At 33.8% G+C, this 109,134-nt stretch overlaps 11 protein-coding genes across 26 annotated transcripts; 7 read left to right on the forward strand and 4 right to left on the reverse strand.

Annotated features, from left to right (window-relative positions):
• Window positions 1–730: 730 nt before the first annotated feature.
• Window positions 731–1,609, forward strand: LOC132705220 (histidine-rich glycoprotein-like). The gene has a single exon (XM_060675691.1). The coding sequence runs from the start codon at window positions 737–739 to the stop codon at window positions 1,502–1,504; it is 768 nt and encodes a 255-aa protein (XP_060531674.1). The 5' UTR covers window positions 731–736; the 3' UTR covers window positions 1,505–1,609.
• Window positions 1,610–1,837: 228 nt separating this feature from the next.
• On the forward strand, window positions 1,838–9,881 carry LOC132704624 (palmitoyltransferase Hip14). The gene is made up of 10 exons (XM_060674743.1): window positions 1,838–2,073; window positions 2,198–2,330; window positions 2,384–2,568; window positions 2,620–2,841; window positions 2,941–3,108; window positions 3,159–3,294; window positions 3,348–3,574; window positions 3,627–3,789; window positions 3,848–4,098; window positions 4,170–9,881. The coding sequence occupies exons 1-10, from the start codon at window positions 1,924–1,926 to the stop codon at window positions 4,413–4,415; spliced, it is 1,881 nt and encodes a 626-aa protein (XP_060530726.1). The 5' UTR covers window positions 1,838–1,923; the 3' UTR covers window positions 4,416–9,881.
• A 193-nt stretch (window positions 9,882–10,074) lies between these two features.
• LOC132704626 (peptidyl-prolyl cis-trans isomerase D) lies at window positions 10,075–13,043 on the reverse strand. 2 transcript variants are annotated; one of them, XM_060674745.1, is made up of 5 exons: window positions 12,825–13,043; window positions 12,635–12,772; window positions 11,142–11,254; window positions 10,900–11,088; window positions 10,075–10,847 (listed from the first exon to the last, which is right to left on the reverse strand). In XM_060674745.1, the coding sequence occupies exons 1-5, from the start codon at window positions 12,889–12,891 to the stop codon at window positions 10,260–10,262; spliced, it is 1,095 nt and encodes a 364-aa protein (XP_060530728.1). In that variant the 5' UTR covers window positions 12,892–13,043; the 3' UTR covers window positions 10,075–10,259. The 2 variants fall into 2 exon arrangements, with proteins under 2 accessions (XP_060530728.1, XP_060530729.1); XM_060674746.1 differs by having other exon boundaries at window positions 10,088–10,847; window positions 11,142–11,248; window positions 12,825–13,041.
• LOC132704625 (uncharacterized) lies at window positions 11,343–12,645 on the forward strand. The gene has a single exon (XM_060674744.1). It carries the CDS (start codon window positions 11,414–11,416, stop codon window positions 12,611–12,613), a length of 1,200 nt encoding a protein of 399 aa, XP_060530727.1. The 5' UTR covers window positions 11,343–11,413; the 3' UTR covers window positions 12,614–12,645.
• Window positions 13,044–13,489: 446 nt separating the features above from the next.
• On the forward strand, window positions 13,490–14,736 carry LOC132705229 (thymidylate synthase). Its single transcript, XM_060675701.1, has 3 exons — window positions 13,490–13,625; window positions 13,680–14,418; window positions 14,527–14,736. Exons 1-3 carry the CDS (start codon window positions 13,618–13,620, stop codon window positions 14,734–14,736), a joined length of 957 nt encoding a protein of 318 aa, XP_060531684.1. The 5' UTR covers window positions 13,490–13,617.
• Window positions 14,737–14,805: 69 nt separating this feature from the next.
• Window positions 14,806–43,933, reverse strand: LOC132705228 (organic solute transporter subunit alpha). 2 transcript variants are annotated; one of them, XM_060675700.1, is made up of 6 exons: window positions 43,830–43,933; window positions 21,356–21,507; window positions 15,620–15,855; window positions 15,465–15,561; window positions 15,140–15,395; window positions 14,806–15,014 (listed from the first exon to the last, which is right to left on the reverse strand). In XM_060675700.1, the coding sequence occupies exons 2-6, from the start codon at window positions 21,503–21,505 to the stop codon at window positions 14,806–14,808; spliced, it is 948 nt and encodes a 315-aa protein (XP_060531683.1). In that variant the 5' UTR covers window positions 21,506–21,507; window positions 43,830–43,933. The 2 variants fall into 2 exon arrangements, with proteins under 2 accessions (XP_060531683.1, XP_060531682.1); XM_060675699.1 differs by lacking the exon at window positions 43,830–43,933 and adding an exon at window positions 26,716–26,983.
• Window positions 43,934–44,070: 137 nt separating this feature from the next.
• Window positions 44,071–50,129, forward strand: LOC132704649 (TLR4 interactor with leucine rich repeats-like). Of its 2 annotated transcripts, none has more exons than XM_060674788.1 (4): window positions 44,071–44,245; window positions 44,311–44,413; window positions 45,659–46,317; window positions 46,543–50,129. In XM_060674788.1, the coding sequence occupies exon 4, from the start codon at window positions 46,970–46,972 to the stop codon at window positions 48,059–48,061; it is 1,092 nt and encodes a 363-aa protein (XP_060530771.1). In that variant the 5' UTR covers window positions 44,071–44,245; window positions 44,311–44,413; window positions 45,659–46,317; window positions 46,543–46,969; the 3' UTR covers window positions 48,062–50,129. The 2 variants fall into 2 exon arrangements, with proteins under 2 accessions (XP_060530771.1, XP_060530772.1); XM_060674789.1 differs by having other exon boundaries at window positions 45,659–46,287.
• A 155-nt stretch (window positions 50,130–50,284) lies between these two features.
• Window positions 50,285–55,357, reverse strand: LOC132704648 (alpha-(1,6)-fucosyltransferase). 4 transcript variants are annotated; one of them, XM_060674784.1, is made up of 9 exons: window positions 55,310–55,357; window positions 55,197–55,261; window positions 54,877–55,141; window positions 54,551–54,829; window positions 54,332–54,497; window positions 53,981–54,267; window positions 52,646–52,783; window positions 52,080–52,585; window positions 50,285–51,940 (listed from the first exon to the last, which is right to left on the reverse strand). In XM_060674784.1, exons 3-9 carry the CDS (start codon window positions 55,098–55,100, stop codon window positions 51,774–51,776), a joined length of 1,767 nt encoding a protein of 588 aa, XP_060530767.1. In that variant the 5' UTR covers window positions 55,101–55,141; window positions 55,197–55,261; window positions 55,310–55,357; the 3' UTR covers window positions 50,285–51,773. The 4 variants fall into 4 exon arrangements, with proteins under 4 accessions (XP_060530767.1, XP_060530770.1, XP_060530769.1 ...); XM_060674787.1 differs by having other exon boundaries at window positions 54,877–55,015; window positions 55,197–55,343; XM_060674786.1 differs by having other exon boundaries at window positions 54,551–54,820; window positions 55,197–55,343.
• Window positions 55,358–55,587: 230 nt separating this feature from the next.
• Window positions 55,588–57,759, forward strand: LOC132704305 (nuclear RNA export factor 1-like). The gene is made up of 9 exons (XM_060674204.1): window positions 55,588–55,773; window positions 55,828–56,052; window positions 56,104–56,245; window positions 56,294–56,469; window positions 56,524–56,667; window positions 56,728–56,945; window positions 57,015–57,186; window positions 57,245–57,558; window positions 57,619–57,759. The coding sequence occupies exons 1-9, from the start codon at window positions 55,639–55,641 to the stop codon at window positions 57,722–57,724; spliced, it is 1,632 nt and encodes a 543-aa protein (XP_060530187.1). The 5' UTR covers window positions 55,588–55,638; the 3' UTR covers window positions 57,725–57,759.
• A 214-nt stretch (window positions 57,760–57,973) lies between these two features.
• Window positions 57,974–73,498, reverse strand: LOC132704306 (cholinephosphotransferase 1). Of its 8 annotated transcripts, none has more exons than XM_060674210.1 (9): window positions 73,065–73,498; window positions 72,768–73,008; window positions 72,552–72,710; window positions 69,662–69,787; window positions 66,040–66,171; window positions 63,953–64,111; window positions 63,769–63,894; window positions 62,296–62,443; window positions 57,974–58,084 (listed from the first exon to the last, which is right to left on the reverse strand). In XM_060674210.1, exons 1-9 carry the CDS (start codon window positions 73,274–73,276, stop codon window positions 58,041–58,043), a joined length of 1,347 nt encoding a protein of 448 aa, XP_060530193.1. In that variant the 5' UTR covers window positions 73,277–73,498; the 3' UTR covers window positions 57,974–58,040. The 8 variants fall into 8 exon arrangements, with proteins under 8 accessions (XP_060530193.1, XP_060530195.1, XP_060530196.1 ...); XM_060674212.1 differs by having other exon boundaries at window positions 58,021–58,078; XM_060674205.1 differs by lacking the exon at window positions 57,974–58,084 and adding an exon at window positions 58,103–60,349.
• An 825-nt stretch (window positions 73,499–74,323) lies between these two features.
• On the forward strand, window positions 74,324–93,317 carry LOC132704691 (uncharacterized). 3 transcript variants are annotated; one of them, XR_009619301.1, is made up of 7 exons: window positions 74,324–74,584; window positions 78,031–78,239; window positions 80,112–80,443; window positions 80,493–80,735; window positions 82,317–82,808; window positions 88,356–92,171; window positions 92,229–93,317. XR_009619301.1 is itself a non-coding variant. In XM_060674863.1 (6 exons), the coding sequence occupies exons 1-6, from the start codon at window positions 74,469–74,471 to the stop codon at window positions 88,539–88,541; spliced, it is 1,578 nt and encodes a 525-aa protein (XP_060530846.1). In that variant the 5' UTR covers window positions 74,324–74,468; the 3' UTR covers window positions 88,542–93,317. The 3 variants fall into 3 exon arrangements, 1 of the variants encoding a protein (XP_060530846.1); XR_009619300.1 differs by having other exon boundaries at window positions 88,356–89,166; window positions 89,233–93,317; XM_060674863.1 differs by having other exon boundaries at window positions 88,356–93,317.
• The last annotated feature ends 15,817 nt before the right edge of the window (window positions 93,318–109,134 follow it).

Here is a 109,134-nt window from a genome sequence, read left to right on the forward strand (position 1 = left end):
GTTGGATGCAAATTCATTTGCAATTAGATGCAAACACACATCGAGTGAACTTAATACACAAACCTAAGGGAATTAAAATCTATCTAAGTGAAATACCTACGTCACCTCTAATGTTGGATCGTGAAGCGTTTTCAACTTTTGACGCTTTAAAGACCATGTTAGACGTTGCAGCTCGGGGAGGACTGACTTAAAATATATCTACCAATGTGGAACCAACGAGGCGATAGAAGTCTTGCCTTTATTTATCCTCTTATAAGTGAGAACAAGGGTTACTGTAGGCAGGGGCCATTTGCAAACCAAAAGCTGTACTTGGTTTGACGCGAATTCCTCTGGCATTGCCTTAGAAACGATCAAGAGGTATGAAAAATCGCTAACCCACATATCGGGCGACCCGAATTAAACACGTAATCGATTCTGCACGGATTGTTTAACTCGGCGAGCAAAAACGCCACGCCCGGTATACATCTCGTTCAAATTTGATTAAACCAACAGAGCAAAAAAAACCCTAAAACAAATTCTTTGAGCAAATCCCGAACGAATGTTGGCCGTTGCCGCGACATTACATCAGCGGTAAGTGAAAGTCACTTACCGCAAGATGCAATAGACAATAATAGTTTGTTAATAAACGTTACAGATCAAAAGCCAATTTCACCATTGGCAAAAACCAAATTGGATTTTGATATAAAAGCTGCCACCGCATTGAACCACATCAGTATCGAGCCGTCGTCGTTTCAACATGAACGTACTCAGAGCGATTCTGGTGATCTCTTTGCTCGCCTTGGTGGCCGTTTCGTACTCCCAAGCTCGGGAAATTTCCAGGGAGCGACGGGAAGCGGAAGTCGTAGCCGATTTGGAAGAGGCTGCGTCTCATCACGGCCACAAATGGGACAAAGGGGGCGGCAAACATCATCACTCCGACCACCATTCCGAACACGGTGACAAAGGAGACAAAGGATACAAGGGACATCATCACCACGAGAAAGGCGCCAAAGGCCATCACGACAAGGAAGGTCACAAGCATCATTACGAAGAGCATGGCGGCCACAAGAAGAAACACCACCACGACGACGGATACCACGCCGAACACCACAAGGGCGAAAAAGGCGAGAAGGGACACAAATATGGCGAGAAAGGATCGTACAAGAAGGGCCACAGCACAAAGGGAGGACACGACGTGCACAAATTGGACGAGTACAAGAAGGAGAAACACTTCTTCGATGAAGACCACGACTCCGGCCACCACGAGAAGCACGGAGGATTCCACCATGAAGATGGTTACAAGAAGGGTGGTCACAAAAAGGGAGGTCACAAGAAAGGAGGTCACCACGAAGACCACTACGGCAAGAAAGGTCACAGCGAGAAAGGAGGACACCACCACGAAGAAGCTGGCCACAAGAAGGCCGGTGGACACGACGAGCACTACCATCACGGCCACAAATACGGCAAGAAGGGAGGTCACGAAGACCACAAGAAATGGGGCCACAAGAAAAGCGACAAACACTGAGACGCTGGCGGGTGTATTTAGGGACTTTTACAGTTACCGTCGTGCGAAATTGTTATTGTTTTCTATTTTTATTGTTCCGTTTTTGTTATTCGATGTGAAGAAATAAAAAATTTATTATTACTTCTGATATTTGTTTTGCTGTAATTACAAACTGACCAAACTGTCCAATTTCTATTAATCATTCACACTTTGAACAACAAATTGAATTATTTAATACAAACAATAAAATAGATAAAACAAATTTCCCCCAGTTTGGGCGAATAGTTGAACCCAATTTTTATTTATAACGAAATGACGAAGAACAAAACGTGCTCCTAACCTGACTCGAGCTGTCAGAGCAATTATAATGATTGATATTATTCTATGATAATGATACCATAATTTCTAGTTTTGTCACAGAGGAAGCGGAACCGGACGAAATGTATCAAAACGCCTGCGGCGCTGCGGCCGCCAGCGCTGGGGGCTGTGTCGAGACCGAACGCGAATGCCACAGTTTAATTTCAAAGGAACCCATGGTCCCAACTACCGAACACGATTATATAGGATTTGATATCGTCAAAGCCACCCAGGTAATGTGTATTGTTTGAACTTAAACTGCTTACAATATTGACCTAAGAATTAAATAAATAAAGTGGAAGACAAGTTTTTAAAAAATTTATTTACAAAATTTGTAACAATGCCGTTTTTTTATAGTATGGAGCTTTCCTAAGAGTTAAGGAGCTCGTTGATGCGGGCTATAATGTAAACCAAAGAGACAGCGAGAATGTCACTCTACTTCACTGGGCTGCTATTAATAATAGGAAAGATATCATGAAGTTTTTTATTGGTGAGTTTTACATTGGAAGTATCCTTCCTCCCGGCACAAAAATTTGGTTTTAGACAAAGGAGCTAAAGTTGACGCTATAGGTGGTGAATTACAAGCCACTCCATTGCATTGGGCTACCCGTCAAGGGCATTTGGAGGCAACAGTTATTTTGATGAATGCAGGAGCAAATCCCACTCTGCGAGATGCCGAAGGATGCACCTGCATACACTTGGCAGCCCAGTTTGGACACACTGCTTTAGTAATTTTTGTTTCCCTATTGCAATATAATTTGATGACTATTTTGTTCTAGGTAGCTTATTTTGTTGCTAGGGGTGTCAGTCCTGATCTGGTTGATCGAACTGGAATGACACCACTTATGTGGGCTGTTTGGAAAATATCCAGTCTGGATCCTACACGACTGTTGTTAACACTAGGGGCTTCTCCTAATTGTACAGACTTACAAGGCAATACAGCTCTGCATTGGGCAATTTTGGCAAGAAATACCACTGCTATAACCACCCTAATTCTGCAAGTATGTTAGAAAGATAATTCAAATGTAAAATTTCAAATCTAGGACAATATTTATCTTACCATAACCTCTGCTAGTTTTAGCTTAAATTGGAATTTTTAGGGTCAAGCCAATATTAATGTTCCAAACAATAGTGGTGACACACCACTGTCCATGTTGCAATCCCAAATAGGATCTATATGGGTGAGCCCAAAAGTGGCAGACCTTATAAAAGAACAATCCAAAATTGTCAGTTCAAGAAACTGTTTGTACAAATTTGCCCGGGATAAGGTAGAAACCTACAAATTTTCCATTTTTTCCCCTACATGACTTATTTGCAGCGCATCAGATGGTGGGTAATGGTAGGAACTCCTTTTCTTGCGTTCTATATGGCAGGAGCAATTATTGGCACCAATTTGTTGATGCTTATAAAAATATTTCTCCTAGTGTGTTTGTACATAGTTATACATTATATAGGCAAGTGAAACGGAGTATATCTACCATAACCATCTAATTTAACAGTATTCTAGGTCAGGTGTTGTATGATGATCGACTGATGGCTCTATTGCCCCTAAGCATTTATCTGTCCACCAAAATGTGGATGTACTTCACTTGGTTTATTTACATAGCTCCATACACTAGCATTACTATGACAGTTGTATTTGTGAGCAGTTCTGGTATGCTATGGTACTGCTTCTTGAAAAGCTGGCTTGGTGATTCTGGGGTTGTAACAAGTAGTCAGCAACTTCAGTTTAGAGTAGGTTTATTATAAAATTAAAATTTGCACACTTCAAAATTATCTGTTTTAGACTATTTTAGAATTGGCAGAGAGAGGTCCAGGTGGGTTTGAACCTTCAAATTTTTGTTCAGCCTGTCTGGTGAGAAGACCTCTGCGTTCTAAGCATTGTGCAGCTTGTAATCATTGTGTCGCAAGATTTGACCACCATTGCCCTTGGGTAGCTAACTGTATTGGTAAGGTTACCACACCTCACTAGTTTCTCACTTCATTCAAAATTGAATACTCTTTCAGGCGCCAAAAATCATAAATATTTTATTGGATTCTTAGCTAATTTAGTGCTGATGTGTGGTCAGTTACTGTATGGTTCAATACAATACTGGCAGAATGATCCCACATGTAAAGCCCTGGATGAGTCAAACAAGGGATTTTGGGCGACTATTATAGCTATTGGCCAGTGTGACACTTGGGTGGCCTGGGTAGCCCTTAATGCATTCTTCCATAGTATTTGGGTTTTCATGCTTCTCATTTGTCAGCTATACCAAGTAAGTGACCATGACAATTATAACCGTTTAACCTGTTAATGTCAGTTGTTGAGCTACTTTCCCATATTTAGATAACCTTTCTGGGCATGACAACCAATGAGAGGATGAACAAGGGCCGTTACAGTCACTTTGTAGCTAATGGTGGAAAGAGCCCCTTCACTAAGGGCCCTATTAGAAACCTGATGGAATTTTTCGAGTGTACCTGTTTCGGGGTCTTTAAGTCAGAGAGCCAAGACTGGATGAGCAACTATGATATCGACAAAAACATCGAAAGAGAGCCCCTGATTTGCACCAAAGAAACATTCCAGTATGTATGAGGCAGGGAGTACCGTGGCCTTATTGGCAGGCGACTGAGCTATTGAATGACTGATTGCTCTCTAAGAAAAGTCTTAGCGCCGGTGGCAATTTACCTGTCAATAAAACCCATTGGATTAAGTTAAATCCTGAACAAAGTGATTTAGAGGTTTAATACAATATGGTGTCTCAGATAAATGGAACTCAAAGACTATTTACTATTTGGTACAAATGGACTCCAAACTAGAACAAATGTCTATGATGGATAAAGTGTCATCTTGTCCATTTGCAATAAATTAACATTCCACATTACACCAGAACCACGAGCCTTAGCAGTTTGCATTGTTTTATGCCATAACTATCAGTGAGTAACATTTTGATGTTTTCCATTTATTCTTTTTATATGTTGTATTTAAATGAATTGAATGCAAAAACGTCTAGTTGACAGTAGTTCCTGTCAATTTAAGCTACTTAACCAAAGGTAAGCTACCTTTTGCCTTTGATGGACAGGCAGCGATTGATGCCAAGTTCCATGGTTGTTAAACATAATAGGCGATTTCTTCTGCGGTTAGTTATATTTAAGTAAGCTAAAGCAAGCAAGCCGACCCAAGTAACATTTAGTAAGCAAAAAAATGTTGAATGTAACCTACATCCTGTGATAGGTTAGCCCTGGTTTGTTTTTAATTTCAGCCAGCAAAATGTCCACATAGTATAGGGTGGTCCGTTTATCATAGGATGACACCTTATCTTGGAACCTGCACAATATATCAAAAAAACTTACAGGCACAACCTGTTTAGATTCAATTAGGATTTCCAAATATACTTATTCTGTCAGATGCCATGTTAGTTGAGGAATGCCGCATGGTCAAGCGAGATTTCAAATCTCGCGCATGCGCATTTTAAATGAAATTTTTTCATAGTTGCTTCATAAATTTCTGTTCTGTGGGCATAGGCAGCGCCTCTATGTCTCTGTAATAGCTATATGGATTTCTTCAACTGAATACTTTTGTTATGTATTTGGAGTTGATTCACATGTAGAATAAGATCTAATTTGGTGGTCTATCTGAATAGGCAAATTCCACGAAGTGGGACCAGGGAACAAGTTTTTAAACTCGGACGTATCAGAAAAAGGCAGAGAATTCAACCTACCAACTTACGTCCCCAACATTGAACAACTAATGCGTTCATTTGAGCACACTGGCACAAATCAAGTCTTAGAGGAAATCGACATACTTCGATATCCATAATAAAAAACTTCTACCAAAGCAAAGCCACAGCTAGGTCCGCGTAGTAGACGAGCTCAAAAAGCATTGATAGACAAGGATGCATACTAAGTCCTATGTTCTTCAATATATATGATTAATGGACTATAAGGCATGCCTTAGAGAAAGAAGTGATTAAGGTATCAAAATTTACAACCTGCAGTACGCTGGGGATGAAAATGAACTTCAACAACTGATACAGATTGTAGCAGGAAAATGCATGGAAGCCGGTCTTAAAATTAGCCAAAATGCAGACCAAGATAATAGTAGACTGGCAATACCAAAACAGATGTATTGGTGGTGTCTTGTCTTGAACTGAAAGAAGAATTATTCACTTAGTCAGACATGGATTTTTGATAAACTAACTCTGAAAGGCATGGCGCAAGGAAAGAGAAGTCGCGGAAGAATTCCATCAAGATACTTAGATCTGGCAACACAACTAACTGCTAAAAACATCAACCACAATCAGTAAGAATGGCTAAATATCGAGCTCAATGGAGAGTTGAAGAAATTTCATGAAGTCAAAAACTAGCGTTAAAAATTTTAATGGTAAAATCGTTAGAATGAACGGAATTTTAGAATACGACAATCACGTGACCGATTGCAGAAGTCATATTTTTACAAATTGTGTGGAGATATGAGAATAATCAATTACAAAATATTAAAAATCAACCAACAGAGAAGTATCAAATAAACACGCACAAATGAGAACACAAAATAGAGACACGCCACTGCTGGGAGGCGTCTCCGCAATGGTCGAACAATAGAAATCTCCACGTGCTGTCCCATTTCGAAATTACTCGCACATTACAAGTCTTTTTTTTTTTTCATATGGACACACACAACACACCAAATTTTATGAATTTGTTCTATTAAGCAATAAAAAAAAGGAACGACTTTTTAAAAGACTCCATATTTCAAAATGTTGAAGATTTCGAAATATTGTTAATAAAATGTTTTTGTATTTTGTTATGAGTTGGTTAACTATGGCGAAAAAAAAGAATCGAGCTCTACTGGGACGTCGTCACTGACTTCCTGTGATTTTGTAAATCTGTGTTTAAAGGTTTTGTACCACCTAACTTAGTTTTTTTATGGTATTGATTTTTTCGATTTATTTTTATTAAAATACTAAAGTTATACATGTATGCCTCAAAAGGGAAATCCTATATACCATAATGTTGTATATCCTGTTTGAGTAAATTTTAAAATTCTTGGGGAAAATGTTATTGATAAAATTTGTTCCATTCTTAGAAATTCAATAAATTTATATAACTTTCGTTTTAATAACTTAATTACTGGACACGATTTATAAGATTAAATAATATTTCTTTAGTGCTAGATTATTTTTTCTTTTTGTCATGTTTTGCATGGTCCATAGCATTTTTATAAATGAAAAACTTTTTATTGCAAATATTTTAACCACTCTCTATTTATTTATTTATAAAGTATCGACATAGGCCACTAAAATAGATCCTTCTTTACAAGGAAATCAATTCCAAATATAAGATTGCTTCGCAATCTCATCGCTGCGCGGCTTCTTGTCCTAAAAAGCCGTATTTCATTGAGCCTACGCCCTGTATAAAGAATTTCAGGGTCGCTGAAGTTTAAAAATTTGTACAAGTAGTAGCTATTTCCATTGATATTTTGTCAAATATCTCGCGACCATGATGGAGGAAAACTGTAAATAGAAAAGTGTAGCTCTCTGCGCACTTTACGATACTGTTTCAACCAAATTATCAAATGGAGATTTGGCGGATCTTTTAGATTTTTTGCCCATGAACGACAAATTTTGTTTTACGGCTAATAATTTACTTTCGAAAAGAACAATTTTCAGGGTCTCTTAGACTTTTGCCTACAATTGAAAAACCCTGTATATAATAAAAAAAATGCTTGAAATAGTCGATTTTGCCGATCGGTTTAATAGTTTTCGAGAAAATATTTTTCTTTTCTGGTAGCCACTAACCTAACAAAAATTTTCAAAAATACTTGGCCTGAGTGAATGTGCCCACTTTCTACAGTTTAGATGTAGGTGTGGACTTTTACTTTTCTTCAGAATTTGAAGTGCAAATTTGAAACACCTATTACATTTTTTATTATAATACAGAATATCTCGAACACCCTGTACAATATGTGAAAAGCTTAAATACAACAGTTTTAGCTATCTATTCGGGCTAGATGGCCATGTGAAAGAATCTGAAAACTGAAGCATGGTTTTCTAATTATTATTATTAATTAATTAATAATTTAATTATTAAATAGAGAACGGATAACAGACAAAAAAAATATTTTCGACGCTGATTCGTGCTGTACTAACGGCGGTTCAGTAGGACCAACCGTTAACAGAGAATTAGAGTTTAGTGAGAAGCGCGTATACTTTCGCAAAAAAAATTATTTCATCAATTTCGCGAAAGCAACACAAGTTGTATTTAAACCTGCAAACGTCACTTTTAAATTAAAATTTAAAATAAGTCAGAAACGGGAAGACTTAAGTTTGGGTATTGAATATGAAACGTGTTTAGAATTCATAAATGGATCAATCTACAGGACGTTCTATTTAAAATAAGAAAGTTGTTGAATGTCCACAAACACAAACATCCTGTATACATAAAAATCTAATATTTTAAAGTTGTCAGTGAATCCAAACATCTTTTGTCTTAAAGTTTTTGATTTTGCTTATAGGTTCTAAGATAAGATGTGATCCCATAATAAATCGGCGACATTGTACAGGGTTATTTTTTATATTCGCGTACCCACCTGCAGGGACTAACGGAAATTATTGTTTTCTTAAAAGTTGTATAATTTTCCCAGTATTGTCCTTTAGACTTGTAAAAGAAAACAACTGCGCATGGCAAAGTTGAGCAATATTAGCAAGCCTTTTATTTTTAAATGGAACACGCTATATATTTTCTGTTATGACGAAGATCTTATAGATTGTTGATAGTTGAATAAGCTGTTCTTGAATTATTTAAGTTTAAAATTTTTATTATCTAAACAGATGTTATTCAAGTTGGCCTGGCGCTCCGCAAATTGAGTAAGAAAAGCTTTTTTATTTCAACAAGTGTTAATTGACCAATAGCATTTTTAAAAAATCTAAACATAATATCAATAACAAAAAACGATAATAAAACCGATAACAACGTAATTAAACGAACAATAATGAAAATGTAACGCGAAGTAAATGGTTGTGTTTTCTATATATCCCAACGATTTGCTAATATTATTTCTTATTTTATAAGTCGCATTCAAAATAATATCTGAATGATCTTTCTTGAGCATGAATATTTCTTGTTCAATTCTTTGGCTTAGCACTCGTATATTTTGAGGTCCGTCATTGTATAGTCGGTTTTGGTTTCCATCAAGAAAAATCGGTCCGACTATTTGGTTGGTCAGCATGCCACACCAAACAGGAACCGATCTACGACCCTGTATTTTTACTGGTTGATTAAACTGGCGGATTAAACATACCTGCCGTCGAGAAGGTTGCTAAATCAGTAAAAATAATTTTACTAACTGAATATTTGGATTTAAAGTAAAGTGACGCAATACGTCACACTGAAAGTCTAGCCAACTCGATCAATATCTGTTTAGTTAATAAGAAATTTAAACTAACTTTGCGATACGCATTTGTTTCCTTTTACAAGTGTAAAAGGTAATACTGCAAACATTGTACAACTTTTGTATTAAAAGTTTTTGTCAGTGACTCCCGTTGACCCCTGTATGGGTATGCAAATACAAAAAATAACCCTGTATGTAGAAGCGTCAATACGAAAATCAAAAAAATCGTTGTCTCCTGCCCTATTCTTCTTTTGTCAGTTCTGGCCTTTAGTTTAGGCCATCAATCTGACGCCACCTTATCACCTCAGACGTAAGTTTATTAAATCTAACAAAATTACGTTCAGGTAAACCTGCCGGAAATCGCTCAATGATACATTAGGCAACCACAGAAAAAAGCAAAGTAAATTAACTTTTTCGGTCAATACGTCGATTCTCGAAGTAAAAATGACATTTTACGATTCGTTTGAAATGTTTTTAGTATTTGCAGTTACTGCTTTTGTTCAATTAAAAGACTTGATTGACAATGCACAAAGATATCAGTAGTGCCAGTGATAATATTATATTTTAAGCTTTTTGTGGTGTGTGCTGTATAAATTTTTGCTGCACCAATTTAAGACAAATGCAATAAGCTCAAAAACCTGTTAAATATGTATTCTAAAAATATTTGAGTTGAAAGATTTACACCCTCTTGAAAGAGTATTTGAAAATGAGAGTTAGTAAACCTAAGGCAATAGTTTACTTACTCTTGGTTTTGAATTTGGAATAAATGTGTATGCCTTATAATGTGTTTTGAAAAATGCGAATTCTTAGTTTAAGTGAAAACAATTGTTAGATTTACATTTGTGTAATTAAGATGTCTAAAATGTATTAAAAATTTATGCTTATTATGAAATCTAGTCAATAAAATATTGTACTTATATCTATTCCTGGTTTTACATTTACAAAAAAAATAGATATTTCTAAGTTACTGTACATTTATAACATATACACCATATGAGGTAGAAAACTTCAATTTTTAACAATAAATTTAAGTTTTGTGTTATGGTAAAGTTAGTCCTTAAAGAACTTTGCGCAAAACTTCTGCTCTGTCTTCAGATACTTCAGCTTCAATTTCTTCGCAACATCTATTACGTCCCTCACGTTGCTGTCATTGGGATGTAATGCTAAAGCCCTGTCCAAATCTTTCAATGCCTCATCATAATCACTTAGAGCCAATCTAGCTTTTGCACGGCGGTAATAAGCTTTACCATTCTTTGGGCAATTCTTTATTACTTCGTTACAGTGTATCAGGGCCTCTTTATTTTTGTTTACTTTTAGCCTGGCGGCCGTCAAATTCAACAAAACCATGTTTCTAAACTCTCTGATATCTTTGTTGTTGTTCTTGTTCTCATTCAAGTACCAGTCAATATATCTCAGAGTTTTCTTGTACTTGCGCTCTGCATCGAAAAAGTGCTGCCGTCGAAAGTAAATGTTTCCTGATTTGTTTATATCTTTTATCGCGTTCTCGACTAAGGCATATGCCGTGGGGTTGATATCCCAATCATTTGGCCAGGGAGGATAGATATCGGTCCCATCCTTTTCGGAATAGTTCCACTGATCTCCAGGTTTTATCTCTCCACAATCAGTGATGATGATATCCTAAAAAGACCGATTCCTCTTGAAGCGACATTTACCCAAAATATTTTTATACCTCTAAGGGAATGTCGTTGATCTTGGGAATGTCACTCATCTCCACGATTATGTTGAGCCCTTTCACAACTTTACCGACAATAACATGTGACTCATCTAAATGCGGGCAGGGTTGGGTGGTGATATAGAACTGTGAAGTATTCCTGTCCGGGCCATCATTGGACATACCCACAATACCCTCCACATTATGCTAGATTGAAATAAGTCACACACCAGAACAAGTTATTACTGACAATTACTTACTGTCAATTCCAAATTTTCATCATCAAAGTAATCTCCATATATACTCTCCCCGCCTGAACCATCCCCATTAATGATGTCTCCTCCTTGTACAAGACAGAGTGGAACAACTAAAACTTTTTTGTTAGACTCAGATCCCAAATGAGAATGAGAAAGTAATTATAAAGGGTATGTTTCATGACTTATATAGGAGGCTAGTAAAAAAAAAATGATCTGTGCAACCTTCAAAATATTTATGACATACATTAAAACTGTCAAAATTTTAGTGAACAATCATGCATTGTAATTGCGAACCCCCTAACTGCTCACAAGCGGTAAGCAATACGAACAACTTTCATGGTAGCCGCCCTTGTCATCAAATGTGCCCAACTGAAGATTTTTATTGTGAATGCCGCCCAGAAAAAAAGCTCAAGACAAAGGGCAAGTTTGGACTGGCTTACATTATGGAGACTCCTATGAGGAAGTCTAATCCTTGTGGATGGCAGGTAGAGTTCAATGATACTCCTTCCACAATTGAGCGCAATTGCCAACAAATGCTTAACTGGGCGAACTGTCCACCTTTGGGACAATGCCCGAACAAAGAAACAAACATACAAGATTGTAGGGAAGATATTGCCCAATTTTTATGCAATTATCAAAACCAAGAACAACATATAAAGTCTTGTCAGGTTGCCAAATGTGGTCAATGCTGTTGTCATGAAACCATCCAGCAAGAACTGTGTTGTTGTGAATCAAAACGCAATTACTTCCGCCGAGCTAATAAAGGTAGAAATAAATATTTGGAATCTGTGAAGAAGTGCTTTGAAAATAGCTGTAAATGTTGTTGCCCCTCTAAAACGTTTAACGAAGTGTCAGATAAATGCTGCTGCGAAGTTACTTTGGACACATCTTCATCTTCAGAGGATGATTGTGCTTGTTGTCAAAAATTAAATTCAGAAAGCCAACAACTTGATTTATGTAAGTGCAAGTGTTGTCAATGTGTGTGTTTAAAACAATATGACAAAAGAGAAAAACATATATCTAAACACAGAAGCACGAGCCCAAAAGGATTGCTACCCAAAGAACAATCTTTTGAACATTCAAAAAACTTCAAAGGACAAAAATTAAAAAAAACAATTGATAAGCCTATAACCCATTTTACTGTAAAGACAAGTGAGAAAGGCACACCAAAAAAAGAACCAGACAAAATTGATGCTGAAGCATATGCCAATTTATATCAAGAATTAAAGCAGAAACTCAAACCAATGCGGGAAGCGACAACTGCTGTTTCAGAAGTTCATAACAAACAAGAAATCATACAATCCCCACCTCTAATAGACTTGGAAACAAATCAAGATGAAAGTCAATTAGAGAATATCCTTTATACTGAAAGAAATGAAAAGAAAGAGAAACCCACACTTTTAGAACGGATTCGGAAGGAACACAAAAGGGAAATGGAAGCTATACATCCCACCATTACAGAGACAATAGCATAAAGTTTGGGCGAATTGCCTTACCTCTATGTATTTTGGTGCCTTTGTAGTGTAAAGGTTTGTTATGTTTGCCTATACCGTTTTCACCGGTACACAAGGCTCGAAAATTTTCAGCTGATTTTGGAACAGTGTTACTGAACAGCTCGATTATCACCCTCCCCGCTGAAATTAGTACACTTTATATATCCGATTAGGGGTGTGAGTATCACTTTACCTTTAACGTTATTAAAAACGAAATCAAAATAAACGAACTGGTTTTCCTTTTTATTGTCTTTTGTCATTTCCTTTTACTGTCCCTCTTCAAAATTAAAAATATTCAGAACAGATTAGGTTATTGGGCAACTCTTCTTCTTTGCACGAAAACAAATCAAGATTTTTTTTTTCTATACGCTTAATGGGGCTTATCTCAATTCGGATATGCAACCGAGGAAAAACACAACACCCAAGACTTCCGGTGGAATCGAACCCACAACCTCCGTCAAGTTCGAGTTTAAACCATAGGATAATCAATTCAATACACTTGGGCAGACTGCTATGATCATTCGCCCATTGCCGACTTCCGTCGAGGAATTACCATAAGATATATTGGTGATGAGTGCTTGTGCTTTTGAACTATAGAGGTTTAAAAACTAGATACTGAAATATTCTCTTGACTAATTAATGGGTAATGAGAAACGAGAGTCATTTCTTGTTTTTCCTTTGACTAAAACATGCAGGTTGAATATGAAGTGGATAACCACGTATTAGATGCGGTAAATAGACAAGAAAATAATGAAAACCTGCCATTACAGACTACTAAACAGTAGTTCTAATTTTCTGTGCTGGCATGTGAATTCTTCCTTTTCCTTGGGCCCTTGCTTATTCTACATAAAACGCAGAAGAAAACGCGGTAAAACGTGCGTGAAATCATGTCATATATTTAAGGACTTAATTTTTAATAAAAAGTTTATAGAAAGTTAGTGCTCGAATTATTTCAATTTTTTGCAGTAAATTTTAAAGAGATAAGCATGTCAGGGTAATGTGACTATCGCAGTTTATATTGGATTGGCTATAACAATTAGCTTTTTAGGAACTTCATAAAGGGAAATCATGAAGAAAAGAAAAACCAATCTACAAATCATATAAAAACTGAAATAAATTGTTTGAGTAGTCGTCACGAGGAATATCAGTATTTAAATCACATCCGCCAGATTATAACTCAGGGAGTTAAAAGGAGTGACAGGACAGGAGTTGGTACTTATTCAATTTTTGGAGCACAAATGCGTTATTCCCTGCATGATGGTATTTTCCCTCTACTGACTACAAAACGTGTATTTTGGAGAGGAGTTGTTGAAGAACTGTTGTGGTTTATACGAGGTAGCACAAATTCATTTGAACTCAATGAAAAAGGAGTGCACATATGGGATGCAAATAGTACCAGAGAGTTTTTAGACTCTATTGGTCTTAAAGACAGAGAGGAAGGTGATTTGGGTCCTATTTATGGATTTCAGTGGCGGCACTATGGTGCCAAATATGCAGGGATGAGGGCTGAATATAGAAACAAAGGCATAGACCAACTTGCCGAGGTTATTAACACTATTAAGACCAAACCAACTGATCGAAGAATGATTATGTGTGCTTGGAATCCAATTGACATTCCTGAGATGGCTCTGCCACCTTGCCATTGTCTTTTGCAGTTTTTTGTATCAGATGGAGAGCTGTCATGTCAAATGTATCAGCGTTCAGCAGATATGGGTTTGGGGGTCCCATTCAACATTGCGAGTTATTCATTGCTTATCTATATGGTGGCCCATGTAACAAATCTTAAAGTAAGTTTATGCTGAACCATCTGCAGTTGCAAAATTTGGGCTTTACACAAATACATTACTAAGAGCCTTGTCAGTTTATGTGTGTAAAAGTTTACAATATTTTTTTAGCCAGGCGAATTTATTCATACCTTGGGTGACAGTCATGTATACTTAAATCATGTTGAAGCTTTAAATGAGCAACTGTCAAGGGAACCGAGGCCTTTTCCACATCTCAGAATTAAACGCAAAGTGGAAAGCATCGATGATTTTACTGTAGAAGATTTTGAATTAATAGGTTACAATCCTCACCCTAAACTCACCATGCCCATGGCTGTTTAATCTGCTAACCACCTCAAAATTTTCTAGTATGTATATGTAAAAAGTGGTATGTAAGCATTAAAAATAAATTTATTCATAAGCTACATTGTCATATGCACTACTTTCTTTAACATCCTTTTCAATAATATCACAAGATTGATTAGTGGTGATGGTTTTCTTTATTATGTTCACATTTCCTTTGCGAACTTCATTGACACAGGGTAATTCTCTCTTATATAGTTTGCGGGCCAGGAAAGCTAGTATCACCATTTCAGCCATCATAAGGGTGTTGTGAATCACTGTAAATTTATAAAAAATAATCAAACTTTAATATGAGGAACTGTTTCTTTTTGCGTTATATAAAAATATGCTCTCTTGAAAATAAAAAATACAAAAAGAAACAGCTTCAAATTGCAGCACTTACAGTTGGCGTAGACCTGAGGAATGATGGGTGGATCACAGGGTAGGACGTCTTGCCACACCAAACACCTGGTGATGAATCCTTGTAACTTAGAAAACACCAACACCAATTGGAGAACTATAAATTTGCCAAAGAGCTTGAATTCCTCATTTAATGTGTTCTTTAGTATATTTATCGCCATCGCCATGCCCCAAACACCAACCAATATAGAGAGTATTACAATGGGTTGCAGGTACATGTAATTCACTAAATACAAGCTCTAAAAAATAAAACTCGTTCAATAAAAAAACTTGTTAATGCATTCTTAAATAATATTGACAATAGTTACCTCTTGCTCCGCCCACATGATCAAGTATACCAAATAGATGAGGCTTTGGACCACAGGCAATTGAAAAACCAACAGTCTTAGAAACATAAAGGTTCTTCTGAAATATAATTTAATAAAAACAATCGTTTGGGAACGAATTTAGGTTTATAAGTTACTTGTCCATTTTGAAAGTAGGCAAATGGCAACACGGCCAGCAACAACAAGGACCTACATTGAGCATTAACCTTTTCGGGCCCTCCATTTGCGCGAGTTGGTGGCAGCCACCTGAATAAGCCATGAACAGGCAAAAGAGCTTGTACATTCCTGCCATGAAGGCCCCCTGAGTTATAGCTTCGGCTAGTAGGTTGGCTCTTGGCAGCAAAATGGCGAAGAAACTTACCAGGCTTGTGACCTATACATTTATTACAGTGTGTTCAAGTGTAAAAGAGTTCCACAATTCACCAATTACAAAAAATATTTCGTTTTCATTTTTTAAGTTATTGGAAGTGGTATCAAAAACGAAAAGCGTATTAAATGTTTATTTTGATAGTTGTACAAGATGGCATTAACATTTGAAGGTGCAGTTATCCTTAAAGCTTGCAGAAAAAATGTAAACGTAGTATTAGCCGCATTTTAATATAGAAGATACATAAGATGTACTCCAAAATAAAAGGTAATATTTTTCAGAGTGGTAAGTTATAAAATTGTATGTTTGTTAACGGAATGGTCATATGTATGCCTAGCCCTTATTTAAAAATAAAAAAAAAGGCAACATATCTCTGCCTGGATTTTTTTTTTTATTTTGCTGTAACACTATACTGGGAGTTCGGAAATGAGCAAATAATTTAAGGGTCGCTCCTACTCCATAATTAAATGTTAAAGTTTACATAGTGTTCTTTAATAATTTTTTCTTAATCACTTTTCTCGTTTGCCTAATATTTTTTTAGACCAACTTTGACCCCAATTCCTTTAAATTTTTTGTTTACTGTTTTTTGCAAATTTTAAAAATTTACAATTAAAGACCATTATAAAAGCTTTTAAACCCGCTTGCTATACCACAAATTTGCTTTTTTACGTTATGTTTAATAATTATCTCATGCTCATGCGTTTGAGTGTAGTAGTATAGTAAATATTTCTAACTACAAGCTATGGACTAAAAATAATACGTTAAAGAAACTTCGGCAGGCTACTATATTACTTTTTACAAATCTTCTGGATTTCTCCTGCGACGGTTGTTGATGAATCGAACTTGAAGACGATTTGCCAATCATCCTGTTGACCTCTTCAGAACTTAACTGAAACTGGCTCGTATTCTACTCTGCACCTGGTTATACAGGATGTTTTCTAATCGAATGTCAATAATTAATGGGGCGATTTTTGGGTCCATTTTAAAAAGAAAACTTTATATGAACATGCTCTAAACGTCTCAAGTTTTGAGACACAGGGTGGTAAAGTTTTCAAAAATATACATATATTTTTTAGTATCTGTAATACAACCTACGATATTTTAATGAAATTTGGCACGTATGTGCTATGTACCACATTTTTTTTTAAAATACACCAGTAGCGAGCCTACGGGATTTCACCTGTCTATTTTGGTAGGCATTGATAGTACGCCACTGATTTCTCTTAAAATAGAAATTATTCTTACAATTCATTTCGAAAGATATTTTTTTTTAATCCGATGTACGGTTTTCGCATCTCTTCTGTGCATGGTCATAACAATATGTAATATGACAGCATGCAGAGAATTATTATTATTATTTACTTAAGTAATTGTCTATCTGTTTTATTAATACTTCAAAAAATCGAAGTACGAACATGAAGTACGTAAACATAAGTAAATAAAATTTTAATATATTTTTTTTTTCTGAAGGACACTAGTTGGTAACTAAAATCTTAATATTTTGTTTTAGTTAGATATGTTATTTTTCACAAAAAAGTTTTCGATTTAACCAGTGCACCAAAACCAAAATATTATTTGTTCATAGACAGTCAGTCACACAGCCACTGATTCCTTAAAAAAATAATGACATTTGCATTCATTTATGAACAGATTTGATCTTTTTTTTTAGTCCGTCGCACGGTTTTCACTTAAAAATAATAAACTAATTTCCCTGCGTGTAGTCATATTAACGATATTGTTATGACCATACAGACAAGAAGTTTTTATTTTTTCAAGCGAAAACCGTACATCGTATTACAAAAATCAATTAAATTTCTTTAGGATTGATTGGAGATTGTAAGAATAATTTTTATTTTTAAGATCACCATTCATGCTTTCATGATACTCTCGAGTCCATTTTGATTTAAATATTAGTAAGCCATCACCGACAAATCCGATTTTGTTACCAATGTGAGTAACGATATCTTAACTGCCATGTTTTACCGGGTATACCCTTTATGATCCAGTTTCGTCCAGATGATTCTGATGTCCTGTTTGACCTTAGAATTGTGTAACTACTCTCAAATACCGGCGCCGCCAATATATAATTTCGACTTTCTCTATTAAAAGTGATTTTCTCTTTTAAGTTTTTTCGACCATTCATTACTTTCAAAGTTTTCCAGAATTACTTCTTACCTATGAGTGATCAGATATCAGTCTTTACATCCGCATTTATGTTTCTTTTCTTCCTGCCCTTCTATTTGGTGACGTGAGAGGGTCGCGATTATCCTAGTTCACAAGTCCATGTATTGTTGACTCCAGTCATATTCGAACACGTTTCATCTATTTCAGCAACTCCGAACGTTAAATTTTAGTGGCGAAGGACTTTGAGCACAGTGAGAATAATAATTTTCTCATTTTTAGAAGGCGCCATTTTACTAATCCGTTTTTCAGCTACAAATTCAGAAACTATTTTACTATTTTGCAAATCTTCTGGAATAGAACTTGCTGACGTTTCGCCAACCATCCTGTTGGCTTCTTTAGAGCTAACTAAAACTGGCTCGCAACCTGCTTATACAGTGTTGGAGGGTTCGCGGCAAAAGCAAGGCCATGACTATTTGGTTAAAGTTAAAGACCTCAATCGTGGTTATTTTGGTTAGTAAGCAGCCAAACAATTTTAACCGCGACTCAGGTCACCACTCATTTAACTTTAATTTATAATAATTTAACTTAAATGTCTTAAATTTTGAGATAAAGTTTTGAAATATATATAAATAATATAGTGTCGTGCTCTGTTTCTGTTGCTCGTGATTTTCAGAAATTCCGAGAGTGAATAAAATTGGAATTATATTTACTTTCTGGCAGTTGTTCGTAAAGTTCATTCTTGAGCATGGCTAGCGTTTCTGAATTTTTAGCTGAAAAACGGATTAGTAAAATGGCGCCTTCTAAAAATGAGAAAATTATTATTCTCACTCTGCCCAAAGCCAACTAAAATTTAACGTTCGGAGTTGCTGAAATAGATGAAACGTGTTCGAATATGACTGGAGTCAACAATACATGGACTCGTGAACTAGGATAATCGCGACCCTCTCACGTCACCAAATAGAAGTGCAGGAAGAAAAGAAACTTATAAATGCGGATGTATATGTAGGTAAATGCGGAGACTGATATCAGAAGAATAAATGCACGTCATGACATCATTTCACTCATAGGTAAGAAGTAATTCTGGAAAACTTTGAAAGTAATGAATGGTCGAAAAAACTTAAAAGAGAAAATCACTTTTAATAGAGAAAGTCGAAATTATCTATTGGCGGCGCCGGTATTTGAGAGTAGTTACACAATTCGAATGTAAAACAGGACATCAGAATCATCTGGACGAAACTGGGTAATAAAGGGTATACCCGGTAAAACATGGCAATTAAGATATTGTTACAAACATTGGTAGCAAAAGCGGATTTGTCGGTGATGGCTTACTAATATTTCAATCAAAATGGACTCGAGAGTATTATGAAAGTATGAATGGTGATCTTTTTGAAGAATAATTTCGGGAAATGCTAGATTCTCTTCCTGGGTCTGTGTTAAATAAGAGTAAAAATTTCAGAAATTGTGCTGAAAAAGGAACTAGAAGAAATTATAAACTTAAACTGTTTTGCAGGAAATTTGTTGTTGACGAAATCCCTTCAAGAGGGAATAAATAAGGTAAAAAGGTAGAGTGCTGGGAAGTTGTTATTCTTACGCCGAGTTTATTTGACACGAGCGGAACGAGTGTTTAATAAATGAGTGAGTTAAAAAGTTCACCGAACGTGTTGCATATTATACTTTTTCGACGACCGTTAGTTTTTGGGTACATGTTCGTAAAACAACACGAATACATTCACTGACATGACCATCAGTACTGACAAATGTCAAAATTCAAAGCGTGGGAAATATCTCCGAAAACATCCGATTGCTTCCAAATCCGTGCGGTAAAATCCCGGATATGTCCGAAGTGGCTCGGATTCGTCGGAAAGGATACTGACGTGGTAAAGTGACGCTACCCGCACGCTAGATCGGTGGGTAATTAGGTATTTTACAGATGGGAGTAGAAAAAAAGTTTTACAGTTTAATTATTGTGCCAAAGTAAAAACTACTCTACTTTTCAACACCAATTCTTATTCATTTTTGTAAATTTAAAATCCAGTGTGTGAAATTTGCAATCTAAAAAGTAAGTAAGTCTACATCCTTGTTCTTCTAACGTACCGTAATGATCAAATGGTATGCGTGTTCGCTGCTAGGTCCGGTGTATAAAATAATTTTTTTTTTATTTAAATAGCGTATCTGTTTAGTAAGTTTCCAATTCAGGTAAAGATCCCAACGATGCTCCAGAAGTCGATAATGAAAATAATAAAGTTCCAATGTTTTATTCTGCACTAAGGATCATCTGCCCAAACACAAATTTATTAGAAAAAAATACCAAAGTCTTTGCAAAAGAAGATATTCAGTTGATTTTTCAGATGTAACGAAAATGCTTTCCAAAAATCTTAAGAACATCCATGTGTTGTCAATACACTAGAATTATATAAGCACGATAACCACCAGCATAAACGCGATAACCAGAAGCAAAAGACTTCACGTGAAACTACAAACTCAAATTCACCCCTAATAAAAAATTAAAAGGACCTGTAGACAGAAATGCTTACAAAGAATTGATGGTGTACAACGAAAAATGATTGTCCATGAGAAAATGTTTAGCAAAACGTAATATAAAATCTTATACAAAGGATGCCCTTTCTCATAAAGTGTTTTATTATCATTACAATTTTAATTTTAAACAATTATCATTATTGTTAAGAAAAAATATTCTCAGTATAATACTTAAGCTCACAGGTATTAATTTTTGTTTGGTAATTTACAAAAATTTGATTCGTTGTACTGCGCGTTTCAATTTTTACTTACATAAATTTAAAGGTTTTTGTTTATTTTTTGTTCATACAAAATATGTTCGGTTACCTAAGTGAGCTTACTTGTTTTTTAAGTTAAAAAAAACACCATGTCCATTGGGCATTTTTCAATTAAACAGCTTTCACTGAAATATTTTTTTTTGACATTTTGATGTGACCAGAACTAAGATTTTTGAATTACTTAGTTTTTAATTTGTTTTAAATTGTTTTAATTTAATGGACCTCACAGTTTTTTTCATAGTTGCTTCCTAACTTCCTATATTTGTGCCATGTGCAGGACCTCTATATCTGAGTACATCCATAGTTTTTGAAATCTTAGTGCTAGTATTGAGTATTTTATTTGTCTGCCGTAACCAAAAATAAATTCGACGATTGTCTATTTAGAATTGTAAATATTATAGTAGTCTGCAGAAGTTTCTTTGAAGAAAAAAAAACGATAGTCGCTCGTAAACTGAAAAATTTAAAAATTTTATGGGCATGTTCGCTTTAATTAGAAGAATTAATGAAATAAAAAAAACACCTTTATCACTTTAGTAAAATAAGCACAACAACGTCGTTGCAAGTGTTATGGTAGTTCAAGTGATTACCGGGTAGACTGCAAGAACGAAAGTGGTGTAGGCTTTCACCCGAGACGCGCTGCGTCGGATGACATAATACGTGATGTCTAGGAAGAGGAAAACGGAAGCCGCCAGCAACGCGGCACTTATCAATAAAATAAGGATTCCATATCGATCCATTCCTGAAAATAAATTAATAAATAATTATTTAGTAAAAGGTGGGTGAGATCTACATTCATTTATTAATATAACATAATTTATTCCGTAAACACAATTTTGTAAATCATTGACCAATGATATACAGGGTGGCCCACGACATGACTGTCATAGCTTGGGCTAGGGTGATTTCAAGTTAAAAATGTTACATGAACATATACCCGGAACGCTATTCTGAGTTACAAGCATTTGAAATGTTAAAGACCATTTAAAAAAAAAATCTTTATTTTTTATTTATTTATATTTTATTTTGTTGAATTAGTTGTTCTAAATTTCTACCCAATTGCTGTATACATAGTTTAGCTCTTCTTAGAATTGAAGTGGTAGCTCTGCTAACAGTCTCAAGATTAGCACAAATAGTTTGTGCGGCCATCCATAATTCTAGCTACAAGTTTCACCTTTTTGTATAATTTTGATAAAGAAATTCTTCTTGTCTTGTCGACCAAAGTGCGCCATCGTACTAAATCCACATTCGTTGTCTGATATTAAGAGGAATATCATCCAGTAATATTGGAATATTGGAAAATCTGTCTTGAAAATGGGTTTCCGAGTTTGTCGTATGTAACGCAACGCACTCCCAAGCTGTGTCAGTCAGGTCGTGGGACACCCTGTATATATACGGCTAGTGAAAGTTTTGGTTAGTTAGACAATTCGTATGGGCGTGAGCATTCACAAAGTGTGTCGTAAGAATCATTAATTGAAATTAAAATGCACTCGAAATGCTACATTTAATAAAAGTTCCCTACCAAAAAAATCTTATGTTCACAGTGCACGTTAATTGGGACGCTGTAATATGGTTTCAGTGATGCGATGTTGCCCCTTCTTCGAAAAAGTAGCGTCAACTTTGATATTTTAAATGGGACAGCCTGTATATTATTGAACACTCCGTTTCGTCATCAATTTCTGGTTATTTTTGTTTAATACCCCCGAAGCGTTTCTTTAACCGTTTTCGAAAAGGTATTTTTTGCGCTAATTTAATCTGAATTACAATTAATATTTAATTTAATTAATAATTAATTTAATTTATTCGTAGAGAGCGGAAATTTTTGGCTATAGTTTAAGCTGGTCTCGCGCAATAATTTTATGTAGACAAATCCACTCTGTAATACGCAAGGGCGCTCACAATGTGCAATGCGGTGTCAATAGTCCAATAAAAAGAAATTTAAACTAGTAAATCAAGTTGGTGATGTAAAAAGGAAAACTAAAACTGATGCTAACAAAATTAAAACAAAAAACTAAAGCTGAAAAGGCCAACGATACAGATTGCGCAAGTTTTGTAACAGATGCACTTCTACGATTGTAATTGGAACATATTTAAGGATAAGGATAATCTTGTTGAGTTGTTGAGTTTGTGGAGAAACAATAGACACTGTAAGTTACGACGCACAGTCAAGGGCAACTCTTCAAACCTAGTGAGATATGGTGCTGTTGAACCTAAATACCGTCCTTTCCCACATATTGATTATATTGGTTATAAGTGGGGGACCATATTATAATTGAACCAAAATCCCACTTAGAGCTTTGTATTAATTTTCTTATATATAAAAGGAATAAGGACGGTAAAACCACATTGTTTATCAGCGACATATAAAGTTTTGATGAATTTGTTTATTTCCCACCAGCAGTGTGGCAAAATAAAGCAAGAACATGGGGAAAGTTTAATGAAATGTATTCTGATTCACAACCAATGAACGAAAAGATGTTTGAACATACTACAAAATAGCATTTAGTAGATAATAAGAAATATGTACATGGTAGAAAATAAAACATAGAAACAGTTGAGACGCTCTTTATCTCACGCCTTGTTTCTTGATTGCAACTGTTTTCACAGTTTTTACAGCTGTTTCGTTCTCGTTTCTTTGTAAATTACCCTACAAATAAAAATCGAAAGATGTAAGATCGGGTGATCTCGCGGGCGCAACTCCGCTGTTATTTACTCACTGTAATGAGGCGGTGTCCCATCCAGTTGAAATTAACATGTGAGATATTCTTGTAACAACAGTTCTTACCACCGATCGTAAAATTTGCATAAGCAAACTTATTTTTATCGTTTTTGAGAAGACAAAAAACATTGAACATTTTTCTTGGTAGGCCATTCGGGTTTTGATCGGTCTTTGTCCGGATAATATCTTTAAAATAGGATCTTCTTGGCTAAGGATTAGAACCGTATCACAAAATTGAATTGACCATCGTCCTATTTAAGGACGTAAATTTGTTTACGTTTACGAAGGATTATTTTCCTGCAATTGTAGTGGAAGCCTGGGGATAAGCGTTAAAATATTATTATGTTCTGTTCGTTAGACGTTACAGGTTTTAGTAAATCTCATATTGATTTCGGTTTTAGTCCATAATTAATGCAGTTATTCGTCAAGTTTGTTGTCTCTAAATCACTAAAAAATAAAAAAAATATATCAAGGCCTCATTCGAGTAAAAATATCCCTCTGTTATTAATATTTTGAAAACTCTCAATTGAATTTACCTTGCTTTTATTCGTCTTTAATCATCTCATCTAAAATCATATCATCTAAATAGTTGAATTTGAAAAAATATAATTTTCCTTATTTTTGTTCTCATGAGACATTCGCCAACTATAGCCAGCTTTCCATGAATTCAAATTGGCTGTAATAAAGATTTAATTGGACCCTATATTTTGAGCAACAAATAGGAAAAATAATTTCTCGAAAACCACTAAAGGCACATAAAAATAATCGGAAATTAATGGCGGAACGAAAAAGCCAATAATATACACGGTATTCCACCTAAAATATCGAAGTTAAGGGTACTGTGTCGAAAAAGCGGCATCACTGCAAATGTATTTATTTATTAAAGGTGTATCACCCTATATTTATATTCAATATTTAGGTTACTTGGTGAAAATCGTTGAATTTAGCCGGGTTTTGATTGGTGAAAGTCTGCTTTAGCTTAAAACCAGTTATTTTCAATACGTTGGTAGGTAATTGGTAAAACATGCAGAATTGCCTTTTACATTAAGAAAGCGAATATGCAGAATTTTTTTTGTCGAAACGTTTTTGTTGTTGCCATCTTTTCAAACTATTGAAATGTCTATGTATCGGTTAGTTAACGGAACTGGCGTGCTCCATATAACCTTACAATCCAATTTATTTTTATTAATCATTATTAAATGATAGAACCTGTTTTCTGCGCAACATTATAAATATCAAAACAAATATTGGGAAAGGATTTGCGTGTTAGGTGCTTTCGGCATATGCGACAATGGCTTAATAATGAATATCGTAAATGGTAAAGATAAATAATGTTGATGAACGTTAGATTAGCGTTGTACAGATAAAGTTTTATTGCTTATTGTTTTGCACTTCTTATAGTACTCATAACTATTAAAAACTGACTGTTACAGAAAAATTAGAAACTGAGCACGAAATATTATGGATTTTTCTGTGTTTTTTTGAACTTAATAAACATTTAGTTACTTCAAGTTCTTTAAAAAAAACTCTCAATTGTCTATAATATTCTTGTCTGGGGATAGGTCAGCGACGTCGGTTGGCTTGGCATAGAACTACAACTAAGGGAACATTTAAAAAACACAAAATACTGACCGTAACATTCACAAGAACAATACGATGTTTAAAGTGGACGGAGCATTTCAAAAATATACCACAAGAAAAAACAAATTCTGTATTCAGAAACATAGTCATGAATATTTTAATCAATTAACCAATTTTTCAAATTGAAAAATTCGAAAAACACCTTAAGACATTTTTATACAACGATACATTTTTTTCTGTCAGAACTTGTAAAATTGTATGTTGTCTCTCTTGTCTTGTCTGATTTTAAAGATTTTATAATTTTTTTTGTAGTATTTGGAACTAAAAAAATATATCTGCCTATGTACAGTATGCGTGTTTATATTTTGTACCATACTTATGGCCAAATCTTCTTCTTCTTCTTCTGGTGCCATTCCTAGCGGAGATTGGGTATCATCATGGCTAATCTTACTCTCTTGGCTACTCATCTAAACAATTCACTGGAACTGCGGTCAAACCACTACATGCTACAGAAAACCTTAGGAAACATTAACTGGTTATAATTCAAGGATGAACCTCTTTTCATGTTTGGTGTGTCATGATATATAATAAAATTGTAGGTACTATTATAGTGATATAAAATGAAATCGAATTGCTTTTGGAAGATATTGAAATGAATTGAAATGAAACAAACAATCAGAACGAAAGATTCCGTATTTAGATCGGCAGTAGAGGGGTTGTACGATGTACAGCGAATCGCTCCGAAGTCAATCCATTACATATATTTATATAGGGCCTTTTGAAAATCAAAGCGAATTTTCAAAGACCAATAAGGAGCGCAGTTGATCCAGTGTTTAACAAGTGACTTAAAAAGTTTACCGAACGTGTTGCATACTATGATTTTTCTACGCCCGTTAATTTTTGGATACATTTTCGCAAAACAACACGAAACGTCTCCACGATTCTTGTCGGAGTTCAAAAACGAACGGATGGTATCCCGGAATATATATATATATATATATATATATATATATATATATATATATATATATATATATATATATATATATATATATATATATATATATATATATATATATATATGCATATCACTCCGCAAACCGAAAACACTTCGAACACTCAGTGATACTGTTCTTATAAAACTTATGAATTTACATTATTCAATTTTCTTGTTTCTCGAAAACGGGGAATTTATTGACATATTTAACTTTTTGTGGTTGTTATTAAGAGCAAAAATGTTGAATCCAGTTTTTAATAACTAAAACGCACCTTGCTAGTTAACTTTAATAATCATTCCACAACGAAGACTGGACCACGTTATCGCACACATACTTGATTTGCTGTTAATGGGTCTGACCTCCAAAAAAATTTCCATTTTTATACCCAGAAGTCTTTCTTTCCATATATAAATTGCATTTTGGAAAATGCGTCGATTTTAAACGTAAGCCGTAGCGGAAACCAGAACCACAACCCGTGTTTTAAAGTAACCGCATCTCCCGCAAAAATTAAGACAATCGAAGCAAATCAAAAACGAAAAATCTCTATCGCTCCACACAAACTATTAAAAAAAAATGAGTGGATCCGCAACATATTATTTGCGGTATGGTTTTAATTTTCGACTAAACCAAATAAGTCAGTAACTGAGCTTACCGGCAAGGTATTCCCGGAACGTTGGCATATCCAACCCGTCACATTTCGAACCGTTGACGTAATACTCCTGCGCGGTAGCCATTCTTCTTTAACTTCTCCCAGTAATGATCCTATCGAACGACATATCGCATCGCAAATTATAGTTGCAGTTCACTTTCATTTGGCGTCCCGCATTTTTTTCGAAATTAACCAGCACGCCGCCGATACTGTCGCGAGCTGGTTTTGATCGTGAAAGTGGCGTCGAATACGTGGGATTGCGTTTCGTATTCTAGATAGGGAGATATAGAAACGGCCGGATTAATGTTTTTTCGGTGGGGAGCGATGCTATTGTCTGCGCATTTTTTTCTTTGGACGTAATAAAATAATATTCAAAATACGAGGGTCACTTGAAAAGATTCCGATTCGTTCTGAAGATGGCGGCACCAACTATTGATCGTCGTTGCGCACCTCTTGATGCTTACTCACCAAAGTTTCAGCCATTTTGGACGAGTGGTTTTTAATCGAGAGTCGTTTGAGTTCGGGGCATCCAAAAACTGTAACTACCGACGATAATACTGCAAATGGCGTTAATCGACCGCAAAATTAAAGTGGGAGAAATAGCACAAGTTATGAAAATGACCGAAAAACAAGTTCGTCATATAAAGATTTAGGCTGTCTGTGCGTTGGGTGATACGTTTACTCACGTTAGACCAAGAGTTTTGGCGCCGATTAGGTATTGTAGATGAAAATTGGACACACCATTATACGCCCGAAAAAAAAATATAGCTTTTAAGTTGGGTGTCGACTTGGCTACCTTCGATTATGTGGCCCTTGAAAACTCATTAGATTTGAAAATGCTTAAAGCTCGTCCTGATGATGTTGCTTTTCAAATTTATTAATTTCAGTTGTGTTTTTCTCCCTCCATTCTGTCAAAAATTGGGTTTTTGGCACCAATACGAATAACGCGTCTAAATAGCATATTTTTTGTTTCGTACCAACTATGGACGTAATACATTCATCGCAAAGGCTGCCCGACTGGCCAATGAGAATAAGCATTTGCAATTTTTCGCTACTGAAGGTGGGTTTAGTAATCAGATTCAAGCAAGCATAAGATAACATAGCTTACATTAGCTATTTATTTTTCTCTCCTTAGCTTGTGAGATTGCAGCCTAGGCTGTTACTTTTAGTTCTTACTTTTGTATCAACCTGCAATTTACTTGTGCCTTTTTCCTAAGTTTTATGTAGAAGTGAACTCTCAAAAAAAATCTGTTTCACCAAGACAACGCGCCTCTCATACCTCAGCAGTTGCCTTACCGAAAATTCACGAATTACGGTTTGAACTGCTTGACCATCCACCTTGCTCATCAGATCGGGCCACCCGCGACTTCTTTTTGTTCCTCGCCTGAAAATTGAGCTCGGAGGACAAAGATTTTCGTCAATCACCTTTATCACATTTATTTTGGGGAGAAAAACGCTGGGTACTATTTGGACCAGTTAGAGAGATGGGAGCATCGTTACGAGAAATGTATAGCGTTACAAAGAGACTACGTAGAAAAATAAAAACAAAATTGACGAAAATCATTTTTAGATCGGAAACTCGTCAAGTGCCCCCGTATGATGATGAAAATGATTGATCTTAACGTATTTTTAGAAATCAACAATAATTGCGACATTCCCTGTTTTAGTGAACACTGGATAATTAATAGTAATATTCGAACCTGTATATTTTTAGATCCAAAAATATACATGGTGGCTTGTGCATGTACTCCCGTCGGAGGTGAAGTGCAGGCCTGTAGTTATTGGTATAGTCGGTACGATTTTCCATGGCATAGTCCAGCCGTCGGCAGCCGTTTCAGAATGTGCGACTTTTTTAAATTTTGGTCTTCAAGACTACAGTACGTGCCGCCATTGGAAGGGGGGCGGTATAATTTTGATTTTTATGCAATTTTTTTTTATTATTTTTTAAGGATGTGCGTACAGGAATTGAATGGCATTTTGATGGCATTTTAGAGACGGAATTTTTTGAATTTCTGGGCGGCGCAAAATATAAACATTTAAAAAAAAATGAAAACTGCTGAAAATTTGTCATAATTGTTAGTTACTTTGCCGTTCCACCAAATAACCTAAATTGTGCCGCCTAGCTGAACGCGTGCCATAGATTGCCGAATTGTGTAACGCATACAGAAAATATAATAAAAGAAAACTGGGAAAAAGAGAATACACTTAATTTAATACACTTATTTAAAAAATTATCATAATTTTACATGTAGATTCACCTTGTTAAATAGTCGCATATCATTAAGGAAGACCCTGGTCTATTATTACATAGGAAATGCATGAATCCATATCTGAGTATGGGCGAACTAATCAAATAATTCCAAGTAGAACTAATTCTGTCTCTCTTACTCTAGTACTCTGGTACTCTTACTCTAGTACTCTAGTACTCTAGTACTCTTACTCTAGTACTCTAGTACTCTAGTAATATAATCGTGATCGTTAGTGACGGCTGTGTTGCATTGATCACATAGACATTTAGGGCGAAAGAACATCTCTTGAAATATGAACAATTATATTAGTCTGTCTGGCATTTTATTGCCGATTATGCTATCACAAATCGTACCGACTATAGATATTGCATAGAGATCGGCGCGGAATTCTGTGCGCTTGAGATCGTCTCTCATCATATTGTGGTTATTTGTGTTTTTCGATCTTGTTTAGGAAATTTGCAGCCATTTTTTACCCAATTTCGGTTGGTACTGTACGTAATTTAAAAAATTAATTTCATGGTGATTTTAACATTAACTTTTGCAGGTCTGGCGGTTTGTCTGAGTTTTTGTATATTTTGGAAAGCTTTAGCATTGAAGTTACAATACATAACAGCACAAGGGTTACTACCGCAACCCTACTTGTATTGATAATATTTTAACAAACATATGATAATACTTATTATGACACAGGTGTAGAGGATCCCTGTATATCGAACTCTTATGGTCAGTTTATGTCAATAGAGCATATAAAACAAGTAGAAGATAGTGCTGAGTTATGCTTCTCCAACAACACACCTGGTGTTCTCAACAAATAATGGCTTGGTGATGGGTGCTAGTGTGGATCACAATAGATAATAGTTTGGGCTGGGCAATTCGTTGTGTAAAACACTGTCATCTAGTATTTTTCTAGTTCGCGAATTAAAAAAATTAATCGCTATGGAAACATTAATGATTACATTACATTACATTACATCTCTTTTATTCATACCTAACGGTGTTGTTCAGTAGGGTAAGTTTTCTGCAGCTAATCGGGTTTTTAAACCTCAAAAGAAGGTAGTTCGAATTTAGCGTGTGCAGGTTATCTAGAACATTGTAAGCCTATCTTTAAAAGATTGAAAATTATGTCAATTGACTCCCTCTGCAAAAAGAGATTTAAGTGTACTAAATACCAAAAAAAAAGGTCAAACCTGTGTTTGTATAATAAACTACCATCAAAAGTGAAGTAAATAATAAAAAATTAAAAATATATTTAAAAAAGACAAACACTAAATTACAGTGTTTTTTGATTTAGGCTTAAGATAAGACAGTCTTGGCGTCTTTTCTGTCAAAAACTAATTTGGCATACCACGTTGAAAGCGTTGTATTTAAGCAAAAGGCTAGTCTTAATTAAGAATATTCGTGATACGATGTAAAATAAGACTCTTAATTTACAATATTTTGGAGTAGTTTGGTCGGTTATATCTTATGGTATAGTATACTGAGAAAATATATGGAACCAATTCATTTAAAAATCAGGATTGGATTTCAAGAAAAATGGTCGGCACACGTCCACCACAATTTTTTCTTGCGCATTTTTTGCAGTAAATAGAAAGCATACAGAGTGTGTTACAAACGTAAATGTTGATACCAAGTCCGTTTTTTAAAAGGTACGCGATTTTGTCTAAAATACAATTCCGCGTCAAATTTCACGTAGCATAGTTATAAACGCTTTGATACTGTAAACTGCTGAGTAAAGGTTCTCATACATATTATATTACTTGTTTCTCAAAGTGTCAGCAATTTGTCTATATAAAACCACGGTGCGAACCACATCGCTAGCTTTTTTGTCATCTCGCTTGAATAAAGTTTTTTAAAAAATCAAATTCGTTTTCCACGACGAAAACTGGCGCAGCCGGTAGGATTTCCGTGAAACAAGCATTCCAAAATCGACACTGTTTGGTCTCTCTCAAGAGTTTATTCGCGAAATCCGAACAACACAAAAAACTGTTCAAGTGGGTGCAAAGTGCTCAATTGGCCAGGGGAAGGAACAAGCATCGTCCACAACCCTATTGGTGCGAAATAAGGAACAAAAATCGTCCGAATTTCATACGTAGCCCAGGGAAGAGACAAGCATCGCTCATCCTATTGGAAAACTAGATTAAGAAACGAAACAACCAGGAATGAAAATCGTCGTTCTCTCACTGTTAATGTAAGTTTTTCTTTTGTAAATATTTTTCTGATTCAAACTGGAAAGATTAATTTCTCGTTTTGAAACATTAGAGTTAAAACCTAGAGTAGCTTCTGTCGATAATTTTAATACATCATCTGATTCCGATTCCGATTCTGACATTAATTTAAACACAATGCCGGATACGGTGAATCTTCAATTAGTTAATTACCCATTAGCTCCACAAAATTTTACTAGCCCATTTCAACCGCCAACAATTCGACCAAGTTTTAATAATTTTAACCCCCCGAGATTTCAAAATAATTTCCAAACAAGACCTTATTTTCAGAATATTCCAAGACCAAATTTCCAAAATAATCAAAGACAAAACTTCCCGAATATTCAAAGAATTAACCCGATGATCCAAAGACATCAATTTAATCCAAGACCTTACCCATTTATGCAAAGACCTATGCATCCAATTACAAGACCGATGTTTAATCAATATAACCAAAATCCAACCCCAAAATTTAACAAACCTGAACCTATGGATACTTCATCAGGCAATACCCGTATAAATCAAATTCAACCAAATAAAAATTACTATCTAGCAAAAGAGATTGACAATCAATCCGCAACCCCCCAAGCTAATTCAAACAACGAAATATCAAATTTTGAAAGTGAAAATCCTTATGATTTTTATTATCACGAATCCCATCCTTGAAGAACAATACACCTACGACACAAATTATGATACACAAGAATTTTCCGATCAAATACATCAATTAGACGAAAATAACTACTGTTATAATGAACAGGACGGAAATTTTCAGAAAACTCCGAATACAAGCAACCAAACTTAACGCAAAATTTTCCCCAAAACTACACTTCAATATATGTTAATAATTATAATCATTCTGATTTACCAATAGTTTATTTTCCTGAAGTTGATGCTCAATTTCTATTAGACACAGGTAGCGCGAAAAGTTTTATAAATCCACAGTTAGCTTACAAATATTACCCAGACTTTATAAATATTGAAAATTTTTCAGTAATGTCAGCTCATGCAACATCTGTTCATAATGAAGTAATGACAATACCATTATTTCCTTCTTTTAATTGTCCTGATCAACAACATAAATTCTATCTTTTTAACTTTTCCCCAAAATTTGATGGACTTATAGGAGTAGATCTTTTGAAACAAATAAAATCAAAAATAAATATTAGCGAGTCTACACTGGAAACACCGAATGTAATAATTCCACTGTATTACCAACATAATATTAAAAACACCCCAGCGGATCCAAAAATAAATAAAAATTTTGACGAATCCAAAGTTAAATTCGATGAAATTATTATTCAACCAAGAACAACACATAAAGTTAAAATACCCGTGACAGAACAAAATGGTATAGGAATCTTAAAATACGAAAAATTTGTAAATGCTGAAATGCCCGAAGCTTTAGTAAAAATTGTCGATTCATTCGCGTTAACAACCATTGCTAACACATCTGAAAATCCTGTTAGTATACAATTTATTAAACCTCTAGAGGTAGAATTAATAAATGAATGTGAAACTAATTTTATAAAAAAAATAGAAGATAACAATGAAAATTTAATCGAACATCCAATAAGTAATTTCGACAATCTGCAAAAAGAAAATCTAAAAAATTTAAGACTGAATCACTGTAATAAAGAAGAATATAAAGTAATTAGGAAGTTATGTTACGAATATCGAGACATATTTTATTGCGATAAAGTGCCATTATCTTTCACGAATCAAATTAAACACAAAATTAATCTAACAGACGAAACCCCCGTTTATACAAAAAATTACCGTTATCCTGAAATACATAAAGCCGAAGTAAATAGACAAATAGACGAAATGCTAAAAAATAATATAATCCAACCCTCACATTCCCCATGGAGTAGTCCTATATGGATCATACAAAAAAATTAGATGCATCAAATAAACGTAAATGGCGCGTTGTCATAGATTACCGGAAACTTAATGAAAAAACAATTGATGATAAATTTCCCTTGCCTAATATTTCAGATATTCTTGATAAACTCGGTAAAGCTCAGTATTTTTCAACTCTGGATCTAGCTAACGGTTTTCATCAGATAGAAATGCATCCCGATGACATCCCAAAGACAGCCTTTTCTACTGGTACTGGACTTTTCGAATTTAAACGCATGCCTTTCGGATTAAAAAACTCACCCTCGACGTTCCAACGTGTTATGAATAATGTGCTAAGAGGCTTCCAAAACGAAATCTGTTTAGTATATTTAGATGATATTATAATTTTTTCCACATCCCTACAAGAACACATTGATCGATTAAGAAAAATTTTTCAGAGACTAAGGGAGGCAAACTTTAAAATTCAATTAGATAAATCAGAATTTCTACATAAAGAAGTAGCGTATTTAGGTCATAAAATCACTAAAGAAGGCGTTAGTCCAAATCCTGACAAGATAAAAGTAGTAAAAAATTTTCCTCTCCCCCAAACACAAAAAGAAATTAAGTCATTTCTAGGATTGGCAGGATACTACAGAAGATTCATTAAAGATCTTGCTAAAATCACAAAACCAATGACCTTATGTCTAAAGAAAAAATCTAAAGTAGAACACAGCCCCGAATTTATTACAGCTTTCAACCATTTAAAACAATTACTAATAAATGCCCCAATATTAAAATATCCAGATTTTTCAAAACAATTCGTGTTAACTACAGACGCATCAAATTACGCGTTAGGTGCCGTATTATCACAAGGCACACCACCAAACGATAACCCAGTCGCATATGCGTCTCGCACACTTAATGACACCGAGCAAAAATACTCTACAACGGAAAAAGAATTACTTGCCATAGTATGGGCCTGTAAATATTTTAGACCGTATCTTTTCGGTAGAAAATTCCAAATTTTTACGGACCACAGACCATTAGTCTGGTTATTTAACCTAAAAGAACCAAATTCAAAACTTATGAGATGGAGACTTAAACTAGAAGAATTTGATTACGAAATTCTTTATAAAAATGGTAAACAAAACACAAATGCGGACGCCTTGTCACGAATAAAATTAAATGCTTTAGAAACCGACTCTATTTATAATAATCCTGGAGATATTGATCTTGATATTAACAAATTCCTAGACAACGATTTCGATCCGAATAAATTAGACTCAAATGAAATTTCGAAAACACTCGAAGAAATAGAAAATAAACGTCCTAGGAGCCCAAAAATAATCATTCTCGAAAACAAACTTTTAAGACCGGCTTTTGAAAATACAATACACAGTACAAATACTGACGAATCTTTACAAGGAATACCTATATTAAATGAAATTATTAACAACAAACCAAATCAGATAATACTTCAGAAATCTCCGTATTCTACTTATGTTAAATGTAACTTTAAAAACTTCGACGGTCATAATATATTACATGCATCAATTCCAGAAGAAGAAATTAGTTTAACAAAATTCTTCAAAGAACATTTAAATAACAAAAAGACGTATATTCACTTTTTATCTCAACAACTAAGACCAATTGTACAAAAAGTAATCGCCCAACATTTTCAAAATTATAAACTAATCGAATGCACAAAATTAATAAATAATGTTGAACCGGAAGAAAGAAATATATTAATTAAATATAAACATGAAGGTAAAACTAATCACAGAGGCATAGAAGAAACTTGTAAATTTTTAAAAAATAATTATTACTGGAAATCCTTAAAGTCAGATGTTACAAAATATATTAACGAATGTGAAATTTGCCGACGAGCAAAATATCAACGAAAACCACCAGATCAACCTTTAATGTTAACTGAAACACCTTCTAAACCATTTGAAATTATACACGTCGATACCTTTATTGCCGGCGGACAAAAATTCTTAACTATAATTGACAAATTCTCTAAGTTTGGACAGGCATTGCCCTATTTTGGAACTGCGATTTCAGCATGCCAACAATTAGTACATTTCTTTTCATTCTATGGAATACCAAAACAAATTGTTTCTGACAACGGAACAGAATTTAAAAATGACGTTCTAGACTCTTTATTAAAAATACATAAAATTAAAATCCATTTCACAACGCCGAGTCATCACGAATCCAATTCACCTATCGAACGTTTTCACTCAACCCTCATCGAACACTCACGCCTATTGAAGGAAATAGATAAAAATTCCGATATTATTTCACTTATGCCCTATGCGATCATTGCATATAACAGTACTATACACTCAAATACTAATTTTACGCCTTTTGAATTAACACTAGGACACACTGATACACGTGACCCTATGAACCTAATTTCTTCTCAAATATATTGTGAATACGTAAATAACCATCAAACAAATACTAAGCTTCTTTACGAAAAGGTACATAATGATTCCCTTTAAAAAAAAAAACAAAAAACGATCGATAAAATTAACAAAAACAAAACTCCAATAGAACTAAAAATTGGCGCAACAGTGTATAAGCGCACCGAAAGTCGAAAAAGTAAATTAAACAAAAAATTTTCTGGACCATTCATATTAACAAAAATCCTAGATAATAATAAAATTGAAATAGAAAACAAAAAAACAAATAAAAAAGAAATAACTCACGTTAACGAGACTAAAATAATGAACATTGTTCCAGATGGCTCGCAAACATCGGAGCAAACGAAGTAAAAATCCACAACCTGAACAACTATCCAGGAATCCTTCCTTATAAACTAGGTACCGCAAAAATAACCTCCAACCATTTCTCCTTTATACAAATTTTTGATTTAAACCCAGCTGTTGCTGAATTCTATGTAATCTATAACCAAGTAAAAATATTAATTAGTCAGATTAAAAATAATCCTAATTATTTTCACGAATATTCTAATTCAGTCATCCCTCTTGTAACATTAGAAAAACGCATTGAAAATCAAATTAGTCAACTCAATCCATTATCTATAAGAAGTAAAAGAGGCTTATTAAACCCAATCGGTTCTATTATTAAATGTATTACTGGGAAACTTAGACCAATCTGACGCGGAAAAATACGATGTAGAAATCAAACAACTGCAAGAAAACCAAAATAATTTAAGAATCAATTCAATTAATCAAACAAAACTGTTAGAAAAAACAATCAACTCATTTAAAAATTCGATATCAAACATTTCTCATAACCAACTTATCCTTAAATCTAAAATATTACAAATTGATCAAGTAATTAAAAAGATAACCACTGAACAAACGAATGACTATGAGTATTTCCAACTACATGTAGTAATGAATCAAATTACCTTTATGTATAATTTAATATATAACATTTTTGAGAAAATTGAAACCGCAATTAGTTTTGCCAAATTAAACACTTTACATAATTCGATAATTGATCCGTCTGATCTATTCGAAGAAATTAAAAACATTAAAAAAGAATTAAAGGAAAATCAACTGCCGTTCGAGTTATCAATCGAAAACATATTAAATTTTGAAAAAATTATAGAAATAAAAAGCTACTCTAGAGGACTAATAATAACATTTATTTTGGAACTACCGCTACTAGAATCAGAAATTTATCAATATTACCAGTTGTATCCGCTACCAGTTAATAGTGAACAAGAACTGCAATATTACGTTAATATATCGATCAAACCATATCTTGCATTGAGTGGAAATATGTACTCATTTATGGACTCTGAATGTGTAAAGTTACTAAAAAATGAGTTCATGTGTAAAAATATACATATTACCTATATGAAGGAACACCCGCCTTGTTCAGTGGAAATAATAACTCACAAGACTAATATAACAAACTGTAAACCAATTAAAATCCAACTTCAAGAAATAAAAATTTTTAAAATCCAAAATGGAAAATGGATTATTGTGACACTTAAGAAGATAATAGCAACAGTGCAATGTAATGACGACATTAATACTGTTCCATTATTTGGATCCCACCTTATCGAATCCTCCCCAATTTGCAAAGTACAAATTGGAAAAACTGAACTAAGAACCTATACCCCTAATCGATTGAGATTTGATGACTCTCGTCTACCGGAAGTGAATCTCTCACTACTACATAAACAAAAAACAATCTTCGATCCACCAGAACTCACATTGGACACGATCAACCTAAAGGAAATAAAGGAGCTGCAAATCCAAATGGACGAAGCAAAAGAAAACCTTGGAAAGATGTCATCACGTATATATTCTACAAGAACTAGTGTTTGGACAATTTTGTTATACGTAATAATTATATTAATCTTGATTTATTTATTATATAAATATTTTCCATTTAAATCTAAAAATTAATAAACAAAAAGAAAATATTGTTATTTAAAAGCACTTGTTGTACTTGCTGTTCTAATTATTATTTGTTCTATATTATTTGCAATATGGATATAGGACTGCTCTGCTTTGTGGAAGGATGTTAAAAACTTCGGTTTCTATAAGTTTGAGGACATTGGAGTTAACACGGGGAAAAACATTGTTACGACGAATGGCAGATTTCAGTTGGTGCCAAACATATTCAATGGGATTAAATATACAGTGGTAAGGTGGAAGCCTTAAAACTGTATGCCCTAGTTTTTTGCATAATTATCACAGACGTATTCCTTTTGTAGGTTCAAGCTTTGTAGAACTTCAATTAATTGCTTTTTGGTATAATCTTCGTGAAAATAAATGTTATACATGATGTTTGCTTGTTGATGTTGATTGTTGCTTTTGTGTCACATGAGGAAGGGGTTTTGGTTAACTGTCTACTGCATTGCATTGTCCATTACAATGACGCTATTAGGAGGAATGTTTGGAACTAATTTGTTTTTAAACCTACTTTCAAATAAATCAGCGGTGGTGTCTTCATGGTAATCCAGAGAAGAATCTTTAATATTTTTCGCAGACAGCGAAACTCCATTTGGAATCCAACCATCTTTAAAGCCAGTATGCAAAATAGTTATTCTTTTACCTCTTTCTGATGGCGCGTTTGTTTTACACTTATCAGTTGAGACAACCCAACCCTTTTCCGGGGTATCATAAGTGTCGAACCAGGTTTCATCCAAGTAAATAATTGGCCTTTGTTGTTCTCTGTAAATCCTAATTTTTTCTAGATATTCCAATCGCCATTACCAAATTCTAAAAGATTCCATTAAAACTTGCTTTTCGTCAATTTTTTTAAGTCTAAAACCCATGTGTTGAATAGACTTCCATGAAGAAGTTTTGCCACATTTATCACCTTTTTCATCTTTTTTAAGCCTCCTAATTCAGAGATATAATGCAGGCACGCTTTGTTCCTGGTAAATTTTACGCCGTATTATATCTTGATCACTTTCATCCACCTTCGAGAAAATGTCAGCATCGCTTCTTTTTTTCCTCGCTGAAATTCACAATTTTCCATACAGTTGATGTTGGAATTTTCGTCAATGTGGCCGTTTCTTCTAAAGATGCTTGTTTGCTGGCACCACGTTCAATAAGAGTCAAATAAACATTGTTTATAACTTCCTTAGTCTCAATAGAATAGATACAATAGAACATATTTTGCATAATTCGCACACGATTAAACACACGCTGTATTACACACGAAATAAAAATGATTACTAATAAACTTAAACTAAGTAGTATACCAAAGAATATTAAACACAGGTAGGTATAAAATTATTTTCAATTACGGACCACAATTTTACCTGAATTTAAATTCCGCAACTTTAATCTTGTTGCATTGTATGTTAATGACCACCCTTGGATAATCCCATTCAAAAGCAATTGGTCACTTTCTTATATCTATGAACAGACTTTACCAGTAGTTTTTAAATTGTTACAATTAGATTTCTGTTATCAAAGAAAGTGAGTGAATATGATGCATATAAATGAAACTCAGAAAATTGAAATTTTATTGTTTAGATAACTGAAGTAGAAGTTTGTAATTCGTTTAACGCAAAATATCCAGAAAGACCCATTCCGATATCCACAATAAGTGAAATTGAGAGAAAATGTATAGAAACAGAGGGCAAGTCACAGAAATAATTTTATTCGGTGTTAAAACTGCTCACCAATAACTTCTTGACAATATGCTAATCGATTTAAGAACCGTTTCAAACATTACTCAGGATATTTTAATTAATTAGTCGCATTTTGTATCTAATTTTAAATTGTGTTTTCTTCTTGTACACTTTTGATTTTACCCAGAGGAAAAATCCAGTAGAGTAATACCTCAATGCTGCACTGACCGAGAAATACCGTATTTAAATATTCGCGCACTCGTCGAGCAAAATGGGACGAAACACCATACATGTGAAACCAAATCTGTCTATCTGGCATAATAAAATTTTGATCTAACAACTAAGGTCCAATAATTTTGTCCCGTCCACCCATCCATCCATCGAAAATTATTGGTTCTCCAATACTTACAATTTTGTTTATTTAACATACCGTTTAAACAAAACGTTTCTTCATCGCTAAACAGTACACATTTCCATCGTAGTTTCACAAGACTGGAGTCTGCTGTCGGGATTATCTTCGCTCAGCTCCTGTACGGATGATACTTCTTTTAATACACGTCAAGCTTGGCTAACTAATCAAAAGATGCACGGGGACGATTATCCTCAACTTTTAATAAAATGTTTAATCTAGTGTTCTCATTAGTTTTTGGACGACCTGGCTGTAGACCATTTTTTGCATGCCCTATTCCTATGAATTTTCTCTCAATTTTATTCACTTGTAATGGGCTCTGTGAATATTTTGCGTTAATCAAATTACAAACTTTTTCTTGAGTTCCATATCCAATAATAATTAAAATTTCAATTCTCTGGGTTTCATTTTGATGCGCCATCCTAACTTTCTTTACTGACAGAAATGTAATTCTACTGGTTTACTTTTTACTGTTTTGCTCGTAGAAAGTAAGAGATATGTAGGTATAGGGTATGCTACATGAAATGGTGTTCCATTTAAAAAAAAGGAACTTGGTATCGACATTACTTTTTTACCCACCCTGTATATTTTCTGTTTAATAATCGCTCACCAGATTCCGAACGTTTTTCAGAGAATGTACCTCAACCAATGGAATAAGTTAAACGATAAATTCGAAAACATGACTTTTTTATTGTTTTGCAAAAATTAAAAACTCATATAGATTTTATCATCTTAAAAATTTTAATGCTCCTATTTAATAATAATGATTTTTAACGACAATTTTAGATAATCGTACTGACTAAATTGCGTTGTTTGTAGGTAGACCTTTGGTCCTTGCGCCAGGACTTGTATAGGATATGGCCTTGATAATAAAAGTGTCAAATTTGAAGAAGAGTTCGGATGCGGACTGGCAAGTTAATTTTCAAATTTTAAATTGGCGATCGGTGGTCCATGAAGATTGAGACTATAGACCATGCCGAGAAAAGGAATTCTACTAACATACTAATATACTTACCTGATATATTAGACTAGAACTAACCTAGAAAAGATACAGCCAGGTGCAATTCGATGCTCGAGCATTTGCTTACGGCCGTTGTCACACAGCTTAAAAATTGGGGATGCAACTCGCGCCAGTGGCGGGTGAAGGTGTTTTATTCATTTCTTGGTACTTATTTCTGTTTATTGCAAATATTCACAAATTTCATCCGAATATTTGTTTTTGGAATAATATGTGTAAGACGAGTTATGCAGCAATTTATTTTTAGCTGTTTTCAAGAGAATAATAATAATAGGGGACATTTGGCGTAATAATAAAAATATTCTGAACCGCAACTATAAATTGATCTCATAACAGGAATTTTTATTTAAACTTCAGTAGGGTATAGATATACTTTACTTATAAATAGTATCCGCCAAAAAGGTGAAAAAAAGCTATCACAAAATCTTACTTCTACAATTATCAATTTTATTCCAATTCCAATTTAAACTTTATAAGTAAACTTTAGTACATCGAAATCGAGTTCAGTTTAAATTTTTAATCCGATTCTGATGTTGACAAAGGTTGATCTGACCAATTTTCGTTTGACTTTTCTCTATAGGATTTAAGTCGGGATGACATGGCGGTAACCGAAAGACTTTGTGACCATTTTCCTCTAATAGGCTATCTGATTTGTAGAATGGCGGAAATTTATACTTGTTATCCTATATTATTTTGTAAAGTTGGGGTTCTGTTCGTATCTGGTCAAAAGGTAAATGTTTTTCATGTACCTAACCATTACATACTATCTGCTTTTAGATTTGCAGTAGTTATATTGCGTTGCGTAGTTATACTGACTTCTCTGGAAAATTTGGTAATACCTGGTAACTGATCTCCATCATAAAGTTCGTATGGTTAAGGATATACCCAGTTTTCTTGGACGCTATAAGTACACCACAAGAATTGGAATAAAAAATACGATGCAACATAAATAAACCTTTAGCGCAGCGAAACCCACAGTAAATAAACTTGCCCATTTCTTTATATTTTTCAAGCATTTTTCATTGATTTCTTACCAAATTTGCATTGTTAGTCTCGGTTTTTAAGTGTTTAATTTATTGTTCCTTTTTGTACCATTATGAAAAATCCAGATAAAATTTTCATTCGGGTACCTGAAGATAAAAAGCGACTAATAAAGTGGCTAAAAGCAAGCAGTGTAGGGGATTATTCTACGAAGAGTACAACCATTCACGTTTGTGAAGAACATTTCAATGTAAGTCTATATACCTAAATATAAATAATTAGGGTTAGGTAAACTTTGCCAGTAAAGCCTACAACACATCTTCTATTACATGCATACTTACCTAAATATAAAATATCTAGATACTAATTTTATTTAGATATAGGTAACTAATTATCTAGTAAAAGTATTAGTTAGGTAACCATTATTAATACTTAATAAATATTGATTATCTATGTTATTTTATTGTTTCAGATTGCGGAAGTTTAAACTAATGGGTGGTAAAAAAATAATGTTACCTTATGTAATTCCTCACATTTTTAATTACCATCCAGACAGAAAAAGAACATATTGTTGATAAAGCAGTAGCTTCCTGTTCTACTACAACATTATCAAACTAGTGCCAGTCCTCAAAGCGACCTAACCAATAAGGGACATGGACATGGTGATGCTACTTTGTCATAAACAAGTGTTTCGTTAAAAAACGATGTTTTCATACAAGCGCACAGGCTTGTAACGTTTAGAAGGAAAGCATGTAAATTAAATTTGAGAGTTAAGGTTAGCTTGTCTCTACTTAAATGGTATACCGAAGATATCACGAATAAACAAGAAACCAATCTTCTAAAAAATACGTACGACAGTGCCTTTAAATGTAAAAAGTAGTGAAAATCATTTCAATGAAAATGATGGTGACAGTCACTTTCTGTTAACACTTAGTGAAGCTCGTAGTAGTAGTCACAGTGAAGTGAGTGAATAATTTTCTGATGAAAAGAAAAATAGATTTAAAGATATATGTTTACTTTCTACACTAATGAAGTTGCAAAATAGGCCTGGTTATATCTGGGATTACCTGACGATGCTCGATTTGCTTGAAAAATACTATAAAATAGATTCAATGCATATAGTAAAAGCAAAACATTGTACATTGTACATTTGTTTGCTTATAAAACTTTGGGACAAGCGAGAGTAATGCTTCTAAAATATTTGCATAAAATAATAATAAAATAACACTAATATTTTAATAATTAATGTTGATAAAACTGGTAACGTGAAGTTAAATTAAATTTAACCACAAAGTTAAAAGTTGGTCATTAGTCATTAAGAAGTTCGTTAAATCTTAAATTAAATTTTTGAATAAACGCCACCGTCAAATTTCAATTATCGAACTTTTAAAATTAAATTAAATGTTAAATTAAATCTCTGCACCTATAAACTCACCTTAAGAATGGCGGTACATATTAATAATTATACTTATCGTTTTCATCAGGCCCAAGCCAGTAGTGGGACCCTTATTTCGATATCGATTATCGCTATTCTAATATTTTACTTTTATAAATAAATAACTTAGTTTTACCTTTCTATTTGTTCGGACTCTAAATAAATTCTACAACACTTACTTCCTATCTTTTACACTACGAACTTTAGCTTCGGAAAAATCCTTCGATTTTTTAATGTATGGTGCAGTGATAAATATATCAACTTTAGGTAAATTGTCTGATTGTCCTTTTATAAAATCCGCATCAATCATTTGCAGCCTTTCATAGAACCACCAAACACCAAATCGAGCAAATTTAAACAAAATTTTCTCCTAACATAAAACTAAATACTACATTCGTTTATGAGCATTAACTGAACTTACGGTTTTAATTGTTTTTAAACGATTTTTTTTTGAGCAAGTTCCCTATATTACTGGAAATAGATTGTACGACGCCTCTGGCTTGGCTTCACTTTTCCTAGGTTCGTCTACTTCTATCCCTCATTATTCCTTTAATGACGGAGATAACCACGAAGTTTTTGAAGACTGCTTTGCATAGTTTTGGTTAGTTTGATAAAATATCTTCCAAGTGATTAAGTAGTCATGGTCAACTAATAAAATGTTAAATTTGCTACATTTAGAATATTTACCCATACCAAACAAAGGTTTATTGCTGTTAAACAACAATGTGTGTTTACAAATAAGGAAAAAAATGTTTGTTACTCATATTGCGCATTATTTACTCATTTCCCAAAATGGAAAATTAAAAACGCAGTTTTTTACTAAGTAGTTGTTTAGTTTAGTATTTTAAAAACAATTTTGTCCTCTTTACTCCAAATTTATAATTTGAACCAAATCCTACTTACATGACGCTATATGAATAACTGTTTTTACAAATTGCGGCAATTTCGTTATATGTTGTATTAATCACTTTAAATCACTACCGGGTATCCATTACTCCGTGATTGGATGTATAAAACACCTGACAAATCGACGTAATTGAACGCGACGGCGCCTTTGCAACGGATTATCATATTTTTGCGAATATAATCGTATTATCGTATTTATTTTATCTAAAGCTTTGCTTTACTTCAATTTTAAAGATAGGGAGGCAAGCCTTCGTCAAAGGCGACCAATTTTAGAGTGTAATTTGAACTCCGTAATAAAAGACTACTTGGGAAAACCTGTTCGTTGTAATAGTAATACACTAGTAATAAGTAAGCTGTTACCTTTGTATACAGTGCGTCCGAAATGATGCATATTGGTGAAAATTTCCAAACCGGTAAGTTGCGGATTAGTGAAAAAATGCCGAGAAATTCGGAAAATAGTTAAAGCAATTTTTTTTAGGGATTGACTTGTATGGTCAGTTCATAGATATAAGAAAGTGACTAACTGATACGAGTTAAGAAAAGACGCGGGCAAGCTGTAAGAATGAAATATGGCCGAGCAGGTCAGTACTTTGCTTAGAATTTAATTATTTGGGTTTTGTTTCACAGTGGTAAGGTGGAAGCCTTAAAACTGTATGCCCTAGATTTATTGCAGAGTTATCACAGACGTATTCCTTTTGTAGGTTCAAGCTTTGTAGAACCTCAATTAATTGCTTTTTGGTATAATCTTCGTGAAAATAAATGTTGTTATTATACATGTAGTTTTGGATTATTGCTTTTGTGTCATATAAGGAAGGGGTTTTAGTCAACTGTCTACTGTGATAACTTGCATTGTCCATTACAATTACGATATTAGGAGGAATGTTTGAAACCAGTTTGTTTTTAAACCAACTTTCAAATAAATCAGCGGTGGTGTCTTCATGGTAATCCAGAGAAGAATGTTTAATCTTTTTCGCAGACAGAGAAAGTCCATTTGGAATCCAACCATCTTTAGAGCCAGCATGCAAAATAGTTATTCTTTTACCTCTTTTTGATGGCGCGTTTGTTTTACCCTTATCAGTTGAGTCAACCCAACACTTTTCCGGAGTATCATAAGTGTCGAACCAGGTTTCATCCAAGTAAATAATTGGCCTTTGTTGTTCTCTGGAAATCCTAATTTTTTCTAGATATTCCAGTCGCCATTTCCGAATTCTAAAAGATTCCATTAAAACTTGTCTTTTGTCAATTTTTTAAAATCGAAAACACTTCCATAAGGTAGTTCTGCCACATTTGACAACGGTTTCATCTTTTCAAATTTCACATTGACATTGACACATTGTCAGCTATATCGAGAACGCAAAGAATATAAAAATAGATTTGAAATCCAGAGAAAAATAGAACGATTTTTCACACTTTGCAGCTTTTCCACAAAACAAAACAGGGCGTCCTTTTCCTGAAATATAATTGACTTGCACTTAAAAGTATGAAGTTAATGTCTGCGACTTTCTTCTCTTCAGTTTTTTCGCAATTTACTCTAATGGAATCTATCTATAGCAAGCAAGAGTACTAAATGTAAATTTGCATTGATAGAGGTCTTTAAACAGCAATAAATGGGAGTTTTTAGGGTCGTACTAATTTGCACACAATAGAACAATTTGACAGGTGCTTTACTAGAAGTTTATTAGAATAATAATTGAACATGATTATAACTAAGATCAAGTAAAAAAAACTTATATAGAAGTAAGATTAATATAAAAATACCTAAATTATAATAAATATTATTATTTAAAAGAATCTACCATTTACAATACAACTTAATTTGTTCCTAGTTGTCAGATGAACCAAAATCGTTGGATTCCAGAGAAATAATAAGGACCACCCATGGGTGGAATGAAATCGAACAAAAAAAAAGTGACAGTGGATAAGCCTAATATCATAAACAGGACTCTTGAAATAATAATAACAACGTGGGTAAATGGTGGAAGAATAACCAAGACCAAAAGTGCGATTCTGAGACTTAGCAAAAAATGGAAAAACTCATATATAACCAAAAATACTAAAATTAATCTGGTCTTTCCAATCTTCTCATGCCGCTCAGAATCGTGGACGGTTAGTGCCAAAGAACGCAAATATAATGACATCATTGTAACGTGGTACTACTGGAGATTGCTTAGAATTCCCTGGACCGCGACGAGAACTAATCAGTAACCAGTAACCACCAGTGTTGCAATCTTTTGGACACGTAGCTAGAAGACGAGATGACAGTATAGAAAGGCTTATAGTGATGATGAAGTAGAGATAGAGAGTATGAGATAGTCTGACAAAATCAAACAAGTCACAATCCCTTCACATATCGTTTCACCAGGCGGAGAAATGTGGAAGGAGACACTATAAAGGTTGAATAAAGGCATTCCAAAAAGGTGACGACCCTCATGACTGAGGAACTGAGCAGAGAGAGGTAGATAGGTATTTCTTTTTATAAATATAAGTAAGTATGATTCTTCTGATCTGATAACTCTTTTTTTAAAGTTTATTCTCTTCTTGTACTTCTTTTTGGTGATCTGATGCGGCCATGTTTATACCTTCGTACATAAGTTGGTACATTGTTGACTGTAAACTCCAATTATATTCAACATATATTTAATATTGACAACTTTGAATATTGAGTTTTGGTGGCGAAGAGCATTGAGAGTAATAATTTTCTCATTTTTAGAAAGCGCAATTTTACTAATAATCGAAATTCAGAAAGGCTAGCCATTTTCAAGAACAATCTTCAATGAAGGTTAACTACATGTAGAGCATAGCATTTTCGACTTGATATATGAACTGCAAGAATCGCTCGCTCGCAACTCCACACAAAAATATAGCAAGATAAGAGAGGGCTCAAGTTGCCAATAAACAAATCCGAAAGGTAAACACTATTGATAAAATATTTTATTTGATAAGATTAACCGGAGTATCTGATTACCACGAGTCTGTGCGAGCCCAAATAATAAGGTAAGGCGCGATATCGTTTTCTTATCGACTGCCAAGGATCATTTGAACGAGTAAACGGTTTAAAAGACTCCTGTTAAATATTTAGTCAATATTTGCGCAATCGGGAGACAGACCGTTAGTCTGTCGTTCGACTCTGGTTCGCGATGAGGTTATTCTTGGTGATGGTGTGGATCTCCGCGACGCACGCTTCATGTCCGACGTCCTGTAATTGCACGGACACGTCCCTACTGTGCATCGACAAACGGCTTGATTTCGTTCCGGATTTAAATCAATTGGACTGGAGTCCTTTGATCGTCGACCTTTCGGGAAACAACCTGGCCTACATCGACGCCGACCACTTCAGTTTCGACAAGAACGCCGACGTGAAAGAAATCTACCTAAACAATTCCGAGATCGTTGGCATCGAAAGCTACGCGTTCACAGAATTAGAAAGCCTGCAAGAGTTATACTTAGGCCAGAACCTGCTCAACGACGTGAGTGAGTTTATAATAGAGCCGCTGGAAAGCATGGTACTGCTCGACCTGTCTGGAAATTACTTTAGCGGCGACATGCCGAAGATCCGATCGAAAAGCTTGGAGGTTCTGGCTGTGGCAAACGCGAAGATCGTCAACGTTCCCGACGACTCTCTGACCCACCTACCGAACTTGAAGCTCCTTTTGCTCCAACAGAACAATCTGAAGAGTATCACGTTCGACGCATTCAAGACGTTCGAGCCCAACTCGTTTTTCATGAAGCTGTCGTATAATTCGTGGGAGTGCAGCTGTGAGAATTGGCGCGCGTTCAAGCTGCTGGCCAGCAAGAATTTCGTCGACGTGTCGGAACCGTATCAGTGCTCGAACGGAGGAGTTTTCGACGATATATTCGGGAATGATATCCCCGACAAGTGCAGGGACAACGTGGTGGACAGAGACCTCAGTAACTATAAAGAAATCAGAGCCATGGTGGACGAGGATCGGAAAGCGTTGACAAAAATACGTGCCCAAGAAGACACGGTATACGAAGATCAATATTTAGATGATATGTCTTCTGAAGAATCCTCTAAAAACTGTTCTGATAGTTTCTTAATACACTTCCGACCACAAGACGACTACTTTGTGGTGCTGCTGGGGGCGGTGCTGACCAGTTTTTTCCTAGGTTTGGTGGCGGGCTTGTTGTTTTGCAAGGTTTTAATCGCATTTAGGTATCGTAAGCTGGAGCAAGTGTCGGACAGTCGGGCAAAATTGATCTCGCCTTAGCTAGCAGACAAAGCCAGTACATAGTTTTTGATAAATATAAGAGTTAAAATTTTTCTAGGTGCTCAATTTAATACTTTTTCCTGTAAATAGCTAATAAACACACAAGCTTTGGTGCTAATTGACATTAAGTATTTCAAATCAGCGTAAGAATTTCGTATTGTGTGTGAGTATGTAGCGGGTGATCATTTACAAATTTTGTATTTAACGTTTAGGAAAAAACGTCCAATACCAAAATTGTTCAAAAATAGGAAGCTATTTGCAAGATATATTTTTATATATACAGGGTGTTGTAGAAATCACGCACAGATAAAAGTTATTTTTTAATGAACATAAACGCAACGTTCAAAAATAAAATAATAACATTCAAGAATTTATAATTGATATCTTAGGTGGCTGGGAAGTAGGTCATCATCAAAAAACAAAACTATGTGTAATTAACCCCCATACGTTTTTTTTTACCAAAAAACTTTCAACGAATCTATGAAAAATTTCAACAGCATAGAACCTAGCCAGAAAGAAAAGAACATTTCGTATAATATTATATCCTAATACCTATATAATATACCTCAATTCAACATGAAAAAATAATCTAGAACTTATATTATACCAATCTAAATTATTACAAATGGAAAATTGTTCAACTGGTCCCTAATTTTTTTCAATATATCTGATGTATGTTCTCTAATCTTTCTAAAGCGACGGTGATAGATTGAGAATATTCTTCGTTTAGAATTTGAACTTCTGTTCTAATCAGGTTTTTTAAGATGCGCTCTGTTTTCGATGGTATTTGCCTTTACACCATCCCATACCCATAAAATTGCATCCATTTGGCCATTTCATTGTTCCATCTTTTACAATCCATTCATTAAACCTTTGATTTAAATAGTCTTTAACAAATACTACACAATAAGTGGGAGCGCCGTCTTCTTGAAAGACATGGTTCGTTAGATGTTCCAATAGGAGCTCATCCATATGGTTCTGGTTTAAAGTAACGTCGATGAAATCAGTCCTCATTTCTTTGTTTCTTCTATTATCCTGTTTAAAAGAGCACACTACACACTGACAGTTTGGCATTCGAGGATTTATTGTAACCCACTGTCTCCTGTTTTTTGATTTATAATACCACTGGTTAAAACATTTTTGAAATAAGCATCATTTCATGGCAAAACTCAACCCTTTCTTTCGATGCCTGGTCGTTAATTTTGTGGTAGGCCTAAGGTTTTCTTTATCTTGAACGAATATGTTTTGCTAAATCTGTAACTGGTAACTGTCACTGTCAGTTATAAACTTTTGTTTTTTGGTTCTAGAATATTATTTTATTTTTGAATGTTGCTTTCATATTCAAAGCGCATATACCTCAAAAACTATTGAATTTGGGTATAGTACATGTTATACAAGAAATGTGTAGAATTTTTAGCGGATTTTATTTAGCGTATTAATATACAGGGTGTGCCATTAAAAAATATATAACTTTTATCTGTGGGTGATTTTTGCAACACCCCATATATTTAAAAAAATTACTTGCATATAGTTTCAGTTAGTTTTGAACAACTTTTGTATTTGACGTTTTTTTCACAAACGTTAAATAATAATAATATGTTTATTTTTGCACTTTACATTTATCTATTACCAGTAAACCAAAAGCACAGCGCAAAAAAAGGTACTGGGAAACAATTTTAAAAAAGGTCAAAGCCCAGTCCCTAATTTCATAGCTACTTATATCTTAACATATTATGATACATACTGAATATATCAATTCATTAACATGAATACATAAAAATTATCTTTGACTAATAGAGTGATCATAAATTAGTTTCTTTATGTTATTGTTAAAAGTTAAAGTGGGTTAGATCACATATGAATGTAAGAGTGCACGAAAACATTTAAAGCAGGTATGGCACGCATAGAATCGAAATGCCACACAAGATTTAAATAAATGAAATGAACAATATTCATTCTCATTTGCTTCCCGCAAAGCTATGGTCGCTATGTATATTTTAACTATCTGTTTGCAGCCGTACGGTTAACACAGCTACAAAAGTTACGTGTATAATATTATATATTTTTATTGTGATAATTCGCCGTTTTCACAATTTAAATATTACTTTGCCGCCTCACTTTTTTGGCGGTAAAATATATTTCACAAATTGGAGGGGAGGGATAAAAGCGGTTCCCATTCAATTAATTTATTATTCCACACGCAAGCTAAGTAAAATAAAACACTTCGGTATAAATGATTTATTTACTTCCAAAGAAATTATCACCTTGTATATTATGTTAATCCTACCCTTCGTGAACACAGCGTAGAAAAATGCAGAATTGCAGAAGATTAAGAGATATCGTACGAAAATCACTTAGAAAAAATGTGAAAGTAGCCAAAAATTACCTCTGAGTCTCAATTCATTTTACGAAACCTTACATTTGTTTGTTTCGTTAAAAATCTTTCTTTTTTGGTATATGGCGTTTCTTCGAACTAATCCGAAGACAAAATAACAGACTACCTAATAACGCCCGGTATGGATCTATAGGTCATACAGTTTGATATTCAAGTTGATTGATTCAACTTAAAACACCTTTAAAATTTGAATATATATATAATATTGAGTGTATTCTTCTAATGGTTTGAGGTTTTTCTTCGAAAGCTTTCCACACATGTCCGCATTAGAAAAGGCCATTTTAATTAATAAAGCAGAAAATAGTTTGTGGCTTACTTTTCATTTATGGTACCGACAAATAAGTTTAAACCCTTGGCCACTTGCAATTCCCGAAAACAATACAGCAACCTATTTTCAATTATGACAGAGCTTATTGACTAGCTCATTCAGAAATTAAAATTCTCAACTTTTTTAACATAATTAACTCTCTTATTATAAATAATATAGTATAATAATATATATACTCGGTTGTTTTAAAATCGTGATTGCTACTATGAATACATATGTTATCGCCTTCGTAAAACAATGTAGGTCTAAAACTTTCCCTAAAAAATAGAAACCATTTGAGTTTTATAGCGTTTTATTTCTTTTACGCCCTCTAGAAAGTAGGTAAATACTTGAATAAATAAAATAATAATAAAATAAAAACAAGGTTTGATTGGATCCATCTTTGGATGTTGATTACTTCGTAAATAACAAAATATTGCGAACTACTGGTTTCCGTAAATATTGAAAGAGATCAAAAAAGATTCTTGTTTGAAGATATATTCATAAAATAAATAAAAGGGTGTGCACCTAAATTAGAATACTAACACTACTTCGATCCAATTAATAACAATTGCAACTGAATCTTTATCACATTTTAAAATATTGCGAATGACATTAAAAAGAAGAGTAAAAAATAATTTTTTTATTGTCAGGGGATGCCACTACACAAAGAAAAAAAATGTACCTTTAAATTAGAATGGAATAAAAATATATAACATATGTATTATACTTCACCATTCCTTAATTTACTTTATCGCAAATGTAAAATTTAGGTCAAAAAGATATCACTCTTAGTGTTGTTTTGTAAGTGAAGCTTTACAATAAGTTAAGGAATGTCGAAATCAAATTACACCAAATTATTTGCCCTTTTTACATTTACTGAGCTACATGCATTTTAAACTTATCCCACTTCTGAAGGATAAAAACACCATTAACATATAGCAAGTAGTCTAATAAACAACAAATTATGTTGATTGGCATCTGGAACCTGTTTTCATCGACTAGAACCATCATTTTTGATCGATATTTTTATGACTTTGACTGACGAATTCCGAATACGTCGGAAATTTTGCAGTCTCAATTTTATCTTTTGTTTTGAAACTGGGATACAAACCGATCTGGTTTGTTCGAAGATTCCTTCCTTTGCTGTAACCGTTCCAATGGTTTCCTGCTACACCTGTGCAGTAACCAAGCACATAGTTGGTATAAAAGAACTTTACTTTAATTGTAAAATAAATCCATGTGATTAGTAGTCAGTTAAACTTAACTTAGTTCATTTTAACAATAATAATTAACAATGATCTAATAAGACTTACCTATGATATCACCTTTATTGACGATCATTTCTCCATGCTTTTGAGGTTCATGAGATAGAACAGCTACAACATTATGAGGATTCTGACCTCCATAGTAATAAATGTCATCTAAAGACCTAAACCTTCCAGAAGCATCAGGATGATAGGTTTGCATAATTTCATATGCAACACGGCACACCTGTGATGAGAATGTACACACCAGATAATCAGTCATCGACAGCATATGAATGTCTAGTATTATGCCAGACAGTGACACATCTGAGTATCTGGACGATATAGAGGCAGTCTTAGATATTTGTGGATCTCCTATAATATCATAATGTGGATATTTGAGTCTAGCTTCGTTAAGCACTTTGGGATCATCAGAGGCTAAATAAACACGCCTCTTATCAATTGGTTGTTGTATTTGTAACTGATTAAAATACTCGTCAACTTCGACCATGTACTCCTCCAATTTGTGGAAGGCTGCTTCGGTGCCGACCTTATCGGTGCGTCGAATGTGGACGCTACAAGTAAAAAAAATGTTTCCTTTTGCAGGGGTTGGTTTTTTTTTTTTTTTCATTTACCCAACAATGGGCTTTTGGAATCCCATTTTTGTCATTGTTTCCTCAATCATGGCGGCGGTTTTTTGTTGAGGTCTCAATAGGTATTTCAGTATCTGTCCTATCCACCACACTATTGGATCACCATGTAATCTGATCAGTCTGTGAAGTGTTTAGAGAATTTGACTTATTTAAATTATTTTTATAGATTTACATTTTATCGTTCCTATACCGTTGGTAGGTATGATTTAAAAAAGACCATTTCTTTTAATGACTCGACAAAATACCGTTAAGCTTTAAGGAAATACGGTTTAATTTTCGCTAGCTACACTATTGATGCCATCTACGTTATAATTGTTGAATTATCATCGGGTAAATGTTACACAGGCAAGCATGTGAAGAGGTAAGTATTCCAATATGCAACTGGGTTTAGTCTTCAAAAACTATGATCACCCAACAAACCCAGCAAGATTTGAAGGAATATAACCTAATTTTCCCGAGCTATACTTTTTGCGGCATCTATGTACCAGAATAAATGAATTATAATCAGGAAAACGTGTAACACGCAGGAATGCGAGGAGGTAATGAATCTACTATGGTCAATCATCTCCGCCGTATTTAAAAACTGCGAGGAACCGACAAACTACAGTTAAGATTTGAAAAACAGTTTAAATTTCCTGGCCTATACTTTTAACGCCATCTACATTATAATGGATGAATTATTATCATGCAAATGTCAAACACATAGGAATGTGAATAGGAAATCATTCCAGCAATCCACAGTACAAAAGGTAGATCAAAGAGTATAAGATAGAGGGGAAGATTGCCTATACTGTTACAAATGCTACCTATTATTTGTCTCCAAGTACTAAAGTTCTGTAATGGCAGTTTAAAGTAATGCGTCACACTGAAAATACTACAGTAGCTTGTAACGAATAACAGCACTATATTTATATTTTATTAAAAAAATTAAAACTTTTTTCAAACTTTAAATTGAACGTCCCGCGCGTTTTCCGTTTTCATGACTGGATACAATCACTAGAGGCGTTGAAACTTGTGTACGCGTTTTAACATTACCACTAATGGGAGCCTTCCCCTCTCTCTTATACTCTTTAGGGTAGACTACCCAAATCTATCAGCTGAAAAATTAAACTAGGTCAAAAAGTAATAAAACCAATTTTTTTCAACAGATTATTTGTCACTGTGTTTTTTAGTTAATAAATGATGGAACCTATGAATTACTTTTTTCATACTTTCCCCTCAAAAGAGTTAGTGGCACAAGAATTTTATACCAGAATTTTTCTAGGCAATAACTGCCATGCCAATAATAATGGTTTTTTCCAACAAACCAACACTAACCTCGGCGCCAGATCCTCCGGTATTGCCAGGGGCAAGAATGGGGGCCTAGGAGACAAACTGTCAATTATTGGAAGATTCAGAACCTGAGTCTCCAGGTTTCCTGGCCAGTTTGATATGCTTTCTCCATCAGGAGTAGTACATGTCTCGCTGAGTGGCTTGAAGATATCTTCCCAGCCTGTTCTATGGTACCTCCACCCCTTTGATTTCAGTACCATCGTTCTCTTAGTGCCATAAGCTACCATAAAACAATATACAGCATGGTGAAGTTGACATCCGTAACCACAACCCTAAAATTTTTTCAATTTTTAATAGTCATTAAACTGACTGCAAATTTTTTGTTACCCAGTTTACCTTATTTAAACTACAAACTAATTTTCTAGCAATTGAGCAATCTTTTGGGTTTTGCAAATTCTTAAATCTAGTCTGGACAAGATTGCTTAAATTGTGAAACTCTTGTTCTCTCCACTCCTTGTAACCATCCACTTCTGCAATCTCCTCAATATCATGAAGCAATGACCTTTAACCACTGACTGTTTTAATAGATCAACAATAGAATGATTGCACTAGTACCTTTTATGTTCGATGCCCAACTTCAACACTTGATTTACCAGATCAACAACATCTGGGGCAATATCACTTGCTTTTTTTTGAATCTCCACAAAGTTTGAATGAAGATAATTCCAAAACTCTTTAGAATTGGTATAAATTCTTCTTCGTAGGAGCTCATAATTGGTATTTGGCTCACTTTTTTGACTGATGTACCCTAAATCTTGCTTTCTGTACTGATCCGCCTTCGTTAACCTCTTCTGAAAGTTTTCAATGGCCTCCTTCTGATCATCACTTAAATTGCTAAATTTCAATCATAAATAATGTTGGTGTAAGTTTCTCACACTTACTTTATTCTAATATCCCTAAAGAGGTCTTGCAGTTCTTCATTTTGTTTACGCAGTACTTCCAAGTCTAACAGGGCTCTGGATAACCTTTGTGCTGTTCTGACTTCATAATTGGTGACATTGGTATTTAACATAGGAAAAGCTGTTAACACCAAAATTAATAACCATATAGCTAAGAAAGCGATGAGCATTCTATGCCAACCTACTGCGGCAATTTGCCTTAACATTTTTCTCTACAAATTCTAATAAAACTAGTGCCAGATTGTCCCTTCAAAAGAAAAACTATTACCCCCATTGGGTTCACCCATTATTGTATTTTTTACCTTATCTTCCCAGATACGCTAGGGCTGATAATAGCACGGCATTGGCAATAATTTAAGCCTCATTGCTGCAAATTAGTGGTGAATAACAAAGTGAGTATATTATCTTATTATACCGTTCTGCTTCATGGCAAAATGAATAGGTACTTCTTCTAGTATCCCATTGCAAAATATTGATGGGCATATGCGAGCAGTGAAATTGGACCCACAATTTTAAGAAGAGATAACTTTTCCATTTTTTTGTCAACTGTGTGATCCTCGACGGAAGTCGGCAATGGGCGAATGGTCCTGGTAATCATGCCCAACAGTTTTTTGTGAAACGCATCGTTGAATTGAATTGAATTGTCAACTGTGTGGGTTTCTGTAATATTTTGTTTATTGACTTTTATGAAACTAACCTTAAATATTACTGGCAGTTTGTTTTTGTTTTAGTACATTATTTGTAATGTCTGCTGTAAATATTCTAACATTGTCACCCAAACCGGGTTCAGTTCTAGTCAACAATGTAACCCTGGCTGCCGGAATTACACTCAAAAATCGACAACTTTTACGCAATGTGAGGTACTGGCATAAGTTTACTGTAAGTCTTTGCTGCTGCTTAACTAACATTGGCTACTATATAGTGCGGTTTTAGGTGAGTAATACAGATGGATTAAGTAGAAATGAAATTCTAAAAGCAATACTGGATCACGTCCATCCCTTAGATTTAATTCCAGTATTTTTTGTTAAAGAAAATACTAGTTCAAATTCATATTTTTTGGCCCGAAATTGTGAGGCCGCTATTGATAAACTATGCAATGATAATTTAATAGTGGATCATCCCTGGAATAAAAATAGTGCCAACAAGAAACACACACCTGTAAGTTGTTAATTGACGTAGAATACGTTTTTTTAAATAGCTTCCTAATAGTTTAAGCTGAGTATTTTGTTAAACTTCTCTACTACTAACGAAATTAAAATTGATGTACAAAAAAACGTTATGATGGTGCTATCAAAACGCTATGATAATTCAACAAAAACATTGGACTGTGAAAAATTTTATGATGATCCAGGTAAATAAATAACTGTATTATTTAGTTTTACTGTTAATTTTTTTTTAGATTTAAATGAATTTTGCCCATTGTCACAGCCAAAAATTATGTACTTTGTTTTACATTTGGCAAAAACTTTGAATCCAGAAGAGATCATTTTAGCTGATAATGGTATAAAAGTTTTAAATCCACTAGAAGTATTGGTAACTGCAAAGGTTCATTCTTTAGATTTGAGTAATAATTTGGTAATTTCTTAAAGAATTGAAATATAAAATCAGTCCTGTTCTATTTCCTTATAGATTTCTTCTGTAAGTGAGCTTGGCTATATAAGAAATTTTCACTTAAACAATTTAAATTTGAGTGGTAATCCATTTTGTCTGGAATTTGATGAGCAACAGTATATTTCGACCATCCGGATATACTCTCCAAATTTGGAAGTGCTTGTAAGTATAACATACTGTAAACATGTTATTTATAATTGAAAATTTTCCATTGGCCTTTAGGATGGATTACTACTAAGTTATGGCAAATTACCACTTCTTAGACGAAACTTCATATGCGATGATTCTGGTATAGACCTGGCAAATCAATTTGTGGAGTACTATTTCACAGTTTATGATTCTAGAAGTAAATTGGGTCTTGAAAACATTTACGACAAGAACGCAATGTTTTCACTAACCAGCACCTACCATCCTAACCAATTATCATCAAAAACAGCCCAGTAAGTGATCTGTAAATGGAGCCTTTAAACTTTTAAGATTACTCTTTGCATTGAACTTTGTATTTTTAGGTTGAAAACATACAACGTATTTTCGAGAAACTTAATGAAGTGTGCGGATTTGTCAAGGACCAGTCAGTTTTTGTACATGAGCAGGGAAAAAATTGTTGACTTTTTTATAAAAAGCCTTCCACACACTGAACATGACCCTTACACATTTAGTGTGGACTTGATGATAAAAAGTGTGAGCATAATGCTATATAATGTTACACATTAGGTCAGTCATAACCCCGACATTTTAGTATAATCTAGCAATAATTGTGGTTTCGGGTGTATTCCATGAGTTACCGACCTATCCAGATGATCGATTCTTAGGTTTTACTAGACAATTTGTTCTTGCGTTAACCCCTGAAGGAGGTTGCTCCATAATTAACGAGCAGATGCACATTCACAATGCATTTTCAAACCAAGTGAATGTCTCGCTTCAACACTTTAAGGAGTCATTGGTACCCTTAAACAAAGACGTCATACCCAGAGCTCGAAACAAAAAAGATTTTAGGGATTGTATCGTTACTTTGATGGCACTTACGAACCTCAAGAAAGATTGGGCATTAAAGTATGTATAATGCTTAACACTGATGCTGCTTTCTTTACTATTTTGAAATTGAAATTGTAGGTGTTTAGAAGAAGGTAAGTTTGAATTGAAAAAATCATTGGAATTGTTTGTACAGTTGTATAAAGCAGATAAAATTCCTATAGACGCTTTTGAAGAGAAAAACTAATAGTAAGATGGGATAGTTTAAAAATCATTATTTTTATTGTACAGAATTTTGCAACTGTAACTTGATGTGGTTGTAAAGAAAATTTCCATTACCATTGTGCTATAATATTCTTATGACAATTTCAAATATAATTTTTATATGAAAATATTCCCAAAATTGTTAAAAAAAAAGATTCATACTCATACTCTTAATGTCGCAGTGAAACATGCAATTACAATTTAATATTGTATCCATCCAAATAAAGGCAATAAATAATACAATGGAACCTAAAAAAGCAAAAGCTTTTTATTCAAATAAATTAAAACCATTCATTCTCTCATTCTTCTTCATCTTCCTCAAGCAGCATTTTTGAAGCTGCATCTGAAAAATGATTTTGTACAAGTTGTATCATAAAATATGGGTTAGGTTTGGTTAGTATTGTAATGCAAATTGTTTTATATATAAACGCTATGAGCCATTTTTGTTTATGATATTTGTTAAATTCGTTTAACCGAAGAGCACCAACGACTTTAAAAACTAAATTTAATCAATGTGAAGCTGAATGTGAATAGAGGTAGGGTTAGAAAAAATAAACCTAACTTTTACAAAATAAATTTGCATTTACCTGACAACATGGTTCAATAACAATTTACAAAAAAAAGTCCCAAAAACATTTTAAATGCTTTAAAATTAATCATATAGCTAGTAGATAATATAGTGACACCACTATGGTAAAAATTGATGCCCCACAGGCAGGTAGAGATGGGAATGATCCAGACTTATTAATAAATTTTTTATCGGGCATGTTGGTTGTTGAATGCCGCAAGGTCTTTGGTTAAAAATGAGATTTTTAAATGCCGCGCATGCGTACGTTAAACAGACATCAACATTTTTTGTTGTAATTGTTTTATAAATCGGCACAGGCAGGGACTCTATATCTCTAGTAGCTGTATTAAATTAATGCGTCACTAAAAGTGGGGTCAATTTCAAAGTTAATTTTCACGCGAACTGCTTACTTGATTCGCATAAATATATAGTAGTGGAAAAAAGTGTGTTATTTGGTCATTAAAAATATATATATTTTCGTTCATATTTATATTTTCAATTTTTGAAGAAATAAATCATAATTTTATAAGAACTTTTTTACTTATGCATATCTGCTGAATACACTGTTAAGTTTCCCCATTATAATTGGGAATCACTCTATATATTCAAAATTATCTTCGAAACTGTCTCAAATATTAGTGGTGGGTCAATGTCGATGCGAAGTTTACGAATGAAACTGAAAAAACTTTCCATGCGGTATACTTTATCTCGAAACATACCCTTTTTTTTCTAATCGTCACTTTTTTATATACAGGGTGGTAAAACAAAGTTATATTTTTTAAAAATAGAGCACCCTACATCTTATGGCATTTTTGGATAGTCCTTTCAAGACAAATTCAACGACATATATGAGTATGGGTCTGTGATGCACCGTTTCGAACTTATTAGCGGTTATCTTCAGAATTCGGGTTATGTTTAAACCAACATTGTTGGTTAGCTTATTATCTTTTAAATCTTTTTTCCATCCATTATTTTTACGAAAATAGTACTTTTCTTTTGGCAATGAGCAAATTTAAAATAATTTAAAATGATACTTTTCTCAATTTTCTCAAATGAGACACCCAATTAAAGACGACGCAGACGACAACACAACAACTAAAATCTCCCCAACGTGAATTTTAAATTATAGAAAAATAATCACTTATTCAAATTTGGAAATAGGAAATACTTCACAATATTTCATAGTAAAAATGGCTATCTGAAGGCGTAGCAACATACTAAAGAAAAAATTGGCCAATACTATAATAACGTTTCAGAAATATATTAGTTCTATTTGTATGTTCAATCAGTTCAAACGGGGCAAAATACTAAATTTAGTAACATTTCAACAAGAACTTGATATATGATTGGATTTTCGAATAGTTACTTTAATAGCAATTTCAATTGTATAATACAGTACGGGTCTCTGACTTACCGATTTGGTAAAATTGGCAGACAAAATTAAAAACTGGGTATAAGATTTAATCAAGAGAAGAATTATCAATTTGATCACAACCATTTTAGAGCATTGTTAAGAAGTCATATTAAAAATAGAATATTAAGCTTTGCACAATGTTGCTAAATTTGGCAAATTGCTCATTGCTACGTTTAAATGTCTATGCGAAATGATTACAAAAAAATAACCCTAGCTACTAATGCATATTACATACAAGGAAAATTAATGCTTACATGCTATTTATAAATGGTATTGCAAATTGCTTATAACTACGTTCAAATGTCTATGCGAAATGATTACAAAAAATAACCATAACCCTAGCTACTAATGCATATTACTTACAAGTAAAATTAATTAAATTAGGTTTTGAATATGTCCACCGTTTTGAGGAATACAAGTAGGACATGCTATTTATAAATGGTATATGGCATTTGAGACGTAATTGGTTTCATTCAGATAGTGTATTGCCGAGCGAACTCGTTTCTGCACTTCCAAAACTGTTGACGGTTTATCTTTGTGAACCATATCTTTCAATGTGCCCCATAAAAAAAGTACACCGGGGTCAAATCTGGACTCCTTGCTGTTTCCGTTTAGTCCAACCGACTCTGAAATATTCGTTTAAAAAACGAATGATTGCAGCGCTTCGATGGTAAGGAGCGCCATCATTCTGCCAAATGAAATTTAGATGCTCATTTGGGGATTGTTATTATATATAAGTGGCCGAATTTCGTTCCTTAATTAGTTTAAATTGCGCACCATACTTTCACGGATCTTCACCCCTGCTTATTTACTTGAAAAACACATTTTTTATTTTCTGAACTCCAATAATGCGTATTTTTTCTACTAAACAACACCGCAGACATTGTAAACATTGATTCATCGGTTCAAATTAGATTTTGAAATATGTTATCTAAAAAATGCCTATCCAACATTATATTGCAAAATTCGATTCTTAAGTTGAATTGTGCTTCTTGTTCTTTTGGTCACTAACTACTGCCATCTATATTTTGGCAAATATATTTTTTTATTGGCAGTCGCCTAGGGGGAATTTGGCTCTATATTATCTGAGAACAAGAGCAGGATTTAACATTCTAATAGGTCAACTTTTTCCTGCTTCGCATACATTTTATAATATAGACTCAACAAAAATTCAACTTAATAAAATAAATAGAAAATCTTGGAAGTCCGAAAACATACGCTTAAAATATTATAATACACTGATACCAGTCAAAAAATCAGTAATATTACCACAACAGAGAACTACTATTGTTTTCAAAGCTACTGGGATGATTATGTCAAAAAGGTCAAAATTAATAATATCAATTTTGTGTTTGTGCCTTTCAACAGGCAAGTTTTCTTATATTTTTTTCAAAACATGAGGTCTATATTATTAAGAATATGAATATTTTTTAAAAGTTTTTTTCCATATTCCAATACAAGATTCTTAAACTATTAATGTAAAAGAATTTACGTATTACTGGAAAATAATTGCCAATTAAGCCAAAACGGTAAGTCAGAGACCCGTACTTTGTAATTGAAATTGCTATTAACGTGGCTATTCGAAAATCCAATAATATAAAAGAAAAGATCATTTTGCAAAACGTGGCAACACCGCGTATTTTAAGAAAATATTTTAAATTTGATCATTGCCTAAATAAAAGCAATATTTCCGTAAAAATAATAGATGGAAAAAAGTTTAAAAAATTAATAAATCACCCAATAATGATGGTTCAAAAATGATCGCCAATAAGACCGAAACGGTGTATAACAGACACATACTCATATATATCGTTGAATTTGTCTTTGAAAGGACTATTCAAAAATGCAATAAAATGTAGGGTGTTCTATTTAAAAATATGTAACTTTGTTTTACCACCCTGTATATAAAAAAGCGACGATTGAGAACAAAAACATCATTTTTTTTCAACTTTTGTATTTAATTTTTTTTTGTAAACCCCGTAGGTTTCGAAATAAGGTATGGGCCCCTCTTAAACGTGCCACCCTATACAGATGAATGAAGAACATTTAAAAAAATATTTTATTACATATACAATAAATTTCTTATTGTGTGACTAAGGTTTCGTTGGAATATTCCCTCTGTAGCCTTGTTCGGCCAAATTCCGATTGCTCGTTATTTTCTAGTAGAAAGTTAGTAATCGATGCCCTTTAAGGTAAAACTAATATATTTTCTACTACGCCTCCAGTTTGGCCTGTACAAAAATTAAAAATAAAAATTTTACGTAAAACAGATCGACTATTTTCACACTCTGGAGAAACTAAGAACAATAAATGCCAAGGTTATAATTCCGAAGGAGCTCAGAGAGGGTGCGGACCCAAAACAGGAAATAGTAAAAATCAGCCAAATTATTTTATTACCAACACTGTTCTATTCTAAATAAATAATATTTATATATACATAATTCTACAATACGTGCCGAGCAGCAAAACGATTTTATTTCACTCTAGTTACGCAGGTGGAATAAAACAATTTGCCAGTTTAGCAGTTAATGTTTACTTTTACTAGACTTTGCTTTATTAATGTGTTTCGTACCGTTTCGATCGGACAATTGCGTGCTCTCGCTGATGTTTTTCGCGGGCTTGCCTGGGTAAGGAATGCTGAACAATTCCACCCCGAGGTATTTGCAAATCTCCTGGCAAACTCTATAGCAGTACACTACTAAATCCAAGGTTACCCACACCTGAAATTTCCAGTTTTAAGCGCTTGACGCAGTCCTCAATCAATGAACACTTTTCTATTGAGTATTTAATCCAAACGAATTGATATTTGTGGCATTTGCAATTGCACATCTGAGGTATTAGACTCGACAGTACATTTTTATATTTTGAAAATTGTTTATTATTAATTAAGGCGTGATGAAACAGTGTTTTTTAGATGTAGTCGAAGCTATAATTTTTTTTACAATAGTTTAAATGAATCGGTGAATAAACAAAAAAGTTATGGAAAGAAAACAGTCTAAAATGGTTGTTTTTTAATTGTTAATAAACAATAGCAGAAAGCAAGCTTCATACGGCAGCCAGCAAAATAAGGCCAAAAATATTAATAATGATAATTCTTTTATTTTATCGGACAGTGGGAGCAAAATAACCACACTTTTCGCCATGAAATAGCCTAACTGTTTTTAAATTTTACAAAAACATCAATTAGGATTTTAACCATGGCCAAAATTTTCTACTGATTTTAGTAACAATCTTTTCACTCACTTTTTACAAAACTTCTGGATTCCTCCTGCGTCGCTTTTGTTGTGTCTAACTCGCTAACTTGTTAACTCGCATTTTACTCTGTATCTGATTATTTATTGTTTGAGCTGGGCGGAGTTAAAGGAGGGGCATAAACATCGTCTCGGATGACTGATTCCCATATTGGTGACAGGTAAAGACCCGAGTCGGGGTTGCTTATAGATTTCTATAGATTCTCGGATATTTCGTTGGTAGAAGAATTGATTACATGCAAGAATTGTAGTTTTAACGAATAAAATTTTATGTCCGGTTTCGAGATTGTGTTTGGCAACTGCTGATGAGTTTATTTGTCTTAGTCTTAAGGCTCTTTCACGTTATAAGCAGGTAGAGAGTAAAATGCGGGCCAGTTTCAGTTAAGCTCTGAAGAAGCCAACAGGATGATTGGCGAAACGCTAGCAAGTTCGACTCAACAAAAACCGACGCAAGAGGAGTCCAGAAGTTTTATAAAAAGTATTACATTAGCCCGTGGAATGAAAAATATTTTCGCTCAGTTTGCTTTAGTTTTTCCCGTTAAAAATTTGAAGAAAAATAACATTAAAAAAAATACATAAAATATATTTTGAAGTTGTGTCGGTTCTCTTCCTGGCGGCGACCATTAAATAAAAGCTTGACGTCAAAGTCGCGTTTACATGAATACATTTTACATAGATTTTCGAATTAGTCACATGGATACGTATTAATGTGCTACCCATTTCTTCCTACCATTGTTCCCTAACCAACTGTCGAGTCTGATACCAGGTATCAATTTCTATGAAAAAACACTTACCAAGGCCAGCCATAAGATGATATATTCGTTAATAAACGTATTAAAATATTGATTGAAGAATAACATAGCCGGTCCCACCAACGAATAGTCCCACATATGCATCTCGCTTTTTGTCATATGCGCTACCTGGAACAAATTAAAAAAAAATCACAATTGGATAGAAACTTAGAAGCTGCTTACTTACCACCAGTCGATTTGTGACCTTCGCCGCTACCAATCCGAATGTTAGGATGTACAACACTGGATGGGTCTCGTAAATTTGCTGCACTGACTTTTTGTATATTATGAAAGCCGGCAATACTACTAGTACGATGGGTATGACCGGGGATAAAACGCTAGTGCCCTAAGGAGAGTAGACCATTTTATTTTCGCTCAATGGCTTCACTGAGCGAAGACAGAATTTCATTTTGACGTAATACCTATTTATTTATAAAGAAACAGCATTATCCTTCATTAGCATATTAGCATTAGCTTCGTTCGCACAGCAAAATGGATAACCGGTGTTCATTCTGCGCATGATTAGCTCTCAACCTGTTGGAAACTTGGTGTCAATCTAGTGTCCACCATTGAAAACGTCAAAGATGTTGAAGCAGTTGTATGTTTGATATACGGTTTGGTTATTACTAATTTAACTTCTAATGGCCACGACTACTGAAGGTCATTAGGCTAGCTTACAAATAATAGTAAAGATAATTTAAAATTCCAAAAGGATGCTTTCGTAAGGAAAGGGTCTTTACTATTCCATAGCCCTGCAGGTGTGTTAATATATTCATACAGTAGAATAAACTTCTAAATAATTTGTCATAAAATGACGACATCTGTTCTGGATACCAGCGTGAATGTGAGACATTAGGAAACCGACCAATACACCATACAAATTTATAGACATTCGCATAAAACAAGCACTTGTTCACAAAACTATAGGCACTATGCCTCTAACGATTCAATTAAAAGATACTAAACGAAATTTTTTCATAGGTCCAATCGGTTGCTAACTTTTTTGGAACCGGACTGGAACAAACGTCCGCCATGTGCAATGGTTCTTCTACGTCATCATATGGCTTGGTTATATCATCTCCGTACATTTTTTCCTTCCTGTCTTTTATTTATCTGCAGCGAAGTGGGTTTTTATTTTTTATAGGTTCAAAAAGAAATTTTGTCGGCTTCTACACACCTTAACTGAAACTGAACCGCATTCTACTCTGTACCTATTTATTGAATGTTTTTGGGGGGGTGGGGGAAGCTAAAGGAAGGATATGAACATTGTCTTGAATGATTGATTCCCATATTGGGGGTCGCGGTTAAGATTTTGATTTTTTCTTTGGTAAAAGACATGCAAGAATTTTAGTTTTATCAAATAAGGCTCTTTTATGGTCTTCGAGCCTAGTGATATTTTTCGTCCGGGCTCTGTAATGTAACCTTTGCCGCATATACATGGATTGCTGTAAACTGCTTGCATCTCAAATTGAATTGTGTCTTTGATAGATCCAAGATGTTGAGAGATTTTCGGACAAATGGTAAATCTAGTCTTGACCTTATATTTCTTCAAAACCTTTCATATGTAGTCAGTGATGGTTTGAAGATAAGGCAGGACGACAGTGGCAAGTATGGGGTTGCTTTCGGACTCATTTTCTTGGTGGTGAAGTGTATTTTGTGATGAAACTCTTAATATTTTTAATGTGGTAGATGTAAGTTGTTTTAAATCTGGGTTCAATGACTGCGGCTGAGGGAGTTTTACAGCTCTGTAAACAAGAGAGTTGATAACGGATGATTTTTTATGAAATGTCAATGTTAGGTCTGGAGATGTGTATTGTCGCATCTAGTTTAAACGTAATATAAATAAGATAACCCAATTTTCCAGATTTTGCAAAATATAAGAAAAACCTTCAAATTTAAAATAATTGCTTAAAGTTTTAAAACAAATAAGAAATTAGGTACTTTTTGACATCGATTAGCTGATTCCATAATCGCAAAACTAGGTCAAAGCGCCAAATTTAAATAAAAAATTACTGACTGATCTGCGAATGAAGCTATTCTGTACTATTATGTCAAAATGAAATGCTGTTCCTGAACAAACCTCGGATACAACACAACTAACTACAGTTCTATAAAGCATCACAAAGCTACCGATAAAATTTGCAAAAAAAAAAACGCTACAGACAAAAATTTAAACAAAATTTGATTAGTACAAATTAGCAGGGCATGCGTAATGTGATTAGTAATTATTACGGTGCGTAAAAATTTGAGTTAAAAGTTTATAAGCAATCTTACAGCCACAGTCGATCCGTTTTTGCCAGCGCCGCCGTTAAAAATTACCAAAAATTGAACTCGAGCCAGAAAAGCGGCAACAACGCAGATAACACCCGCCGAAAATATTTTCACTTCCATGTCCACTATTGGAATCTTTAAAAGTGCAAGCGTCCAAAGTAGGAATAAAAAAGGCTTTTAAAAACAGATAAAGCGGAGAATAGATTATATAAAAGTACCGTCCGTCTAATTTATCTTGATAACACTTTGACCGGCTATAACTATTTGTTTTTAAAGAAGTCAAGAAAAATAAGAAACAAAATGTAGGGTTAGCAGCCAAGTTGTTCATATATATCAGCCAGTTTGATATATTTTTTAATGGAACACTCTGTACCACTCTTTATGTTTTTTTTAGAGATATTGGCTAAGTTAGGACGAAAAATAGTTGATTTATTTTTATTAAAACTTGAAATTATAGATAGTAAGAGTTATTTCATATGCGAACAAGAAAAATAAATGAATCTTTTTTACTGTTCTAAAAATGGCGGTATGTGACAATCATTTTGTTTAACACATTTTTTTGTGAACTTTAATTGCATGATTTTTTTATCTTAACTGATTGATGATTACCACTGTTCTGTGCACCTGATTTTTTATAGGTCGCCCAAAGTTAACCTACTTGGGAACCATAATTAATAATGATTGGAATCACCGATAGGAAATTAGAATTAGAATAGGGAAACTTTTCAAGCCTTCAATCAAATGGCCATATTGTCTAAACGTCACAGTCTCAACATAGCCATCAAAATCAGACTCCTTAGGTGCCATATATTCTCCATACTTCAAAGGAATGAAGTCATGGAAATTAACCGAGGCAACCAAAAGCAGACTGGATGGCCTCAAACTGTCGCTTTAAAGAAGAATATTAAGAGTTTCATGGGTGGATACAGTAACAAAAGAGCACTGCAACAAATAAATACAAAAGCATTTACAAATAATGGACACCATCAAGAGAAGAAAACTGGAATACCTTGGACATATTATGAGGAGCGAAAGTAAATACGGCCTTTTAAAATTTGTGCTCCAAGAAAAAGTCTATGGTAAAAGAGGACCAGGAAGAAGAAGAATATCATGGCTCGAAAATTTAACAACAAAACAAAAACAACAACCCAATTATTTAGAGCAGCTGTGAAAAACGTCGTTATAGCTAGATTGATCGCCAATATTAGTAACGAATAGGCACATGAAGAAGAAAAGAGGAAATCCATTAATGACAAGTTCGGCCAACCAACAGCATTGTGAGAAGGCTCGCCATATTGCTACCATATTCTTTGTGTTGATATAGTTATTTAAAAATTTAAATTTAAAATATAACATATTTCTTCAAATTTCTTTGCCAAACTTACAAATATCTGTTTGAAGGAACACGCTACTCTGGAGAAAAAGAAAGTTTTCAGTTTTTCTAAAATCCGATGAGATAACTTCCATCCGAGAAGATTAGAATGATAACCTTAAGTAAAAATGGTAAGGTTATAAAATTCGATACGTTTAAAATATTTTACAATTTTATAAAAATGAACGACCACCACTTGTACCTAGTACCACTACAGCCTAGTGCTGCTTGGATCTCCGCAGACAGTTTAGGGTCATCTGGCTTACAGATTCGTGATACAGCAGAGGCATTATTAAATTTTGCATTACCGGCAAAACTCATCCGAATTGAAGACCTCCCCACAGTGCCGAACTATCCGGTTCGCTGACCTCCGTACAATACCACCAGTTACTGAATGAGGAAGGCTTCAATACAAGAAGCAAAAAAAGTTAATCTTTACTTGAGATTTTTTCAAAGACAAGACAAAGACATCATTTACAGACCTCCCCTATGAAGTGATCCTGCCAAGCATGGGGAGCACCAAAGGACGAAACTATCAATTCAACTTAGTACATACCCCAGCATATTCCAAGCCGAAGTACGCGCGATTGAGATCTGCGCAAGGAGGCAATAGCTGCGTGCGCTAAAAATACCCATAGTACGTCCAAGCTGAAAGAAACTGCCAAGAGGTCCTATCGATGTTACAATGCCGTAATAAGGTAATACTGACATGGATACCATAGTGGACTGTAACATAATGAAAAAGTCAACCTTCTAGCAATGAGGGGAGCGGAAATACCACCCAGGTCCATAGCCTATGTTGGCTTTATCATGCCAATTGACAAGATATACAATCAAAGTTTGGATAGCAGAACAAATTCAAGCATAATAGCAGCGATTAGGCAGGGTTGACTCATTCACAGATAGTGATGACGAGTGCCAGATGTGAATGGAGGATTGAGGTCTTTAAAACTCCCGGATTTTCTACGAGGGCTGAATCTGATGGAGGAGTTAATATATGGGAGTGTGCGGTCATAGACCACTAAATCCTACTTGAAAGCAAACCAGATCCTAAATATCATCGCCCACTCCAAACAAACAAGAGAAAGAAACAGTGAGTTTCGTTAAGCGGCAGCACTCCCAATCAAGAAGATTTGCCTACAAAAAAGAAACTAACTCATTTAGTAAAGAACACAGATATTCTGCACCAGTTATGAAGGTCATAGCCGATTTCAATGTGAGTGGGATATTTTTCGTTATGTTTTGAATCTTTTGTTAATTTTTGATGTTACATGTTTTTTTTGATTGAACAAGTATGTTTCCTTAAGCTTGTCAACTTTTTATTATTCTGATAGTCACTTCTTTCACAAATGCTAATTCGACGAAACACCATTCTAATAATAATAATAATAATAACAAAGTTGTCAATAACTTCAATCAATCACTCAATATTACTTAGCAATATGTCAAATATAAGTGTGTTATATAATTGTAATCAGAATAACGTATTCTATTGAATATATATAAAATATATAATAGGATAGGATTGCTAGTGTTTTATTTTTCGTGCATAGGAAACACTTTCGCCGTTTATTATGTTATTTATTATTAAGATAAATTGAAAGCACGGTATAAGTGGATATTGTCGAGGTGAACGAACTCAGTCATCTCATTTAGTACTTGGGTTCTGATCCTCTTATCTTACTCTGTTCCTCAACTAAAAATGTCATACTGCTGGGGGGCAAGAAGAAAAAGAATTTCAGTATTTCAGCAGATGCAAATAGATAAGTAAAAAAAGCTCTACAATATTATTTTCTACCACGTCATGAACTGAAATAAAATGACATGCTATCCTATCGCAAGACATTTGTTAATAGTTGATTAGTCAATGAGACGAGGTAAATCAACTGGTCACTGTTGGGGAAGAAAGTTCCGAAGCAAAAAACAAATACTTATTTTCTATCTCCATTAGAACTGGAAATATCTTTGAGATAATAATAACAACATAGCGAGAACATTTAAAGGGGCAAAGCGGTTAGCATTTAGGGATAACGATACCTCCCAGGTAATTCACCTCGTCCTTGGTCTAACCAATCTCACGAAGTTAGTGTCCAAACAAGAATAACTAGTTGACATTATTTATATAAAAATTCTCGAAAAAAAAATAATCCGCCGTAATGTACAATAAAATTAATTTTTATATAAATAATTCAAGTCGTTCCATATCGGTGAAAAAACAATGAAACGTTGGAAAATTGCCAAAAATCATCTTACAGCAACTGTGGAACCGTTTTTCCCTTTGCCTCCTTTTAGCATGTTCGCTTTAAAATCTAATATCACGCGTGCGTATCCTAAGTAGAACACGGTGCTCACTAATTGCACCACATTGAGTCCGAATACCTATAAATATTATCGTGGTAAACAAATATAGTTGATGGAAATAAAATCTTTCAAGTTCATATTATAATAAATTTTGTTGCAGAATACATGAGTTCCTATATTTTACGAAAAAAAATATAGAACGCTCAATTTTATGAAGATTGTCATTAGTGTTTTAACATTTTTCTTTCCATTTACAAATCTTCTCGATTTCTTTGCTGATGTTTCTCTGATCATCCTGCTGGCTTTCGGTTAAGCTTTAAAGAAGCCAGCAGGCTTATTCGCGAACCGTCAGCAACTTTTATTGATCAACAACCCATGTGGGAGATCTCATCCGTCCATAACAAAGTTTAACTAATATCACAAAAACACAATCTTCAAATTTTCTTATTTTTGTTAGCTTAAAAGGCACTACACCCTGTTCATATATTAGGTGTTAAGTACATTTAACGTATATTAGGCGTTATTGAAATGATGACGGTGTTTTAACTTAATTTGCTTATTAGTTAACTTATTAACTTATTTACGCCTATTAATGTTCTCTTGTTGCCAGCTAAGATTTAATTAAATAGTATAAATACATATAGTAATTAAAGATCGGTTAATTTTATTCTTTAAACAGATTTTAAATTTAACGAGAAGAATGTATAACTAGGTCAAGTATGGGTTAATGTCCATAATATTGGTTTTCTATTTCTTATTATTGTAATTTAGTGTATCTCAAAGCCTTATTTGATAGTTTTTTTGTTCCTGAATAAACTACCATTGTCCATTTGTTAGATTTGTTATAGCATAATGTGCAGAAAATACGGATTCCAAATCAGGATAGGATCCACAACTCATTAGGGTATATGACGTCATTTCAATAACACCCTGTACATAATAGATATTTAAATTAAATTTCACGTTCTAAATTTTTTATCACAAAAAGAAACCCAAACAACTAATATAAAATCAACATCATAGTCCAAGACATATCCAGTTCTATCAAAGATACTTTAAAACACTTCATATGCAATGTGGTTTGGCACAACATACAAAGGAAAAAAATTGTATTTTGCGAGCTAAGGAGCCATTTTGCCCTGCGCGTTTGTAACTATTACTGCCATATTGTTGCTCTATTATTACCCTATTGCGTCGCGAGTATATTATCATCAAAATAATATTTTTCTGAGAAATGAATTCATTCTTATTTCTTAAAAAACATGACGTGCGTACTTGGGTTTAAGGTATTATTTTCAGAGACACCACGAGTTTTATTTTCGTTAGAACGTTGGACATGAGTATTTCTTTTAGAATGACCAAAATTCCTTTGCGCAACTGCTACATACAAGTAGTTCTGGGTTAGTTATAAACATCTGGCCAAAGCTAAACTTGCCTGAATTCATGATAATTAGAAAACAGAGGATGGACTGGAAAAGGAAAGGGCAAAGATACATTTATGGTTGTTGTCGATTAGTTTATATGCTTTCCACCCTACAGTTTGATCTCCAATAGTGTTTATGCATGTTTATTGCAATATTTGCATATGGTGGACATTTTGCTTCTCCAAAAATCTATTCAAAAGTAGACGCTTTGACTGTCTCCGGACATTAGTAAAATATTGTAAAATAGAAAACTAATTCCAAATCCAAAGCATGATATTCCAAATTTGTTACCACCAAGTCAATAAAAACACTGTTTACAGTATTCAACAAGTGTTGCAATTCTGTTAACTTATACTTATACTTGGAAATAGTTTCAGCTTAAAAATCAAAGTTCTAAAATCTTGCCAATGTTGCTGAGATATATGGATATGGATCAATAATATTCACAAAAAGTGGCATTGTGTTTACATTCAGTTTCTCAGGAATGATCCTATTTTTTCTGTGTGGCACTATTGACTATTTAATTTAGTCAGTCAACTTTAAGGTTAACAGAATATCACACTGAACCATTTGACATTAATCCAGATGAATGTTGCTTCTAAGAAAGCTGTTGCATGCTACAACCCTTTGAAAAGTGTACACCCTTAAACTTACTGCAACAGTCGATCCATTTTTGCCAATCCCTCCAGTAAAAATCACTGAAAGGCTTCTAAACAGTGACCAAAGACCACATATAAATGTGCTGGTTGGTATTAAATACCACAAAGAAATGGTGCCACTAAAACACTATATCCACTTCAATATTGCTAAAGATAAACTCATTTTTTTTACTTATGGAAAGCACCCTATTATAAATTTTTGCATAAGAAATGGCAGATTATAAGTTGGTGGAAGGATACATTTTTTGTCCACTAGATATATATGTGACCAAAAATAAATAGGTAACAATTGAATCATGATAAATCACAGATGATCATATGAGAAATAAATACCAATATACTTTGACATGTAACTAACCAAAACAAAGTGAAAAAACAAGCAAATATTTAATGAAAATAATGCTTTAGTCAGCCAAGGTAATTAAAAGTTTTAAAGTCATTAAAATAATCTCAAGGCAATGGAAAATGAGATAATGAACTCCTCACAATGTGATCAAAAACTAGATGAATCATTAATACAGTAAAAATGTAATCTTAACCAAATAGATGCCTAGAGAGAATAAAAACTGTTAACTAAATTAAAATTGAGTTAAAAATTTGTACCCAATCTAGGTTTAATCGTAATGAGGATTATTATGGGCAATTTTAGAAGTCTTTTATCCTCTAAAATTCGCCACAACACTTTATTAAATGTCACCTACTAATATTTAATTACTATGTGAATTGCAGTAAGACAGGAAAAATCCAAATAATACATACTTTTGTGGACCACACACTGGGGCCAAATATTGCTGATATCAACAAAATACCCATTATTGTGATTTGAGCTTCTGTTACATCCACTTTGCCAAACCGCAAAGTGCCTGAGACGTATGTCTGCCAATGAGCACAATAAAACAGTGTCATTGCACAAAAACACTGGAATAAAGTTATGGAAATAAAATATTGTTTTATTTGTTGTGAACATATTTTCACCTGGAAGAACATCCATGCTGGATAGTTACCCAGCTGGACAGCAGTGCAGGCAGACAAGGCCACAAATACAGTAGAAATCGAATCACATCCATGGTCAAACAATTCTCCCAATGGATTAGCGCTGCCAGTGCGTCTTGCTTGTTTACCATCAATGGCATCAAGACTTTGGTAGACAAATAAACCTACAGCGCATAGAGCACATGTCCATCTTGGTGCCTCTGCTTTGGCATCTGGCGAAAACCTATAGCAAACATTCTAAGAGTACAGTGCACAGAGAGTTTTGAATCAAAGTCTTACGCAATTAATAGAAGAGCAGTAAAGATGTTGGTAATCAATCCGAGGATTGTGAGGAGGTTGGGAGCTAGCCAAATAGGCATTTTGAGTACAAGCCAATTCCAGTAAGGCTGCAGGATACTATCGCACAGACTCACCGACTGGCACGAATACTGGTGCTCTCCGAGACGTCTCAGTTGAGATTCGGACAACAGTTTGTCTTTTAGGATTTTCATTTTTTATTGTCAATTAATTAATTATAACGACACATTGGAAAGTTGCTATTCGTGCGTTTGTAATTATTAATTCGAGGGGTTACTATAAACGATCAACTCGGACAAACAATTCTATCAATTAATGAAACAAGAAATTTAGTGTTTGAAATCAAAACGAACTTAATATTCAATCGAACAGACCATTGTCAATTGAACGCAATTGTCAGTTGTCAATCAGTTGGCTAATCGTAGACTAGTGAAGATATGTCTATAAGCTGACGTAAACCTAAGGTTCTTTTCACAGAACATAAAACCGGATGCCCAATTTCCGAACTAAGCAGTAAAAACGATTTTTGACCTTGACGTCAAAGAAGGTGCTGCTTATAATTTAGGCTAAAATTAATATTATTATTCTATTTACCAGCTCTTTACAAGTTAAACAAGGAATGTTGTAATGAAGTAATTGAATTTTTTCACTGTCATAATAAGTTGAACTATTAATTTATCCTGTAGAAATTATTGCGAAAATTGGACACATAACTTATATGTCCTGCACATATTATTTATTTTTACGGCAATCACAACTGTAACTATATTTCTTAATAATAAATAACACTGAGTCTATACTTATATGAACCTATGTCCATATCGAACGATGATTAATTTTTTCTGCACTATATAGGGTGGCTCACTCTAAATGCCCTTTTAGGAATATCTAGAAGACTAGGTATTCATACATTTTATTCTGTGAATTTGGACGGTGTTGCTGCTTTTACAAGAATGCAAACACAATCTAAAATTAAAATGGTGATGCCATTAAAACTAAGCAAATAATATATGGTTTATGTACAATCGTCAGTTCTGCCTTTATTCAAAGTTACTTTTAAATAAATAAATAAAATTTTTAAATAAAATTGCCATAAGATGAAGAGGAGTCGGGTCATCTACTATACCTATACACTCGATATACAGTGATCCGACATCGCGATGCGTGCGCCTTTCTAAATCAATATATTTATATATATATATATATATCCTGATGTTTTGTGTATAACCTAGAGCGTCGCGACGGCGATATGATGCCAACAACCCTGAGGTACGGAATTAGAAATTTCTGAGGGGAACAGTGTCCAGAACGTTGTATAAGGTGTACCCCAGTCCGGGCATAGCCCGAAGCGTTTGGGCCTTGCCTCAGCAAACTGCCTCCTGCAACATGGTAGCAGAGGCGGATCATCCAGCTGCGTCCGCTAATCATGAGAAGGATGTCGGTATAGTAGCCGAAATTTCCGAACAATCCCAAAAAACTGTATTTGATTTGGTCAAATGTGGGTAAGCGAAACGGAATTGTTACGTCTTTGATATCATAACATATCATTCTCGCTTTAATCAAACAAGCACCACTTTAGATCAAACAGTTCAACACTACGGATCGTAAATCTGAATGCCAATTTTTTTATCTGCGCACTATAGTCATAATGGCAATACACAATACATATTTGGGATAAGACTGGTAGATACTTTCAAATGTACAATGCACCCACTATATATACCGGGTGTACCAGTACGAGGTATGGTATTAGGGAAACGGTTCTAGAAATTTCTGACAGCCACTCTAGGGCGTAATGGTGATCTTCAATTTTAAAACTCGGTTTTTACAAGCATTCCCGATATTAACCGCAGTTAAAAGGAGTACTATTTTAAGGTTGAAATTCAAATAATTTTTGCTTAATGCTACCAGGTAGCGCATTCTGAGATAATCGCAAAAAAAATGTTTTTTTGAAAAAACAATAAATGCAACGATAGAACTTTTTTACGTTATTAGATTTTTTTAGTGAGTTTTTAACGCTATAGATAAATTCTTATTCTGAACAGTTATTGAATGTAATTTGCCTAATCTTCGCTTAACCCTCCCTTTGAATGTGGAATCGAAAGCCTCTAGAACAAATTTGAAGGAAAGTTGTATTACATTGTCAGTAGATGTGGATTTTTTTAAAATCTCGAATTCAATTCTTTTACCTCTCCTAACTAATAAAAGATTGAGGAATGGCAAGGTATCCCGACTTTCCCCTTCAACGTAAAAAAAAATTGTCTCAAGTAAGGTATTACGTTAGGAATTCGGTAAACGTTTATTGGCTGCCATTCCAGTGAATGCAATATTCTAACGCAGTCGTCAAAACGAGAACTACACCATGGACAATATCAAGTGTTTCTGCCCTATAAACTTCAACAAATGAACTTTATTTAAAAGAATAGAAAAAGAATATATATATGTTTTATAATAACATGATAAGGAAGTAGTAAATGTACAGGGTGGGTCAGACTACACACTTCTAAGGGAAATTCACCTTTTTATAGGAGATATACGAGAACGGCTGTGTCTGGAGTTTAATTTTTTATAAAACACTTAAGGGAAAAACTGCACCTGGGAATCTAGAACCGTTTTGGAGTTATAGGGTTATTGGAAAATTAACAAAAAGAAAAACGCTGTAAATTTTTGGTGATGCAAAAATGTTGTGTTTGTATGACTTTTAACGCACTTAATAGTTTCCATATAACATATTTAAAACTAGTAGTTAATTAGTTATCAATCGAAAAAATGATTTTTATATTTATACTTGAAATTGAGCCCTTGATTATGAAAGTGGTTTAAGTCATATATTTCTTGTTTTGAGATATTTTAAAGGATTAAAAAATATTTTTGTATTATGGAATAAAATATTTTCACAATTAAATAGTGCCAACAAATAAGTATTTATTATGATGAAAATTAATTAACTGCATGACTTTATAAAACCTTCAAGGATTTTTTTTTTATTCGAAAATAACATTTTATACAAACTCATTACATTGCTACTAAGTAATTTATTTTTTAGTATTTAGGGAAATAAAGCGTTTGTGAAAAATTGGTGGTAAATCGATTATATTTTTAAGTTTTTCTTTTGTGATTAGTCTAATGGTTGTGTACAATGGAAGCAAATCAATATTTTCGTATATTCTTGGCCTTTCAATTGCGAATTGTTATACAAAGAAGTTTTATAAAACATTTTATATGGAGCATTTCTTATAAATCTGATCCATTGTATTTTTAGCGAAGACGCAGCTCCTCCATCGGTGTTTCTCTTTCTATTAGTCGTTGATTCTCCCAGTTATTTCGTCGAAAGGAAATCTTTCTGAGCCATTCGTTCTACCAAAAATGGGTTTCTCTTTTTACATAATTCCATTAAATTCTAATAATGCTCAGGGATGTATAAATAGTTCGATTTTTTAATTTTAGTTTCTATCAAACCAAAATCGCGATCATTTTTAACCATAGTAAACCTATGTAAATGTTACGATTTTGAGGCGATTGTTGAATTCATTTTAGCATTTTCATTGTGGAAATTATGAAAACCCAAATTGTATACATACATGTTACGCTCATAATAAGCTACCGAACAGAAAATTTTGGATAAGAAAGTGAGTTCGGTAGATCAAATAAAAATCCGTAATATTCTCTCGGGTTATCTTTTGCTTCTTGTGTCATCTGTTAAACCTTTTTTAGCCTGTTAAGATGTGAATCGTGAATTTCCATAAGATACAACTTCTCGTCTTCATTAATGGATGCTTCAATAATTAGTTTCAGCGAGTGACATTCTCGGCACGTGTTTTTACGAAGAGTTGAACTTTGTATTGAATATATTCCTGAAAGTCCAGTCATTCCCATGCGATGTATTGTTTCATCACATTTTTTTCACATATAGCTCATACATTTTTCGAATATCTAATCCCTGGCTTAGATATTTTTGATCTGAAGTGGGATGTGATCTCGGTTAATGGCTCTCGCATGGTGGAAAGCTCAGAAATATCTTGTACAATTTTAATCTTATCTTCATTTGTTTTTCTACATTAACCGGCCTTTTTTCCATGACATACATTTTCTCATATATCCTCCGAAATTTCTGGACCGTCTTTAATTTAGTGATTGTTTTCCAACCAATCCCCACATAAACAGATTCTGTTTTTCTAAATTTGATAATTTCTAAAAAGAATCAAACAGGTTTCTTGTCTTCATATCCGAATCTATTTATACATTTTATGAAACAAAAGCAATCTTTATTTTCAAAAACTGTTCCACTCACATGCTTAGACTCTTTTATTTCATATTCTTCTCCACTATTTCATTTCAATTTTCTTATATGCTGTGAATAATTACATTGATTTGTTATCCTCTCTTATCCTTGTTGATCTCATGTTTTAAATTATGAACTTATAACCTATACTTCTTCGCAGTATAATGTCTACAATTAACTAAAAATAATGCATTTTTACATCAATAGGATTACTTGATCATACCTGAACCGCTATCTGAAGACACAACAAAATTACAAATGCAGAGTGACGTATACCGCTATCAAAATATAAAACTGTATTTTGTTTACCAAAAAATAAAACTCAATTTATGAAGTTTCATTGCATACTGTGAATTACTTGAAATTATGTTATTTTATTAGGACTTGATTTGAAATAGCGGACAAACTAGATCTTTAAATTTTTTAACTTATATCACTTTCAAAATGGAGGGCTCAATTACCTTAGTATTAAAAATAGGTATATGACACACTTAATAAAAGTTGTATGTTTTATTCGTTACGCTTTTTTGAGCCACCCAGTAGCATTTAAAATAAAAATAATGTTGAATTGTGCATTCTAACAATCTTTACAATTTTTGTATTTACCATTTGCTCAAAACCCATGAGAACTTTACTCTACCTTCTGCGACTAAATGTGTATTTTAGAGACCTGGCAGATGTAGAAGACTACGTCGAAAAATATGGAACTCCAGTTCTGCGGTCTAGAGACGAGTGGGGCTATACGCCAGCTCATTGGGCCGCTTTAGATGGAAATGTGGAGTTGACAAGGTTTATGGTAGAAACTGGAGCACCCATCGACCTTCCTTGCTTAGGAACGCAAGGACCTAGACCTATACATTGGGCATGCAGAAAGGGTATACTCCGAATTTGTAATTTTATCCACTAGTTTCTTTTCAGAACTGATGCTTTTCTCGAATATGTTGTGGTGCTCATTTTATCATAATTGAGGGAGTATTATTATCCAAGTCACAATTTTTGCTTCTGCCCAAGCGGCTCAGGATGTTAGAGAAAAATTAGCAAAGTAATGTTTAATTTTGTTCTTTGTTTGTTCGCTAAGATCTCACTGGGCATCTTCAATCACTTCGAACAGTCACGTGGATGAGACAATAGCAGCAATGGCAAAATAAAATTCATTTTTCCTTTTTGTTACATTTTACAGATAACGATATTTTCGTATGTTTTCAGACATTTTGAATTTTGGTGTGTATCAAGTATGACGGTCATGTCAGTGAACGTATTCGTGTTGTTTTGCAAAAATATTCCTAAAAACTAGCGGTCGTCGAAAAAGTATAGTATGCAACACGTTTAATGAACTGTTTAAATCACTCGTTTATTAAACATTCGCTCCGCTCGTGCCAATTAAGCTCGTGCCTCAAATGCCGTTTTCCGCACTTGTTGCATAATATACTGTTGCAAATCTTCTGGATTCCTCCTGCTTCGGTTGATGTTAAATCGAAATTGCTGACGTTTCGCCCATCATCTTGTTGGTTTTTTCAGAGCTGCTTATATACTGTTTGAGGGTGGCCGAGATTGCTTGGTTGTTTAGAGATTTCTATTGATTCTCAGGTATTTGATGACAAGCAAGAACTTTAGAGAGTTAAAGGTTCTTTCATGTTCTTTTGACCTTTCATTCCTTTCATTTCATTGAACAATGAAAAACCATTACATTTGGTCCAAAGAATATTCTGTTTAGTTTCGACGTAGAGTTTTTACTAAAGTTCCTATTCCTGAAACTCTGAACATTATTTCAGATATATCAAAATCAGATAATCCAGAATCAAATATTTTCATTTTAATTGAACGGTCAACTTTGTGAATACATATCAGACACAGCTATGGTTCTTGTTCTGGACACCTTCAATTGAAAACGAAAATTATTACGTTGATAATACTTCTGTTATTTGGCCTTATGGTTAAAAATATATCCGAGATTTCCTTAGCTATTTAAACTCTATACACCCCAACTATTAACTATTGAATTAGAAACGAATAATAATCTTCCATTTGTAGATATTCTCATTAATAGAAAATCAGACCTAACATTAGGTTATTCCGTTTACTGAAACCCTAAGCATACAAACTTATACCATAATGCATTGTCTCACATCACCATTATCGGTTATCAACTCTCTTGTTGACAGAGCCGTAAAACTATCGCAACCCGAATCACTGAACCTATTATTAGAACACCTCGCATCTGCTCTTCTCTCTAATAATTTCAACATTGGAGATATTGAGCATTCCATTACAAAATACACTTCACCTCAAACGTCCAAAGACAATGAGACTCAAAGCAACCCCACATACTGTTGTCCTTCCTTACATTGAAAACATCACTGACCACGTATCAAAAGTTCTTAAGAAATATAACGTATAAACCAAATTTACCAATTGTCCAAAAAAAAATTTCTGTTTTTCGGATTGCAGATAGCAGATGAACGAAAAATATCAACTAGGCTAAAAGAATATGAAAGAGCCTTAAGGCTACAACAAATAAACTTATTAGCAGTAGCTGAATACAATTATGAAACCAAATCTTATTCGAGTAAATTAATTCTTGCATGTAATCGATTCTTCTACCAGAGAAAAATCCAAGAATCGATAGAAATCCCTAAACAACAAAACAATCATAACCTCAATGTAGCAGTAATGTAGCAGTAATGAATTTCAGAGTACAGTATTTAACCTTACCGGAAACAGCACTTGATGTATTTTTTAATGCGCAGGTCACACAGCAGTGGTCCAGATACTTCTTCAAGCAGGCGTAGCCGTCAATGGAGCCGACTTCAAAGGCCTCACCCCCTTAATGACAGCTTGTATGTTCGGCAGAACGGCTACCGCGGCGTATTTGCTAGGAATGGGAGCACTCAACCACCTGGTGGATATTAACGGAGATACCGCGGTACACTGGGCGGCTTACAAAGGTCACCCCGACCTTTTGAAACTGCTGATGTACTCCGGCGCCAACTTACAAAAACCAGACCATTTCGGGTCCACGCCATTGCATCTGGCTTGTTTGTCAGCTAGCCTGAGTTGCGTGAAGCTCCTCTGCGAAAAGGTTGGTAGAATTGGGGTGAACGTGCACCGCACTATCTCGTTTTCGACAGAGCAACATCGATCTGGAGCCGAAAGACAAAAACGATAAAACGCCGCTTATGTTGGCTGTCGGCCATAGGCACATGGATATAGTGGATGTTTTGCACGCGGCCATCAAGAGAAGGTCCGGATGGTTGCCCCCCGTCAACGAAATTTGGGGTGTACTGTTCGGACGAGCGGGCAACTCCAAAGCTCCACTCGTGTTCTTCATGTCTTCAGTATTACTGTGGGGTTACCCGATGTACATCATCAGGGTAAGACCCTTTCTTTCTCATTAAAAAACGAATTAAGCCACTCAATCGATTTTCCGGACTACAGCAACGGCACGAAATGAACACAAATCTTAAAAATGAGAAAAAAGCTAATATTTTATAGAAACCTCTACAAGCTACTGAAATACTATTTACAAATCTCCTGCATTCTTTCTGCGTCGGTTGTTGATGAATCGAATTTGCCACTCGGAATCTGCTCTGTATCTGCGTATATATTGTTTGAGGAGTGTGAAGCTAATGAGGGGAAGGGGGGCATGTATCGAATGATTGATTCCCATATTGGTGTGTTTTATCGAATGAAATTTTATGTCCGGTTTCATGATTGTGTTCGGCAACTGCTGATGAGTTTGTCATAGTCTTAAGGACACAGGTTCTTTGAGCCTTGTTGACATTTTTCGTCCGGTCTCTCTAATGTCTTCTTTGCCGCACATGCATGGAGTGCTGTAAACTCCCCGTACATCAAACGAAATTTTGTCTTGACGGTCTCAGAATGGTTCGAGAAATACGTGTTTAATTTTATTGGACACTTTTAGTCATAATATCCTGCTACTAATATTTGAGAAAATCAAAGAGGGTTTTCTATAATCCACACCCTGTACCTACATGCTTCTGGTCTCCCCAAGCTTTCAATAATTGTTTTTCTCATCAGCACGCTGATGATATGCAAATACACCTGTCACTTCCACTTGGTGTTGTGTTGTCCAGCCCCAAAATAAATAATAGGCAATAGAAGACATTAACCTCGATTTTGTTGACATATGTAAAAATTAGGAAGCGCTGGAGGTACAGTTACGGGTTGATAAAATTTGATCATATAATGCCGGCTTTCCAAGTTCTAGTTTGAAAGCTACTGTGTGCATTTGTCTACTTTGGTGTACGAGAGATTGGTCAGTGAGAGAGACATGAAAGGCAAACTCATCACTGCAACTGCAGATTCATATTCCCAAATATAGTACAACTAACTTTCGGAGCTCTCCCAACGATTATTATTTCTTGACCATTAATTTTCGTTTTTAATGGAAAAGTTAAAGTTAATGAATTGATCAACTTCAAAATGTGATTGATGATGAAGTGCAGAGATCTGGTGGGGTTGTACCTTTTAACTCAGCTCTTGTTTTTCCTCAATCACAGGTCGAAATTTACCGATAAAAGTAGTCATAATTTATTATACATATATTTAATAGAAAAGTTAAAGAATTCGGAGACTGAGAAGAAGCCTGAAATGTTTCTTTTTTTTTTCATTTGTTTATTTGGTGATACATCACAATATTATGTTGTAGTTCTGGTTAGTATTATTTTTATTTTATGCTGTCTTTTTTTATTAATAATAATTCAAACCTGAAATGTTTCCATTTTTTATTTTTTTTTGTTATAATGATATTTTATTATTTGCTCAGACTTGAAAATATTATGTTGTCGTGGTGCTTTGTATTATTTTTATTTTATGCTGTTTCTTCTTTTAAATAAATTGATCAACTCGTCAACGTGATTTGCCCAGCTTAAGTCCAGTCTATCCTCAATCATAGGTCGAATACGCTACAAAACCAGTCATATTTCATTTAGGTCATACCGATCACTTGGAATATTCTAAGAGGTTCCCATTACTGCTTCATCTACTGGAACATGGTAATGTGGATATGCTGGATCGTCGCCAACAGGAAAAACCCTGGCTACATCCCGATGAATTCGGAAGCGTATCATAGGGTGATAAAGCAGATCCCGTACTTCGACAAGTGGAAGAAGCGAAACGTAATGCTGAACCGACTCTGTCACACATGCCGAACTTTGCGGCCAATGAGAGCGAAGCATTGCAGGGTGTGCAACAGATGCGTCTCCTATTTCGATCACCACTGCCCGTTCATTTACAATTGCGTGGGGCTTAAAAATAGAACTTGGTTCTTCATTTTCGTCATGAGCGTCGCCATCAATTGCTCGTTTACGATTTACTTTGCCACGTATTGCGTCGCCATCGAAGGGTTCGGCGTGTTGTACGTGCTGGGCTTGCTTGAAGCTTTTGTCTTTTCCGGTCTAGGGTGGATACTTACTTGCACGTCGGTAAGTAGGTATACCGGGAAGTCAACGAAAATCTTTACATTTTAAAACAAATTAAAGTTTAGTTAATTTTTTTACAATTGAAAGAGGTACCTTAATTAATTTCTTTATTGTACGTTACAACTTTCTCATTTTAAACAGAACGCTCTGTATATTAAGCTATTTTTGAATTGAATTGACGTTTGCAGCTTCAAACATATCTATCGGTTTTTCCGACTGAAAGTCTTTGGGGTTGATTTCTATACTTTAGTGGTGTCTCTTGATATTTTAAAAATAAATAATAATCAGTGATGATCAAAAATTGTTATTAAAAACCGAATTGAAAAAAATTGATATTTTACAATTTCTTGCTTTGTAGTAATATAATAAATAAAGTTTTTTGATTGCATAAAAATTTACAAATATTTGGTACATTAAATTGTGCTATATCTAATTATCCACAAAAAAGCACTGAAGGCGATGTCTCCTTAATACCCAACTTATTTAAATATGGAGGTATAGAACAACGACTAGTCGTCATTCCTATCAAATATGTAATTTTAGCTCCATTCTCATACTGAGCCTTAAAAAATCAAGAAATGTTTTGCCGCTCTGGTTCAATTTCTGAATACCACTTGCCTTTCTCGAATGGCCAATTGGCATATAATTGCTTACATTTACTCCAAAAATTTTGGGTGTGGGATGATATTAATTTGTCTTATAATTTCTTTTTTCCTTCATGAGCCAGTTGGTCGTCCTCTGATATCCTATTATCCCAGTCTGCTTAATCTCCCCTCTTCTACTAGCCCAATAATGTGACTCTTAGTGCCCAATAAAGAATATTCTTGGTTTCTATCATTCTTGATACTGCTTGCAAAACAATCAGATAAATATTTAATTTCAAGTAACCTATGTGATGCTGTTGTACCCTCTGAATTCTGTCTATTTATTTTATTCAAACATGGTCCGTAAACTACGGCACAAACATGGCTCAGTATTAACGAGTCACATAAAGCAGTTTTTAGTTTTTTTCAAAGTAATAAAATTCTAGTTTTGTACTAGTTCGTACAAATTGAAATCTATTTCTCAAAATAACTTTTAATAAGTCTAACAGTGCTCGGAAACCAACAAAGTACAAAATCGCGAAAAGTAACTCATGATTTAACTTGTTAAGAGGTTTAGAATAATCCAACAGCGCAAGTTGTCTTATCATTGTACAACGTAATTGTACAACTGTAACCTGCACTAAAACCAAACTGATGCTCTGGAAGGATATGAAAGCTTTTTAAGTGTTCCCTAATTTGACAATTCATAATCTTTTATGCAACTTTTGAAAGGACTGGTAATATGCTAACATGTCTATAATGATCAGGCTCTTTTTTAGATATTTTCCAAAAATCAAGAAATTCCCCATCCATTCCCCATCCCCATATCCAGATTTATTTGATCGGCCCCGGTATTTGACTCAGCAATTGACTAAACACTAAACAATGAAATAAAATTACTCTTTAAATATACTATACGGAAAACTGCAAAACATATCTGTTAATATTATTCGGAATATTAGTCTTTCAGGCAAAACATTTCCCTCTTTTTAGTTCTTTAAGTTTTTCCCAGGGAACCTTAAAATTGTTGAAATTATTATGTATACAGTAGTCCAGATTAATCATTTATAGGTTTTTTATCTGTTTATAGCTTTTCCAGTTTACATCAGTTTTGCTCTTTTTTCATTTATGTCGGGCTTTACTTTTCAGTTTGCTTAAATTTTGGAAGTTAGTCAAAAAAGTTTTGGCATTCTTAATGTTACTTCGGGTGCGGGAGCCAATGTGTCAAAAATATGAAACAATTTTTCGTTTCAATATGGAATTTTTGAGTTAATTCCGTCTTCTAACTATAAATTCAGTAAAATATTGTTTAAAAATTCTCTATCAATATCGTTAAAATTACTAATTTTAATTATATTTTCAGAAATTTCAGTTTGTTTGACTAAAATACAATGAAGCAGTGAATGATCAGATATATGGTCTGTATTCTTTAACCCATATTATTATTTTTTTAATTTTAGAAGTCATAAGTAGTGTTGAACATGTTTGAGTAATTCTTGTCGGTTCATTTATTGCCTGCGGGGAATTCAAGACTTGAATAGTCCCAGAAAATATTTCATTATATTGATTAATTAATATTATTGAAATTTAAAAGATTTCTTTTCCTTTCTATCTGGTGAACGAAGAATATAAGCAGTGTTAAATAATTGATTTTCACGCGTATCTTCTTTAGAGCTTCTGCAGAGTTAGAACACACTATATTTTATTTAAAAGTACTCCCAGAATACGTGCCAATGCCCCTATTACATCTAATACAATAATTATAACTTTTATTTGAATGTTCTGACATGAAATATTGGGTGACAGCCATGTCTCAACAACTCCTATTTTATGATCTAATAGGAGTGGCCAAAAAATCTAGAGAGACCTAATATTTAGGAAGGTCACACTAATATCCTTGATGTTTTACGTAGTTAAAATAATTAGAATTAAATATAGAATAGGTGCTTTAAATTATGATCGTAATGCAGATCAGCCTTTATTCGGAAATTTCAGCTACATTTCATTTCTATTTTGGCTTGTGAATTTGGAAACCAATGTTTTTTTTTAAACTACGAAAATTGCAAAAATGAAAAAAAAAAAATTTCTACAAAAAGAACTTAGATTAAGAATTACACAAGGTTTTAAATGCTTTAAATCTCTTATTACTATGTTTAAAATACTCGTCAGTTCAAGTATAGTATTTTGGAACGCAAAATAAGCTAAATACATTAGAGCACATAGAAAAAGTGTAAATAAGCATTGTCAATGTTTTTGTTCAGTCATTGGTTTCTATTAGCTACTATTTTAATTCTCCATTGTTTGCAAAATATTGACAATGAAAAATCAGGAGACCTTTTTGTGAATTCTAAAAAATAGTAAATTTTTAGATTAATGTTTAACCCTTTTTTTACTTTTTAAGAGTATTTTTACAATTCGGAGTAGAATAAAGATTTATATATAAAATAAAATAAATAAATAAAAATTATTCGTTTTTATGCTTTTACAATGAAAAAAGGTTTTATTTATTTTTAGAATATCGACAGAGGACGCTAAGGAACGTTTAAGGAATTCAACCCCAAATATATCACAAAGGTTTTCAGTTGGAGATATCAATAGATAAACATCACTATTGACATAAAATTCAAATTATGTCAGAAACGTTAAGACTTAGTTATAGGATAATATATGACTCGAAAGTGCCGAGGAAATAAAAAAGGTGATTTACAGGGTGTTTTTTTTAAATAAGAAAGTTGTTACTTTTTCACGGAAATAAAAAAGTCGTGTATATGTAACAATATATAAAAAAACAACTTTTAGAAAAAAATGAAAAGAAAAAAAAATAATTATAAACAATGTCCCCACCCCTTAATTTGGGTCCTAATTTATAGAAGACTCTTTACATGCTCAGCAATAAGTATCCTACATTATTCAAACTATTAATATCCATTTACGTAGGTACTTTTTACACACACACTATTCTAATTAAATATGCATATTTCCGGTTGTCCATTGAGAAAAAGTCGGAAGACCTTTGATCTCTTTTGTAGCTGTTTTGCAAAAATATATTTTTAGTCAATGATATCCATTCAAAAATGATCCTTTGTTGATTTCTTATGGTGTTATTGTTCGTTAGAATGTTCTATTCAACAGTTAAAATGTACTTAACGAAGAAGGCTTATTATTTACTATGCACGGTATTTTCGAATCATATTTTAATAGTTTTTAAGGAGAAATAAAATTGACACACGGTTTTCACAGAATTTTTTTGAACTTTTGCTTTTGCGTACGTTTTTTTCAGGTCCCTATTTTTTCCGAAATTTACTAAAAAAAGCATTGTTTGAAAACGAATGTAATAATTAATGTTCCGCAAACACATATCAGCAAAGAAGCTCTGCTATCTCTAGTTTTTTAATGGAAGGGAGTAATAAAATTTAAACTTCCAATGACGTACACTCTTCGAATCGTTGCTGAATTAGGGTGTACACACGAATTTTCATTCAATAGAAATAAGAGTTTCGATGATTGAAAGTAATTTAACAGCAGCGTTAGTTTATTAGATCAATAAATACAATAATAATTATACACGATTATAATTATTATAGAGATGGGCAGATAATTGATTTATTAATTATTCGAATATATAGTCAATGAAAAAGTGTATTGAAAATTAAAAAAAAATCTACTGTAATACAACTTCATTTGTAAATTTCAATCATCATATTCTGAGTGGAACATGAAAGGGTGCTTTGCGCTTTTTAAATTTTTTTGCTGTTATGTTACACCAACCAAGTTTTGTACAGATAATAGATATTTCCGTCTAACTGCCCCCAAATATCATCGTGGCGGCAAATATTTTTGCCTTTCTCTACCAAAAGTGATTTTCTTTGCTGAGTTCGTTTAGTATGGAAAGTCTTTCATAGTTTTCCACAATTTCTTTTTACCCGTGGGTGGAATGAAATCATCCTTTTTCATTTCAGACACTATTTTGTTCAATATTCCAGTCAAAGCAGTTGTGCAGTTACGTCACGTATAGTGACATAATCAAAAATGTATGTATATCTTAGCTATATTGCTATCATAACGTAAATAACGATTTCAAAACTAACAAACAAAATTCCTGTGTCAGTTTATGACATCCTTAACTACTTAAAGATGTCATTATATGACGTAATTGCTCTGAATGGACTTTATTTCCTTTTTTAAGTAAAACTAGCGTATTATTCCTCTGATGGTAACCTTTTCATCCTCATTTATTCTTCTCTTTGCTGAAATTGAGAAAAATAATTTTCTCACTTTTTGAAAGCGCATTTTTGGTTAGTTTAAGTATTTTATAAATGACATGAAATTAACAAACATTTGATAATTTTAAAGTCGAAGAGATACAACTAAACCTTCCATACCAGATAAAAAACTATAATTGTAGATTTTTGTGTTTAATGACGAGATATGCGTTGATAGAAATGCTCTTCTCGCCGACATCAGAAAAAAAAATGACTTGATGACAATGTGAGCAAAAACTAAATTCTCTCACCCAGAAAAATGAGTAAAACGCAATGCAATTTTTTTATAACTGGGAATTTTACTCATATTTAAGTTATATTTTCTATAATTTTCTGTAATAAGCAAACACTTCTGTCCAATTAATGCGTCTTTGGAAATCGACGTAGTCTGAGATTTATTTGCGTTTCATTCCGAATTTCACGTGCATTATCATACTAATCACCGCTGTTACATAAATTCCCCTTTGCAATTAAACTCTCGGGATATTAGGCCTGACCAGTTCGGATAAACCTTTAATAGATTTTCACGGACCGTGTTTTAGAAAGTGGCCTTCTGTTTTCGATGGCCGACGTTAATTATGCTTTGATTTAATTAATGCAATACACCGAAGATTAGAGTCGATGAACTCAACATCGAAGGTCACTGACTCAAAATATTTTGTATTTAAATTTCAATTTCTTACGTCGCCGTATAATTTTTTTAGGTGCTTCATGCCTGCATGAACCTGACCACCAACGAAATGGTGAATTACAAAAGGTATCCTTACTTGAGGGATAAGAGGGGAAGATATTTCAATCCCTTCTCCAGAGGACCGATCATTAACTTGATCGAATTCTTCTTTTGCACTCCCGACGATTTCGACGACGACTTAGGATACGATTACATTTGATACGGTGGTACTAGTCCCTTATGCGACCTAAGATGTAACGATATGCTGAAGCGATGCCTTAAGAATGCACGCAGATAGCCTTTTGGACGATCCAAATCAGCGCAGTTCTTTGGCTTTGCAGAAACGAAGCCATTTTTGCTTTTTACGCGCGTTCTTTGTATTCAGAGAGTGGGTTATTCTGCCATCATTGTGCGTCTGGAAGAGGCAAGTTAAACAATACTAAACTTCGTATCATAATTAACGAACGAATAAAATGTGGGTCAACTTCAGAGTTAATTTTCAACAATTTTATTTAAATTAAGTTGGGGGATATGGAGTGATATGAAAGAAAAACTATTTATACGTATAACGCCAGGCCACATGCAATAATAGTGCAAAATTACTTACATGAAGTGAATGTTCATATCTTGGACTGGCCTCCACTCAGTCTAGACTTCAACCCAGTGGAACATGTCTGGGGCCCATGGGTAGGTAGCACAGAGATCATCAAGACTTGCCTCTTTCGGTGACGTAGAAAAAATTATTAGCAAATATATGGACTAATATCCCAAGCAGAATTTTTCTGACTGAGGACACTTTTACCTCTGCCGACGTTTCATTTGATTACGATTTGGGTTCCTTTTATGTAAGTTACTTGTGAACGTTCAAGTATAAAATATTGATACGTAACAAAATAGATTTTCGGTTTTAGTGTCTACGTCTGGAAAAAATATTTGTACCCATCTTTCCGTTGGTCCTGGTGTAATTTTCTGACTGCGATGTTACGTTCAACTTGGCTAAACTTAAATGATGAAACCAACATAACCTTCCTTGTGCTTGGTATTTTTATTTCATGAGCTTCCTTGATATGGTTTATTGTGATTTTTACAAATTTGGATAAAAAATGGTAGGCTTTCTTCACAACTCGGTGCTGTTATGTATTTGAACACTAGAGCAATAGTCCTACTCGTTTGAAATAAACTGTGTCCCATTTTGATCGCGTCTGAGAGGTATGACTCTTGTTAATGAGTGTAAGAGCCTTTGGTACATTTTTGAGAAACGAAAGATGACGAAATAACAAAATTTCATGATTTCGTTTTTAAAATAAAGGGTGATTTTGGAAATTTCAAGTTTTGGGGCACTCCTCGAATATCCTATGGAATGTTGGAAAGAGATATAGATTTTTACGTAGAATTCAGTGGCGTAGTCAGTTTTTCTCTAAATGGTTTCGTCCTTTTGAAAAAAAATATTTTGTTTTTTTTAATTGTTTCCACTTTTCATGAATTGTAATGTTTACGAATTTTCATTTTCAAAAAAATAAGCGTAATTCAAGCTTTAGGTATAGAGGAAAAAATACACCAGAGAAAACCCTGGAAGAAAGTTTTACTTGGTATTATTTTGAAGGTACAATGCGATCGATTTCTGCAGTAAAATTATGGCAAACGCAATAGATACACAATATCAAGTATCTCTAATTGTGCCTATCCATTTATATCTGTTTTTCTGCGGTATTTTGACTAACTACGCCATAAATTTGTGTGTTTGTTCAGATTTTTATGTTTATCTGCAAACAATTGACATTTTTTTTTGAAATTTCATGGTTATGTTTTTACTACTAACCAAAATGTTATCATGTTTCTCATTAAAATTTTTAGTTGCGTTTAACGAATTCTGATTTACAAACACATGCACAAGAGAAAATTTGCCAGAATTAAAAAAAGCTTTGCGAACTATTTCACGAAAAACATTTTAAAAACACTTGCAAAATATTAGGTACTTAAAATAAAAATTACACACAGGAAAATGAATGAAACTTCTATATTAGGTATTTAACACTATAAAATCCGTCAAAGTGGACTGATGTTCAGAGAATCGTACAATCCAATGACGTAACTCTTCTTTGACGCGTGACTTTAACGCACCCCATCTCACTGCCCCAAACGTCAATTAAATTAAATAATTCGTATAATTCTCATGACACCTCTTCCGTGCGGTGAACCGGTGCTCCATCTAGTAGGTACCAAGACGTCCAACATTCTTGAAGGACCGAGAAAATCATTTACCAATGTTTTTGATATTTGAAGCTATTTTAAAGCATTCAATGGTTCTTCGTAAATTAAAAAAATCTTGCTTTATTATCTTTTAATAAGCAAAATGCATTTAAACTTCCAATGAAAAGACTCGCTTCAGAAAATTGTTTCTAGATCAGTAGAACATCGCCGCTTATGGAACTAAGCAAATTTTTACAACAATCTAATGTAATTTTTTTTAACTGTAATGCAACTACTTTTGTCAATATTTTTCAAAATCGACCATTTTCTTTTAATTTCGGTTGAAATGATTCAAGAGGCAGAATCAGATTACTCTCACACATTGCATATACTTTCAAAACACTTTATCACCTTGTTACTTTCGAAACTCGATAAAATCGAATTTTTTGAAAGTATCTGCCCTCGTATAAAAATTTTATATCTCGTTAACGGTAGGTCCTATGGGATCGCCGTTGGTGCAAAAATGATCACCGTCGAAAAAATATTTTTTTTATGTTTGTCTGTTCTCCGTTCTCCGTTCTCGTCTTTTGGTTTTTCCCGAATAACTTTCGAACCGTAAGAGCTACAAAATTGAAATTTTGCAAATTTTGCAAAATGTTGCACATTAAAAAATATACAGGGTGCGTCGAAAATTCAAAAAAGCTGAAAAGTGGATCCCACTATTATTGAAAATTGGTTATAACTGGAATACTATGATTCGGATCTTACTTTCTTTTATATTGCGATATAGCCCGCATAGACAGCAAAATCTTTTGTATTTAGGGTTTTCACCTATTGTACAGGGTGTTCCCGATATTCCGTGGTAAGTGAGAAATGAGTTAAATCTTTTTGCAGATATCAACTTCAAATTTAGCAGAGAAGTAAAAGTCCATGTCCACATTTAAACGGTAGAAATTGGGCGCAATCAAATTTTACCAAGTATTTTTTAAAAATGTTTGAATTTTTTTTTTGGTAATTTTATCTTCCAGAAAAATATGTGTTTCCTCAATAATCGTTCATCCGATTGGCAATTTTTTTTACCCGGCAGATGCAGAAGATCCAGTGCAATAACATTTATTTCAGGCATTTTTTCGATTATATACAGGGTTTTCAAATTATAGGCAAAAATCCAAAAGACCTAGAAAATTGTTCTTTATTAGCCGCAAATCAAAAATCGTAAAAAATATGGTTAATTGGTTCAAACGGTATCATAGGCCGCATCAAGAGGTACGATTTTTGTATTTTCGGTTTTCGTCTATCACATACGCTGCTCGGGATATTTGAAAAAATCCGTTATTTCGAGGGATTTCAAGACGCGATGACGTCATTGATTATTACAGCGCACTGCATGGTTTCAGAAAAAACTTATTTTCTCGAAAACCATTTACTATTTTCAAAAAATTCTTAAACCAGGAAACGTGGAAAATCCAGGGCCTCTACTTCGAATAATGATTGTATCATATACAGGGTGTGTCGTTTATGGGCAAAAAATCTAAAATTTCCGTTTTTGTGGGTAAATTATTGGCGATAAATGAAAAACAGTTAAAGATGGGATAATTTTATTTGAACAGTATCGCAAATCATGTCGTAAGAGAGTTTCAGGTTTCGGCAATTATACAGGGTGCGAGATATTTGAAAATATATCATTCGACGACGCTATTATTTGTGCAAATTTTAGTATTTACCGATGTTTGCTGTAACTTTGAAATTCGACGATATGTGAAGGACATTTTATACAGAGTGCATGCACAATTAAATTACATCAATTTTGCGAAAATTCCATAGTGGTCCGCAGGAGCACGATAGAAAGAAGAAGAAGAAGAAGAAGAAACCACACGAAACCGCTTTCCTTTTATAATAAAAAGCTGCTTCGCGCTACGTGATACGAACTTGCCCTGCCCAGTGAAGATTTTTCGAAAGCAATCTTGTTCCTTCTTTTCTGGAATCGGCGCATGGTTGAAATTGGAATGCCAGTTAAGTCCACTGTCCTCCCAATGACAACTTCTATACTCTTGTTGTTTTTGGAAGACCTGCAGGTTAATTTAGCATATTGTTTTATTTGCTATGTTAAAGTTCTAAACATAACAAATGCTGAGAGGATTAGAGCCTAAAACTGGGTTTTCTTTAAACCCTCTGTTCATGCCTAAAACTTAGTATATAGGTAGAGGTATAGGTATATCCAAATACATTCAGCGACGAAATTAACTCTGAAGTTATCCCAAATTTAAGTGCTAAGTTAATTTTCATGAGAGTTTGTTTAAAATTACTGAAATGTTTTTTCTTCGTAAATTTTGTGTATTTTCTTTTTTTTGCATAAATTAAAAATTCGTACTGTATACTCTTTATTTGGGTATCTACATTTATCTGCATACCGTTCTATAAAAATATAAATTATAAATAAGGATTCAATTAAACTCGGATGTCTCAAAAATCAAAATTTTTGAGTTTTGTTTTGTGAAAGGTATATATGAGGAGAGGCGATTTGTTTTGTTTTATAAAAAGGTTATTTTTAAAAATCGATTTATTTAAATTTTAAATCTGAACACGCAACGAAACCCCCATCTATAATATTTATTCCAAAATTATACGGGACGTTCCTGTTTAAAATCAAAATTGGTAACTATTTGAATTTTAATAAGCACTATCGAGTGCTATGCGTCCTTGAGTGCAGTTGGAATATCTGATTCAGCAAAACATCACGCGGTATACAGATAAAAGTAATTACTTCTTCGTCGATGAATAATACTGCTCTATATGTTCTTTGTAATCACGATAAAATATATACTTTACTTTTATATTGGCTATTTTATTGATTTAATCGCCGAGAAACAATTAAAAATGTCGACCAGGCATGCTCAAGGCATGCCAAACATAATTTTCTATTAAACATTTTTTTGACACAAATTTTGCCAAGTGCCAGTCCTCCGTGTTTTTCCACTCTCTTTCATAATTGTTCCGAGTTCTTCAGCATATTGAGCAACGAGAGCGTGGTGAAATGGTAACTGTTTCCAGATAGCATCTATGCTTCGTACAATCGGATTTTCGGCTGAAAAGGTCATTATCTCTTTGGTTTCAAAGGTTTTGAGAAAATGGTAAATACAAAAGTTATTTTAAAGTATACGTGGCTAAAAAAATGACGAATAAAACATACGTTTCTTTAAACTCCCTATTTTTAAATTTTCTTTTGAATTCCTTCTACAATTCTTTTCCGTCATTTTATTAATACACACCTGAACCTCGTAGTTTTTCCAATATTTCAATCACTCACTGTTAATTAAGGTTATTCGAAAATGATGACCGAATTTGGATTAGATGTTACAGGTTGTTTAAAATAAACGATATATATTTTTTCTGAAAAATCTTACAACTTTTATTAAATATGTCCTATACCTATTTTTAATACTTTAATTTATTTTAAGATTTTCAACATTTACCCTTCTTTCTGTCTAAGACTTTTGCTATAATACTAGTTGACCATGAAAAAATGATATTTTCAAATTTTTAACAGGAAACTTAATTAATAAATTCATAAAATTTATTGTTATGTCAGTAAATAAAAAAAAACTAAGTATGGATTTACCTAAGGCTGAACCAATTTTATATTATATATTTATATACTGGATAAGGCGAAAAAAAAAACCTTGTGGGTAGTAATACTTTACTAGACAATTTCTTCAGTGTTTAATAGAACGGCTTGGTGCTAGTGCCAGTACTGAATATAAGACACGGACAGTGATAAACCAGAATGCTGCCAATCAAGAAAAAGAATTGGAAATTTGACTTCAGCCTTCAGGTAGTTAGCTTATATAAAACATCTCAATCTACCGTTAATCGCACCACTGGAATACACAAAATCATCCCTTCTATATGGACCTACACCCATAACTGGATAGTGATTTTGAACAAATGGTAAACTTGTACATCGTTAATAAAGCAATAGAGGCCGATCCAATTTTATTGTCTAAAATAATATTTTTCGTTGAAGCTATGAAGCTAGTATATATTAATATATACTATATTTCTTTTCGTAGGGATATGTTAAAGATCATGCTTATGTAAATCAACCTACAACACCTGAAGATATGGAAAATAAGACTAAACATGTGTATCCAAGTAGAATTTATAAATATCGAAATATCAACATTATTTAAAAACTATTGAAAATATCCGATCGCTTCCACACCCGTGAATAAAGTGCCTGAAATGCTCGAAGTTTAGGTAGTTACATTATTTACATTTAAATTATTTACATTATTTATTATTATTATATTTTATATAATATATAATATATTTTATATTATTTATTATATTTTATGTTATTCATTAAAGAGATACCAAGCGAATTGACAGGACAGACAGATTCTCTTAAAAGGGGTTTTATAATATGTAAATAAATTATTTATTTGGGAAAATTTTAGTGATCAAGATTACGCTTTACAGAAAAAATTTCAAGGCGAATGAAACAATTGCGCAAAAATGGAATCTCAGCTGTTTTGGTACAGCCACAGTAATAGCCCGATTTGTCCCCTTCCATTTATACATAAATGGAAGGGGAAAAAAGAGTACAATACATAGTAAAAAAGTATAATGCAAGCAAAAGAAATGAAATTTCTAAGAATAGTGAATAGAACACACGCTAAAAAACAGATATAGGAACGGAAATAAACACCTTTAATATAGACGAAAAAATAATAGTAATAGTATGACATAGTATGACATCTTTATCTAGTTCATTACTGGACATAGGAGTTTGTCAGTTTCGAAATTGTTTTGGTAGCAACATAGCTGAGACATACGGATAATTTCTGATTACGTCTCTATACGTGACATAACTGCACCACTGCTTTGGCTGGAGTATAAGTGTCAGATTTTATCAATATTATGGAAGAAGACTGAGAACCGGCAAAGTGCCAAAAACCGGAAGTGAAGAAGAAGATAACGATATTTTTCCGCCTTAAAATTTTTTACGTTTATGAAAATTAAATTTCATTTTTACCCCTCTGTATCTTTTTAACAACTTTAACACCTCATTTATTAAAAAAACTTTTTTATATCTATTTGCTCTGACAGATAAGTTGAATTATAAGTTATATATAATTTGAAATCCTTTTCAGTCCTTCCTAGTTGCAACCTAGGGCCGAAGGCAATAGATTTCTCTCTGTCAGGTATATCCAGAATCGCTTATTAATGAATTTATTGAAATTAATTTTATAGGTCTAGTTGTCTATTGGAATTCGATGAACGCAAGAGAATTCAACAGGCGACACACACGAAACCCTAATGAATGAAATTTAGGTTCGAATGATTTCGGTATTACCACATCGGTGTGGCCGATTTTGGACTGTTTTGAACAAAAAAATTCTTCACACGCATCGCCAAGATGTCGATATCTATTTTCAAGTAGAATCTCTGTTACGATTTCAAAACAATTGCGACGTGACTTCGATCTTAGAACTGACCCATCCAAACTTACGGAATATTTAGACAGCTGATATACTACGAATTTGCGATTTTGCCAATTTAATGAGAACTCTGGCAGAAAACATAATAAGCTTTATCGGAGGTAAACTTTGTAATTGTTTTTCTGTTTGCGTTACATGGTTTATATTGATATTGCTTTAAAAAATAGTTCGTTTGGTGTCTTTATGGCAATATTAAATACCAAAGGAAAAGCTTATCGTTTTCAAGTCTAAACACAAAACAAATTTCGATGTTGATGGATGGAATAAAAATTATTTTGATTTAATGCAAAAACTTTATTCTCTAAAACTACTTTAGCAACATATTTTCGACTTACAAACAAACCAGCTTTAAAAATGAAGCAACACAATTTATGGATACGGACGGTATGTTTTGCATTTAATAATGCTCCATCTCCTACAAAACTCCAGCGTCCACTTTCCACTTTAATACGATATAAATGGATTTCATAGTCAGATGTTGTTCTTGCATCATTTTCCACAAACAAACCACACACCAAAAAACTGGTAACAGAACCACGAATAATGCTATATATATATATATATATATATATATATATATATATATATATATATATATATATATATATATATATATATATATATATATATATATATATATATATATATATATTAGTTAATTGGGGTATCGGTCCTGATGAGGGCTCAAATAAAAGGCTTTTGTGCTACACCAAGTTTTCGAAAATGTTTATTTTCTTCTTCAGGGGCTACAATATGAAAGCGGCTCTTAGTTATTTAATACTAAAGTCTTCTAGTTAAAGTACTTACTGCTACAGTGCCATTATTATTATTATTATTAGAAAGAATCAAATACGACCGTTAATTATTATAACCGAGGGCAGCCATCTAGACGAAATTATTGTTACAATTTATTTAAACGAATTTTACTTCAAACGCAAAACGCAAATGATGGAAAGGTTTTATTAGTATGACTACCGCCAGCCGTCCAGTTTTTTCCCCTTTTTTTTTTTCCCCTTTTGTTACCTCCTTTTTGCTTACAAGGCACCTAATGTATAGAGGCTTGGGACTATTTTTCTAAATTATAATTACATTGTGACGACACTATTATCAGCAAACGCAATTCGATTGACGGTTGGTTGTAAAGTTAAGACATTAGAGTAGATCACACTGAGGCCATCAATGTCAGATCTTTTATTGACAGATTTCGGTTCCAAGTATATCTCCACCATTTCCAAAGTTGCTCTTTTGTTGTAGTTGCTTTCTTTATGGAGAATTTTTGTTTCAACAAAGTTAACATCGTGATCCATTTGGTTAGAGTGTGTTGCTAATGAACAGGTGTTCTTATTGAGTCTGCAATCACTCTTGTGTGACGTAATTCTATCTTTAAGTACTCGCGATGTCTGTCCTATGTATACCTGATCACACTGATTACAGGGGATGCTATAAATTACTTCTGAATTCTTTTGTACCTCATCCTTATCTTTTAGTTTGCTAAAGACACTCCCCAATGTTTTTGTTTGTTTATATGCTATCTTAATATTTGTTTGTGCTCTCAGAATTTTTGTGAGTGTGGTCGTTAATTCTTTAATGTATGGCAATGAAAAATAAAAACATCTCTGATCGTCCATTTCTGGGCTATCTGAGTGGACGACAGTGTTCCGCGGGTTTGGAGCTCTTAGTGGGGTCGTGCTATATAACAATTTTTTAGTTAACCTACTTGGGTATGAGTTGTTAATCAGCATGTCGTAAAGCTTATTGAGATTTTTTTGTCTTAGTGATGGGTGAGAAATCCTCTCGATTCGTGTCTTTAATGCTATGACCAAATTTATTTTTGTTTTCGTTGTATGGTAAGAGTGGAAATTCATATATCTCCCCGAACTGGTCGGTTTTATGTACCAATCTAATATAATTTTGTCATCGTTGTTCCGGATCACTTTAGTGTCCAGAAATGGTACGCTTTTATCCATTTCCTCCTCTACTGTAAATTGTATGTGTGCATCATAGCTGTTAAACACTGTGAGAGTTTCCCTCACGCAACTTTCAGGTATGGAAGTAATTATATCATCCACATATTTTTTCAGAAATGGTAACTGAAACGACAGCTTATCTACGCACACCTCAAGTAGGTCATCCATAACGTATTTAGCTAATATTGGAGAAATGATGGCACCCATCGGTGTGCCTAATTTTTGTTTGTAAAATTCATTGTTAAATCTAAAATACGTTGTATCAAAAACAAACGGAAGTATCTTCAGGAAACTAATTTGTGACAAATCAGTGTGGTTTCTAATTCTATTCCAATGTTTTTTTATACTTTTTTCTACCAAATTATATGGAATATTACTAAATAAAGAGACGACATCCAAGCTCACAAGAATATACTTATTCGGTAATTGTTTGTCATTGATAAATGAAGAAAACTCAAAAGAATCACCTGTGAAATAATCATTATTCTTATTATATGCTTTGGTTAAAACCTGAGTCAACAGTGAAGCCAGTTTACTGTTCGGAGCATTAATTGATGAAATTATCGGTCTTAAGGACAATTGGGGTTTATGTATTTTGGGTAAGCCGTAAAATTTAGGACAAGTTTGATTATATATATTTAAAGTTTTGGCTACCTCATTTGTTAATTGTTTTTGATCTTTTAATGATTTGACAAGTTTGTTAGCTTTTTGTTGGTAAGTAGATGTAGGATCGCATCTGAGACGCTCATAATAGGTCCGATCCATCAGAATTTCGTTTGATTTTTGAATGTATGTATCTTTAGACATAATAACTGTCACATTCCCTTTATCGGCCCTAGAAACGACCAACTCAGCGTGATCCTTAAAAAATTTTTTTGTCTTTTTTAACAAAATGTCTATATAGCTACGCTTTGCCGGTTGTTTTAAAAAATTAGTCAATACATTAGTAAACTTAGCTCTTACAGTATTTTTTGCGTTCTCTGGTACAACTTTAATTATAGTTTCTACATCAGCAATTAAACGTTTGACTGAGATTTCATTGCATCTTGGTGGCACGGAAAATTTCGAACCTAAAGAGAGAAACCTCAAGACATCATCCGGGACCTCAACCTCAGAAATATTCTTAACCCAATTATCTTGTGTTTTGATTGTTAAGTGATGCTGTTGCGACTTCAAGTTTTGAAATTTGTTTATGTTCTTTTTTTTGATGGTTTTGAATTTTTTATCACATGACCCTTGTTGTCTTTTACCAAATTCGTCAACAACATCACCCGGAATCAATGTCAAAACTTTCTCTCTTACTTGTTTCAGTGATTTTTCTATACGATTGATAGTTGAAATAGTGAGTGATATTTCCAAATTAATTAATTTGTTATTCAACCTGGTATTGAAATCCCGAATGCGGTCCCCCATATGTCCATCGGTCAAATCCAAAAGCATGCCCAAGTTTCTGGTCCCGTCTGTAATGTGTCTTGGTATGATCCCTGTCTGTCTGCATTTGAGTAAGAATATCTTCCTGTTTCCAAACGACGATAGTCTGATGCCGAGCCTGGCCCATTGTTTGAGCAGTGAAACTGCTTCGTTTCCATATCGAGCTTTTATTGATTGGAAAAACCCCATTCCTGTAAAATACACAAAACGGTAGTCGTGACCGGCTAGTTGAACAACAAATTTTAGTTAATTGGGGTATCGGTCCTGATGAGGGCTCAAATAAAAGGCTTTTGTGCTACACCAAGCTTTCGAAAATGTTTATTTTCTTCTTCAGGGGCTACAATATGAAAGCGGCTCTTAGTTATTTAATACTAAAGTCTTCTAGTTAAAGTACTTACTGCTACAGTGCCATTATAGGCCAACACCAAACTCATCCGGATAACAGAAAGAATCAAATACGACCGTTAATTATTATAACCGAGGGCAGCCATCTAGACGAAATTATTGTTACAATTTATTTAAACGAATTTTACTTCAAACGCAAAACGCAAATGATGGAAAGGTTTTATTAGTATGACTACCGCCAGCCGTCCAGTTTTTTCCCCTTTTTTTTTCCCCTTTTGTTACCTCCTTTTTGCTTACAAGGCACCTAATGTATAGAGGCTTGGGACTATTTTTCTAAATTATAATTACATTGTGACGACACTATTATCAGCAAACGCAATTCGATTGACGGTTGGTTGTAAAGTTAAGACATTAGAGTAGATCACACTGAGGCCATCAATGTCAGATCTTTTATTGACAGATTTCGGTTCCAAGAAGATCTCCACCATTTCCAAAGTTGCTCTTTTGTTGTAGTTGCTTTCTTTATGGAGAATTTTTGTTTCAACAAAGTTAACATCGTGATCCATTTGGTTAGAGTGTGTTGCTAATGAACAGGTGTTCTTATTGAGTCTGCAATCACTCTTGTGTGACGTAATTCTATCTTTAAGTACTCGCGATGTCTGTCCTATGTATACCTGATCACACTGATTACAGGGGATGCTATAAATTACTTCTGAATTCTTTTGTACCTCATCCTTATCTTTTGAAACCCTTCCCGGTTGCCACTTAGGGCCGATCTAAAGAGATTTCTGTTAGGTATAACTAGAATCGTAGATATTATCCAAGTAATCATAACGGTTTCCAAATTATGTAATAAAATTAATTTTATAAGTGTAGTTGTGGATTGTTATTCCAAGAACGACAAACGCAAAACCTAAATGACTAAATTTATGTTCGAATGATTTCGGGAGTATCACATCGATACCGCCGATATTGGACTGCTTTGAACAAAAAAACTCTTCACGCTGATTGGCAAGAGGTCAGGTAGAATCACTGTTACGATTTCAAAGCTACCGCGTCGATCTTAGAACTGACCTATCCAAACTTACGGAATATTTAGATAGGTCAGTGCAAATAAGCTGCGATACTAAGAACTGGCGATTTTGCAAATTCAGTGAGACCTCTGGCGGAACATATAATAAGCTCTTTCGAAGATAATCTTTGTAAGTGTTTGCTTTATGTGGTTTATGTTGATATTGCTTTGACAAATATTTCTTTTGTTGCCACAACAGCATATAGAGGACCAAAACATAGGATCAGATACGTTTTACAAAACTTCTGGAGTCCTTCTGAGTCGGTCTTTAAAGAGTCGAACTTGCTAACGTTGGAACTGAAACTAAAGTTTCAGTCAAGCTCTGAAGAAGCCAACAGGGTGTTTGGCGAAACGTCATCAAATTGGATTCCACAAAAACCGATGCAGGAGAAATCCAGAAGTATTACAGTAGTCTGTGGAGGTTTATATATTATTATATTATTAGAATATTCAAGCCATATCTACTTGAAGAAGAAAGTATAAGGCAGCTGAACCAGAATAAATTAAATAAATAAATTATATAAAATAAAAATCAGAAATAGGAAGAGGATTAAGAATATGGTAAGATGAAATAGAAGAAGCAGTGAGAGAAAAACAAAAACGTACATATATTATCTTAACAAACCCACTGAAGCTAATCATGAAAATTACAAACAAAACAGAAATTTCGTGAAGGAAATGACTAGGAAAATAATAAAAATTATTGGGATAGATTTATAAGTAACATGGAATATGACATACATGCGAGACAAAACTTGTCCCATAAATTAGTGCACTCATTAAACAAGCGGGAAAATGATAGAATACCTATAAACAACATAGACCAAGAAAACTGGGTAAATCATTACGACCGGCTGTGGTACAATGAAAACGCAGATTAACCAACGATACAAGGAAGAGACGTAAAAGGTTTGGTCTTTAAGCCTTTAAGGCTACAAAAAACAGAAAAGCGACTGGTATGCACGGTATCAATACTTAACTCTAGAAATACGGTGAATTTATTTAAAAATTTTATATTTATTTAATTGATGCAGGAAGAACGGCACTATCCCCTATGAATAAAAAAATGCCAAAGAAATCACGTTATTCAAGAAAGTCACAAAATAACCCTCAAAACTATGGAGTTAACACCGCTTATAATATTTATGAGTTTCAGAGAAAGTAAATTGACAAAAGATTCAATATTCACGACAAAATAGATCATTTACATTTACTTCTAATACTGTTTTAGTTCCCAGAAGTTAGTCATCGAATACCGTGGTAAACATATTTTTAAATGAATGTTTGGTGCGATATTTTAAATAATCAAATAGCGGGTTCATGGCTTTTCCTTCAAAATATTACTAGTAATATTTACATATTCTAGGAACCGAAGTTTTTCATTTTTATAGAATTTTTCCATAAAGATGAAATACCATCGTCGCCGGTCACCTAGATTAGTCTGCAATCAGTGATATTGCTCAGCTGGAAGCAATTATAAGACATTGTATCCAGCAAATTACTACAGTGTTAATAACTTGTTATTGTCAAATCAGAAGTTGACCGCACCGAAGAAATTAGAGCACTTAAATTACAATACAAATACATCTCATGTTCGTGGATTTAAAGAAAGTGTACGGCAGCATACTATTATCAAAACTATGACAAGCACTAGATCATACAAATCTGAACGTCAGCCCAACAAAATCTGTGAAAGCATTTTATAGAAACTGTTACATTAAAGTCGATGTCAACAATAAAATGTCCAACGGATTCGCGCCAAATAGGGGACTTAGACAAGGATGCTGCTTGTCACCCACTTTTTTTAATATTTATCTCGAACAGGCACTGAAAATATAGAAGAAAAAATGCGATAATATGGGCACTGAACAACGCGAAAGCTATGCACCCTGAGTTTCGCAGACGATCAGATTATAATGGCACGAGACTACGACAATATAGAATACATGTATTCTATACATGACTCGAAAGCTAATTGAAGAGTACAGGAGATGGGGCCTCAAAGAGAGGTGTATCGGCGGAATATAACAAGACCTTGCCCTAGAAGACGGATAGGTCATTAAATCTTGCAAAAGCTACAAATACCTGAGAATGAATGTATCAGACTAGACTGCGCAATTAGTGACCGTAAGACTCATTGTATTGTAAATATGTAGACTGTGTTATATCTTATGACCGAAGCAATGAAAAACTTAATAAATTCAAACAATAAAGAATAAAACAAGGAAAAGTACATAAATACATTTTTACAAGATGATAGCTGTAACAACGCTGCAGCTGTAGTGAAACATTAATAACAATGAAAAAAGAGAAAAAAGAATACAAGCACAAGAAATCAAATTATAGGTTACACAAAACAACATAGAAATATAAGAATGGAATTAAATATCTCTAATATAAACGAGAAAATAAAGGAAAATAAACGTAAGTGGAAAAACCACATCGACTGGATCCACAGAAAGAGCATATCAGATTTTATCAACGCTATGGAAGAAGAGATATAGAAGGCCAAAAAAAATGGGTATCGTAATTGGCAAAGTATCTAAACTTTAAAGTGAAGAGGAAGAAGAATATCTATCCGCTTTCAAATTATTTAAGTGTCTGAAGTTTTATTTTTACCGCCTTTAATCTTTTTATCTCGAATCCTTCCCAGCCCTTCCTAGTTGCAAACCTAGGGCAGAAGGAAAAAGATTTCTTTCTGTCAGGTATAATAAGAATCGCACAGGACACCCAGTTAACCATAACGGTTTCCACATTATGCAATAAAATTAATTTTATAGGTCTAGTTGTTGACTGAAATTCCAAGAACGCAAGAGAATTCAACAGGCGACAGACGCGAAACCCTACCGACTAAATTTAGGATCGAATGATTCCGGGAGTATTACATCGGTGCGACCGATTTTGGACTGCTTTGAACAAAAAAACAACTCTTCACGCTCGTTGCCAAGAGGTCGATGACTAGTTTCAGGTAAAATCTCTGTTAGGATTTCAAAACACAATCGCGACGGGACTTTGATCTTAGACCTGACCTATCCAAACTTAGGGAATTGTTAGATAGGTCAGTGCAAATAAGATGAGATACTACGAATTAACGATTTTGCAAATTCAATAAGACCTCTGGCGGAAAATATAATAAGCTCTTTCGGAGGGAAACCTTGTAAAGGTTTTCATGTTTGCCGTATACGGTTTTTGTTGATATTATTTTAAAGGTGCTTTATGGCGATTTTAAACACTAAAGCAAACCGGTTTCAAATCTAAACACAACAACTTTTTGCCCTGTTGATAAATAATAGTTTTTGATGTAAAAATTTTATTCCTTAAATCTACTTTTTATTTGCAACTTACCGACAAACCAGCTTTGCAACTGCAAGCAACACGATTTAAGTATATGTCCTTCAAGTTATCGGTTAATGCATATTCACTGTAACATTCGAATCATCATGAAAAACGCTGTATAGCCCTATCAATGCAAAGGTTATTAAAGATGGCATGAACTTTACTACCAAATGTTTTCTGAGTACGTAGAAATCAGTAAACATATACATCTGGGCATTGCACTCTTGCCTTTTCCTTTTGTCGAAATTACCTGTATAAAGCTATATAATAATAATAATAATTATTATTATTCTATTTTATTATAATTATTATATTATTACTATTATTATTCAGTAGATTTGTAACTAGTATTACAGTAGTCAGTGGAAGTTTATTTGAAGGATTTTTTTTATTTCTTATCTACCTCTACTATCAAATAATTTGTTACCATCAGGGAGTGAAAAATCTATTTTTTTAAATCTGTATGACACCAAAGAGTAATCGAAAAAATAGAAATACCAGCCCTAGATTTTAATTTAGCGTCTGCCAGCGAGCTACAGTGTTCCTTTGATAACTAGGAAACTTTTACGCAACACTATAAAACATATGAATTTTGGCTGGGAAACGCAAACGAGTACTTTTACGGAAAAATACATCGGAAGCGAAGAGGAATTTGTAAATGAAGATTCGCTAACCTTTCAGTCGTGCCATTCGGAAGGTTAGGACACGTGAATTCGGATGTTTTTGAAGACTTCCTGCTGATTCAGTACTGCATACACTCCACAGTACGTCTCCGGAAGTTCTTACCGAATAGGAGAATTTGTAATTAATAAAAATTCCTGCTTGGTGAGAAAATAAATTTGCACAAGAATTTGTTTTAGTTACTTCAAAAAGTATGGGGCTCAAAATTAGCAAAAGGCGTTGCCCATATCTCCAAAACTAACAGTCGATTACCGATATAGTAATAAGTAAAAACACGTATTTTCAAGTTTTCAAAATGTTTACCGGGAGGCGTGCTAAATTCGATTCTCTTTTGTAAAAAACTATTTGCTCAATCGCTTCACGAAAAGCGGTGGGGGTGTATGAACAATTTTGTAAAAAAATGGCAGGAATAAACAACACAGCACAAGGTAACGGGTGAAGAGCTTTTGTAAAAACTAAAATTTATACAATACGATTAAAATTGCAGAAGTTTAGGACGACATTCTCTTTTCAAGGAAACTTTTATTCAGGGACTAGGCAACGTTTACAGCTAATGCTGTTTTATGTTCCCAGAATTTCGTCATCGAATGCCGTGGCCAAATATATTTTAAAACAAATATTTGGTGCGTTATTTTTTTCATAAAGTTGAATGTACCTTTTTTTAGAATTACCGCCTATATTGATCATCTGGAATAAATTTTAAGTGTTACTCGAATCATTTTTTTTCACTTGTTATTTGCAAATTAGAAGTCGATCACAAGGTAGAATAAGTGTTTTTATCTATTACTCTTATTATTGTTAATCGTTTTTGTTGTAGCACATTCCACACTTCTTTGCGATTGGTTTTGGAAACATAGCCAACGTCTTTTGTCAATTTTAAACTCCGTACTTTTTGACGCTTGTATGTCCAACATACGAATAATCTAGTGCAAATTTATTTTCTCGCCAGGCAGGTCTTTTTAGGAGGTGGCACTTTTTTTCGTAAACCTAATAACTTAAACTTTAAACAATTGATAAGAACTTCCGAAAACACGCAGTATAAAAAGAATGTAACGAAATCAAAGAATTCCTTGTTCCAATCGGTAATCTCTTTGCATACTTAACGAGGTTTAATTACCACCTTTATAAAATATACTATAATTGCAGTGATCTAGATGTCTTTTAAACTATTTGTTCGAACCCAATTGCTTTATGTCTAATAACTGACTTTTCCTATAATCTTGTCTTTGGAAGAAAGCTGTAATGATTAATAGTTTATAAGTGAATTATAGCTGTTTCAAACATATTAATCATTTCTTTGTCGGGCACTAAATAAAAAAATAAGTAAATATTAAATGTTTAAATTTAAACAATACTCCAGGGCATATGCGGGCAACATTTTGACATTTTGAAAAACCCACTTAAAAAAAATTACACTACACAAGCCGAATGACTGTGCAACAAAAGATGAATATCGTTTCTCAATTATTTTATACTGGACCATTCTAGATCAGTTATTTTACTTATATTAGCGGGTGGATGGCAGTAGCTTTAGTTGAGTTCTATTTGAGCTACCGAGTAACTTCACCAAAAGATATTCTAGCGAATTTCTAGGGCCCGTCAATTTGCTGTTTGCAATTTACTAAGGTTGCCTGTATTGAACCAGTTTTTACTTTTTCGATTTTAGGAACAATATTATAGAACTTTATTAGCATATTGATATACCCTGACATGTTACACAACACCTAATCCATGTGCCTTTCTCTGACTGGCTAATTTTGGCTGACAATAAAAATTTGAAACCCTTGCATGTGGTACAATACAAGGAACCGGTTATTTTAAATTGGACCACCGTGCTCCGGTATTGAACCTCCCAAAACTAAGCAAATAAAGAAGAAAAATACATCTTGTAGATATTTAAAAAACGTATTTTAGTATAGAAAAATACAAAAAGTAGAAAATATTTAATAAGGCATACAAAAGTCACACATTTGTCTTTGGATTTTACATTAGAACATGATTCATGTACCCATTCACGACATTTATCTTAATAAACTTAATTTAACTAAATTAACTTTGCGCTAAACGGTTTCCTTTTTTTTTGACAGGTGTTTATTTACCTTCTAACTTATCTTTATATGGAGTAGTTGTGATAACCGGAGCCTCTTGATCACGAGCCTATTAAATTTTGTCCTAAACAACTTGTGGGGAACCTTGAATTTCTTCAATGCTATTGAGAGAAACTACCTTTGAAGATGGGTGAGATTCAAATTTGGACATTGATGTTTGTTTCTAAAATTGCATCTTGGGGTGAATGGTTACCATATTTTGGTGCCGGAATTTCTACGTCTGCGCCTACCTCTGAGGATGACTGGAGTGCTAATCCTCAGTTCGGAGTTGATGATGTTGATGATACTGATTGTAATTTCATGTTTTCTTTTGACTCTGATAAATTTTCATCTGCTTGTCTACTTTTCTTAACTGGCCATATTCCGCTTTTTCGGAGTCCATTGATGGCAGTGGCCATCACTGGTGCTCGAGGATATGCTTTTCAAAGTAACTTAGCTACTTGATATTAAGACACGGTAAGAATATGATTAGTTCTAGGTCATTTCTGATTTGCTTCGTGGTAGTACAGCTCCAGTGGCATAAAAATCGCGACATCTAGAACTTGTAGTCTGTGAGTTGTATGCCTTGGAAGTTGTAACATGATGATACCATTATTATGTGCCAGTTTAATCGCCTTGATATTTTTTAATGTCTGGTGTGGTCATCAAGAACTAACAAAACTTTGTTTTCTTTGGTAGGTTTTATAGCTTGAATGAATGTTTTCAACCACTTCACAAACAGCTTGGCATTAATGTATCCTGTATCGGATATTTCTATTCCACATTCGGGTTGAGCTCCAACACCCAAGTCAGGATTCATTCTTATGGGCTTATAAATTATCTTCGGGGACACAAATTGCCCTGCAGCACTCGCACAAACACACGTATTGACACTTCGATACTCCACTAGCGACGGACCCCACTTGATCTTCTGACATCTTTTTGCCACCGTGGAGAATAAGGATTCGTCTACGTTAGATATTTTTGTTGACTAGAAATTGTTGGCATCAATAATTTTTTCAAGAAGATCGAAGAAACTTTCTACATTTCCATCGGGAGAAATCCAGTCTGGTTGTCTTGTGTAACGCTTGAATGTCTGCGCTTAAAGCCGTAAAACCATTTTTTCCAACATGTTCCTTCTCTTTATTAAAATTGTTTTGAATCTTGTTTTTATCAGATTTTTCAAAAGCAGCTTTGCGTATTTCTGTTATTGTCACACCAACAAACACTTGTTCAAGATAAAGAATATGACAATTTCTACTCAAATTCGGGAGAGAAGACTGTAGCTTGTTCAAAACTTTTCCGATTGCCACTAGCCAGTTTATATTTATGTTCCAAATGCCTTATAAAAGTTGCTTTCGATGTGCTGTATATCTAGCAAATTTCGTTTATTCTATAATTATTATTGCCTTTATAGGCTTCTAAAGTTTTAGAAATATCAGCCCAACTCCACTAGTCATACTTTTTTTTCAATAGGAAGCATACTGCAAAAAAAGGAGAGACGAAGTAGAGTGGGTACGTCAAATTTTACCACTAACATTTTCTGTGTAGAAATTGGTTTGATTTAATTTAACAGTGCCAAACGTTACATATAAAACTAACAACGAACAACATAATATTCAGTAATCGCCTAATTTGGACCAGTTTATTTTGGGCAATCATGACTTTTAAACATGTTTCTGTTTTTTCCCCCTTGTCGTTTATTCGATTAATTGGTTAACGATTGGTTAACGAGACCCCTAAATGTTTAGCAAGACTTACCAGTTTAACATATTAGATTTCCCCACACAAATTCACTAAACTGACTATAGCTTCCAGAAAAAAGGACTGAAGAATTCTATTTTATTTTGAACATTGGAAAGTCTGTTTGTTTGCTGTGTATTGAATCCTAGTATCCTAAGCTGCATCCACTGCCAGGACAAATAAAACAATCCAGAAGCTTACCGCAAATTTGGAAAAATAGCTTCGAAAGTATCATAAGCAAACTAGCTTTCACAAACATGATAATGTGAAAGCAAGTTTTCTAGAAGGCGAATTTATCAAGGGGTTTATGTAGTCTTTTGTGTCCTGAAAATAAATTTAGAAAAATTAGTTTGTCAAGACGAACTGTTGTTCGATGCATAAAAATGATGACTAATGAATGAATCATTTTCCATAGTATTTGACGAGAGCACCGAATTGCCAGAAACAGCTCGATCGACTA

This window comes from Cylas formicarius, unplaced genomic scaffold, assembly GCF_029955315.1.
Source record: "Cylas formicarius isolate icCylForm1 unplaced genomic scaffold, icCylForm1.1 PGA_scaffold_7__23_contigs__length_41026272, whole genome shotgun sequence".
NCBI lineage: Eukaryota > Metazoa > Arthropoda > Insecta > Coleoptera > Brentidae > Cylas > Cylas formicarius.

Coding starts and splice junctions, on each gene's coding strand:
- LOC132705220 (XM_060675691.1), top strand. CDS start 737: ATGAACGTACTCAGAGCGATTCTGGTGATCTCTTTGCTCGCCTTGGTG.
- LOC132704624 (XM_060674743.1), top strand. CDS start 1,924: ATGTATCAAAACGCCTGCGGCGCTGCGGCCGCCAGCGCTGGGGGCTGT. Junction 2,331..2,383: donor TATCATGAAGTTTTTTATTG/GTGAGTTTTACA, acceptor ATTTGGTTTTAG/ACAAAGGAGCTAAAGTTGAC. Junction 4,099..4,169: donor TCATTTGTCAGCTATACCAA/GTAAGTGACCAT, acceptor TCCCATATTTAG/ATAACCTTTCTGGGCATGAC.
- LOC132704625 (XM_060674744.1), top strand. CDS start 11,414: ATGCATTGTAATTGCGAACCCCCTAACTGCTCACAAGCGGTAAGCAAT.
- LOC132704626 (XM_060674745.1), bottom strand. CDS start 12,891: ATGACAAAAGACAATAAAAAGGAAAACCAGTTCGTTTATTTTGATTTC. Junction 12,773..12,824: donor CGTTTTTAATAACGTTAAAG/GTAAAGTGATAC, acceptor TACTAATTTCAG/CGGGGAGGGTGATAATCGAG. Junction 11,255..12,634: donor AGGCACCAAAATACATAGAG/GTAAGGCAATTC, acceptor CTAACAAAAAAG/TTTTAGTTGTTCCACTCTGT.
- LOC132705229 (XM_060675701.1), top strand. Junction 14,419..14,526: donor CCCATGTAACAAATCTTAAA/GTAAGTTTATGC, acceptor ATATTTTTTTAG/CCAGGCGAATTTATTCATAC.
- LOC132705228 (XM_060675699.1), bottom strand. CDS start 26,797: ATGGCTACCGCGCAGGAGTATTACGTCAACGGTTCGAAATGTGACGGG. Junction 15,856..21,355: donor TCGTTCTTGCAGTCTACCCG/GTAATCACTTGA, acceptor ATAAATGTATAG/GTCACAAGCCTGGTAAGTTT. Junction 15,396..15,464: donor TCATGTGGGCGGAGCAAGAG/GTAACTATTGTC, acceptor TTTATTTTTTAG/AGCTTGTATTTAGTGAATTA.
- LOC132704649 (XM_060674788.1), top strand. CDS start 46,970: ATGAGGTTATTCTTGGTGATGGTGTGGATCTCCGCGACGCACGCTTCA.
- LOC132704648 (XM_060674784.1), bottom strand. CDS start 55,100: ATGTTAAGGCAAATTGCCGCAGTAGGTTGGCATAGAATGCTCATCGCT. Junction 54,268..54,331: donor TAGTTTGTAGTTTAAATAAG/GTAAACTGGGTA, acceptor AAAAAATTTTAG/GGTTGTGGTTACGGATGTCA. Junction 51,941..52,079: donor CAATAAAGGTGATATCATAG/GTAAGTCTTATT, acceptor GTTACTGCACAG/GTGTAGCAGGAAACCATTGG.
- LOC132704305 (XM_060674204.1), top strand. CDS start 55,639: ATGTCTGCTGTAAATATTCTAACATTGTCACCCAAACCGGGTTCAGTT. Junction 56,246..56,293: donor AAAATTTTATGATGATCCAG/GTAAATAAATAA, acceptor ATTTTTTTTTAG/ATTTAAATGAATTTTGCCCA. Junction 56,946..57,014: donor TTATCATCAAAAACAGCCCA/GTAAGTGATCTG, acceptor TTGTATTTTTAG/GTTGAAAACATACAACGTAT.
- LOC132704306 (XM_060674205.1), bottom strand. CDS start 73,276: ATGAAAATCCTAAAAGACAAACTGTTGTCCGAATCTCAACTGAGACGT. Junction 69,788..72,551: donor CCAGTGTGTGGTCCACAAAA/GTATGTATTATT, acceptor TAATATTTATAG/GTATTCGGACTCAATGTGGT. Junction 64,112..66,039: donor AAAACGGATCGACTGTGGCT/GTAAGATTGCTT, acceptor TACTCTCCTTAG/GGCACTAGCGTTTTATCCCC.
- LOC132704691 (XM_060674863.1), top strand. CDS start 74,469: ATGGTAGCAGAGGCGGATCATCCAGCTGCGTCCGCTAATCATGAGAAG. Junction 78,240..80,111: donor ACATTGGGCATGCAGAAAGG/GTATACTCCGAA, acceptor TTTAATGCGCAG/GTCACACAGCAGTGGTCCAG. Junction 82,809..88,355: donor GGATACTTACTTGCACGTCG/GTAAGTAGGTAT, acceptor TAATTTTTTTAG/GTGCTTCATGCCTGCATGAA.